Source organism: Vicugna pacos, chromosome 34, assembly GCF_048564905.1.
Source record: "Vicugna pacos chromosome 34, VicPac4, whole genome shotgun sequence".
In the NCBI taxonomy this organism is placed as follows: Eukaryota; Metazoa; Chordata; class Mammalia; order Artiodactyla; family Camelidae; genus Vicugna; species Vicugna pacos.
In genome coordinates, this window is record NC_133020.1 from 17,669,195 (window position 1) to 17,803,218 (window position 134,024).

Below are 134,024 nucleotides of genomic sequence, written 5' to 3' on the forward strand. Positions count from 1 at the left end.
GTTTCCTGGCCCAGAGGCTCTATCTCACTTTTTGCCTCTGAAATGGCTTATTTCTAGGAAAGTGGAACTTACCCCTAAAATTTTATTGGTTCCCTGAGCTCACTCCTGATTGGTTATTTCCTTCACTCCTGATTGGTCCATTTCCTAACTTCTGATTGGTCCATTTGTAGTACTTCATTTGCATGGAGCTCACTCCTGATTGGTTACTTCTCTCCCTCCTGATTGGTCCATTTCTACAAAGCTTGTTCCTAATTAGTCAACTTTTGTTATACCTTATTTGCATACAATGTTGCAAAGTGTAAACTGGCAGCCTATAAAAGCCTGTGTAAACCTACAGATGGAGTCCAGAGCTTGGAGTGTTAACTTCTGTGGGCCCTGTGGCGTAAGAAACCTGAATTCTCCAACTCTCGGGAGGCTGCTTGGTCTCTCACCCGGATGCAAGTTGCTGTCACAACTGAGCTGTAACACCGAGCTTTTACACTGAGCTATAACACGTTTTTCTACAACATTTCAATCACACAAAGCATTCCAAGGGTTGGATGGAACGCAGGACCTACTGGTTGGTAACAGGTGGACTGTGTGATGCCACCCAGCTCTTGGGTCTGTTGCCTGTGGCTGCCTGTGAAGACAGGTTCCCAGGAGTCAATGTCCCAAGAACCCGGCTCTCCCTCTGGGGTGTTTAAACAGGAAAAGAAAAGAGGAAGAGATGGCAAGTTTATATTGAACACTTAGTACTGTTGTGTGCTTTATATGGTTGTGTCTTTAATTTGCACAACAATGATCAGACATAAGAATTGTTTTTCAGACCATACAGATGAGGAAACTGAGGCTTGAAGCGTTTGACAGAGTTGCTAACAGTTGCAAAGCTAGTAACCACAACTGATGGAACTGGGATTTGGGCTTTCTTGCTTGGTCCCCAGTCCCTGGAAGATCCCTCTCATCCTACGGCCTCTCCCCTGCATTAAGAAAGGCCAGGCGGGGAGGGTAACGGCTCAGTGGTAGAGCGCACAGTTAGCAAGCACTAAGTCCTGGGTTGAATCCCCAATACCTCCACCAAAAAAAAAAAAAAAAGGAAGGAAGGAAGAAAGAAATGCCAGGTGGAGGGGGAAAGGGCAAGAAAGGGTAGGCGATTAAGAGAAACTACTATGTACAAAATAAGCAACAAGAATATGTTGTACAACCCAGGGAAATATAGCCATTGTTTCATAATAGCTTTAAATGGAGTATAATCTATAAAAATACTGAATCACTCTGCTTTACACCTGAGACTAATATAATACTGTAAATCAACCATACTTCAATTAAAAAAAAAAGTCCAGGATGAGGTGAATGGAAGTCTTTTCCCACAGCAGTGGAGAGGGTATGAGGTCAACAAGCTCATCCGGGGCCTCTGAGCCTCAGCATCGCCACGATCCCTCGCATCTATAGAGAGATTTTCCATTTTCAAAGCACTTTCACGTACATTAGCGCGTGCCAAACCTTTTCAGTAGGTACTACTATCCTCATTTTGCACAAGAGAAACTGAAGTTAAGCTATCTGCCCCATCATATGACTGTTGGCATGGAGCCTGGGGATTTCCAGAAGTCTCCTGGTTCCTGATAAATATGCTGCATGTATTCTATGTCCAAGCTGGGGTGTGGGGCGAGGAGGCCAGGAAGGGAGAAAGAGATGGAGGCTGAGGGAATCCAGCCTCAGGACAGGGCTACGGGGGAAGCAGTAAGGCCGCCTGAGGAGCAGGAAAGTTGGAGGCCCCAGGTGCGGTCCTGTGGTGACCTCCTTACCAGAACATCTGCAGCTGCACTGATACCCTCTGCAAAGGGGGTGGGGGCAGGGCTCAGAGATGGAGGCCATGGGGGAGGGGCCACACAGACTGTTCCCTGGGAAGCAGAGTCTTGCCAGGCTGACCCACCTCCACCCCGGCCACATCCCCTCTGACCCCAGGACCACTTTCTGCATTTCTCAGAGGATGGTTCCTAGACCTCCCGCCCCATGGAAGGTATGAGCAGGCAAATTTCAGAGCCCAGCCTGGGCTCAGCCAGCTGGCACCTGCAGCCCTTTGGAGAAACTGTCAGCCGCAGAGTGGAACAGATAGAACTCATCATCACCCCAGCCTCATTCCCTTCAAAGGGTGAGCTCCACCTTGGGGTGGGCCCGAGCAGGGAAACCTAAGCTCTTCGTTCATCTCCTCAGTGGGAGGTGTAGCAGCCGGGGCCCAGGTCTGAGCCCTCATACCTCTGGCAGGTGGGGCTGGGAGCTTTCTGGGGCTGCCCTGACCCGTGAAGATGAGACCAAATCAGGGATGGGGGACACACTGGCAAATGTGACCACAGGTCTGAATGAGCACAGCATGGCCTCTTGCCTGACACACTTGACTTGGCAAAGCTCTGGACTTCATTTGGCTTCCAGAGCTTCTGGATGGCAGACATGGAGGAGGCTGTCAGGTTCATGGCAGGGCTGGGGGTGAAGGTACTCAGAGAGGACTCTTCCGCTCTTGGCCTAGGTCTCTCTCAGGCACTGTTCCCCACTCTGATGGCCTGATGGTGCCAGACGGCCCTCAATGATCCCTGCCTCCTTCAGTTTATGCCCGTGTGTTATCCCTTCCTACCGAGTGGTCTCTGCGACCAACAGAACAGGACAGACAGAAGGGATAGAATGTCACTCTCCAGATGAGGTTATAAAGACCTGCTCTGTCGTGAGCAGCCCTATGAAGAGGTCCATGTTGGGAGGGACTACGTCTCAGGCCAGCAGCCACTTGAGGGAGTCTTCTTGGAACCAGATCCTCCAGCACAGCCAAGCCTCCCGATGACTACAACACTGGCCCATATCTGGGCAGCCACCCTAAAAGAGACCTGCACCAGAATTACTCAGCCAGGCTGCTCCCAGATTCCTGAACTTGTGAGATAATATGTTTATTGTTTTCAATCACGAGTTTTGTGATTTGTTATGTGTCAGTGGACAACTAGCACACCTCCTTCCTTTTTAACAAGGGCCTAAGATGATTCTGCCCACAGCCCCCACTAGCTCCCTGCAGATAAACTTGGGGTTACAGGATGAATTAACCTAGCTCCCTGGAATGCCCTAAGAAGACAGGAAAAGGGCTGGAGGTTATCTTGCTGGTTGGGGAGGGGGCTTGGGAGAAGAGGGGCAGGAGCAGGAATGTGTCACCCTGCTAGGAGAGACCCCACAGAGAAGAGGGTAAGATGAATCAAAGGAGCGCTGTATGCACAAGCCCCCTGCACCCTCTTCCTTCCGCCCTCTGCTTTCCTCTTCCTTAGTGGGTGGAGGAACAGGTGGCCCTTCGCTCTGCCTGTCCCCTCCCTGTCCCCTTTGTGCAGGAGCGAGGGGAAGTCCCTGCACAAAGCCAGTGACTCCTCAGTAACTCCTCTCACAAGCCCAAAGGGCAGCGGGTGTTACTTAGCAGAGAGGAAAAACGTCACCCACAGAACTTTCCAGGAAACCCCAGCACCATTGGAACCTGGTGGAGAGCAGGGCTGTGGGTAGAGCCCAGGAGTCTCCTCGGCAGCGCCCCAAGCCCACGGCACAGGGTGGGATGCTGCTCCGGTGGCTTCGCAAAGGGAACTCAGGCCTCACCTTACAGTGTGACTATCCCTGGCCAGCACCAGAGCTTCCTTTCTGTGCCACTGCGTCCCTGCCTGTGACAAGGCAAGGGCCACCACCCTCCTGAGGCTGGGAAACTCAGATGGCCTTAAACGGTTCATTATTCAGGCTTCAGAGGGCGCCACTCCCCACTTGGCCTCTGCACAAAGTAGATTCCCTGCTCCCTGTCCTCTGTCCCCAAATCTCTGGCCATTGTGTCTCCATGGGACGGGTCCTCAGCTCCATGGTTTGTGTGTGTCCCCATGCACACAGGCTCGGTGGGACAGCAGCAGGGCCTTTGTCACAGCACGTCTGTGCACCACATGCCTCCTGCTCCTGCAGGCCAGCTCCCCCACTTGTGACGTGTTCTCCTTTCTGTCCAGGGTGACAGCGTCCTCAGCCCAAGTCCAGAGCCCTGCACACACTGCAGGCAGAAGGCTGGGTCTCGGTGGGGTGAGGCTGTGTGTGTGTGTGCAAGCGTGCATGTGCATGCTCTGCTGAAGCCCAGATGAATAGTCCCTCCAAGGGTGGGAGGGAGAGAGAGAGGGGGAACTTCATCTTCCCTGCACGACCACGACCAGATCAGGCCTGCTCCTCTTTCGTAAACGGGTGCTCAGCACATGTCACAGTTTTCAAAGCCCTTTTATTATCCAGTATATTCTCAACAACTCGTTTGGTTGGATTATCATCATTGTCCCATATAATTGGTGAGTAAACCGAGGCTCAGAAAGACTAGCTCTGGTCACATCAGCACTACCAGAATCAGAATCCTGGTCTCCTGACTCCTCGGGCCTCAGCGGCCATCAGAGTCTTGCTGGCTGCTTTCCTCCCCGCGTGGGGCCTCTGTTCCTGGGACTCCCCTGTGTCAAACTTGGATCCTAAACTTCCCCAGCTGGGAGATGTGCTGCTCAGTCCCTGCCCTGAAGGGAGCACAGATCAGGAGACAGCTGCTAGTGCGCGCTCCTATGCACCACGGAGGGTGCAGCCACAAAGGCAGAGCCAGCACGCGGGCATCTGTGCCGCCTGGCCCCTCACTGCTATTCTCCCCGGGCTGCGCCAGCCCGCCCCATGACCTCGGGTGCTGTGTGACAAACAGAGACCACTGGGTGGCAATGTGTTCTCATGTCTGGGACCAGACAGGGCGCCCAGGGCTGAGGATCGTGGGGGTGGGGCGGAGGCTGCCACCCAGGAAGGTTGCGAGACCCCACCTCCGGGAGGACTAGAGAGAGGAGTGTGTGTGTGTGTGTGTGTGTGTGTGTGCGTGCGCGCGCGCGCGCGCGCGTGCTGCACCCGGAGGGCGAAGCGCGGTGCTGAGGTGGGGTGAGCGTGCGGTGGGTCAGAGGGACAAAATGTAAAGAAACCAGGGCAGCCACGCGACATGAGCAGAACGATAGAAGGACGGAGGAGAGGGCTGGAGGGGTGAGGGGTGAGGGTGTGTCGGACCTTCCAGAAAAAAACGACCGTCCGGGAGAGACAACAGGCAAGAGAGACCAGGAAGGAAAAATCACGAAGAACCAGGAACGGAAAGGGGGCAGATGAGAGACTGGCTGGGGAAAGTAGGTCAGGAGACCGGGCTGCGAGAAGGGAGGCCTCGGGGGCTGGGGAGAGACAGAATCTTCCCTGGGCAAGAAGCGGCCAGACTCGGGCTTGCTGCTGACGGGGAGTTTATTTGGACTGAGCTGCGGGTGCACGGGGTGCTCAGCTCCGGTCAGGGCTGCTCCGGCTCGGGCTCTGGCTCGGGCTCCGGCTGGGGCTCCGGCTCCAGGTCCCCTGTCTTGCCCTGAGCCTGAGGTGGGTGAGTCCCATGCTCTAAGGCAGAGAACCTTCTTGGTCGCCACTGTGGGAAGACAGACGCAGAGGTAGGAGGAGGAAGGGGAGAAGGGAAGGAGCAGCCCCTCCCTGCCCGCCTGGTCCCAGGCCTGCTCTCAGCCCCTCTGAGCCTCCCTCTGGTCCTTCAGGCACGAGGGGTCCCTGCAGAGCAGAGGCTCATGGAGAGGGGCTCTAAGGGCAAGTCCAGGGGTCCACCTTGCCCATCTTCCTGAGGAAAGGGTGCCAGTCAGCACTCTGAGGACTGGGGAGGGGGGGTTCCTGGCTCACCCGTCTTCTCCAAAGGTGGAAGCTAAAGGCTCCAGTCACCAAAAAGAGCAGGAAAAGGACACCAAGGACGAGGAGAGGGAAGTGGCCCGTTTTCCGGGCACCTGGGGCTCTCCCAGAGCGTTGGGCACCTATGGAGAGAGTGCAGGATTGGATTCGGCAGAGGGTCATGGCTGAAAGGACGTCTTGCCACACCCCCACATTACAGATGTGAACAATGAGACCCAGGGGGTCCAAGGGATTTGTCCAGGGTCACTCAGCTAATTAGTGGCAGAAGTGGATCAGGCCTAGACAAGAGCCAGAAGTCAGGTCCCTGGTTGGAAAGCAGAGTGGGGACGGGGCGGGAGGGGGTCTGGAAGTGGGATGGAGATGACTGCTCGGAGCTGGGGCTATGGTGCTGTGGGGTCTCGGACCTGGGCCAGACGGCTCAGTGAAGTATACCGCTGTCCCGAGCAGCCTCTCCCCCTGGTACATATGGCACTGCCAGGGCTGGGAAAGGAGTCTGGCTTCCTGCATCACCAGCCAGGGGCCTGGGAAACTCCTCCAAGACCGCTTGTCCAGTGGGCTCCACATGAACCGCTCTTGTCCGGATGCAGGAGTCACCTCACAAAGCAGTTTTCTCAGGTTGCCAGGTAACCCAGAGGATTGGGAAGTCACTGAAAAAATCAGAGGGAAGAGACCTTTGGGGGCCTTGACCCCTTTACATGAAAGCATAGGTTCAACTCCCAAGTCTCAGTCGCCTTGACTCACCTGGGCTCTGATTGGGTGAGGTTGAGGGGAGGAGATCGGGGTCATGGCCCAATTAATCTTATCAAGGCAAAGCTCTGGTCAGATCACTCTGCTGCTCCAAAACTTTCCAGGCTCCCTACTGCCTTCAGGGGACTGTTCAAATTCAAACTGGCCCGGATCACATAACAAATACTATTTCAGATTCTTTTACATGACTTTCTACTCGAATGCTCAGAACCCCCAATATTGGTCAGGTGAGTTGGTCCCCAGGATGTCTTGCATTTTCCTTCTTCCGTGCTGTGGCTCGCACCTGTGTGCCCCCTCCCACCCATGATCTCTATCCCTCTTTCTGAATGTCTAGAGAACAGACTAACTGATCTAGAGACAGCACCTCGAAGATTTGGTGGCACAGACATCTGAGTTTAGACCCAAGTCCGGCACTTCTCAGCAGGGCGACCTTGGGAAAGTTCCTTCTCTGTAAAACAGGGGCAACAGTCTCTCTCCCGTTGAGCTGTCATGCAGATAACATGGAAAACTGACTCAAGACAGCTGACCCTGGGGAAGACCTTGGACAGAAAGACGTGGTAGGCTTTGTCGACTGATGGGACGTCGGGGAAGGAGGAGGCCAGGTTTCAGGAGGAGTGGGACACAACTGGAGTTACTGCTAGAAAGCAGACTTCACAAGAGGACTGGATGTGGGGAAAAGATGGTACTGTGGGGAAAAAGTGCTCCCAACGGCTGAGGTGTGGGTACAAGATCTAGGCAAAGATGTGGGAAGCAGGTAGAAATTCAGCACTGGCCTTTGGGAGATGTATTACTTGTTAGCATAGTCATTTATTCATTCAACCAACATGCATTATTAAGCACCTACCATGTAGTGCTACCATTTAGTGCCCACAGGCGAGCACTGCAGTGGCAGCCAAGCTGTGATAGTTACTGATCAATCAGCACATACTTTCTGAGTTTTTTTCCTGTGCTTGTTTTAAGACTGTCTTGAAAAGTCCTCACTCGGTAAATATTTGCCGACTAAGGGACTGATTTATTAACTCCTCCCAAATCCAGGTCATTTCCTGCAACTTTACCCCAAGCCCTGACCCCAACATGGACAAGGACTCTTAAAATGTACTCCGTCTCTTTTGAACCATTCGAACTTTTGCCACCTCTCCTCCTAACTTCTCAGACCCTCCGCCCAATTCAGAGCAGGGGAGTCCCTTACAAAAGAGTGGGACGTTCATCCAATGACTCAGGGGAGATTTTCAGTTTCAGTTCATTATATGGGGGCGAGAAAAGAGGAGGTACAAGGGGCAGCCCCTCTAACCTGTGCCCCATGGCCTGGCATCATGAAGTGGACTGGCCCAGTCTTTGCCCAGCCAGCCTTTCCTCCCTGTCCTTTCCCGTCTGGGGCTGACCTGTGATGACTGCCAAAGTGACAGTGGCACTGAGCTGCTGCCTCTGTAGATGGACACGGCAGGTGTAGGTCCCAGCCTGGGCCTGGCCCACAGCCTCCAGTCGAAGTGTAAAGTTGCCATGGTCTCCAGCCACCAGGAGGTCAGGGCCTCCTCCAGGAAGGGCCCATGTGGCAGTGAGGGAAGACTGGGTTCCCACATCTAGAGGCAGGTGGCAGGGCAGCTCCACCTGGGAACCAGCTCCAGCGTACACTGTCAGAGGGACTGCGGGCTCCAGACCTGGAGAGAAGAGGGAACCCCGAGTTAAAGTGGAGAGGAATGTGCAGAGGCTCTGGACTGCTGGGTCTGCAGGGAAGGGAGGCAGAAGCGTGAAAGAGGTGGTCCATCTCTGAAGAGTGTTAAGGGGCAGAATAAGATGGAAACATTGAAGATGCTCAGAACCCCAGAATGCAGGTGGGCCAGCAGGACACCAAAGGCTAGCAAGTGAGGCTGGATGGCCAAGGGAAAAGCTAGAAGGGGAGAAGGCGCTGAAAGGCTGCAAAGGAAAAGAGAAAGGAAGGGGTGGGACAGTGAGGCCCACTGCAATCACAGGTGGCATCACTGCCGGAGAACTGGTTTGGGGGCTTATAAGTACGGGGGAGGTGATGGGGGGCAGGAAGGGGTTGTGGTCAAGTGTGAAGGCAGAGTGGAGGAGTTACCCAGAACAGTGAGGTTGTACGTGATGGAGACATTGAAGCCATCTCTGTAGGTGAGGATGCAGCCCCAGGCCCCAGAGTCCAAGGGGCTGACTTGGGGCAGGAAGAGGAAGTTTCCAGCTAAGTGATAATGGGGGGACTCCTGAACAGGGACTCTGCCTCGGCCCCGGAACCAGTGCACAGAGGCCGGGGAGTCAGGGCGGCTGAAGGAGCAGTTCAAAATGACCCAACTGGAGGTCCAGAGAGGCCCTGGGGGCATGGCAGTCACTGCACAAGGACAGAGAAGGTTATCAGGCCAACTTTCCCAGCACAGCAGGCCACCTAAGCTGGAAGCTCCTGGAAACAAGTACCTTGCTATAGATCTCTTTGTCTTCTCCCTTCCAACTGTCCTCCAGCGCACCCACCCAACCAGCGCGGTGCCTGGAGGTGCTTAAAATGGATACCCAGGAGTCTCCTGCCTACTTCCCTCCTGCCCCTCCCCCCCAGTTTACTTGGCATGGTCTCCCCCTCCCCTTCTCCAGGTCTTGCTTGAGGTTCCCCACTAACCCAACCCCCACTCCCACTCTACCCGAGAGACAGATGTCTGAACTGAGTCACTCCAGCCCTGCACTCTCCTCTCCAAGGGGTGCCGCCCCTCCTCCACCCTGGCACTCCCGCTGTGGGTGGGGGAAGGGGAGCTCAAGGGGTGATACAATCTCTCCACAAGGCCTTCCCCCCCCCCACGTGCTTCTCTGGGGGCACCATCCACCCGCCAGCAGGCTCACCACCCCCTTCCGCCCCTCTGCTGGGGGTTCTCCAGCAGGGCCTAGGGCGCATCCTTGAAGCACAGACTCTGCTCAGCCCTTCCTGCCTCCGGGGCGGCGGGGAATGGGGCGCCCTCCTCCCAGCCCGGCTCCCCTCGTCCCTCCCCGACCTACCCGCCGCCTGGCCCACGCGCAGACGGAGGCGGCAGGCGAGGGCGCGGTCCCCGAGGAGCACCGCGGCGCGGTACTCGCCGGCGTCGGCGCGTCGGGCCGGGCGCAGCCACAGCGAGAAGTCCCCGCGCTGGACGCGGCGCTCTTCCAGCTGCACGCGGGGCTGCAGGGGCGGCCTCCCGATGCGCAGGCCTCCGGGAGCCAGCCTCAGCACCGTGTAGACGCGGGGCCCCGGGCCCCGGGCGGAGGGCGCCGAGGGGCCACTGGGACGGAGCGAGATGGGACTGAGAAACCCGAGGGGGAGGAAGCCCCGGGGAAGAGGCAGCCCAACCACGCTCTGAGGATGAGGAAGCCCACCCAAAGGGAGGATCTCTGGGTCGCTAGTCGTCTCGTCCCCCACTCCCGTAGGGCCAGCACCATCCACTACTGGAGAGCCAGGCATGTTCTGGGACATAGGTGTGAGGGGACCTTCAGCGGAGGAAAGGCTGGCGGAGGAGTGCAGCAGGGGCGGCCGGGGAGGCTGAGCCACTGGCTTCAGAGAGCCTGACAGCTCAGGGGAGAACGCGGAGGACTGGCTTGGGCCTTGGATTGTGGGTCCAGATGCCTTTGCTGCTGGATTTGGGGGTCCTGGTGCCCCAGTTTGGGATGCATACCTGTCCGGTAGATGCTGCCAAGTGACATGTCTTGTTCGCAGAAGGCTGAGATCCTGGGGGGGGATTGTGGGGCTGCAGGGGAGTTGGGCAGGAGCCCCCTCCTGGGCCCACACCACCGGGACCTCTGCCCCAGGGTCTGGAGCCTCCACTGGGGAGGAAAAGAGAGGCCAAGAGGAAGGGCCATGAGTCAAGAGACTTCAAGGTAGAGAAAGAGACGTAGTGTTTCCCTAGGGAGAAACAGGGCTGAGGAAGACCTTGGGTTTCTGCCCCTTCCCTGCCAAGGGGGAAACTAGAGAGGCTCTGAAGGACTGCCCCAAGAAAGGCACCTAATCTAAGAATTTGGCATCTGTGTAGCGATTGAGAGATCCCTACTGACCCCTTGCTGTGGGTCTGGAGGGCAACCCCCCCCAGAGGGCCATCCCCCCCTTACCTGCAGCCACCCATAGCAGTTGCAGAAACAGCCAGACCGGGAAATGAGCCTCCCGCATCTCCCCTTGGGCCTGGGCCACACAGCCGTCCAGAGGGAAGAGGTCAGAAAGTGGAGAAGGACTGATGGACGAAAGAGAGGTTCTGCAAAGAAGGAGCTGAAGGAAGAGAATCTAGAAAAAGAAGGATGGAGGCCTGGAGAGGGGAGGAACCAATGACCAGAGGCTGGAATCTAGAGGAAAGCTAGCTGGATCAGGCAACGGGAGGGTGGGGTCTAGGGTGGGGTGGGGTGGGGTGGGGGGGTCCCAGGGAATGGGGCTGGGTGCAGGCAGAGAGCAGAGTGGAGGCAAAGTGGCTGTCTTGAGCTGGAGGCTGTTCTGCTGCTCCCAGGGCCCTGGCCCCTGTCCTTCTGCCTTCCCTCCACCTTCCCCACTTCCCCTCCCCGTTGCCCCCCCCAACACCCCAGGGCTCACGGTTTCGCTTCGCAGTGGAAAGTCTGAGGGGGCTGATTCCCAGCAGCCTTACCCTCCACCCCTGTGGTGGCACTCCCCTTGTTTATTTCCTCAGTCCTGGGTGTCCCCACCGCCCCCTCCACTCCTCCCCCACCCTCTTGACTGTTCCCTTTCTCGGGACGTCTGCTCTTCTCTCTAAACCATTTCTGCCTTGAACTACCCGTTTACTCACTTCTGAGTTGCCTCCCCAGTCGCCACCTTTCTTAGCAAGCCCTTTCCTTGGTACTCATCTCCTCTCTCATTCCCATAACTTCCCAGAACCTCACTGCCCTGGTCCACCTGCCTCCCCACCCATCCGATGACTTCCAGCTTTACTAGACCCTACAAATGGTAGGTCTGAAGAAGAGCATCCCAAGGGTAAATAGGTACACTGTGTTGAGATTTCATTATGTGCTGAGCACCGTAGTGGAACTTTTACGTGGAGTAACTCGTGAAATCTAGTATTATCCCGCATTGTACAGATGAGGAAACTGAGGCAGGGCAAGGGTGACCTGGAGAAATGCAGAAATCTTGCAACAGAGACCAAATGCAGGGGAAAGTGAGGCAGAACTAGGTAAGGAAGACTGAGACTGCCAGGGAAGCTCTGCGATCTACCCAGCCTGAGCAGGCAGAACACAGCAGGCCTGGAGCCACAGGAGGCCCTGGAGTTCTCCCTGCCTCCCCAGGAGCTCACTTCCTCAGTACCAGGCAACTCTCACAACATCCAAGGAGGCTGAGACCCAGGCCTCCAGCCTTCTCCCACTTCAGGGGCGGGACTTCCTGTTTCTGAGGCTGTTTCTTTGCCTGGTTCAGCACAATAGAGCTGGTAGCTTTCCACTGGGCTCAGCAGTGTCTAGCCTGGTGCCTGCTAGGAGGGAAGGGTGTGTGTATGGCCGGAGGGAGCAGCCCTAATAATCCAAAACCAGGAAAACCAGGACAGGATTCAGCTCTTAAAGACACTCCCTGCCCACCCCAGAGTGCAATCTTGTCTTCTCAAGTGGTGGGTGGTAGGAGGGTACTGCTGCTTTTTTATAGAAGGGCGGGGCCCTGACAGCATGTGCCCTTGGCCACCCTACTTACTCTGCACCGGGAAAGCAGGAGACAGGTTAAAAACAGAAGCGCGACCGTTTCTTTATTAAATTATACAAAAAGGGGAGGGGAGGGGGGCAGCTGTGGGGCTCGGCCCCAACCCTGGCCCCACCCCGGCCTGGCGCTGTCTGAGAGGAGGGTGTCTGAGGGAGACCCAGGGATCAGGCAGGGTAGGGATGGGCAGGATGTGAGGCTGGGATGCAGAGGACAGGAAAGAGAGGCTGCCGAGGAGGGTGAGATTGGCTGGAGGAGAGTAGGATTGGCTGACAGGAGGGAGGAAGGGAGAAGGGAGAGGGAGGGGGCAACTGGGGACCAGCTGGAGAGCTCAGATGGAGCAGGTCAGGAGGTGGAAGATGGCAGTGAGGATGGAGGGGGCAGTGTATGGAGAGGCGGCAGGAGAAGGCTGGGGAGAGGGAGGGCGGCAGCTCTGGCGCAGGGCCCAGAGCAGGGAGACAGGTGAAGAGTGGCTGCACTCGGCTGTCCCCACCCCCACCTCCAGGCCCTGAGGGGCCTCCCACCCCCAGCCCACTGGCAGGGGGCTCATGCCGACGCCCCATTTTCTGTCTTCTGCCGCTTGGGATCCGCTTCATCCTGTGGAGAGGAAAAGAGCTGGGGTAGCTGTCAAACTGGAGAGGGACCGCCCCCAGTCCCGCTCCAGCCCCCGCCCCGGCGCCAGCAGGATCCGGTCTGAATCCAAAGGGCTCCCGGCCCTGCTGCATCCCTGACAGCCCCTCAGCCCACAACCCAGCCCAAACCTCCTCTTCAGCAGCTCTCTTCAGCGCGGGCCCTTCGTCGTCATCTTCTTCTTCTTCCTCATCTGAGGAGCCAGAAATGGGTCATTGGGGAAGGGCAGGAAGCTCCGGCAGAGACCCCCTGTGGTCGCCCGAAGCCCAGCTGCAGATCTTCAAACCCACCCTGCCTGTTCCTTGGAGCCCAGCCTCCCCGGCCCCTCCCCACCTTCCTCGTCCCCTTCATCCTCCTCCTCTCCATCCTCAGCAGTTTCTTCTTCCTCCTCCTCAGCCCCGTTCTCCTCCTCCTGTGGGGACCAGGAGAGGGAGTGGTCAGGCTGGCCCTGTGCCTCCGCCCACCATCCCCACCAATGGCAAGGGGCCTGGGAGGGCCCCGAGGGCGGGGCGGCGGGGTGGGCGGGGTCAGGAAAAGGCGGGGCCCCCAGGAAGGCAGCAGGGGGCTCAGTGGGCAGGTGACCCTTCCGCACCTCCACTACTTCTTTCTTTCGTTCTTTCCGGCTTGCCTTCTCCTCCACCTTCTCTTTCTTCTCCTTCAAGTCCTACAAGAGAGAGAGAGGTCACCTTTCTCTCACCACAAATGATCTGCAGCCCTTAAGGCCCTCCAGCCCCGGTTCTCCCTCTGCAGTGAGCTTAGAGGACTGTGAAATGGAGAAGGTGGGCAGGGTGGCTGAGAGACAGAACAGAGGTCCCGGGGTCCTCATGGCCACAAAAAGGTTGAGACCAGGTACCTTCTCCAAGACTCGAGGGAGGGGGCAAAGTGAAGCCAGGGAAGAGGCAGCCAAGGTAACTGCTCACCACCCCCACCAGGTTCAGCCTAGCCTCACTGGCTGAAGGGTTCAGCTCAGCAAAGCAAATCCCCTCCATCTGCTCGCAGTCCTGACGCCCCACCCCCTCTAGAGGTCCCTCCGCCTTCTTCGCCTGCCCCCTCCCACTGCCTGCCCTGCTCTGCCTTTTGTCTACCTCTGGGGCCTTTTCCTGAGTACTCTCTCCTGGGCATTCCCCCCAGCTTCGAATGCTTTTGTTTCTCTGTGTGCCCCCCTAATCCTCAGGCTCCTACTTGGCCAAACACTACAGGAATAAGAGCCCCCTAGCCTGATTCCCAACGGCCCCCTCTCACTTCTGCCCACTCCCACCCCAAAACAGTGCAAGAAGCTTCCTCCTCCCGACCACCCGTGGTGTGCGCAAGGGCATGGCGGCGCATGCACAGCGCGGTGAGTGCATTGGTGTGGTGTGTGCACTGGTGTGGCAGAACGGTAGGATTTCCAGGGGGGATGTAGGGGAAGTAGGTTAAAGGAAACCTGGAAGGGAAAGAGTGTGGGACATGGTAGACCAAGAGAGACAGACAAGGTCTGTGTGGGTAGGACGGGAAAGTAGGGGGAAAGGTACCTGTCTAGAGTCCTCTTCCTCTACTCGGCCCCTCTCTCTTCCCAGGACCCCAGCAAGCACATCTTTGACATCTGGTTCTGATGTGGCCCAGAGAGGTTCTCACAAGAGTCCCCTCTCTTGGGACACCACAGCAGCCCTTCCAATTTCGATTCCAGTCCTCTCTCCACCCTACCCCTTGGCAGGCACTGAGGGACACTATGGTGTCTCTGTGTGATCAGATCGGATCTGGTGTTGGTGTGTATCTGATTCCATGTGGATGGAAGTTTTCTGGGTGAGTGGATCACCCTGGGAGGGTGTGTCCTTTCTGGAACAGGGTTGGGGCTAAGAGAGTGGGTTGGTGTCTGGAGGGACACCCAACTCCTTTCTCGCTTTATGGGGAGTGCAGAACCCTTGCCCTGTCACTCCAGCTCGGGTTGCTTCTTGCCACTTTGCTGTTCTCATTTCTTTGCCACATGCTCAGTAGGGCATTTCTATTACCTGGTGGGCTTTCCCTACATCCTGGGTCTGGAGAGCCAGGGGGTCGTCAGCTTCTCTCTGGGGCCCCCAGCACCAAGTCTGTGTGGCCCTGGCCTGAGTTTCCCATGCAGGCTGATGGAGGGAGGGAGACTACTGAAGACCAAAGTCCAAGGGGCCGGGCCCTCTCCTCCCCTGTCCCGTTGTGTCCTCCTGGTCACTGTCCTCCCATGATCCCTTTGCCAGGAGGGTATGTGACCTAGGTCTTGTGTTAAGCAGCTCTTTGGCCTCAATTACTCAGCACAGGCACAGACACTGACACAAGCTGACACCGATTCACACACAGTTACAGAGGGGCGCCCACGCGATCCGGAGACACATGGCCCAGTATTTGGGCATCCGGGCACACACTCTTGAGACAGCACAAGAGCACAGCGGAGCCACTCGGCCTTCACAAAGCGGCAACATGGCTCCAGAACAGCTATGTCTCCACATGCACACATGTAACTGACACGGGCAGTCCCACACACTCACTGGATTTCAGACATACAAAGACACCTACTCAGTGAAGTCACATGCCATCGCACAGCCCACCGGAGGGCCGCTCGGCACACCTTGTCAGATCTCATTCGTAGCCCCTCTCTCCCACTGACTTGAATCCCATTGGTTCCTTTTCACTTCACCGGCCTCCGGGAGACCTCTGTGACCTCCTCAGCAACCGCCCCCACCCAAGGTCGGGCTCCCAGCCCCCAAATCCTGGCCGAATTAATTTCCCCTAGCGACACTCACAAGGTTCCCTGGGGAAATTACAGGAAGGATGGAAGAGAGGCAAGGGCGAAAGGATGGGGCCAGGGAAGGGCGGCGCGATGTAATGCCATGCAATGTTAAGCCTCAGCTTTTTCGAAGGCTATACCCGGCCCCCTTCTGATTTATAGGAATTCAAGGATCTTTAAGTCGGGGGTTGGAGGGAGACTCTGGAGGAGGGATATAGAGAGAAAAGAAAGCTGAAGGCCAGAGGAGGAAGGAATGGATGTAGATGGAAGGAAAGGAGGGAAGGAGAAAACTGAGGCAGTAGCTGTCGGAGAAGAGCAGCAAGAGACGGTCAGGCCTCGAGGGGAGGAGCCCGAGAGGAACAGCCTCCCGGGAGAATCCTGTTTACACTGGAGGTTCTCAAACCGCTTAGCGGAGGAAAGGTGAGGTCAGGGTGGCCGGAGAGGGGCGCGGGGAAGGGGGCACGGTAGATGAGACGCGAAGAGCTCCGACGGGCACCGGCCGGGGTGGAGGCGCACGAGACGGGGCCGGAGAGGGGTGGGGACGGCGCGGGGCCGGAGAGGCCAGGCCGGGAGCCGGGCGCACGGCACTTGGGAAGCTAGAGGGCGCTGGCGCGAGCCGCGCGGAGCGGGTAGGCAGCGCCAGGCTGGGGCGCTGGGGGGAGGGCGGAGCGGGATCCGCCGGGACCCCGCGCCCAGGCAGCAGCATGGGGCCGTCGGGGGCGGCCTGGGGCGCACGACCGCGCGGAGCCCGGGGGGCGCGCGGGGGCCGGGCCGCCGCCGGCCCCGCCCATACCTTGGCGCTCAACTCGGCCGCTGCCTCCACGCTCTTCTCCGACATGGTGTCGGGGCCGGGGCCGGGGCCGGGACTGGCAGGGAGCCGGGGTCCCGGGGCCGGGACGGAGGGGCCCTGGACGGCGGAAGGTGGCCGCGGCCGGAACCTGGCGCGGTGACGGCGGCGGCGACGGCAGCGGCAGCGGCGGCCGCTCGGCAAGCTGGGGCTCTGGAAGAGGCGGCAGAGGCGCGCGGGGTGGGGCGGGGGTGGGTCTGGAGCAGAGACCCGCAGGGCTGCGGCCGTCCGGAGGGCGGGCGGAAGGGCGGTGCGGGCGGAGGCCGGCGCGCTCCGGCCGCGATCGCTCAGTCCTGGGCTCGCCGCCCCCGCACCCGCAGAGCTGCCGCCGACCAGCCGCTGCCGCCCCCGGGCAGGGAACCCGCTTATAAAGCGGCGCTGCCCGACGGGAGGGGCTTCCCAGGGGTGGGGCAGGCGGGAGCGGGGAGGAGAAGAGAGGGGAGGGGGATGAAAGCGGAGGTTGGAGAGGTGGGGATAGGAGGATGAAAGCGAGGGGAGGGAGCGCGCGAGAGGCGGGAGGGAGGACTAGACCAGGAGGGGGAAATGGAGAGACTGACGGTCGCGGAGAAAGGAGTGGGGCGAGGAGGTGGGAAGGGGTGGGGTTCGTGCGGGGAGGGACCTTTCCGAATCCAGACCTAGTGCCTGCGTATGAGGAGTCTGTCTTTTGGGGGCGGACTGGAGGGATGGCCAAGATCCGACTGACACCCCCCACCCCTCGTCAAAAGCCCTGAGATTTTGCCAAGTGATGGGGTGGGGGGAAGCAGATGGAAAGGCCGGGCAGGTATTTGAGAAACCAAAAGCTTAGAGAGGAGGAAGAGGTCGGGAGCTACTTCCACATCTCGCTGGATTTCCCCTCTCTTCCTGCATCTACGTTCTCTGGGTGGCCTTGGGAGGGGATGGGAGAGCCAAAAGGGCAGCCGACGTCCCGTCCTCCCCGAGGCTGACATTTGTGACCTCTGCTGGGTCTGAGGGAAGTCAGAGGCCCTCTAATCTCCTGTCTTCTCTTCCATCTTCCACCTTTCCTGTTTGCCCATCTCACCTCACTTTTCTTTGCGTGGTCCTTCAATTTCTCTTCATCCCTCCTCATCCACTTCTAATCTCACATCTCTCTTCTGTCCCTGCTTCTCCACTTCTCACTTGCCCTCCTCTACCTTCCATCTCTGATCGCCTTCCCTCTCTCTCCCGGACCACTCTGTTCTTGTCTTATCTGAGTCTGTCACTTGGCCCTGTATCATTAGTTGATTTTCCTCAACTCCTCTTAAGATCCTTATTTTCCACATTTTCCCTCTCTTGGCATTTCTCTTCTGCTGCCATCTTCTCCAGCCTTCCTGGATTATATCTGCCTCCTTTGCAGGAGGTTCCAGCCCACACTGTTCCACTCACTCTCAGCTCCTCACCCTTGGTTGGTCTCAGTGTCTTTGGGTCATTTTGAGAAGCTTGGAGTTTCAGGAGGGGACAGGAGCTGGGGTGTGTATCAAAGGTCAGGAAGGTGGAATGGGTGGAAGGCTAGAGTTTGGAAAAAGGTATCTTTGATGTGTGTGCACTCCTATATTTTGTCTATCATTTTTTAAATTTTCATTTTCTTAAAAAAGACATAGCTGATCAGTCATCACCATGTAGGCTTTGAGTGCTTAAAGACACTGTCTTTTGGTCCCTTGGTGTACACACCTCCCAATTTCTCTTTCTGACTCTTCTCTCAGTTTCTCAGTCTCCGGCTCCTCAAAAATCTTGGAACCCCACCCAGGTTTTTCCTTGCTGAACTCTGTCCATCTTTCTCTGAGATCTTTCCATCTTCCTGTCTCTGTTTCTCTGACACACTCGCTGATGCCTTTAGCGATCTCTGACCCTCTCTATCTCTGTACTCTTTTGCTACATTTCTCTCCCTCTCCCCCCTCCTTTACCCCCCCCATCCAGTCTCCCTGTCTCGTTCCCTCCCCGCCAGTCTCTTTCCTCTCCCTCCCACCCTCCTTTCCTCTTCCCCCTTCTCCACCTCCCAGCCCCGCCTGCTGTCTCGGACACCCTGCTGGGCTCTTACCCTGTTGCCCTGGTAACCGCCCCCTACTCCGGTCACCTCCACTCCCCTCCCCCCTCCAATCACCGCCACCAACAACCTCCATCCACCTTCCTCCTATTTTTCCCGAGAGCCAATAGAAACCCTGTTGCCAGGTGGAATGCTCATTTGAATCAGCCAATCCAGGAGCCTAACTGCTTGCCCTGCCTTATATGGGGATTTGAGGAGGGCCACTCCCCCCACTCCAGCCCCACAGGGGACCAGCCCCTCCACTGTCCTTTCTCCCCACCCAGGAGAGAGTCTGGGACCCTCCCTTTCACCCTTCCATAGGGTCTGGCCTCCCATTTCTCTAACTGGGACCACCGGGGTTACTGTGGGCTGTGGGCCGGACTGTGGGCTGGGCCTCAAGGCCGGGGGTGGAAATGAGGTGTGATTAGGGAAGGGGAGGCGGAGGGAGCCGGGAATTTTGCCCAGGGAGGGGTGTCTGGGAGCGGAGGCAGCTGCAGTGGAAAATTCCAGGGAGATAGAGAGGCAGAGAATGGGAATCCTGCCCCAAGGCCCAAGGGAGAGCCTTGAGAATCTAAGAGTTTGGACACTAGGGTCCACAGAGACCAAAGGAAAGAGATCTAGGAAGCAGGAGGCCTGGATCTGATTACCTTCCTGCGTGGGAGAAGCACCCCTGAACCTTCCCTGTCTGGTTAGACATCAGACCAGCCTCCTGAAGTCTTGGCTTCTTGAGAAGAAACCTAGACGTGACAATTAGCGTGAATTTGGAGCGAGTGAGATGCTGAAAGCACCCCGTCCACCCTCCGCAGTCCTTGGGGGTGGCCGCAGGGCTTCTGGGACCAAGCGTTCGAAAGGATGCCAGCCTGTGTGCTCTCCCTTCCAGACAGTGATTTCCGAGGCCTTGTGGAGGCTCGCTTCCCCCTAGAGTTCTGTTACTCCACAGTTCAACTGAGAATTTTCTGCTGGTTGAATGGGGAAACCAGTGCTTCTTACACTTTTTCTGGAGGTGAGAAAAGGGAGGCCAGGTGAGAACAAGGAAGGCCTGAGCCCCCTGGGAACTATGACTTCCGGCCTGACAACCTAGCAGTTTCTTTCCCTACTGTGCAGAAGATGTTCAATTCTTACTCTTCCCATCTCATTCTGAAGTGAAGTCTTCCCCCTTTGCAGCTCCCTGGTGTTTCTCAGTTTGCCCATTTATCTGAGAGGTGAAATGCTAAGGAAGTCCTACTTGTCTGTCATTCAAGGATGGGAGGACCGAAACCTGGCTCCCACACCTCCCTGTCCTCTTACTCCCATCCTATTCCCAATGACCTTGTTGGCTATTCCTCATTTTGACTTTGTTTTTTTTAATCTTTTCAGAACTCAGGTCCCTGGAGAGTTGAGAGGAGATGGACTCCTAGAGAAAGACCTCACCCAGCCTAACTTTGACTATGTTTGTTCTGAGTATGTTACCCCGAGGAGCGTCACTGAAGAAATCATCTTTACAAAAACACGAAGGCACATTAGTCAACAACACACCCCATCAAGCTGTGCTCATCATCTTAGTCTACTCACATCTATGTAGACTTAAACTACAACCCTCTGTTCTCTTTTGGCCTCTATAGCAAGCTTGAGCTCTTGCACTTCAACAGACTTTTATCATGCTCCCTCCAGGTGCTGGGCACTGTGCTGTGTGGTGGACACACAAAGCTGAATGAAGAAGACATGGTCCCTGCCCTCCAGGAGGAGATGGGAGAGCTCGGTCAAAGTACAACCTGGGAAGGGACAGGTATCCAGCACTCTCTTCCCCCAGACAGCACCCTGTCCCATCTCCAGGGGACTCCTTTTCTGGAGTGCCTCCCTGATCTCTCCTGATTGCAGATCCTTATCCCTTGTTCTCAACTGTAACTGCCTTCCTTGCTCCCCTCCCTGACTGCTGTCTCCATCCCCTAGACCCAATACCTAGCCCAAGGCTAGGCACCCAAGAGGAAGAGCTCAATAAATCATTGACTTCCTAGCCCTGACACCCTGTTTTGGACTCAGTCTCAGAGCCCTCTCAGCCTTTTTCCCTTGAGCAGGCTGAAGGAACACCAGATACGGCTGGCCTCTCTCTCACTTGGGCTCTTCTCAATAACTACTAACATCCTGGTGGTCACTGTCTGTCTTTTACGGTATCAACATCACAAGCCAAATTCTATGGCTTTCCTACTGCCTCATGAACTTTCACCTCAGCAAAAATAATTGGTTTTATCATCATCCCTCCCCTCCAGATTCTTGGATTGGCTTTTCTTATGCTCTGTGTTGTCCTTCATGACCTTCTCCACTTTTTTTTTTTTTTTTAATGGCGGGACTGGGGATTAAACCCTGGACCTCCTGCATGCTGAGCATGCACTCTACCACTGAGCTATACCCTCCCCCTCCTTCACTTTTACACTCGAAGTTTACTATTGCCCGACCCTCCATTGCCCTCCTTCCACTTTCTCCTCCTTGTGCACACTCTTCTCTTTTTAATTCCAGTTTTATTGAGATATAATTGACATACAGCATTGTATAAGTTTAAGGTATACACCATAATGATTTGACTTATGTACATCATGAAGTGACTGCCATGATGTTTAATGAACAGCTGTCATCTTATACAGATAAAAAATTAAATAGAAAAGTAATTTTTTTCCCTGTGATAAGAACTCTTAGGATTTACCTTCTTAACTTTCATGTATAACATACAGCAGTGTTAATTATACTTAGCATGTTGTATGTTATATCCTAGTGTTTATTTATCTTATAATTAGAGGTTTATACCTTTTGACTACCTTCACCCAACTTCCCCTCCCCCATTCTTTTCAAAAAAGTCTTTGCAGGCTTCAAAAAAGTCCAGAAGGAAAATGACATTTATAGATGCTTCCTGACTCTGTCCAATAAGATTTTCTGTGACAATGGGAATGTTCTATATCTGCAGTTTCCAATACAGTGGCCTTTAGCCACATGTGGTTACTGAACACTTGAAATGTGGCTAGTACAATGGAGGAACTGCATTTTTTGTTTTATTTGATTTTATTAAATTTATGTTTTTGGGGTTTTTTAAATTATTTTTGTTATTTTTTGGCGGGGGGAGGTAATCAGGTTTACTTATTTAATTTTAGAGGAGGCACTGGGGATTGAACCCAAGATCTCATGCATGCTAAGCATGTGCTTGTAGTGCTTAAGCCATGTCCTCCCCTCTTGTTTTTTTGGGGGGAGTAATTAGATTTCTTTATGTATTTTTTAATTACTTTTGTATTTTATTTTATTTTTTACTGGAGGTATTGGGTATTGAATCCAGCACCTTGTGCACGCTAAAGCGTGTACTCTGCTGCTGAGCTATACCCCCCCCCGATTTAAATTAAATTTAAATAGCCACCTGGGCCTAGTGGCTCTCATATTGGACCACACCACTGCAGACCTTGGCCTTAAACTGCCTCTTCTTTTTCTGCCTCGTCTCCCATCTCCATCCTCAGTGTTCTGTACATAGAAAGGCCAGAGCATCTTTGGCTGCTGTGTTGGATGATCCCCTGGGCCACCGTTATCACATACTTTACCACAGGTGCATGTTTGTTGAGGATTCCCACATTTTCACAGATTAAACAGACTATGTGGCTGACCTAGAGGAGAGGAAAGTGAAATGGAAAGGCAGAGAGGAGAGGGGACCAGCAGTGACAGCTGGAGGCTTCTTTTGCCCAGAGGGTAAAAGGCTGGGGGAGGGAGGGAGGACTTAATAACCAGAAGGAGGCAATGGCTGTTCCAGGTGGCCCAGGTCTCAGGGGTCCTTTTCTCACTCTCCAGTCTCCCTGTGTTACTCCACCATGAACCCTTAGGGTTCAGATCCCACTGCCAACACACACCTCAAACACCGATGACTCTCCAAACCCTACCTCTAGTGCTGGCCTTTCTCCTGAGCACGAGTCATGGCTCCACTTCCCTCCTACCTTCTCTCCCTGGACCCTCCACAGTACCTCAACCCCACACATTCCAACAGAAACTCTTCTCGTTTTTCTATTTCAGTTAAAGGTCCTGTCCTCCACCTATTCAGTCCTGCCAAGGGGTCATCCGAGACTCCATCTCTTCTTTCCCTCCCAGATCCTTCACATTTCACTTGCTAAAGACTCTTGAGTGCCGCCTCTTTCTCCAGGCCCAGTCCTGCCTCGGCTTCAGGGGTCAGCATCACTCACTGATTTTAAGCTTAATTACTTTGGGTTGTCAATCACGATTTAAAATTTTTGTATCTTCAGCACCTACCTCCATACCTGGCATATTGTAGAAGCTCAGAAATGTTTGCTGAAATGCATAAACTTCCTTTCTCTCTAAAATACAAATGGATTGTTGTCATTTCCCTCCATAAAACCTTCTGATAGCTTCCCCAGGCCTGTAGGATCAAGTCCAGAAGCAAACACAACCCTTGCTCCTCTGGTCCCTCTTCACTCTGTAGCCTCAGCTCTCACCACAGTTCCCTCGCAAGTTTTGCTTCAGCATTTTTTTTTACTCCTCATAGTTCCTTGCAAAGGGAGGGAGCCTCCCTCTGTGTCTCTGCCTTAATCACACCTTCCATCTAGAATACTGTCCTGGCTCCCCAGCCCCACCCCACCCCAAGCCACTCCCTCCCACTTTTGCCCTTTTAATATACATCTTTCTATGGTGGCCTTCATCACAGGATTTTCATTGATTCGATGCCTCCCTCTGGGCTGGGAATGCTCTTGGGCAGAGACCATGTCTTATTTGTCTTTTCATCCCCAGAACCTTGCACTATACCTGGCGCATAGTAGGAGCTCAGTAAATATTTATCGACATTAACTACCACAGAGGTAGCACAAACCTCCATCCTTAAGGTCCATGTTAATCACCAGACATCCTGCCTCCTTCTGGAAGTCTTGACATGATCAAGGGACAACAAAAAATTCTTTTTTTTCCTTTTTTAATATATATATATATATATATATATATATTTTCTTCTTTTTAATTTTTTTTGGGGGGTAGGCAATTAGGTTTATTTATTTATTTACTAGTGGAGGTACATGGGAATTGAACCCAGGACCTAGTGCATGCTAAACAGTCACTCTACTACTGAGCTACACCCTCCCCCCAACAGGAAGTTCTTAAGATTCAAAACCCTAATGCTAATGGCCGCCATTAACATTAGCAAGTTTACCCAAGAGGGCCTAACAGCTAATATCTTATGGTGGAACTAGGCACAGAATTCATTTATTCCTGTTGTCCTCCTGCTTTGGGTGGCTAGCTTCTAAACATAAGACTGTCCAGTTACCCCGTGCAGTAGCAGAGTCAGGGTCGTCCAGCCGGATACAATTGCCATGTAGTCTCACACTAGTCCCGCAGGTACTCAGTACAGTGCGGGAAGCAGAATGGTCATTGGTTTCTCATTCAGTTGCCCGGGTCAGAAAACCCTGGAGCCATTCTAGAGTCTTCTCCCTTGAACTGCATCCACCCATCAGCAAATTGTTAACTCCATCTTCAAAATATACGTAGAATCTGACCACTTCTCTCCCCTCCACTGTTTTAACCTACTCTAAGCCACCATCAAGTCTCATCTGGATTATGGGTACAGCATGCTAAAAGGCCTTTCTGTTTCAGCTGTCCCCCAGTGGTCTATTCTTCACACAACAGCCAGAGTGGTCCTCTTATAAGTTATACAAAATCCCACAGGATCTGGCTTCCTTCTTGCTCTGTGACCTTGTCTCTCACTACTGCTCTTCATTCACATCAGTCTAGGCATATTGGCTTCTTTGTTGTTCCTTGAATAACGTTAAGCATACTTCTGCCTCAGGGCCTTTGCACTTGCTTTTTCCTCTGCCCAAAATGCCCTCACCCCAGCTATCCCTCACCTGGTTCTGGTCTCTGCTTAAATATCACCTTATCAGTGAAGCCTCCCTAGTCACCCTAAAAAGCAACCACCACCTCCCAGCTGCTTGCCTGTTCCTCTGTGCCCCTTCCACCCTGGTTTATTTTTCTCTATATCACTGTATCTCCATAGTGGGGAACAGTACCTGACACAGTAAATAAATACTTGTTGAGTAGATGTGGATATAAAAACAAACCGGAAAGGTGGGTTTTAAAACACTGTTCCTGGTGGAAGAAGGTATAGCTCAGTGGTAGAGCGTGTGCTTAGCATGCACAGAGTCCTGGGTTCAATCCCTAGTACCGCCATTAAATAAATAGATAAATAAATAAATAAGCCTAATTACCTATCCCTCCCCAAAAAAGCTTAAAAATTAATTAACTAAAAACAAAACAATGTTTCTGAGTCACTGTTCAATCTCACTCTGATCTGTGTCCACTGTACAATTCATTCTCTTTACCTGGGGCAAAGTAGTGCTAATTGTCAGGGTTTACTTCCCTCACCCAATACACTTGCACAGATACGCACACACACTCAGTCACACCTATTCATGTTGGCTCAGGCTGGAGTCCAGTCTCCCCTAACTCCCACATCATCGCCCCATCCTCGCTCTGGTCCAGTTGCCAACTGCCCTGGGATTGTTCCCCATGTGTGACCTTACATCTAACAAGGGCTCCTTTTCTGGCCCAGCTCTGCTCTCTCAAGGACTTCCTGACTTTGGCTCCATCAGATGAAGCAGTGAATATAAGAACCATTGTTTCTCTTTCTTCCCAACAGTCCTTATCCTCCTTGAGTCCAGCCTCACCCCTGGCAGGGCCACCCACCCTCCTACATCTTACAATTTACAGGACACTTGGTGACTGAGGAATTCCTGTTCATCAGTGTTCACTGGACAGAGATGTAAGAAAGGTAGGAAGGAAGTAGGGGTGGAGGGGAGAGGGGAATTCAGGGAGAGAGGGAGACAGTGAGGGAAGGTGGGAAGGGAAAGGAAAGGAAAGTGACAGAGGAGGAAGACAGACACAAACCCTGGTTTAGGGGACAGAAAAGTTACTCGTAAAATTACATCCTTTCAGTTCCTGGAGTGGATGGCTGCCTATATGTTAAGTCACTGTGGAATCTGAAAATGAGCTCTGGCATCTCCTTCATCCCCACCTGTTCAAGGGATTTCTTTTTGACCTGAGACAAAGCCCAGGTTTGGAGTTTTTTCTCATAGTTGTAAATACTCCTAGGAGGGGTAACTGATTTAAAGTCATGCAAAGGGTGGGGAGGGTATAACTCAGTGGGAGAGTACGCGCTTAGGTGCTTAGCATGCACAAGGTCTTGGGTTCAATCCCCAGTACCTCTATTTAAAACACAAACAAACAAACCTAATACCCCCCCAAAAAAGAAAACAAATCAAATCATGCAAAGGTAAGAATGACTGATATTAGATTCTTAAGTTTTGGAAGGAAGAAAAAGAGCTCTAGGCACCTAAAGGCAGTAGGTAGCAGACACAAGGTAATGGAAAAAGACCAAAAGGAGGAGGCCAGAAGCTGATCAGCTCTGGTGAAGGCTGGACACGATAAAATGACAGGGGAGAGGCTGGAAGGTGAGGACCACACTTAGTTAAGTCTGGGCTGCCGAACTCTCACTGGGACAAGCCTTGATCACGTGTCAAACTATTTTGGTTTGGGTGCAAGAGGAAAAGGGGCACTTGCATGGCAGGATGTCCAGAGGTAGAGCATCTGGAAGACAAAAGATTTTCCTAAGTCTCTTCCCCAGAAATATCAATGGAAAACACATTTTCTTTTATTCTGCTGTTGTCTTTTTTTGGCTTTGCCAGTCTGCCAGCTTCTAATTTCTGTCTTTGTTCCCCTCTATCTCCACTATTGTTTTTTTTCTCTCTAATAATGATCAAGTCCAAAGAAACCTAAGAAGCCCCACTCCCACTACTATTTCCTGAGTCACAGGGACCTCTCCTCCTTCTCCCCCAGGGAAGTGTTGCGGATGGGAACAAGTCTTTCTCACTGTCAGGCCCCACAGAGCACTCACATGGCCAGCGGCCAGTGTAAAGAACCAGGAGAGCTGGAGTTTGGATGAGTCTGGTCTAAAGTCCACCTGAGACTGTCCAAATACTCTGACACCCCCGGGGAGGGCCCTTCTCTCCAGTTGGGCCAGATTTTATGCAAGACATTTAGCATGTCAAAGTATCAGCCTCTAGCCTTAGAGTCAGGTCTCCTCGGCCCCTTTTCAACTCCGCCCCTGGGTGATCTTGGTTAATAGAGCTCTCCACCCCTTCTCCCAAACGTTAGACTTTTGACCTACCTACCTGCCTGACTAGAGGCAGGAAAGGTCCATGCGGACTGAGAGCTCTTGAGGATACAAGAGTTGGAGAGAAGAAAGGAGAGATTGGCATTAAATAAAAAGATTTCAGATCTAGGACTTCTACCCAGTCTGACCCTTCACAGCAGTGGGGTCCGGGGGCCTCTCCAACGCCTGTTCCTAAGGGACTGCAGTTCCAGCCTGGCCGAAGAGCGCCATCTGGCGGCCTGTCCCCCAACCTAGATTTCTCCTTGCCCCAGCCTGAGTTCTCGAAGCCAGAAGACCTGGGCAGAACTGTCACCTCCTCCCCTGCGTCACTCCGAGGACCCCGCCCCTGCCTGGAACGCGCCTCCTCCGGAGGGGACTGGACCTAGCGCCTCCCCCGCAGAACTGCAGCCCTTCCTCCCTCTCGGGTTGAACGCTTCCTGGGTAGAAATCTGCTTAATGCTCCCCCAGGGACCCGCCCCACCTCGTCGCCCAAGGGGAGCCCGCCTTCCTCCATGGGAATCTGTCCCCCGTCCTCTTCCTCCCCTCCCGAAGGATGGACTCCTCTGCTCCTCCCCCACACCCGTAGAGAGCCTCCTGCGGTTTACAGGACCCAAGTCCAGGTCACTGATGAGCCCTCCCCTCCCACCGCCACCGGAGAATCCCGCGGCCCCAGGGCCCCAGGCGCAGCAGCTCGCCCGCCTGCGCCCAACGCCCGCCGGTGGGCGGAGCTCGGAGGGCCCGGCCCCGGGGTGGGCTGTCCCATCGTGACGTCACTTCCGTCCGGGCCTGGCCAGGGTTCGGGCTCCGTGGGCCGAGGAGGGGCACGGAGGTGGCAGCTGTGCTAGGAGGCGGCGCGGAAGGCCGAGGAGCTCACGCCCGGACCAATCCCGCGTCCCGGGCCGCAAGCCCCGATTCTGCCGCGCACCGAGAGGCGAGACCGGCCGGATGGGCTGCTGAGCCCGGATCGGGGACCGGTGAGGCTCGAGCGGAGCGGGCAGTCGGTCCAGGGCGGGAGCGGCCCGCGGGGCTGCAGGGTCCTGGAGCCTGGGATGCGGGGAGGGGAACGGGACAGGCCTGCCTCTCCTGCTTGCCCGGCGGGGAGGCAGGGGCCGGGGAGCCGCCGACGGGCGCGGTGGGGACGATGAGGCCTGCCCGGGGGAGGCCTGGCTGCGGCCGGGTGTAAGGATGGGCGGAGTGGTTGGGGTCATTAATGGGCGGAGGGCCGGTACTTGGGATTCGCATCCGGAACGGTGGTGTCGGGGGAGGGGGGAGTATGCTTCTGGCCAGGGATTTGGGAAGAGGATGGCTCTGAGTGGGGGAGGCAGAAAACAGGCTTGGAAAATTTTTTCCATGATCCTCCTTCAGAGAGAGGTTTGACGAGCTCTTCTCCTGAACACCTGGAGAAGGGTCTCATTGGAGTTTAGGGGGTCAGTTACAGTATTTGGAAGGGGCCTTGCTCTGAAAGTCCCGACTCCGTGCGGGTGTGCAAAAAGCCTGGCCGCCTCCAAACACTGAGCCTCCTCATCTTCACAGTGTGGAGCCCCCTGGAGCTAAAGTCAGGATGTTTCGCTTCATGAGGGACGTGGAGCCTGAGGACCCCATGTTCCTGATGTGAGTAACCCCCTCCCCCTCGTGCTCCAGAGCAGGCATCCGCTGCACTTCTGGTCTCTGAGTAGTTCAGAAAGATATTTTGGCTCCCTTTGCTGACACTGATGGCAACTGGGTGGCTGCTCAGACTTGGAGGGGACATCTGTGCCCCTGGCTCCCTATGGCTGTTTTCTTTCCGGGGAGGTGGGGGGCGGCGGGAGGTGTTGACTGCTGGCCCTCCTGCCATCCACTCTGCACACTGTCTGCACAGGGACCCCTTTGCCATTCACCGTCAGCACATGAACCAGATGTTGTCGGGTGGCTTTGGATACAGCCCCTTCCTCAGCATCACAGATGGCAACATGCCAGGGACCAGGCCTGCCAGCCGCAGGATGCAGGTAATGGTGCTGCAATACACCTGAGACCCAAAGAAAGGTTGGAGGGCGGTTAGTAAAGTGCTTGATTTTTCTTGCACAATGGCCACTTTAGCAAGTGGAATGCCTTCCAGGAGTGAGAGAAGGGGTCTGGAAAACAAGCTTTGTGATCCCCTTTTGAGAGGAGGATGGAAAAGCAGCAGAGGCCACAGGCTTGGTGTGGGATAGTAATGAGACAGGATGTGGTTTCTAATTTCTGTTCCTTACGTGTTTCTGTAGACCGGGGCTGTCTCCCCCTTTGGGATGCTGGGAATGGTGAGTTTTCATCTCCTTGTGACCTTCTATCTCAGGCATGCTCTGTACCCTTAGGTATTATTTCCAAATGTGTCTCTCTGGGGTAGCCTTATGGATAACCCTAGACTCCTCATACAGTCTTCACAGAGGTCTGGGCCTGCCGTGTGCTAGGAGTCCTGTAAGTTCGAGATGCTAATTCACACTGGCTCCTGTACTTCTAGGAGCCTTGCCCATTAGGAAAGTGTAATTGCCTGGCAGAGTATGTAACTTTGGCTTGCTTCCTAAAGGTGGGAGGAAATAGGGCAGCCAGGAGAAGGAAAATGGGATGAGAGCAGCCCTGGAGACCTGGGGAGGAGGGCGGCGGCACACAGGCACACAGGAAAAGATGCGAAGAGAGGCATGTTGTGCTTGGGTCTCGTTCAGGAGGAATGAGGAAGAGCAGCTGTTGGTGTGAAGGGAGGGGAGAGGGGATGTGAGGCCCCGTAGCCGGTGGGAACCAGAACGCAGTAACCTGTGAACATAACCCTGACTCTGTGTTCCATCTCTCTGCTCCAGTCGGGTGGCTTCATGGACATGTTTGGGATGATGAACGACATGATTGGGAACATGGTGAGACTCTGGCCCCATCCCCTTACCCAGCCTGGTTCCCGGTGATGGCCGGCTACACCTTGAATCCCAGGAGGCGGGAGTGGGAAGAGTGTGTCAGCTGGATAAAGCGACTGGGGCCGGAGGGCACGGGGGTGCTGAGTGAATGTGCAATTAAGGCTCCATCTCTTCAGGTCCTTCTGGTTTATTGCTGGACTCAGGGGAGTTTGCGGGGAATGAGGAGTCCTGGTGGTTTCTCAGTTCTCACATTTTGTGAGACAGATACAGGGAGGAACCGGCAGTTGAAGCGGGGGATGGGTTGGGGGGGGTCTCTTGTCTGGAGGGGAACTCCTCCCCGTTCAGCCTGCTGTTCCCTCCCCTCCTCAGGAGCACATGACGGCTGGAGGCAATTGCCAGACCTTTTCCTCTTCCACTGTCATCTCCTACTCCAATACGGGTGACGGTGCCCCCAAGGTCTACCAAGAGACATCAGAGATGCGCTCGGCCCCGGGCGGGGTGAGTTGGAGGCTCCTCCTGTCCCAGAGGAGGCAGGACTGAGTGGCACCCACAGAAAACCTGGCTGCTTTTTTCAGGATTGGGTCGTGGGCGGTGTGTCGGGGCTGGCATAGCCAGGCTCTGGAAGGAGCCGCTGAGTGTGTTCTGCCTCACCCCAGATCCGGGAGACCCGGAGGACCGTGCGGGACTCAGACAGTGGACTAGAGCAGATGTCCATTGGGCATCACATCCGAGACCGGGCTCACATCCTCCAGCGCTCCCGAAACCACCGCACAGGAGACCAGGAGGAGCGGCAGGACTATATCAACCTGGATGAGAGTGAGCCTTCCTTCCCACTCATCACCCTTCCCGCGTCCTTGCCCGTAGCCCTTAGTCCCAGTCCCTTGAGCTGAGAGACAGCAGCTTTCTCTACCAGCAGGTATATTTCTTGGGCAAGGTGGTGGGTGCACCCTGTGTCCTGACCTTACTTGGAGCCTTTCTGTCAGCTTCAGGCTGAGTCAGGTGCTGGCGGCATCCTCAGCGAGGGAGGGCGGACTTTGTTACCTAAGTCAAATATCGATAGTAATCTGCCCGTCCCCATCTGGACCGGTCTTTTTCTTTCTCCTCTGTGTTTATTTTTTCCAAATCAGCAAACATTTATTACTTACTGCATGCATGGGATTGTGCTCCGTAACTAACTAATTATCCCCGTTCTGAGTTCCTGCTAGTGGCTTCCAGAACCATGTTGAATCCAAAACTGCCAAATAAATCGCTGTCACTGCATCCAACACCCTCCACACACAGACTTTCAGCCCTCGCCCTGGTTTTGGGGCTTAGAGCTTGCGGCTCGCTCTTGTGTCCGCCTCCGGCAGCCAGGCGGTTCAGATGACCGGTCTGCTCTCTGTCCTCTGCAGGTGAGGCCGCAGCATTTGACGATGAGTGGCGGCGGGAGACTTCTCGGTTCCGGCAGCAGCGCCCTCTGGAATTTCGAAGGCATGAGGCTTCAGCGGGTGGAGGACGAAGGGCTGAGGGACCTCCCCGCCTGGCGATACAGGGACCTGAGGACTCCCCCTCCCGACAGTCCCGCCGCTACGACTGGTGAGGGCCCTGAGCCCTCAGCCTCTCTTGTAAGTACCGAGGGTGGGGACGAAAGTGTTTGTGGGGGTGGGGAGTGCACTCTGCACATCCCTTTGCTGAGGCAGCAGTCCAAGTGCCTAGCAAATGCTGCCTTTGATAACAGAAGGCTTTTTGGGCAGTGGGGGGAGATAATTAGGTTTATTTATTTATTTTAATAGAGGTACTGGGGATTGAACCCAGGACCTCCTGCATGCTAAGCAGGCACTCTACCACTGAGCTATACCCTCCCCGGAGAAGTTTTAATTGGTAAGGAAAGAGAGAAGAGTGCTCTCACGGCAAGGGGAATTAGACCCAACTCCTGGTTTTATATTTTGCCTCCTTTTTGACTTATGCTCATCACTTTTCCCCCTCCAGGTACAGGCTGAGAGGCTGAGAAATCATCCCTGGAATTACTTTTCCTCTTCAACTCCCACTCCCAATTTAATATTAAATTAACAGGCAAGCTGGCCCCCACCTCTCCCTGGGGGTCTCAGAGGGAGCCTTTCACTGCCCCTTTACCTAGTTTTTCCTTCTTTAATCTCCTTACCATGATGACTTCACTTCTCCTGTATCCTCTCACTTGATTTTTCACTTTGCTGCTCCATCTCCGTCTCTGCACCTCCTCTCCTTCCCTGTTTTACCCCTGCCATGCATTGAAGGGGCTTTAGGGGCGAGCCCTGGGTTAGGGGCCTCCCCCGTCCCTCAGCTACCCTGGGTCCACCCACCTCCTCCTCCGATTCCCCGCTGCAGGGACTGTAGCCCTGGCCTAGGGCTGTGTGTGGAGGGAGAGGACTGGTTCTCAACCTTTTCTCCCTTCCCACCCGCTACATATCACAAGTCTTCCCTGCACCCTCCTCTCCCTTTATTTTTTGATTTGTGCAACTTGTAACAAGGTGTTTATGGAATAAAGGAGAATGGAAAAAAGACTGAGTAGGATTCTGGCTTTACTTCTGATCTTTTCCCTGTTCAGTTTCAACCCTCCTGTCTCCTCCTAGTCACTTTCTTACCTTTCCTCTGTCTCCATGTGTGCCCTTCGTAACTCCAGTTCAAGCCCAGCACCTCAGTGGTAAGGACAGTGGGGCTGTCAGAGCTCTGGCGGGTGAGGAGCAGCAGCGGGCGGGGCTGGGCTGGGCTGGGGGGCGAGAACGGCTGTCCTGCTGGCTCTGTCCCTGGCTTTGGCTGTACCTTCATTTGTCAGGGGGATGCAGGGCATCCCACACCGGTGCCTGAGGAGTCTCCGCCCCTTGTCCCTTGAGCATAGTTTCTTCCCTGGACTGTGGGTGGGAAAACTTGGGGTACAGAGTAGGAAGGAGCCCAGATAACCACGTGCAGTCCTTCGGCGTTGGGAGAGGCTCGGGTCAGCAGCATTCTTCAAACCCTCCACCCCCAGCTGTTGAGAATTTGAGCCAAGAGAAGGAGACCAGAGAAGAAAACCAGCCTGGAACCCGAGCAGCCCTGGAAAGGGCATGAGGCACTCAAATTTCTTGATAGTCACTCCTGCCCGACCTGGCTCGGCAAACGGTGCTCTGATCCTCCTGGCAACTCACTGGTGACGGCAGGTGTCTGTGAGAGTCTGAGGGCAGTTTCTACTTTATAAACATCTTCAGTCCTTGTCAGTTGGCAAATCAAAGGCAAAAATAAACCACTCCTTCCAGGTTCTCTCAGGGTTGGGGGTTTTCCTGGTGTCACCGATGAACAATAGATTCAAGAGGGTTTGTCCAGTCACTGAACAACCAGGGAGACAAGGGTGAGCTTGACAACCAGGCACGGGCTTCTAGGCCAGGGTGGGTATTAAATCTCATGAAACTCTGTTGAAGGTGCACCACAAGGGTCAAGGGAATCAACCCAGCAGCTAAAAAAATCCAAGAATCCCAGAAGTTGAGGCAGAGATAGGTCATCTCCAGTTGGGTTGCTGAATTGTGGACGATGATGTTCAAAGCGTCCATAGCCCTCCAATTCCAGCGTGATCTGTGCTGTCAAGATGACACACAGTTCCTCTGGGAGGGGGAGGAGCAGTCTCTGGAGGAGGCGGCAGGTGAGAGCTCACTGGGGTTGTAGAAGGAGCCCCAAGGCTCCTCCGCTCAGCTCTGCCACCAAGCCAGCCACGTGTTCTTGGGCAGGCCATTTACTTCCCTGGCCCTCAGCTGTGGAGGTCCCTTCCAACTACAAAATCTTAGGCCACAATTCATGCCCAACCTCTCAACCTGGATTCCAGGCCCAGTGCCCACACTCAGGGGTAGAGTTCCAAGTGGGGGCTGGAGCAGGGCAAGGGTTGCCGTGATTTCAGTCTAGGTGAGTCATCTAGGGTTTCACAAGCTTTCCCATTTGGGTCCTGGCTTTCAGACACATGAACCAGTTAGTTTCCACCCTTGCTTCCTGCTCTTGGGGAGGACCACTCTGCAACCCAGCACTTATCTGTAGGGCCCATGATGGTTGTTTTTGGCAAGGATGTGTGGTGGGAAGTTAGGTGTTAGCCAAGGTGAGTGAGATGCACAAGAGCCAGCCCCCTGGCACTTTCCTGACCTGTCATCCATGTGGGGTGAGGGCCAGGGAGCAGAGCCAGGAAAGGACTCAGGGAGGAGGCTGACATTTCATTTCCAGCTCTCCAGTCAGCCCAGCCTTGTGCACAACAGCCACCCCCTCAGCCCTCTGACAGATGTCCAGAGGACATGGTCAGACTCACTTACATTATTTCCCCCAGCCCCAAAAATGATAGGTTGGAAGAGGCTGATAACTTGTTAGGAGACTAGGAATTAGAGGAGTGAAATTATGACTACAAACTGGTATAAGCAAGCCCCACCGGGCCCCCCTGCTCACCTCTGACCCTGGGGAAGACTAAATTTCTCAATGTCAGTCTCCTGCTTTGTAAAATGGGCCTTTTCGTAGGCGCTGGTGGCAGTGGGGACATGGATTCATACCTCAGAGTTAGGAGATCAGGTGAGTTAGTACAGAGGAAGCATTTGACACAGTGCCTGGGATAAAGGTGCCTGACTTTGCCCCAGTACCCTGTCCCTGTCCTGTGCCTTCAGTGCTCTCCGGTGGTCTTCATGCCCACTTCTACTCTCAGTACTCCTAAGATGCTTCCAGACAAGCTGGAAATCATCTTACTGGACTTGTATCAGCTTCCAGCCCTCCATTCTCCCAGCTACCAACTATTCTCTTTCAAACCTTTTTATGCCTCAGCTTCACAGACGGGAAAATAGAAACAGAAATGTCTGGGGCCACTCTGACCCAGCCCATCTTGCAGTCTGGATTACAAAGGGCCTCAAGTCCTAGTAACACCCGTTACCCAGTGCCCGCTTCCTCTGCCCAATGCCTACATCGAATAAACAGGTCACCTAGAGAACAGGCTGACCCATGAGAAGTACCCAGCAGTCTGGTCTCCCAGCTCCCTGTCTTCTAAGTCCATCCAGTGCCCCATACCTGTCCTGCCTCGATGCGCTCAATCCTGGGAAGGGGTCATTCCAGGGGCTGAGGGGGCAGCAAGGGTCAAGGATTCCTTCTCTCAGGCCACTCCGGGGGTCCCAGGGTGAGTAAAAGGTAGGCTGTACCTCTCTCCCTCTTAGACATCTGTGTGGTCTTCCACTAGGAGAGGTGGGAGCCAGGTGAGGTGGCACTAGAAGGGAGAGATGAAGACAGGGAGTTTGGCCCAGGAGGCACTGGGAGGTAAGAAATAACCAAGAAGGGACATGAGCAGAAACTGTGCGTAGCTGCTCCCTCAAAGGAGCCTCCCAACCAGCTCCATCCCGGGGAGAGCCTGCGGGGCACGCCGGGCTGGCGTGGCTTGAGGGAAGGGTACCTGAGGGGCCTGGGGTGCAGAGGCTGGCAGAGCTGTGACAGAAGGTGGGCCTGAAGCGCCCCCGTGCAGAGAGGGCTGGCGGCTCTGAGCCTTCCTAGCCTCCGTGGCTGGCCTTCAACGGTACCTCTGGGGGACAAGGAGCAGGCAGTTCTTCTGCTTCCGGGCTCAGCCCCTTCCCAGCTCTGGACTGTCCCTGAGATGAGTGGGTTTTGGTTCAGGGTTCCTTGTGCTTTTTCTGCCCTTTATGATTCTTATTCCCTGAAGATTCATCTTTAAGATACAAGCAGGGGCTGCCCTGGTTCCTCCCAGCATCCATCCCATCCTCTTCAGTTCTGTCACCTGTCACCTGGACAGCTGGTAGGTTCTGACAATTATCTCCCAGATGCCAGTGTTCTCCAGCCCAGAGGCCAAGCAAGTGTCTGAAGGTCTGAGGCTAGGACATTCAGACCCCTGAGCCGGAGGATGGGAGAGAAGCTGGCATGAGAAAGGGCCCCAGAGGTGGGACTGAGTCTCTAAAAGGACTAAGCTGTATACCAGAAACTAACAACAACCTTGTCAATCAGCTCTACTTCAATTTAAAAAATAAATAAATGAATAATAAAAAAATTAAATTAGCCTTCTGAAATGTCAAAAAAAAAGTAAAAAGATAAAAGAGGGAGCAGAAATACACCAGGAAAGGTCAAGGTGACACTGAGGTGGGAAACAGCTTGATGAAAGGAAAAAAGCTGGATTCTTAGAAAATCACTGGTGAACTTAGACAGCTGTCCTAGATTCGGGGCAGGAGGGATCCCCAGTTCACAGGGAATGTGGTTTGGAAGGACAGAAGCTGATTCCCAATTACACAGAGACCTTAATTCAAGCAAACCCAGAATATGATAACAAATAAAAATCTTCGAGCTGAAAGAGACCTTAGAGATCACCCCTCTCTGGCCGTTCCCAAAAGTGACAGCAGATCAGAATCACCACCCCAGACCCACTAAAGCAGAATCCCAAGGTTGGAGAGGATTCCGATGCAGCTTAGCAATGGTTACAAATACCATTCAAATCCCCCCTCCTATTTTACTGCTCAAGTACCGAGTGAGTTGCAGACCATCATACAACTACCCAGCAGCTGGGACTCAAAATCCAGATTGACACAAGTGATACTAACATGCTGTGCGGCAAGATTCACCATGCGGGTCCTTTAGATGGAAAGCTCCTTGATGATTGAAAATTTTTTTACATTTATATTAAAAGTTGCAAGTAATGGCATGGTGTTTAAAATGATGGATGCCAGGAGTCTGGCATGTTTTTTCAATATTGTATTTTTAACATATGATGAAGTTGCTGTGTTTGTTCTATGAGTTTTAATGTGCATACAGATTTGTGTAAACACCACCACAGTCACGATCAAAACAGTTCCATCACCCCCAAACCTCCTCTTCCTGCTCCTCTGAAGCCACCCCCCACCTCCAGTCCTAACCCTCAGCAGCCACTGATTTGTTCTCCCTTGCTATAGTTGTGCTGTTTCTAGGATGTCATGTAATTAAATCCCACACAGGCAGACCTCATTTTATTGCACTTCACAGACACTGTTTTTTTGTTGTTTTTTTTTTGACGAACGGAACACTTAGCGGAAACCCTGCATCAACCAAGTCCATTGGTGCCATTTTTACTACTGCATTTGCTCACTTCATGTCTCTGTGTCACATTTTGGTAATTCTGGCAATATTTCAAACTTTCTCTTGATTATTGTATTTGTGATGGTGATCTGTGATCAGTGACCTCTGATGTGACTGTTGCAAAAAGATTATGACTTGCTGAAGGCTCAGATGATGGTAATCATTTTTTAGCAATGAAGCATGTTAAAATTACGATATGTACTTTGTTTTAGACATAATGCTAGTGCACACAGAATAGACTACTGTATAGTAGAAGTATAACTTTCATTTGCACCGGGAAAGCAAAAATTCATGTTCACTTGCTCTGGAACCAAACTGGCAGTAAAGGTATTGACAGCCTGTGGTATGTAACCCTTTGAGACTGGCTCCTACACTCAGCACACTGCCTTCTAGATGTACTCCTGTTGTTGTGTGTATTAATAGTTCACTCCTTTCTATTGCTGAGTAATATTCTACTGTGTGTTTATACTTTATCAATTCGTCTGTCAAAGAACATTCCAGTTTCCAGTTTTGGGCAACTATGGACAGAACTGCTATATACATTCAGGTACACGTGTGAGAACATGTTTTAATTTCTTTAGGAGTGAAATGGCATGAGATTGCTAGGTCATATGGTAAATGCGTATTTAGCTTTGTGAGAAAATGCCAAACTGTTTCCCAGTGTGGCTGTACCATTTGGCATTCCTACCAGGAACGTGACAGAGAGAGAGTTCCAGCTGCTCTGTATCCTTGCCAGCACTTGGTATTGTCAGTTTTTATTTTATTTCACCCGTTCTGTTAGGTGTGTGGGTATTCCTTTATTCATTCTAACAGACACATCTCTGTGGTTTTAACTGGTGTTCCCCTAATGATTAGTGATGTTGAACATCCTTTCATGTGTTTGTCATCATTATAGCCTCTTTGATGAAACGTCTTTCAGCCATTTTTCAAAATTGGGTTGTTTATTTCCTTATTGTTGAGTTTTAAGATTTCTTTATACATTCTGCTTAGAAGTCTTGTAGACAGGGGTCTGCAATGATTTTCTCACACTGTGGCCTTTCTCCTCTTGATGTCTTTTTCAAAGGAAAAGTTCTGAACTTTGATGAAGTCTAACTTATCACTTTTTCCTTCTATGAATCATCTTTTTGGCGTCATATGTAACAACACTTCGCCTAACTCCTGGTAACTAAGATTTTCTTCTGTTATCTTCTCAGTTTTATAGTTGTACATTTATATGTGTCTCTTTCTTCTTGGTTGAGTTTTGGTAGCTTGTAGCTTTCAGAGTTGGTCCATTTCATCTAAGTTGTTTAATTTGTGTGTAGAATTGCTTGTAGTATTTTCTTACAACCTTCTAATGTCTGTGGCGTGTGCAGTGGTATCTCCTTTTAGTCCTGATACTGGGTTATTTGTGCCTTTTCTTTCTTGCTTGCTCTCTTTTTTCTTTTTGGTCAGTATAGCTAGAGGTTTATCAAATTTATTGATCATTTCAAACAACTTTTGGTTTCATTGATTTTTTTTCTGTTTTCATTACTTCCTGCTCTTGTTTTCCTCCTGCTTGCTTGCTGTTTATTTTTGTTCTTCTTTATGTACCTTCTCAAGGTAGAAGCATAGATTGTTGACTTCAGATCTTCTTTATTACTGCATGTGCTTGACGATTTTTTCTCTGATCACTGCTTTAGCTGCATCTCATATATTTTGATATTTTGTATTTTCCTTTTTGTTAAGGTCACAACATTTTCTAATTTCTCTTGGGACCACCTCTTTGACCTATGGATTTACCAACGTGTTGTTTGGTTTCCAAGTGTTTGGCAATTTCCCTGTTATCTTTGTTATTAATTTCTAGGTTTAATTCCATTATGGTCAGAAAATATACCCTGTATGATCATAACTCTTTTAAATTTGTTGAGGTTTGGTTTATGACCCAGAGTATAGTCTATCTTGGTAAATGTTCCATGTGCACTTGAAAAAAAATGTGTATTCTGCCATGTTGAGGAGTGTTCTGTAAATTTCAGTGAGATCCTATTGGCTGATGGCATCACTCAGTTCTACATCCTTCTACATATTCTCTGATTTTGTTTACTTGATCTTTGATTACTAGGAGGGCAGTTTTGACATTTTCAACTATAATGCGGCTTTGTGTGTTTTTACCTTGATATCTGTCAGTTTTTGCTTCATGTAATTTGAAGCTCTGTAGTTAGATGCAGAGATATTTAGAATGACATCTTCTTGGAAAACTGAAGTTTTTATCATTGTTCAACAGTCTTCTTTATCCCTGGTAGTCTTCCTTGCTCTGAAGTTAATCTGTCCGATATTCCTATAGCCACTTCAGCTTTCTTCTGATTGGCATTTGCATGGTCTATCTTTTCCCATCCTTTTACTTTTAACCCACCTATATTACACTTGAAAATGGATTTTCTGAAGACAGCATATAGTTGTATTGGCTTTTTTAATTCATTTTGATAATTTCTATCTTTTAATTGTTGCACTTAGGTTGTTTATGTTTAATATAATTATTATGTTTGGATTTATTTCTATCATCTTATTGTTTGCTTGGCCCTCTACTTATAATTCGACTACGTCCATGTTCCAGCCTTCTTTTGGTTTATTTGAATACTACTTAGTATTCCACTTTGTCCAGTGATTTTTTTCCAATTTTTAAGTGGTTGCTCTAGGACAGGATCGGCAAGCTTTTTCTGTAAAGGGCCAGACGGTAAATATGTTGGGTTTTGCAGGCCACACATGTCTGTTGCAAGTCAGTTCTGATGCCATACTGCACAAGTAGTCAGAGGAAATGTAAATGAAGTGTAACTATGTTCCAATAAAATTTGATTTACAAAACCAAGCAGTGGGCTGGATTTGGCCTGTGGACTAATGTGTATTAATCTTTGTTTCAGGGATTACAAAATACGTATGTTCACAGTTCACTGAGAACTTTTATCTCACCACTTCCTTTTAAATGTAGAAACTTGACCGTCACCCACATCCCTTTACTTTGACGCCTGTTTTGCAGTTGTCACACATATTACACCTACGAGACTGAAAACCCCACTGGACAGCTTCATAATTTTCCCTTGCAACTGGAATAAACATTTTAAAGAATTTAAAAGGAAAACAATCTATATTCCATTTATGTTGCTCTTCCTTCATTCTTGATGCCCCAAGTCTCCCGTTATCATTTCTCTTCTCTCAAGAATCTCCTTTAGCATTTCTTTTACAGTAGATCTGCTGGTAACAAATTCTCATACTTTTCCTCCACCTGAGAATGTCTTTACTCCACATTAGTTCCTGGCGGTACTTCCCTCGGATGCCGAACTCTGAGGTGCCAGTGATCTTGAAGAAACGCTGACTGCAGACACTGTCTCCACTCTTCTTGTGCGTAGACGCGCCTCAGCCAACTGCTGTTCTGGCTCCAGAGACTTTGGTTTAACCTTCCAAGTGTCGTCTGTGTCACGTGCATGAGATGTGAATTCTCACAAAGGCAAGTTTTCTTCCTCCACTTCTTCCCAGAGTGGTCCAGCCCTAAGATCTCTTAAGACTGCTGTACAGAAGGGACCAGTGTGTGAGAATGTGCAAGTGGCGATAAGGTTTTTGGTTGGTTGGGAGAATTTCCCTAGTGCCCTAGGCTTGGTTATACACCGAATCCCTAAATCCTGAACCGCACAGCATGGTCAAAAACAGCCCACAAATAATCTCCTCCCCCACCTCCATGCCTTGGTGGTCAAGAGCCCTTTCTTTGTAAATCAAGGACAAATTGCATTTGCATGTCCTTAGGGCTGTGAAGGGCCCCTCCTCCCTGCTTGCATGTTGGGCCAGGCAGTCCCAGCCCAGCCCGCAACAGACTTTAGAGCCACCCACTGAGAGCTGGAACTAGAGGAGCCAGGGGAGTTACGGAGTCATTATCTGGGACCAGCTTACAGGAAAATGAGACACTGAAGTTCACGAGGAAATCTGGGGGAATGGGCAGGTTTGGGGGAGGGTAGGGACAGGGTCAAAGCATCAGGAATTAGCGATTTCTACACACTAGATGGTGTGGAAGGAAGAAGGGGTTTATTTCAGAGGCAGAGACTGAGAATCAAGATGCAATAGGCTCAACAAGCTTGTCTAGGCCAAAGGTAAAATGAGAGGCCAAGAGTGTCAGCTCCTGAGACAGGGCTCACTGGACTGGTCTCATTAAGTATCCACTGCTCCTCAAGACAACAGGCCCAATTTAACCAAAAACTCAGGGTCCACTCCCACTTTCCAGTTCTATGACTGACACTTTTAAGACCAACGAAGAATGGTCAACCCTCCACCTCCACTAGAGGTCAGCACAAGCTCTGGAGAGCAGCTCAGTCAACACTGGGACCCTCAGGAGGCAATCCCTTCCCCTGCAAGTGGGGGGCCAACTGCCCCTTACACTAGACCTTCCACTTCTAGGATGCGCACAGCAGTGCACTGGGCCAAGGAGACCAACCCTCCCAGCATGCTGTTTGTAATGCTCTGCCTTGGACAGAGGACAGGAGCCCGACTGCTGCCTCTTTGAGAGTCCTATGTGGTTTTGATGCAAAAATTGCAGTTTACAATCAACTATTCCCCCTATAATTCTATAAGGTGGAAGGAAACAGGCTGAGAGCAGGGACACTGACCATCATTTGCAGCTCCAGTGCCTACCATGGGTCGGTGCTTGGTAAGTATCCATTGCTTCTGAATGAATGCCGAGATACTCAGCAGTGTGTCCAGAGTCATACAGCCCAGGGCCAAGGGCTCCTGGCTCCTAGGCCGGGAATCAGCACGCTGCATCCAGTTCTCTCCTTTTCCCAGCACTTTGCTTTAGAGTGGACTGGGAATGAGCCTTCTTCCCATCCACGAATACCAAGGACAGAAGATACCCAGTTCAGGGCATGCTTGTAGATAGACTTCTCATAGATTTATTTCTGCGTCATATCATATATAGCTATATGTATATATATTCTTTTTATACAATCTCTATCCCCTTCCCTTCCCAAACTCACAAAAGTATAAATCCTTGCAAGGTTGCCATCAGGCTTTCAAACAGCCAGAGTCAAGAAAGAACCATCTCACAACAGCTCAAGAAACAGCTGCCCTTAGGCTCTGGGGTCACTGAAGCAGCAGCGCTCCCGGACCCAAGGGGAAGAGAGAGGAGAGGAAGCAACTGCTGGGTGACGGGATTCTAGGATGAAAGTGTCCAGTGGCTCCCAGAATGGCAGGCTGGCTCCGGCACTCTCAGGATGGGAATAAAGGTGGGAGCCCTCTGGTTCTTCAGATGCTGCCCAGACAGGCTAGGGGCAGGGAGCAGGAGCTGGGGGTTAGACGTGCAGGGTGGGGCAGTGGGAGAAGGAACATGTGTAGGTGATGCTGGCAATGGAGCAGACCCACCTACTAATGCCATATAATAAACAGAGACAGATGCTGGCTCCTAAAGAAATAGGCAGGGAGGAGGAGGGGATGATGGGACACATAAGAAAGTCACATTAAAAAGTACCAACAAAAACATGACTTATACTCGCCTCCTCCCTAGGTGTGATCTATGTTTGCGGGTGGGGGAGAGAAGAAGGCAGGTGAAGGGTCATGAACCTAGATTATCAGCTGGCCAGGGGCACAGGAAGGCTCTCTGAGGACTCCTAAGGGGCAGGTGGGCAGCTGGGACCCCACATCCCCGGGGAAGAAACGACAGTCCCTTCAGTTCGACTTGGACCAAATCTTGGCGCTCCCTCGGAGCCTGGCAAGGGGTGGAGAGAGAGAGAGAGGCTCAGGGACTCCCTTAAGCCCTGCAAGCTCCCCTCTTCCGAACCCCCACATAAATGACCGAAGGGATGAGGGCAGCCAGGCCTCTGGAGTGAAAGCAAGGCACCCCAGAAGCGAGCAGTCCCTGCCGCACTTGCTCACCCCTTGCCCTTGGAGGCTTTCTTGCTGGGCTGGCGCTGGTTGGTGCCAGGAGCCGGCTCCCTCAGCTCAGTCAGGTGCTGCTCAGGGTCCTGAGATGTGGCTGCGGCAGCGGCTGCTGTTGTAACTTTGATGGTTTTTTTAAGGTTGGCGACCTACCAGGATAAAAACAGTGGGGAAAACAAGGAGGGTTCCAGAAACTGACAGGCCCTGCTCCCGGGTCTGTTGGTGACAGCCAGTGTTCAAACCCCTCTGCCCAGGGCAGCCAGCCTAGGCTGGAGGAGCTTTGGGCCGTCTTCCTCCCCCGCCTCCTCACCTCACTCTCAATCTGCTGCTTCAGGCCCAGCTGCTGCTCCTTGTGCTGGTTGGCACGGCTCACCTGCTCTTCAATGCCTGACAGCACCACCTCACAGCCCACACACCTGCGGAAATCGGCGGGGAGGCGTGTCAGCAGAGGGCTGCGATCACAGACTCAGAAAGACTCCTAGATCCTGGCATCCAGAGCCCTGAGTCAGAAGCCTCGCCAGGGCACCTGGAAACCGCCTGCAACAACCTTCCCAGGAGCCAGAAGGACACTCAAGACGGGATAAGGGAGGAGAAAGGAGGTGCCTGGAGAGGCAAAAAAGAAGGTGTATTCAGGAACTAACGTCAGACAGGAACACAGAGAGAAAACAGAAGTGGGAGAAGCCACGGCCTTTGGACAGTGCTGGTCAGACCAGTGTGTTAAATCCAGCTGAGACAGGTGAGGATCCCACCTCCCAGTGAGGATCCTCTCAGGAGCCCCCCCATCTCTCCCCCATTGCTATATGGAGAACGTGCCTCCCGCCTCCTGTTCCCCAGGCCCACCTCCACTCCTTGCTTCCCTCAGAAGCCTCTGGAGGAACGAACTCATTCCCCTGCATCCTTTTGGGTTCCATCTCTGCCGCCCAGCCCAGCACCCCCTCCAGAGAACCCCTCCTGTCTTGGGGTGAGCAGAGAAGGGACAGCGCCGGAACACAGGTCTCACCACTCCTGCAGGGTTCGGGCGATGGCACTGAGGTCCTGGCGTTGGATGTCCCGTCCGATGCTGTAGTCAACCTCCAGCCGCTGGTTGCGCTGGTCCAGGGAGCCTCGAAGCACGTCAGCGTACACGGCCTCGATGACAAGGTCTTCCAGCTGCCGCACGTTCCGCAGGGCCAGGGCCTCCAGCAGCACTGCATATGGGATACACTGGGGCCCGGAGGTCAGGCTGGGGTTTGTGAGGTTCAGCAGCAGAGGAGGGCTTCCAAGATTCTCCTTCCCTCCTTTCCCCCTGCCCACCCTCCACTCCTACTCCTAAATCATCTCTAAAAGTCTGGTTCTAGGGCAAAATAAATAAAAGCATTTCCACTTGAGAAATAACATCATGAAAAGGACAATCTTAAATCAAAGACTTATGCTCCCCTACCCTGCTTACCCTCCCCACCACAGGGGAAGAAAGTGACATCTGCCCGGGTGTCAATCCTCTGGCCACAGCTCAGGGACACACATGGACTTGGTCAAGATCAGCTTGACACAACAGAAGGATGGGTGTGGGCTTTCCCTGGAGTTACTCTGTTTACCATTTAGATTCCGTCTGCTTCCAAAGAGGCATCTCACGGTAGAGAGCCTGATTTACGTAAAATCGTGAGAAAGACAGGAGAGTCAGGTAACAGGTGGGTGATGCTGACAGGTGGAGGGGGATAGTTATTAAAAAACGGAAGCCAACGGGACATACAAAGATACTTCAGGGTTATGTATTTACACTTCACCAGAAGAGAGAGCACTGTTCCAGCTCTGCTGTCTGCACGGGACTTTACAGGGGGTGGGGGTGCGGGATGCGGAACAGCACAGTGAGCGACACCCTAGTTGCTATTCTGACCCAAAACACAAAAGAAGTTTTACTTAGAACCGAAGTTATTGAAAAACAGAAACTAAACAGAAAACTAAGAGAATACTATTCAGTCTAAAAGGCCACAGGTAACAGAGTTCAGACACAGACCTTGCAGGGACATCAGAGGAGGTAGGAAGAAGGAACACTGTGGTCAGAGGCTTTCTGAGGGCCACTCCCTTTATCTGGGCCCTTGAGAAGGGACACACAAAAGGATGCTCCTCGGCTCAGGACTAGGGGGCTGTCACTCACCTTGACTTTGGCAGCCAGGGTGACAACTGATAGGTGTCGAAGCTTATTCTTCTGAGCCTCTGTGAGTGGGGGAAGGTTCCGGGCTTCAGCTAGGAAAAAAGACAAAGTGTAGGAAATCCTGGTTTTGTATTGTGGGAAGCTCTAGCCTCCGTCTCTTGCCTTTTTTTTTTTTTTTTTCAAGTTTTCCATGCCAGTTCAGGTCTTAACCCTGACCCTGTGTACTTCAGGGATCTACATAGAATTTCTTCTAAGTCCCTCCAGAAACTGCCCTTCTCCCACCTCCAACAGTCCAGAGCTCCAGCCCCTCCGGTTACCTAAGTAGTCAGCATATGTCCCGTAAGCAAACACCGTCAGCAGCCGAAACGTGGAAGCGAAGTCACTCTCAGCCAGCTGCAAGAACATGATGAAGAGGTGACAGGAAGGGCATCTCTCTCCACCCTCCCACCCTCCTCATTTGAATTCCACTTTCTGGCCCTATCCTCCCGCTCCAACATCAGCTTTCCCAGCTCATCAAAAGCAGCTCTCTGCCTCTCTGATCACCCTCCCCATGGGAAGGCCTCATTTTCACGTCCAGGGCTTTGTTTACATGATCCCCTCAATCCACAGTCCCCTTGTCCTCTTGTCCTCCATTCACCTCCAACTCCTACCCTAAACGCAGAGCTGAAAACCTTCAGAGTGTTATCTAACTAACACACACACACACACACACACACACACACCAGACACTGAAAATTGTGTTGTGTGGCCCTTAAGAGTATTTCTGAATTTCAGTATCTTTAGGGAGTCAACTGTCCCATTGTACACCCCAATGCACCAAAGGCTCCCGCCTCAGCCTCACTCCCCTGACAGCTACACGGTCTGGAAAGGCTCTGGGATTTGTGGATTCTGCTTCAGACTGGCCTCATCTGGGAGCTTTCATCACCCAGGCCAACCCATCCAGACCTCTTCTCCTACCACTGATCACCCCTTCTGGCATTTAGTCAATCAAAGGCCACCTAAAGTTGTTGCCTAAGAATATCTTTCTTTTCAACAAGATTACAGACCCAGTCTCTGGTACCACACTTAGGTCTAGCAGAGCTGTGCATGTAGTTGGCTCTGCTGATAAATACTTGCTAAATAAATGATTTATACATGGATATCCATTCATCTTTCTCTCTGCAACCAGAATGTAAGTATCAGAGGGTAGCACTGAGTCTTGTACTTTTCTGGTATTCCCAGACGACTAGCAGAGTGCTAAACTGACACCCCAAACGTACTTCTTTTTCTTCACCTTGATTCTCTTTAGTTCCACTGCAGAGGAAAGCAGAGAAAGATGGCAGTCTCCGAAAAGCTAAATCCATTGACTCAATCACCAGCCCACCCAGCACTGTCACAGCATCTCAGAACTCGAGCTGGTGTCATACATCTTGGCAACCCACTCACTTTGAACTTTAAACTCTTAACTCTGCCATTTCTGTGTGAACAGTTCTCTCTGCTGTGTTCCTAGCATCTTGTCGCGTGTCTTTGGGGAAGTTACCTTCTACCTTATCTAACTTAGTGAATTACCATAAGGTGCAAAGAGGGAGAGAACAGGGCAAGCCAATTTCACATTCATCCTTCCATTTGTACCAGACTTTACATTTTCCCATAATCTCACCTGATATCTACAATAACAGTGACAGGTAGTATCAGGTCCATTTTTTTAAAAAGAAAATTAAGGCTTTAAAACAAAAGTGACCTAATCAAGGTGATACAATTATCAAGAGGCATTACACTGATGGAAACAGGCTGGAATCAAGTCTCCTATTCTGAATCGCAAGGTCGTTTGCTTAAAAGTGAAAAATACTGGGGTTTGTAGGTCATTCATCCCCAGAAGGAAAACAAGAGGTTTAGAGATTTACCTGCCTGCTTATCTCTGCAAGCTACCAGTTAATTATCACTGTATTCTTGTTCAACTGAATGCTTACGGGGTTGCAAAATGAGTCCTGCCCAATCACTCTCAAATTCAAACTTCAGCCCCACGCTTCCCTGCGGGCTATACAAGCCAGGAACCCACCTCTCTAACATTAGGCATATCCAGCAGTTCCCCAAACACGTAGACACCGGGGGCCTCCAGCACCTGGTGGATGAGCGTGGCCAGTGCTGCCCCCTTGGCCGACTTGGCCAGGAGCAGGAATTGCTCCTGGTTCTGCCCTGTCACCTTCACCTCGGCACTCATGGCTGCACTGAGCTGCGGGGACCTGGGCTCCGGAAGTCTGGAGCTGCAAGGAAAGAGGTTGTGAAGCTGGAAGTTCCTGAACTGGGAAGGGTGGAAAGCACAGGGCTAGAGGCTGGATTGCAGAGGCACTGGGCCACTTTCGCAACGAGGATTCAGAGATGGAGCAGTCTAACACTGGATCTAGGACTCCTAAAATTGGCCACTTCGATAGAAGCCTGGCTGAGACAGGGCTGCCACGCCCACCCTCCCCCATCCCTGGCCCTAACCCCAAGCCCCAGCACGTGCACCCCATTAAACCGCAAGGCACGGGTCGCAGTGGAGGAAGGGATGGCACATAGTGGTTCACCCCAACGACGACGATCCCTCAAAACTCCACGGTACCCCGCATGTGCCCCGAACCATGTGACCTCACCCTCAAGGTCCTTCACGTGGCTCCGCCCCCTCCCTTAAAGAAGCCGCCCTGGGACCGTGGGCTTCTGCCGGCTGCCCCGTCGTATTCTGGGTCAGACTCTGCGGGCCGCTACCTGGAAGCTTCGCCTTCCAGCACACCGGGCGGGGCCACTGCTCCGTCACCTCCGGCAGCTGTTCCCAGCCTTTCCTGCCACCTCCCTGCAGAGTCGCTCTGGCCCCTAAACTCTATGGCTGGCTTCCGGCTGTACTTCCGCTCTTCCGAGGGGGTTTCGAGCGCGACGTGCCCCGCCCCCTCCTCGGACTGCTGAAGCTCCTGTGAGCGACGTAGACATCCCGCTTTCTCATTGGCTGCTGAGGAAAGACTGACGGGCGCCTTTTTTTCTGCCTTATTTCAATAAAACTTTATTGCTGGACGAGTGCTAGTAGCAACTTGCAGAGGGAAGCCTTGGTCTCAGGCAGGCCCTCGCTGGTTCCGTGTCAGCGCTAAGCGGCCTGAGTTGTGGACTTCGGGCTGTACCGTGTGCCTGAGGGGAGAGGAGAGCTGCAGTAGAGAGAGGGAGAAGGGAAAAAGCGGGTGGTGAGGAGGAGAGAGGAAGGAGACAATAATAGAAGTTCAGCTGTAGAGGTCAGCTGGGTAGTGCAACCCCTGAGTTTTCAGAAGGAGGAAGAGGCAAGAATGGAAAAGGTAAAGGAAATAACAGCTAACATGTTTTGAGTGCTTACTATTGATCAGGCATCTTAAAAAAATTTTTTTATCCCATTGAATCCTCGTGCCTATAGAGCGTCCACATTGTGATTCCTGGACACCATCTGTCATGATTATAACATATGCTTGAACAGTGATGCTTTCCTGTACATTGCCTTTTAATTCCTGGGGAAGGAAAAAAATCTTAGGTGGAGGGAAGGCACATGTTATTATTCTCATTTTACAGATGAGGAAATTGAGGCTCATCAAAATTCAGAGTTCTGCCTGGAACCCAGGTCTTTTAAAATCCGGAGCCTTCTTTCCAATTCACCATGATACTTGAAGGAAAAAATAATAAACAACTAACATTTCTATAGTATTTTATAGTTCTCACCGGACTTGCAGAAGGTCAAGTGAGAGTAAAGTTAATGACATTTTGGAAGCCTTTGTGTTAAGCACTGAGGTAAGAGCTTTACTTACTTCATTTGATGCTTATAACAATCTATTATTGTTTCCATTTTCCAAATGGAAAAACCGAGGCCCAGGGAAGTTAAGTAATTTATAAGTAATGGAGAGAGGGGAAAAGAACATAAATTAAGAGAAAAGTCATAGAACTAACTTGTCGACTTCTGGAGCTGAAGGGACTTTAAACTCAAAGCTTATGGTCCACATGGCTTGGTTTATGATAGAAAATGAGAAGCAGAAACAGAGAAAGGAAGGAGAAGAGGAAAAAGAATGAGGAGGAAGAGGCAGAGGAGGATAAAGAAAAAGAAGAAATAAATGAAAGATGACATATGAAAGTGAGAAGAAGGGAGCAAAGGCTAATAAAATATTCCAAAGGTTGAAGGAGCCAAAGAATTTATGAGTCCAACCTTATCCATTTAAAGAGGGAAGGATAGATAAACTACAATTTTCTACTGTACAAAACAGGGAACTACATTCAATATCTTGTAGTAACCTGTAATGAAAAGGAATATATGTATGTACATGTATGACTGAAACATTATGCTGTACATAAGAAATTGATGCAACATTGTAAACTGACTATACATCATTAAAAAAAAGTCAAAGACCTAAAAAAAAATAAATAAAGAGGGAAGGAAAAAGAAAACTATGAGGAAAGAACAAGAAAAGGGTGAATATATGTTCTATTATGTGCCAGGTCTTTACTTGCTCAACTTTTTTAAGACTTTTTTTTTTTGAGAAGTTTTGGGTTTACAATAAAATTGAGAGGAAGGTTCAGAGATTTCCCATATACCCCCTGCTCCCACACTTGCATAACCTCCATCGTCAACATCACTCATCAGAATGGTACATTTTTTTTTTTTACCAAGGATGAACCTATATTGACGCATAATCACCCAAAGTCCCTAATTTACCTTCAGGGTTCACTCTTTATGACATACATTCAGTGGATTTGGAAAACTGTATAATGACAGATATCCATCACTGTAATATACAGAGTATTTTCATTGAACTAAAAATGTTTATTGCCCTAAAAATTCTCTTGCGTTATGCCTATTTATCTCTTCCCACACCCCACCCCTGGCAACTGCTGATATTTTTAGTCTCCATAGTTTTGTCTTTTCCAGAGTGAGATTGAGTAGGATTCATACAGTATGTAGACTTCTCAGACTGGTCTTCTTTCACTTTAAGTTTCCTCCATGTCTTTTCATGGCTCGATAGCTCATTTCATTTTAGTGCCAAATAGTATTCCATTGTCTGGATGTACTACAGTTTATTTATCCATTCACCTACTAAAAGACATCCTGGTAGCTTCCAAGTCAGCGCAATTATGCATAAAGCTGTTATAAACATCCTTATTCAGGGTTTTGTGTGGACATAAGTATTCTATTCCCTTGGGTAAATACCAAGGAGCACAATTGCTGGATCATATGGTAAGAGTATGTTTAGTTTTGTAAGAAACTGCCAAACTGTCTTCCAACTTGGCTGTACCATTTTGCATTCCCACCAGGAATAGACCAGAATTCCTGTTGCTCCATGTCCTCACCAGCATTTGGTGTTGTCAGTGCTTCAGATGTTGCCAATCTAATAGGTATGTAGTGGTATCCACTGTCATTTTAATTTGCATTTCCCTGATGATATATGTCTTTTTTTTTCTTTGTTTTTTTTGGGTGGTGGTGAGGTAATTAGGTTTTTGTGTTTTGGGGGGGGAGCTTTCTTCTTTCTTTTTGTTTTTAACTTTTTTATTTTTTAGTTTTTTTGACTTTTTAAAGTAAATTTTATGTTTTTTCAGCTTTCATAAGATACAATTGAGATACAGCACTGTATAAGCTGAAGGTGTACAGCATAATGACTTGACACATATATATATTGTGAGATGATTGCAATTAGTTAACACCCATCACCTTATATAATTACAAAAAAATTTTCTTTCCTTGTGATGAAAACTTTTAGGATCTACTCTCTTAGCAACTTTCAAATATGCCAACACAGTGTATTTTTTTTTGTTTTACTATAGTCATCATGCTGTACATGACTTCCCCAGGACTTCCAGTTGTTTATGTCATTTTTTAGTGGAGGTACTGGGGATTGAAGCCAGGACCTCACGCAGGCTAAGCACCCACTCTACCACTGAGCTATTCCCTCACCACTTCTGATGATATATGATGTGGAGCTTACCATCTGTGTATCTTTTTTGATGAAGTCTCTGCTAAGGTCTTTGGCCCATTTCTTGACTGGGTTGTATGTTTTCTTATTTCTTGAGTTTTAAGAGTTCTTTGTGTATTTTGGATAATAATCCTTTATCAGATGTACCTTTTGCAAATATTTTGTTCATCTGTGGCTTGTCTTATGATTCTCTTGATATGGTCTGTCTCAAAGTGGAAGCTTTAAATTTTAATTAAGTCTAGCTTATCATTATTTCATTCATATATCATGTCTTTGGTGGTGTATCTAAAAAGTCATACTCATGGTCATCTAGGTTTTCTCTTATGTTATCTTCTGGGAGTTTAATAGTTTTGAATTTTACATGTAGGTATGTGATCCATTTGAGTTAATATTTGTGAAGGGTGTAAAGTCTGTGTCTAGATCTAGATTTTTTTTTTTTGCATGTGGACGTCCAGTTGTTCCAGCATCATTTGTTGAAGAGACTATCTTTGTTCTGTTGTATTGCCTTTTCTCCTTTGTCAAAGATTAGTTGACTATATGGGGGTCTGTTTCTGGGCTCTCTGTTCTGTTCCATTGATCTATTTTTTTTGTCAATGTATATTGTCTTATTACTATAGCTTTATATAGTAATATAGTATTTATAGTAAGATTTGAAATCAGGTCATGTCAGTCCTCCAACTTTGTTCTTCTCTTTCAATATTGTATTGACTGTTCTGGGTCTTTTGCCTCACCATATAACCTTTAGACTCAGTTTGTTGATACCCATAAGAGAACTTGCTGCAGTTGTGATTGAGATGGTATTGAATCTGTAGGTCAAATTGGGAAGAACTGATCTCGACAATATTGAGTCTTCCTATCCATGAATGTGAATTATTTCTCCATTTAATTAGTTCTTCTTTGATTTGTTCATCAGAGTTTTGTAGTTTTCTTCATAGATCTTATATATTCTTTGTTAGATTCATACTTAAGTATTTCACATTTAGGGATAGCTAAATGACATTGTGTTTTTAATTTCAAATTCCTCTTGTTAATTGTTGGTATACAGGAAAGCAGTTGACTTTTGTGTAGTAACCTTTGTATCCTGCAACTTTGCTCTAATTGCTTATTAGTTGCAGGAGGTTTTATGTTCTTGTTCATTCCTTCAGATTTTCCACATAAATGACCACGTCATCTGTCAGAAAGATAGTTGTATGTCTTCTTTCTCAGTCTGTATACCTTTTATTTCCTGTTCTTGATTTATTGCACTAGCAAAGATTTCCAGTATGATGTTGAAAAGGAGTGGTGAGAGCAGATATCCTTGCCTTCTACTTGGTCTTGGAAAGCTTTGAGTTTCTCACTGTAAAGTGTGCTATTAGCTCTAGGGGTTTTGTTTTTGGTTTTTTTTGGTCTGTGTATGTTGTTGTTATTCAACTTTTTATTTAATCTTTACAACAACCCTTTGAGGTGCATATTTAAAATATATATATATATATTTTTTTTAGGGGAAAGGTAATTTGGTTTATTTACTTATTTATTATTATTATTTTTTTATTTGATGGAGGTACTGGGGATTGAACCCAGGACCTTGTGCATGCTAGGCATATGCTCTACCACTGAGCTATGCCCTCCCTGCTATGGTGCATATTAATATTTCAATTAACATATGAGGACACTGAGGATCACAGAAGTTAAATAAGTTGAAGGTCACCAGTATAAGTGGCGGAACTGAGATCCAAATACAAGTTTGTCTGACTCCAATATTATGCTAGGAAAGAGAAGACAAAGCAGAAATGAAAGAGAGAAGAGAAGGAGAAAGGTATTCTGAGATCTCCTCCTAATTCAGTGTTACACTAGCTGCGACCTTTGCAAATTGTGCCATCTTGTGGTGTCCCCTTTTCTGTATCTGCAGAGTGAGAGATAAAGGCCAGTTCTAATTCTGATGTTTTACATTCCGTTTTGTGAGACAAAGAAGTGTAAGAGGAGAAAATGAGGGAACAATTAATAAATAGAAAAGGAGAATTTGGAGAAAGAAAGGAGAGGGGGTGGACTAAAGAGTGAGATTAGAAAGGGCAGAGAGAGAAGAGGAGGAGGGTTAGATGTAAGAAAGAAGAGCACGGACTAGAAATGAGGCAAGAAGAGGGGAAAGTGGGAAGAAAAGTACAGATCTCCAAGGGAAGGATGGGAGCTAATTAAATTTAAGCAAAGCCTAGGACTTAACATTTATTCATTCATTTGTTACTAAGTGACAGTTATGTGCAAGGCCATGTGCCAGGCGCTGTTTTTAATGCTGAGGATAGAAAACAAGATGTACTGAAATAAAGCTTGAGAGACTGACTGACGTCTAAGGAGTCAGTCACATAATAAAATATTCATCATTGATTGAAAAGAATATATTTAGCACCTCTTATGCCAGGCATTGTTCTAACTGCTAGGGATACAGACAGAATACGTGCCCTCTTGGTATTTACATTCTTGTGGTGAGACTCAGGCAATAAATACATACGTCCACACATAAGTGGTCAGGAGGTAATAAACTTATAAAGCAAAACAAAACAAGGAGGGGGGATGGGGAATGCAGAAGACATTTCCTATTTTATATATGGTCGTAAGGAAAGGCCTCTCTGATAAGGTGACAATGGAGAAGAGAGTTTAAAAAAAGAAAAAGGAGCAAGGCAGGAGAGGATGGTGGTGGCTCAGACGAAGGTGGTAGCAGTGGAGGCGAGAAGTAGTTGGATTCTGAAGTTAATTTAAAGCTAGGGTGAACAGAATTTGCAAATGGATTAGTTGTGAGCTGTAAAAGGAAAAGAAGGAGTTGAAAATTACATCCTGCAGGCAAGTTGCACCAAACTTTCAAAATGCAGGTCGTTTTAATCTTATATAAACTTCTCCAGAAAATAGGAAAAGAAAGGACGCTCCCCAGCACCTTCTATGGGGCCAGGATTACTCTGATAACCAAACCGGAAAAGGGCAATACTAGAAAGGAAAATGGCAAGCCAACCTCACTTATTAACAGAGATACAAAAATCTTCAATAAAACACTAGCAAACTGAATCCAGCAATGTGCAAAAGAGATAATACACCGAGACTAACTTGAATTTATGTCAGGAATTTAAGGGTAGCTTTATATTACAAAATACACTTGTTTTACTCATCATATTAATAGATTAAAGGAAAATCACAATCATCTCAATAAATATAGAAAAAGCATGTGATAAAATCAACATTCATTTTTGGCTAAAAAATCTTTTAGAAAAGTAAAAGGGAAATTGTAAATCTGATAAAGAAATGCCTGGTGTCAAGAATTCTATTCAGTGTCATAACGGGGATCCTAGCCAGAGCACTAAGATAAGAAAGAAAAACAAAAAAGTAAAAGGATTAGATAAAAAAAGAAACAAAGCAGTTACCATTTACAGAAAATGTGAAAATGTGACTGCATATGTAGAAAATTCAAAAGAATCTACAAATAAATTATTATAATAATAATATAATAATTAATAAGGTTGCTTGATTAAGAAAATATAAAATCCACTATATATATATGAACAACAAACAATTAGATGATGAATAATTTTTAAATTACCACTTGCAGAGACAAGGGAACCTTCCTACACTGTTGGTGGGAATGTAAATTGGTGCAGCCACTATGGAAAATAATATGAAGATTCCTTTAAAAGCCAAAAGTAGACTCACCATATGATCCAGCAATCCCACTCCTGGGCATATATCCAGAAAAAACTCTAATTCAAAAAGATACATGCACCCCAATGTTCATAGCAGTACTGTTTACAATAGCCAAGACATGAAAGCAACCTAAATGTCCATTGACAGATGAATGAATAAAGATGTGGTATATATACAGTGGAATATTACTCAGACATAAAAAAGAATGAAATAATGCCATTTGTAGCAACATGGATGGACCTAGAGATTATCATACTAAATGAAGTAAGTTAAACAGAGAAAGACAAATAGCATATGATATCATTTATATGTGGAATCTAAAAAAAATGACACAAATGAATTTATTTACAAAACAGAAACAGACTTACAGACATAAACAAACTTAGGGTTACCAAAGGGGAAAGGGAGGGGGAGGGATAAATTAGGAGTCTGGAATTAGTAGATACAAACTACCACATATAAAATAGATAAAACAGCAAGGTCCTACTATATAGCACAGAGAACTATATTCAATAGCTTGTAATAATCTATAATAAAGAAGAATATGAAAAAGAATATATATACATACAACTGAATCACTATGCTGTACACCAGAAACTAACACATCATTGTAAATCTACTTCAATAAAAAAAATTACCACTTGCAATACTATGAAAAGTATCAAATATCAAGGTATAAATATAACAAAATATGTATAAGACCCATATGTTGCAAATTTTAATTTATTATGAGACACTGAAGACCTAAAATAAATGGAGAGATATTTCACATTCATAGATTAGAATTTATAATATGAAGAAGTCAGTTCTCCCTAAAGTGATTTATAGATTCAGTACAATCCTAATCAAAATCCAAACAGGCTTTTTTGGTAAGTATATGAAACTGACAAAACTGATTTCTAAAATGCATGGAAATGCAAAAGGTCAAGAATAACCTCTTGAAAACAAACAAGGTGGAAAGACTTGCTTTACCAGATACCAGGACACAATTACAAAGCCATGATAATTAAGGTAGCGTAGTATTGGCACAAGATATAGACAGATAAATTGACCACTAGAACATAATACAGAGCTCAGAAACAAATTCACATGTATGGACACTTGGTTTATGATAGTGTTTGCACATTTGAGCAGGAGGGAAAGGACACACATTTCAATGTTGCTGTGACATCTATATGGTATAGATATCTATATGAAAATATAAAATTGAACCCCTATTTTAAGCCATATATTAAAAATCATTCACTACTATGCTACAGCCTAAATGTAAGGGGCAAATTAAAAAAGGCTTTTGAGGGATGGAGGGTATAGTTCAGTGGTGGAGCATGTGCTTAGCATGCACGAGGTCCTGGGTTCAATCCCCAGTCCCTCCATTAAAATAAATAAATAAATAAACCTAATTACCTCCCCCGTTTTTTTTTTTTTTAAAAAAGGTTTTTGGAAGATAGTAGGAATTTAGTCATGAATTCAAGGTAGGGAAGTCTTTCTTAAGGATCAAATATACTGACCATAAAGGGAAGGATTGGTTCATTTGACTACATTAAAATCAAGAACATCTGTTAATCAAAAGACAAGCCACAGAATAGAAGGAAGCATTTGTAATATATATCACTGACAAAGGATGTGTCTGGGATGTATAAAGAACTACAAATGAGTAAGAAAAAAATGCTAACAATACAAATTATAAACATGAACTAAAGATTAGAACTCACACTACACAAAAGGAAATCCACAAGGTCATGAATACAAAAAAGTATTAAAGAAATGCAATAATGAAATACCACTGTATCCACCAAAATAGCTAAAACTAAAGTCTGAAAATATCAAGAGTTGACAACAATATGGAGCGAGAGATGTTCTCACACAAAATTAATGAGAGTACAATGAGGTTAAACCACTGCGGGAAAGTTTAGCATTAATAAAGATGCCCTATGCCCTGATTCCACTGCAACATACAGAACAAATACATATAGAATTATTACATATGTATCATCAAAAGCAGACAAAAGAAGCTATATTGTTAAGGCATCTACACACATACAGAGAAACTATTAATAGCATGGAAGTGATTGCCATAAAAGTCAAAATACTACTTAACCTATGGTGAGGGCGGAATTGTGTGACGGAGTAAGGACACAGAGCTCCTTTCTGAGTACCGGCAAAATTCTTTTATTTGGCCTGGACGGTGGTTGCATGAGTATTCCCTCTATAAGTATTCTTTTATGAGTAGTCAGTATACTTTGTGTTCTTATTGCATATCTTGATATGTTATATTTCACAATAAAAATTGGCTTTGAAAAACATTTAATTCAATAACCATACATGACAGATTCTTAGCAAACTAGGAATAGAGGGGGTCTTCCTTAACTTGATAAAACTTATTTAAATAAAAAAACTACAGTAAATACCATTCTTACTGGGAAGACATTGTAAGTGTTTATTTTAAGTCCAGGAACAAAAGAAAGAAGCCAACTATTACTGCTTGTGTTCAACATTGTACCAAAGGACCCGGCCAGCGCAAGCAGAGGGAATTAAAGGCATAGTATTGGAAAGGAAAAAGCAAATAGGCATCATTTGCAGATGACATGATTGTCTTCATAGAAAATTCCAAAAATCTCTCGAAAAATAAGTATACACAAGAGAGAGTTTATTAGGGTGGTTGTGGGGGGCGGGTATAGCTGAGTGGTATAGCATGTGGTTAGCATACACGAAGTCCTGGGTTCAATCTCCGGTACTTCCAATTTAAAAACAGACAAACAAACAAAACAAGCAGAAAGCCTTGGTTATTAAAAAAAGGTGGTTGGCTCTAAAATCAACATGGAAAATCAATTGCATTTCTATCTGCAAAAAAAAGAACTATTTGAAATGTAATCTTTAAAAATACCATTTACCATAAAAGAAAAGCAATAAAGTACCAGGAATAAATAAAATGGAAGACATGCATTAGCTGTATGCAGAAAATTACACAAGTTCATTGAAAGACATTAACGACCTAAATAAATTGAGAGATATCCCCAATCTTTGATAGGAAGTTTCTCTATCAAAAAATACTAGTTTGTCTCCAATTGGACTTTGTGTTCAATGCAATTCCAACCAAAGTCCTGCACAATTTGACAAGCTGATTCTCAGAGCAATAGCCAAGAAGTGACAAGGTGCTCCTGAAGAAGAGTGTATTGGCACAGTGGTGTTTGCTCTGGGAGATACCTAGATTTATTTTAAAGCTATAGGATCTAAGAAAGTGTGTTATTGGTGCAGGTTTTAAAAGCTGACCAGCAGAACAGAAAATAGAGTGTCCAGAAACAGACCCATGTATGTATGGAACTTTGATCTCTAACAGAGGTAGCAAAGCAGATCAGGCAGAAAGGAGGGACTATTTAATAAATGAGGCTGTGGTAACTGATTTTCCATATTAAAAAATGAAAAATATGTACCATAAACAAGACTTTCTTAAAAATGGAACACCTAACTATACAACCAAATCAACTGAGGTGTGAGCCAAATGTGGTCACAGGAATGGAGAAGTTGTTACATTGGTTATTTCCAAATGATGAGATTTGGAGAGTATTTTCGCCCCTTAATCTGTATTACTTGAATTTTTAAAATAAACATTATATATCACCAGAAAAAAAGAAAAGAAAAGAAAGAAAAAGAACCCCTTATAACACACAAAACACAAAAATCAACTTCAGGTAGACAGAACTTAAGTATAAAGGGCAAAAGTTTAAAAAAAAAATTTTTAATGGAGGTATTGGGAATTGAACCCAGGACCTTGTGCATGCAAAGCATGTGCTCTACACTGAGTTATAGCCACCCAGTAAAATCTTTTGAAGAATATGTAAGAAAATATTTTTCAGACCAGGAGGGTAGAGAGTGATTTTTTTTATATAAGATACAAACAACATAATCATAAAATGAAGGATTGATAAATATGCCTTTATTAAAATTACGAATCTCTGATAATCAAAGTATGTCATGAAAAAAAGTGAAAGGAGAGGTCACAAATATCTTCATGAAGAAGAAGATATTTGCAGCACATAAAACTGACAAAAGATTAGTATCCAGAATATATAACGATTTCCTACAACAATCAGAAAAATACAAACAACTCAAATAATCAGGCATTTCCCAGAAGATATAACTCAAAAGGCTAATACTTATATAAAAAGATACTCAACTACATTAGAAGTTAGAGAAATGTCAAATAAAACCACCATGAGATATTATAATACACCTACTGGATTGGCAAAAATTAAGAAGTCTAAGAATATAAGTGTTAGAGAGAACATAGATCAAGGGGAACTCCAACATTGATGATAGGACTTTAAATTGAAAAACACTTTGGCATTCTTTCTCAAAGATGATTGTTCTCATATCTCACAACTTAGCAATCTCACTGCTAGATATGTAGTCTAGAGGAATTCTTGCTCTTATACAGGAGACACAATCATGTTCATAGCAACAATGTTTATAATAGCAAAAAAAAGGAAATAATTCATAAAGAAGAATAGGTAAACTATTGTATGTTTGGTGTATCACACTGTGGTACATTACATTCTAGTGAAAATGTATGAACTCCAGCAACATGCAACCATATGGACAAATCTTGTAAACATTCATACTGAGTGAAAAAAATAAACATGTACCAAAAGACTACATATAATGTGATATCATTTTATAGAGCCTGAAAATGAGCAAGACTAAGCAACATATTGTTTAAGTTGATATCCATTTGTGAGAAAATGATATTTAAGAAGCAACGGAAGTCAGCAGAAGGAAAGAAATAATAAAGATTAAGGAGAAAATAAATAAAATCAGAAAAAAATCAATCAAACCAAGAGTTGGTTTTTTGAAAGAGTAAACAAAATTGACAAACCTCTGGCCTGGCTCACCAAGAAGAAAAGAGAGAGGACACAAATAAACAAAATAAGAAATGAAAATGGAGAAATTACAACTAACACCACAGAAAAACAAAAAAACTATAAGAATACTATGAACAACTATATGGCAATAAATTGGACAACCTAGAAGAAATGGACAAGTTTCTAGAAACATACAATCCATCAAAACTGAATCAAGAAGAAATAGATCATTTGAACAGCCAATCACTAGAAGTGAAATAGAATCAGCAATAAAAAAACCTCCCTACAAACAGAAGTCCAGGACCAGATGGCTTCATTGGGGAATTCTATCAAACATACAAAGAAGAGCTCATACCAGTCCTTCTCAAACTCTTACAAAAGATTGAAGAGGAGGGAATACTCCCAAACTAATTCTATGAAACCGCCATCACCCTGATACCAAAGCCAGACAAAGACATTACCAAAAAAGAAAACTGTAAGTCAATATCGTTGATTAACACAGATGCAAAAATCCTCAACAAAATATTAGCAAACAGAATCCAACAACATGTAAACAAGATTATACATCATGATCAAGTTGGGTTCATCCCAGGGACACAAGGATGGCTCAACATATGGAAATCAATCAGTGTGATACATACACCACACCACATCAACAAGAGAAAGGGCAAAAATCATATGATCATCTCAATAGATGCAGAAAAAGTATTTGATAAAATTCAACACCCATTTATGATAAAAACTCTATGCCAACGAAAGTGGGCATAGAGGGAACATATCTCAACATAATAAAAGCAATTTATGACAAACCTACAGCCAGCATAATACTCAATGATGAAAGTTGAAAGCCTTCCCACTAAAATCCAAAACAAGATGAGGATGCCCACTCTCACAACTTCTATTCAATATAGTATTGGAAGTCCTAGCCACAGCAATTAAACAAGAAAAATAAATAAAAGGGATCCAAACTGGAAGAGAAGTAAAACTGTCACTATATGCCGATGATGTGATATTGTATATAGAAAACCCTAAATTCTCCACAGAAAAACCACTAGAGCTGATAAAAGAATTCGGCGAGGTAGCAGGACACAAAATTAACATACAGAAGTCAGTTGCATTTCTTTACACTAACAGTGAAATACCAGAAAAGGAAAGTAAAGGAAAAAATCCCTTTTAAAACTGCATCCAAAAAAATAATATACTCAGCAATAAATCTGACCAAGGAAGTGAAAGACTTTTATGCAGAGAACTACAAAACATTGACTAGGGAAATTAAAGATGACTTAAAGAAATGGAAAGATATCCCATGTTCTTGGATTGAAAGAATCAATATTGTTAAAATGGCCATACTATCCAAAGCAATCTACAGATTTAATGCACTCCCTATCAAATTACCCAGGACATATCTCACAGAACTAGAACAAATCATAATAAAATTTATATGGAACCACAAAAGACCTAGAATTGCCAAAAAATTACTGAAGAAAAAGAAAGAGGCTGGAGGAATAACTCTCCCAGACTTCAGACAATACTATAGAGCTACAGTAATCAAAACAGCATGGTTTTGGTACAAAAACAGACATATGGACCAATGGATCAGAATAGAGAGCCTAGAAATGAACCCACAAACTTTTGGTCAACTAATCTTCAAAAAAGGAGGCAAGAATATACAATGGAATAAAGACAGTCTCTTCAGTAAATGGTGTTGGGAAAACTGGACAGCAGCAGGTAAATCAATGAAGCTAAAAACTCCCTTACACCATACACAAAAATAAACTCAAAATGGATCAAAGACTTAAACATAAGACAAGATACAATAAACCTCCTAGAAGAAAATGTAGGCAAAACATTACCTGACATACATCTTAGCAATGCTCTCCTAGGGCAGTCTACCCAGGCAATAGAAATAAAAGCAAGAATAAACAAATGGGACTTAATTAAACTTACAAGGTTCTGCACAGCGAAGGCAACCATAAGTAAAACAAAATGACAGCCTATGGAATGGGAGAAAATTTTTGCAAATGAAACCGACAAAGGCTTGATCTCCAGAATATATAAGCAGCTCATACGACTTACAAGAAAAAAAAAAAAACAACCCAATCAAATCACCCAAGACATTTTTTCATAGAACTAGATTAAATAATCCTAAAATTTATTCAGAATCACAAAAGATCCAGAATTGCCAAAGCAATACTGAAGGAAAAGAATGAAGCTGGAGAAATAACCCTCCCAGACTTCAGACAATACTACAGAGCTACAGTTATCAAAACAGCATGGTATTGGTATAAAAACAGACATATGGATCAATGGAACAGAATAGAGAGCCCAGAAATAAACCCATAGACTTTTGGTCAATTAATCTTTGACAAAGGAGACAAGAATATGCAGTGGAGTAAAGATAGCCTCTTCAACAAATGGTGTTCGGATAACTGTACAGCTGCATGTAAATCAGTGAAGTTAGAATATTCCCTCATACCATACACAAAAATAAATTCAAAATGGCTTAAAAACTTAAACATAAGACAAAACACTATAAACCTCTTAGAAGAAAACATAGGCAAAGCATTATCTGACATATATCTTAGCAATGTTCTCCTAGGGCAGTCTACCCAGGCAATAGAAATAAAAGCAAAAATAAGCAAATGGGACCTAATTAAACTCATAAGCTTTTTCACAGCAAAGGAAACCATAAGCAAAACAAAATAACCTACAGAATGGGACAAAATATTTGTAAAAGATGAGACTAACAAGGGCTTAATTTCCAGAATATATAAACAGCATATACAACTTAATAATAAAAAAACAAACAAGTCAATCCAAAAATGGGCCAAAGACCTAAACAAGCAACTCTCCAATGGAGACATACAAATGGCCAATAAGCACATGAAATAATGCTCAATATAGCTAATTATCAGAGAAATGCAAATCAAAACTGCATGAGGTACCATCTCACACCAGTCAGAATGGCCATCATGAAAAAGTTCACAAATGATAAATGCTGGAGAAGGTGTGGAGAAAAGAGAACCCTCCTACACGTTGGTGGGAATGTAGTGTGGTGTAGCCATTATGGAAAACAGTATGGAGATTCCTTAAAAAACTAAAAGTAGAGCTACCATATGATCCAGCAATCCCACTCCTGAGCATATATCCAGAGGGAACTCTAATTCGAAAAAATACATGCACCTCAATGTTCATAGCAGCACTATTTACAATAGCTGAAACATGGAAACAACCTAAATGTCCATTGACAGATGACTGGAGAAAAAAGCTGTGGTATATTTATATAATAGAATACTACTCAACCATTAAAAATAGTAAAATAATGCCATCTGCAGCAACATAAATGGACCTGGACATTGCCGTTCTAAATGAAGTAAGCCGGAAGGAGAAAGAAGAATACCATATGATGTCACTTATATGTGGAATCTAAACAAAAGACAAATGAACTTATTTACAAAACAGAAACAGACTCACAGACATAGAAAACAAACTTACGGTTATGGAGGGAGAAGGGGGTGGAAAGGAATAAATTGGGAGTCTGAGATTTGCAGGTACTAACTACTATATGCAAAATAAATGAACAAGTTCATACTGTAGAGCACAGGGAACTATATTCAATATCTTATAGTAGCCTATGGTGAAAAAGAATATGAAAACTAATAGATGTATGTGTATGTAGGACTGAACTATTATGCCGAACACCAGAAATTGACACAACATTGTAAACTAACAATACTTCAATTAAAAAAAAGGAATAATTTTTTCAAAGTGGGGAATTATTATAGGGAGGAGGCAGGGGGATAGGAGGATGAGGGATTATATAGATGCAAGTTATTGGTAACTTTATAGTCCTTGGGTTGAGTGGTGAGTTCACAGATACTCATTTTATTTTGCTCCTAACATATATACTAGTATCTTGTGTATCAAAATATACATAATTATATTTAGATATAATACAAATACGTATTACACTTGTGTATATACATCTAATAAAGTTAAATAAAAGAAAGTCCTAGACAGCTACAGAGACTTTTTTTTTTTTTAAAGGATGACGCCAAGATTTTCATCCTGATCAACAAGAAGAAAAGAGATGCCACTGTTAAGAGATGAAATGCTGAGGGAGGGGCAGGTCCGCAGCTGAATGGAAAAGTCTGGGACAAGGGAAGGGGCTGAGCTGGAGATTACATTTTAGGAGTCATCAGATATGTGATCAGACTGAATGTGATCTCCTGGGGCATGACCACCCATAGCGCAGAGAGCCAGGATACTGGCAGTCAGGGAGATGGAGAGGAATCAGTAAGGGAGCCTGTGTGGTGGGACAAGATCAGGACAGTGTGCGTGAAAGTCAGGTAAGAAAGTGCTTCTAAGACAGGGGAGGGAGGGTACAGCTCAGCGGTAGTGCAAGCTTAGCAGGTGCCACATCCTAGGTTCAATCCCCAGTACCTCCACTAAATAAATAAATAAATAAACCTAATTACCTTCCCCTCCAAAAACAAACAAAAGGATGTCGTCTAAAACGAGGGAGGGTATAGTTCAGTGGTAGAATGCATACCTAGCTGCACAAGGTCCCGGGTTCCATTCCCAGTACCTCCACTAAAAATAAAGAAAGAAAGAAATAAAAACCTAATTCTCCCCCCCCCCCAGAATTTTTTTAAATAAATGAAATGGGACATGATCACCTGTATCAAAGGCAGCTGATCACCAAGTAAAATGAGACTGACAATTGACCTCTGGGTTTAGAAATAGAGGTCACAGGTGGCCTTGACAAGAGATGTTTCAGCAGAGAAGTTTGGGCAGAAGCCCGTCAGCAGTGGGTTCAGGACAGTTTGGGAGTCCATCCCCACGTCAGGATACTGTGAAGCTCCTATTCATGGATACAGCAAGACAGCAAAGGCACACCAAGTCAAAAAGGGAAGACATCGACCCGCGCACACAGTATGCCAACTTTACATCAAATACATGAGGAAGTAAGAATTTGCATTACTATTTGCCTGTGTGGGCATAAAGAACTCTGGAAGGATACAGAGAAATTCATCTCATTGTGGCAGGGGTGGGAGCTGGAAAGACAGTGGACCAGGTGAGAATGAGGAATTTCACTACCTACCTTTTTGTATACATGTGAATGTATTACCAATTCAAAATAATAAATTACAAAAAGTAGAGTTTAATTAGGTTGATAAAAGAGAAAGAGAAGGAGAGGGAGGAGAAGTGGAAGAGATGGTGAGCAGAGCGCATCTTCTGAGATCTTTGCTGGTACAGGAAGCAGAGAAGGGCCAGCGCTGGAGGGGAATGTGGAGCTAAGGAGGGTTTGTTTTAAGCCTAAGCTGCAAGAAGTGACAACATGTTTACCTGCTGCTGGGTATAATCAAGCAGAGAGGAGGAGGTGATGCTGCAGGAGAGGGAGGGACAGTTCCTGAAATGATGGCTTTGGGTGGCTGAAAAGGCCCGGGATCTCCCTCAGCAGGAGACTTGGGGACTGAGACTTGGTGATAGAAGGGGGAAGTTCTCTTCTGCCTGCTTCTATTTTCTCAGAAAAGCAGCAGGCGAGATCATCAGCTGAGAGTGAGAAGAGTTCAGAAGAAGGACATTTGAGAACAGGTAACAGACAGAAATTTACCCTGACAAATACTGGGAAGCCCCAGTGAGCCCGGAAATAATGATAAAGATGCCAGCAGAGCCAGACACGGGGAGAGAATTTATAGACCATGGAGTGTGGGAAGGTCCTCAGATTCATCTGAAGACACATGTATCACTTTGTATTTCATTGTCTCCCTCGCTCGAGTCTAAGTTCCATGAAGACAGTGATAACTTTTTTCTTTGTCTCCACTGGGCCCCAGCCAGTAGCTCAGTATCCAGCATGTAGTAGGTGTTCAAAAAATAGTCATTGAAAGAATGAATGAATCAAGAATACTAGAAATAATTCATAATGACCCAGAGCCATCAGCGTAAAAGGCATTTACACAGGTAGTGAATACTCACTTGATAAATTTGACCCATACCCATCACAGAATGAGTCCTCTTACAGCTTATCCTCAAGATGCACAGGGCTCAGTGGGACACAGGGCACAGTGTGATTTGCACACCCTGCCTAACACGGCTCGGTTTGCATCCAATGTGCACTGTCTGTCTGCCTGTCTCTCTCTCTCTCTCTGTCTCTCTGCCACTGAGAGACACCAGGAGAAGGGCTCTCTCACTGTTGTCTGACCTCAGAATTATGCGCTGTCAGGGACAGACAAGCAGGAGGCAGCGGCTGCAGATGCTGGTCAGAACAGCAGGTTTCCTTCCGGGAGGCAAGAGTGTCAGGCTAATGATAGTAATAACGTAGGAGATGAGGGGTGAGCATCTGGAGGGGTGGGGGTGTGAGGAGAGACTTGATTTAAATGCTTTAAATTCAGCACAGGGCAGAGATCAGGGAGGGCAGGCAGACAGAGAGGAAAGGCAGATGGAGAGCAGAGGGGAGGCTGAAGAGTTCAGAGTGGGCAGGGGTCCCAGGTGAAGTTCACTAGGCGATCAGTATTGAGCATCTACGAGGAAGGACACCAGGTGAACAAGACCAATGAGGTCTTTGTTCTCCAGTGTATGTTGGGGGGGGTGGACAATAAATAGTAAACAAATATAAGATCATTTCAGAGAAAAGATACTGATGAGACAGAGTGCATGGCTGAACAAGAGGGAGCCAACCAGGTGAAGATGCGGGGGGCGGGGGCAGGCAGAGGATTCCACGAAGAAAGAATTAACGTGCAGGGGTGCCAAGAGAATGATTTCAGGTGTTTAGAATATCAAGAAGTTCGATCTGGTACATTGTTTGAACATCGAGAAGTACTATCTGGAGGGCCACTCCTAACAAGGAGTTCAGATTTATTCCAAGTGCAATGAAAAGCCACTGAAATATTTTAAACAGGCAAAAGCATGATATGATTTAGATGTTTTAAATATTACTAGATATTATGAAGACTAGTTTGTAAAGGGCAAGGGCAGAAGCAAGGGGCCAGCTAGGAAGCCACTGCACTATTCCAGGTGAGAGATGATAGCTTAGACCAGGATTAGAGCAATAAAGGAGAGAAGTAGATGGATTCAGGATATATTTTGGATGCAGAGCCCATAAGACTTGCTGGTGAATTAGATACAGGGTGGGAATCAGTGAAAAAAGGGAAAGGGAGGAAGGTTGTTTCCTAGGTGTTTAGCCTGAACAAGTGGGCGCTGTTATGTCCCAGGATGGGGAACACCAGGAGAGAAATGGACTGGCAGGGGTGGGGATGGCTGGAGGGTAGGAGGGGTAATTCAAGACATCTATTTTAGCCATTAGCTTCTCATGACTATTAGACATCCAAGTGGAGATGTCAAGTAGGCTGTTGGATAAATGAGTCTGGAGCTCTGGATATAAATTTAGGACTCGCTGACATTTACATAGTATTTAAGCCCTGGGACTGGATGACATCACTGGACACAGAATGTGGAACGAGAACAGGGCCAAGGACTAATACCCAGGAAACTCAAACATTTAGAGGTCGAGCAGAAGATGGAGAAGGAAAAGCCAGCGAGGAGGAAGGGAAACTAGAAGAGTGTGGTGTCCTAGAAGTGCAACCCAAATAAAACAGGGTAACATGAAAGAGGCGGGTGGGTTAGGATAGGGTGAGAGTGGGGGCAGGGGAAACTGCTTTTGATAGAGAGGAGGTGAAATTGGACCTAAGTGAAATTTTAATGAAATGAGTCAATTATTGTGAAAAGCCAGGGGAAAATATTCCAGGCAGTGAGAACAGCAAGTGCAAAGGCCCTGTGGCAGGTTAAGAGCCTCTAATTCTAGGAACAGAGATCAGGTCCAGTGTGGCTGGGGCATGAAAAGTGTTAGGAAGGGAAATCAAAGAGTTACCTGGCAGCCAGTTTATATAGGGCCTTGTAAGTCACAGTAAGGAGTTTGGATATTCTGAGCGCTAGAAAAGCTGAGTAATGCAACTTGGTCTACTTATTGTAAAGATCATTTGGGTGGCTTCGGGGAGAATGCACCATAGCAGGGCCAGAGTGGAATCAGAGGATCAAGTCATTGGGAAAGCCAAGGATGGTGCGAGGTCTTCACCCCCACCCTACCCCCACCTCATCCCCCAGCACTCTTCACCAGGGGCAAAACAGTCGGGGACACGAGCTTTGGGTGACTCAGAATCTCAGAAACTGACTGGGACAACCATAGGTGTCCATGGAGTTGGGGTGAAGGGTGGAGAAGCCCACCACAGGAACCAGGGAATTGGACAGTAGCTCACCCTCCGCCACCCTCTCCCACCCTGCACCTGGGATGCAGCTGGGCGCGACTCCGGAGGCGCGGCAGCTGGAGGGTTAAACCATGTAGGAGGGGGAGAGGCGGAGACCGAGCGCTTCAAGCTGCCGCGCCGAGCCCAGCCGAGCCGAGCGCAGCCCGAGCCGAGCCGAGCCGAGCCGAGCATCTCCCGCCGCCGCCGCCGCCGCCCCGCGCCCCGGGCGCCCGCCCCCCACCCTCTCCAGCACCCCGTTGCCGGCCGAACCCCCCGACCATGCTCCGTGCCCCAACCGCTCCCGAGACCCCCCAGCCTGGCGCAGCCCCGAGCGCCCTCAGCCGCCGCGCCGCCGCGCCAGGCATGCAGGTGAGCGAGAGGGACCCCCCCACGCCCCCACCCGAGGGAGCCCGGCCCTGCGCTCCCGGACTCCGCGCCTTGCGCCCCCGCCTCTCCCGGCGCGGTCCCTCGCCCGGCTCAACCCTCCAGCCTCTAAGCGCGTCTTCCCCGCCGTGCTCGCCATCCCTCCGCGGGTCCCGACTGCATCCTGCCCTCCTGGCGCAGCGGTCACCATCCCCTCGGCTGCCTCCATCCCGCCTTCGGCTCGGCCCCCGGCTCCGTGTATTCTCCTGCCTCGGGTTCCCTTTCTGCTCTCGGCGCTCGCTCCCGTGCAGTCCCTTCCTCAGCGTTTGCCTCCTGGTCCTCGTTTACCCCCTACTCTTGTCGCTTTCCATTCCTGTCCGGGGAGCGCGGGCCTGCGGGAGGGGTGGGTTGGCGGCCACGCTGGGGATGGGGCCGGGTTCCCCCAGCCCGAGGCTCCCGCCCCACCCCCAGCCCGTCTCCTGCGCACAACAGGTCGGTGAGGAGCGAGGGGAGGGTGGGGGTGGCGCGCCAGCCGGGGACTGCGGGCTTCCTGGAGGGGGTGACTAAGAGGGTGCAGGGTCCGGGGACTGGAGTTGACGTTGGTTGGGAGATGCACAGACGGAGAGGCGGATGGGTCCTGGAGTCAGCTGGCCACAGATGTCCCTGGGAGCCCTTTTCCACTTCACTGGCTCACACTCCTTCCTTCGTCCCTGCAGCTTAGCTCTCTTCCCGGCCCCCTCTCCCTTCTTCCCACAAGGCTCCCATCCCTGCCTCTCTCCGTAGCTCCGTATCCCTTTACGTTTGAAGAAACAATTTCCAACTCCTCCATCTTTGCTGTTCCCGTTTTCCGTCCCCCATCCCTTCCTCGTCTCATTTTGTCCTCAGCACCCTGTTCTCTCCTTTCCCACTTCCTTCCTCCCTATTCCTGGTCTCCTCCACTCCTTTCCTCCCTTCATCTTCCCGTCTCCACTTCCCGTCCTGCCTGGACCTTTCCTTCCTCCTCCTTCTGCCCTTCCCCCTTCTTCCCCGGCTCCTGTGACCCCTTCACCCTCTGTTTCCCTCCCTGACCTTTCGTCCGGCTGTCCCTCAGCATCCTCCAGCTGCCAGTCTTCTGTGCGCCCCCAGTCCCTTCTTTGAGGACTGACCCCCACCCACTTCCTCTTCACCTTTCTCCTGCCTTCTCATGCCTCCCCAACCTTCCCTCTCTCAGCCCATCACCCTTCACATCTCTCCACCCAGCTCGCTTCCCGAGTCCCTTCCACTCTCCCATCTTATTCCCCTGTTATTCTCTGAGAGTGCTTAATGTCCAGATTTACACCCAGAATCCAGAGAACACAGGGTGTCATCATTCATGGGGAGCCTGCCCCCCCATCCACCACCCTCAGCTCTGAGAACGTGTTCTCCTCTTTCAAAACCATCCATCCAGATTCTCCAAGGACTCTTTACCCAGGAGAGCTACATCTGAGGGGGTGGCCTCTCCCCAACTCTACCTCCCCTCACAGGGCACCTATGCGTTTGGATGATTAAACGCTGAGCAAAAATGATATTCTGTAGTTTTCCTCCCACCCACCTCTCTCTCTCCTTCCATCCCTCCATCTCTTCTTCTCCTTCTCCTGAAGATGCAGATTCCTGGGGCCAACCCTAAGAGAAATGCCTCAGACTACAAGTAGGGTGGGCAGGCTGGATGCTCCCCCCTGCGCAGCCACACGCACGTTCACACACTCACTCAAATTGACTTCCTCTTCCCTCCCCCATTCAGACTCCCTCCCTTGCGGTAGGTGCTCAAGGAATCACAAGGTTCTTGGCTCTAAATTAAGATCCAAGAAAAGCTTGGAGCTGTGGGCAGAAGAAGTGAGAAGGAAGGAAGCCGGAGAAGTGAGGGTAGACCCTGGGGTGGGGAGCTAACAGGGACCTGGGAAGTTGCAGACAGGAGCTGGGAGATAGACAGGGGACAGAGTTTTTCCCTCAAGAGGATGCTAAGCAGCCGTGGGTCCTGGGCGGCAGCAGCATAGCTGGCAGCCGCAGCTGGGAGGGGAATGGGGGTGAATGGTGGATGAATGGGCTGGGGAAGTACTCAGGGCAGGGTTGGAATGTGATGAACCCTCTCTCCCCCAGTAAAGGCTGAAAATCTGGGTCATCGCTGAGGAAGATCTCGGACATGAAGTCCAGGATGTGGTAAGTTTGGCACAGCAGAAGGACCTTGGAAGCCACTTTCCCTGAGGTCTTGGCCCTTTCCCTCCTAGACCCACCCAGGGCCTTCCATCCTGAGGGCTAGACCCTAGGAAGATGGGAAATGAGGCCATTCTTCCCAAGGCCCACCTGCTTTGGGCACAGAGACTTGGAGGGAGGCAACCCGGGAACTCTGGTAGCCCGTCCTCCTCACACTTACACCCAGGATGGGCTTGGTCTCAGCCACCTTCTTTCCCTTCCCGCAGGCCTGCGCTGCTGCTGTCCCATCTCCTTCCTCTCTGGCCACTGCTGCTGCTGCCCCTCCCACCACCTGCTCAAGGTTCCTCCTCCTCCCCTCGAAACCCACCAGCCCCAGCCCGCCCCCCCTGTGCCCGGGGAGGCCCCTCGGCCCCACGCCATGTGTGCGTGTGGGAGCGGGCACCCCCACCAAGCCGATCCCCTCGGGTCCCAAGATCTCGTCGGCAAGTTCTGCCAGGCACTGCGCCCCCTGCCACCCCATCAGGCTTTGAGGAGGGACCACCCTCGTCCCAGTACCCGTGGGCTATTGTATGGGGCCCTACAGTGTCCCGAGACGATGGAGGAGACCCCAGCTCTGCCAATCCTGGATTTCTGCCTCTGGACTATGGTTTTGCAGCCCCCCATGGGCTGGCTACCCCACACCCCAACTCAGACTCCATGCGGGGTGATGGAGATGGGCTCATCCTGGGAGAAGCACCTGCCACCCTACGGCCGTTCCTGTTCGGGGGCCGCGGGGAAGGTGAGTGGGAGTCGGGGGAGCTGGTAGGGATGTGAGGGGAGGGTGGGAGGCTGGTTGAAGACTCCAAGGGCAGCAATAGGGGCCTTGTCTGTTAGCCCTTCCACAAACGTGTCGGGTGGGCAGTATGCTGGCACAGGCAGTCGAGATGAAGATGCAGCTGAGCCTCAGAGGAGTTCAGGTCCACCAGAGAAGACAGATGTGTAAACACTTGGGGATGAGTCAACGTAATAAGTGCTCTAAGAGAGGCGTGCACAGCATGTCTTTAGGAAAAGAGAGAAAGGAGAGACTGCTTCTGCCTGGGGAGTAGGACACCTTCCAAGAATTGACATTTGAGCTGGACCTTGGAAACAGTGGGAGTACTCCAGGCAGAGGAACACCGCAGCTGAACGGCCCTTCAGGGTGACATCTTGGCTCAGGGAGGGCTGAGACAGGGCCAGTGGTTTGGGGGTGGGGCCAGGACAGAGATGGCCATGTCCACCCCCTAGCTTCTGTGCAGAGAGAGGTTCTCTCTGACCTTGGAGCCTCCTGATCACACGCATGCAGATTTGGGGAAGTGGAGAAAAAGGATTTGGGAGGAAAAGAGCTGAAAACTCTGGGGAAAGCTGATAATAAGAATAAAGCGGGGGCTTGGGGAAAAAGAAAAAAGAATAAGGCGGGGAGGCTCCAGAGAAGCAGAGAGAGAATTGGGTGATGTGGATTCAAATGGCAACACTCCTCCTAACCCCACCCCCTGCCCCTCTTGGCTCCCACCACCTCAGGCCTCCCTAAAATTTCCCCCTACCCCTCCAATCAGGTGTGGACCCTCAGCTCTATGTCACAATTACCATCTCCATCATCATTGTCCTCGTGGCCACTGGCATCATCTTCAAGTTCTGGTAAGGGGCGGTGGTGCTGGCAGATGGGGACTGAGTTTTTGGCAACGTTTGACTGGGAGAGGGGAGGGAGCAAGGGCAGCGCAGCAGTTTTGCCAAGGGTGGGACAGAGGGTGGAGGAAGGCAAGAACTTTGCGAAAAGAAAGGAAGGATTTGGGTCGGGGGAGCAGTGAGGAATGAGCAGATTCCTTCTCTCGGGGAAGTACAAGGGTAATGAGAGACATGGGGGAATCACTTGTGTGCACGGAGGTGGGGGGGCTTTGGTGGACATCCCTTGGTCCCCATTTCCTCCAAGACCCATTCTGCCATGCCCCTTCTTAAGGCTGCCTTGGGCGGAGGGAGAAAATCCGGAGCTTTCTTTGCATGCATTTAATAACGGGTCACTCAGTCCTTCACACTTTACTGCGAGAATCATTAGACTCAGGCGTCCAGGTCATTAGCTGACTTTGAACTAGAACTAAACCTGCCAGGCGCCTGCTGAGGAGAGAAATGGCTCTTCTGGGTATGCAGGGTGGAGGGGGCGCTTCTGGGGGAATCTGTGTGTTGGTGGGGAGGAGGTACTCATTCTGTGGATCTGCACCAGGTAGGAGGGTGGTTTAGATTCCCGAGCCCCCTGGGGATAGGGGGAAGTGGTTTGTGGACACGGTCTCAGAACATGCAGTGTGGGGAACTGTTAAAGGCCGGTTTCTTTGCTGTAGGATGTTGGGGGTACCTGGGGGTGGCTGGGGGTGACCAGCGCTGGAAGCCCAGGTTGGGGGCTTCTTGAGCGTGTGAGAACTTCCTTCCTTCCGGTGCACCAGCTGGGACCGCAGCCAGAAGCGGCGCAGGCCCTCAGGGCAGCAAGGTGCCCTGAGACAGGAGGAGAGCCAGCAGCCATTGACAGACCTGTCCCCAGCTGGGGTCACTGTGCTGGGGGCCTTCGGGGACTCACCTACCCCAACCCCTGACCACGAGGAGCCCCGAGGGGGACCCCGGCCTGGGATGCCCCAGCCCAAGGGGGCTCCAGCCTTCCAGCTGAACCGGTGAGGGCAGAGCAAAGGGATGGGGGTGCGGGGAGGGGAGGCAACTCAGGGCTGTGATTGGGGTGCTCCCTTCTGGGTGGGTGGGGAGGAGGCAGACCTGGCCCTCCGCAGGAGACTGCACCTCTCCTCTCTGGGGGGACCCTTCCGTCTCCTGCTCTCTGTGGATCTGTGTCTTGGTCTCACACTGCCATTTCACTCCACTCTGCCCTTTTTTATTTCCCCCTTTATTTTCCCTTAAGGCCGGGAGATTTATTTATTTGCTTATTTTTTTAAATAGAGGTACTCGGTGGAGTGCACGCCTAGCATGCACAAGGTCCCGGGTCCACTCTGCCTTCTTAACCATGATCCTTTTCTCCTCTTGGACTGCCCTTTCAATTCTGGCCTGTCCTTTGGTTCCTGACTGTGCCCTTTCCCTTTTCCTCTCAGGATTCCCCTGGTGAATCTGTGATGCCCCCCAATGCTGGGGTGCCACCAAGCAGGAAGCCAAGGGGCTGGCAGAGGCCCCATCCCGCTGGGGGCAGGGCGGCTGTGGGAGCTGGGGCTCCGGCCCTAGCACGCATCTCGGAACACTCATTAGCCCACAGGCGAGCCCACCTGCTTACTCTCCTTTAGGTGGGGGCCTCAGATATCTGTGGCTTCTGGTCCCCCATCCCCACCCTTGCACACTCACATGAAAGCCTTGCACACTCCTCTCTCCCCTCACAGGCCATTGCACACACTCCTGCTCGTGTACAGCCAGTCTCCCCTCTACAGGTCCCTCCATCCCCCCTTCTGTTTCACACTTTTCACTTTCTCTTCTGCCCCCTTCCTCGCCCAGCCCATCACTCAGGGGTCTGTGGGTGACTCCCGCGAACTCTCATGCCTTTCCTGACCCCACGTCGTGGTGTTGTGTGTCGTGCCCACACTCCACCTCATGAACCCCACTGTTGGAGTTTCTCTGGCCCCTGCATGCTGCCCTGGAGGTGGGTGGGAGGTGAGCTGGGGGCTCCTGGGGCCCCCATCTGTCACGGTCCCATCCCGGTCCATATGTTTCTCTGTCTCCCCCATCCCACCCTGAGGGCACGCTCATTACCCTGAGGGCTCCCCCCCACTGTGGGAATGGGAGTAGTGAGGCCCCCAAACTCCTCCCCTGCCCCCTGCTAAGTTCTGTTGTCTGGGAGATGGCTTTTGGGGGGAGTCACTTGCTGCACTACATGAGAAAGGGGCTCCCACTTGCCCTTCCCTGCCTCCTAAGTCCCTGCTGTCTTGTCTGTCCTGGCTGTCTGTGTATGTCACTCTGGAACTCAGAGCCCTGAGCCAGCCCTCTACTTCCCAGCATCCCTGAGAGCCTCCCTAACTCCACCTAGGCTGCCAGGGACTGGAGCCAGCTGGTTCAAGGCCATTGGGAGCTCTGCCTCCCAATCCACCTCTCCCTCTCTCCTTCCCTCACTGCCTCCTTGGTTCCTCCACATTCCCTCCCTCCACCCCCACCCCTCAGGTTTGTCCTGACTTCTCACCACTTTCCCACCTTCCTTCCTTCTTTCCTCTATTACCTGGCTCCTATGCTGTGATATATATTTTTGTATTATCTCTTTCTTCTTGTGGTGATAATCTTGAATTCTTGTGGGATGTAAGTTTCAAAATTTTCAAATAAAGCCTTTGCAAGATACCCGAGTCCCCTGGCCTTATGAGCCCCACAGAGAGGAGAGCAGGGGCGATGGGCAGCCAAGAGGGAGGAAAAGAAAGATGGGGGTGACCCCTCTGGACCTGACATGACCTGGCCTGGAGTTGGGATTCGATTTGGGGGCTTTGACTTGGGGTGGAACGGAAGGAAGAGACGCTGACAGGAGCATTCGTGACGAGGAGCAGCCGGAGCAAGAGAGACACTGGAAGAGTGGCTTGTTACTTGCCAGAGGAGGTCAAGAGAGACCATGAGAAAGGAGCAAGAAGAAAAAGGAAACTCCTGGTGAAGGACAGGCAATGGTGCAAGCAAGAAAAGGAAGAGGAGAGTGCTGATAAGACAGATGGAGGGTGAAGGGCAAAAGGAGAAGAAAAAATAGAGCAAATGGGAGAGATGAGAGGGAGCCGCAGGAAAGAGGCTGCCCTGCTTGCTTTATTTTCATCCTTGCTCCCTAACCTGCCCCCACCCACAGCTGCCCCCCAGAAGTCCTGTGGTTAGCTCTCATTAGCTTTCTCTGCTCTGCCCTGTCTAAGACAGAGGCACTGCTGGGGCGTGGGGGTGGAATTGAGGGGTGTGTTTGGAGGAGGGAACACAAGCTGCCCAGCTGGGATCAGTCACCTCTGAGCCCCCAATTCTAGGTTTGGCTCTTGTAATAGCCCTGCAAAAACCCACACACAACAGCCTCTCAGCTGTTGCTAGGCTCTGTTGCCATGGTAACTACTCAGGTCCCACTTCTCCCCCCACCCCCATCTGTGCCCCACTTGCTCCCTGGAAATGGGGGAGCTCTGGGGAGGAGAGGAGACTGTAATGTGCAAGAGGGCAGTCTGGGCTGCCCTGGCCTGTTTGCCTCCGCGTGTTTATTTTTGCAGCTAGAATCAGGAACGTCGTCTGTGTGGCGGCAGGTTCGTGTTTTAGGGGGTGGGGAGCTTTACTGTGTACTCAGGGAAGTGTGGCTGACTCCGTGCAGCACACAATGGTGAGTGGGGATGAGGGACCAAATTTCCTGGGACCAGAGCAGTATGTGGATCGGAAGCATCAGGCTTCCTAACAAAAAGCAGCAAGAAGCAGAGCCAGGCCAGAGAGTGATGAACAACCAATTAAAAGCAGAGGAGCGAGGCAAACAAACATGCTGAGGAGGGCTGGAGGGGACCTGAGGGTGAAGGCAGAGGTGCTGATGGGATGGGTTGGGGGCAATGAGGGAGGGACCTGATGAGGCTGAGGAGGACAGAAGCGGAAGCCTCCTTAACCTTTCCCTCCTTTCTCCACAGGAATCTAGTCCCGGTCAGGTGTCGGGGGGAGTTGTGGGGGGGGGGCAGGGCAGAGGGAAGAGGAGGCACAGAAAAGGATGAGATGAAGTGCCCCGACAGCACACAGCTATATCACCTTCTGCAGAGAGGGACAGGGTGACCCCCACGGCTCATCCATATGCAGAAGGCACACATGAAGGCCCCTAATGAAGAGGGAATTAATTATCACCTGATTAGGCTGCTGTTTTCTCTGAATTTAAATAAATTAAAATACACCAGCAAGACACTGGAAACCTTCACCTGTTCCTTCTCCCTAAATGCCTGCCTTCCCTCTGAAAAGGCAGATGGCAGTGAAAGAGGAGAACGGAGATGTCCTGATCTTCTGAGTTGTCCTAAAGGAATGACCCTAAACTAAATTGCATTGTCATGCTCATCAGGAAGTCTTGAGGCCCTGGGGAACAGATCCTAACTTTATCTCTCCTGGAGTTGAAACTGAAACCATGGGGTCTTGGGAGGTCCGCAGAAGGCTCCAAGTGGTAGACCAGAAAGTCACGGCTTAGGCACAGCCCCAGAACAAACAATGGTCTTTCTGCCCCTTTGGTTACTGGAGGCCATACAGCCAGTCTCATCACTGCTTTATCTCCTGAGCTGTGCATCAAATGACTAAGCCAGGCTTGTCTTAAGCATTTTTCTGGAATGCTTACCATTGTGGCTCAGACCAAACCAGGGAATGGGGAAGCCCCCAGGAGGAGGGATCTCCCAGACAGAGCTCAGGGTGTGGAAGTGATTCAAGAGGGAAACAGTGTGCCAGCTGGAAAACCCCAGGCTAAAATTAACAGCCCTCCTCCCCCTACGCCCCACATTTATCTCTCTAAAGCTTTTCTCTAAGGAGTTCAAAGCACTTAAAACTTGCTTCTTACAGCAAGGCCACAACGAGCAGGGCTGACAGGTGGAGCCACTGAGGCCCAGGGGGTGCCAGTTAATGCAAATGGGAAAAGAACAAGAAAAGAACCAGGACTCATAGTGATTATTGCCATTTTGCTCCCACTTTTCTTTCACAGCCCCCAAAATCAAGGTTTCTCAAATCATCCATCTCCAACACATGAATCAACTAGGTCTGGTCGCATCTCAGCCCTTAAGACCCTTATCCTGCCAAATGTCACTACTGGGTTAACACAGGCTGAGTGCGGAGTCTCAAAATGTGATAAAGAGGGCAGACTCCTTAAAAAAGATACACTTACAAGCCCAGAATACATATCTTCCATTTAAACATTTAATTGAAATGTTTATTTTTAGATGTCTTATGGTACTTCCTTGCTGTAACTTCGGGAAAAATCACTTAAATCTTCGGTCTTATGTTCATTACCTGTAAAACGGGCATTGTAGGTAGTTTCTATCAGGGTTATTTTGCTCTCTAAGCAAGGAACTATTACTGTTGATAAGAGACACTTCAATTGTGCTTCGCTCAAAATAGAGCTGAGCCCACAGGGATTCTGGTCAGATCTGGGTCAGGTCGGTAGCAGCATTCATTTACTCAAATAGCATATATTTATTCAGCATCTACTGTGTGCTCAGCAAAGCAGTGGGAGAGTACCGTGTATGAGACAGTTTCTCCCCTGAGGAGCTGACAATTTTGCTGAGGAATCACATATATGAAATAGTTAAAACAGCAACAAAAGGTACAGACTAAATGCTGTGGGAATTTTGAGAACGGGACCCTTATGGGTTGGAGCAATCAAGGAAGCCTTTCTGAAAGAGTTCATACTAACTGTTCATTTATGCAACAAATGTTTATCGACCGATTACTAAGTGCTAGGCTCTGAGGATACAGCAGCAAACAATTCTAAGTCCTTATCCTCGTGGATACAATAACCCTGTGGGAAGAGATGGACAGCAAACAATATAGTATTAGGTAGAGTGCTATATTTAAAAGTACAGCCGGATGAGGAGATAGAGATGTAGAAGAGGGTCACGGGAAAATAGAGACCAAAGCAAAGGGTGTACCGGGGTGTGGTTAGGGAGGGGTCGGATTCTGAAAGCTGGGAGAAGTTATTAGTTACTTTTTGGGTCCAAGTAGAGATCTCGCATATTCAAAGCATTGAGACATTCTTGAGAGTTCACAAGAAAAAGGAATGGTAACTCCCTACATCAGCCAATTGCCCCCTGAGGGAAGGGAACCAGGACTGGTCTTTTAAGAATGCATACCTCCCCTCGTACCTTGATGCATAATTCATGAACCTGTCGCGTTCCCACCCTCCCACTTCCCCAGAAGTCCCTTCCGGAAGCCCGGGACGGCGGTTCTAGAGGTTCAGCTCCTGCCCTTAGCGGAACCCGCCTTCACTTCCGCTGTGACGTCACATCCCTGGAGGGCCTACCGCGTCCCGGGGCAGAAGCCACTTCCGCCCCTCTTTGTCGTAACTTCCGCCCTGAGTATCCACGGAGCACTAGCCGCGCCGGATGTGCTCTAGCCGCTCCCGGAAGTGACTCGACCTTTGCATTTCCCCCCCCTTTCCCCATTGCCGCCCCCCCCACATTGCTATTTCCCTCCCTCCCCCTTTTCGTTTCCGGCGCTCCCGCCTTCTCTCCGCCGCGGCTCCACTCCGAGCCAGTGGGGGGAGGGAGGGAGGGAGGGGGCGTGGAGGAATCGGGGTTCTCAGGCGCACGAGCTGCAGCACCACTTCCGGGTGAGTGTTAGAGGAGGGAGGGAGGGGGCCACCCACCGCCTCGCGCCCCCGCCCTGCGGGTGTCTCGCGCGCGTTCCGTGCGTGTGAGTGTGTGGGTCTGTCTCGCGCCTAAAGTGCGTGCTCGCGCGCTCGCCTCACTCTATCTCCCCCCTCCCCTCGCCCCCTCCGGGTCCTCCCACCGCACTCGGTTCCCTCCTTCCCAGCAAACGCCGCCCCTCCCGCGCTCTGGCTCTGGCGCCGCCGCAGCCGTCGCCGCCGGGTGAGTCTCGCGCCGCTGCAGCCGGCGCGCGCCCAGCTCTCTGCTCCTCCCCCCTCCCCTTTTCCTTGGGGGGGCGGGGAAGGGGGGGGTCCACGATGGGACTGTACGTGTGTCCGTCCCGGAACCGGAAGTGGTTGTGGAGGAGCGGGCGATGGGGAGGAATGGGGGGGTTTAGGGGGCGGGTGTCTGTCTGGTGGGTGGCAGAGTTCAGCTCCCTGGAGGGGAAGGAGGGGCGTCCCAAAGAAGGGTCTTTGAGGAAGGGGTGGAGGGCGACATCAGGAGAAGGCGCCCAGGGGCTGTCTCAGGGCAGCGAAGGTGTTTTGGGAAAAGCTGGGGTCTCCAATAGCTAGACCACTGTGCAGGCTGAGGGAGGTACTTCTTGGCGCAGGGCCTTGGGTAGGCAGGGGCGAAGTCCTCGCAGAAGTGAGGGGGAGGCCAGAGGAAGTGGCTGGGCCTGAACTGGCACTGTGCCTGACACAAGGGCTTGTGCATCCCCCCTAGTCCTCCGCTTTGCCTTCTGAGCCAATCCTCGGGAGGCGGGGACCCTTCTTTTCCTCCAACTCGTCTGTTCTCTGATCCCTGGATACCTGCGGCCCTGGGGAACCCAGAAGAACCAGTGTCTGAGCCAGGGAGTGGAACCCACACACTGGTGATAGAGTTCCTCTTAGTTGCTGGAAATTGGATTTATTTCCCTTGTAGCCACATAGAGGGTGGCACTACACTCCTGTTACTGTATCCTTGCATCTTTGGATTGTTGGTTGGGGGTCCGCCTGCCTTCCAGACTGAGTGCTGACAGTCAAAGAATTCCTGAGGTTCTTCTCCACAGTTCTCTGTTGGATGCACCCTTACTGGCCCCTGTAACCCAGACAATTTGTTTACAGAAAGTTCAGGAGCCCTGGAAAGGAGAAGGAATAAGACGACAGGAGGAAGAGAGAGAGAGGGTAAGACAATTTTGGATTAATGGCTTTTCCGGTTTGGGGGGAGAAAGGGTCATAATCAAATGGACCTTTTACAGAAAATGTGACAATTCTTCAAGTAATAGCAATTGTTATATTGGTGTTTGCTGTGGGAGGAAAATCAACCTTTTCCTATTATCTCGAATCCTCAGGAAGTTTTGTGCAAAAAGTTGGCACTGTACCCCATCACCTTCCATTCCCACCAGTCTTCATCAAGAATAGATTGTGAAATTCTCAAGTGAAATCACTAAGCAGTGTTGCATTGTGTCCAAAGGAGAAATTTATTCTGCTTTGAGGACAAATGGGTCCTCGTTGCCAGTATATTCCTTGTGGCACAGTTGATGGAATTGCCTTCCTGTATTTGGAACAAGCAGAACTGAGTTTTAGGTGGGGTTTGTATCCTTAATATTGCAGCAGAGTGTTTGAAGTGGATCTGTTGAGTGATTAGAATCTGTGACGTGGAGTTATTGGAATTTGACGTGGTAGGGTGAAGTTTTTGGGAAAAAACTGGTTTGTGGGTAGTTTGAAGTAAAATTGATAAAAGTGTGTGGCATGGACTCCAGAAGTAGGTCTGGAAAAATTCAAAATATGAGACTTGGTGATAGAGTTTTAGGTTGCCTGGAAATGATGATAAATCAACCCCAAAGAGTTTGAGTTCAGAGTATAATCCTAGAGGTGTCTTCTGAGAACCAATTCCAGGCTGGTTTATAAAATTTATTACCCCTAGGTTTCTGAGCCAAAGTGGTGAGTAAATATTAAGTGCATATTCCCTCTTCTCCAGCCTTCTTTTTTTTCTCTTTCTCTGTCCTGCCTCACGTTGCCCAGATCTGACAGTTATAGTGGAATGGGCAGGGCAAGGGCAACCACTCTGTTACTCTTCCTGCAGGGTGCAGGGTACAGTGGTCCAGCAGTGCCTGGGATAGAAGATGCTTGGCCCAGACTGCCAGCTTTGCAGTGGTGGTGATCCTGTTGGTCTGTTTGGGCATGGTCTTTGCCAATAGAATATTAGGATAAACCTGTTCTGAGTTATTTTGTACTTGGAAGAGCTCACAGTAGGAAGCCCCCCCAAATCCTATTGGGATGGCCCTCTTGAATGCCCTTAGGACCTGAGAAGGGTTTGTTTCCTAACTTGAGAAAAAATGGTCCTCTGTGTTAGTTCACTTCAAGTCCTTAGCTAATATTGCAACTTTTCAGCAGTTGTGCATTTTGGAATAGTTTTTCCCAAGAGAGTTTGAGATCCATGTGTCAAGTTCTTTCTGTGGTTGGATCTAAGCTGGTTGTTTTTTGCAGCTCTATTGCTTGTTAATGCTTCCAGTTGGTGATTACTAAACTGGAGGCTATAGGTCTGGTACATTTGGGTAGTTCCTTGTAATTATATGGTCTTTATGTAATTTCTACTAATTGTCACTGATAGTCCTCATCACATAGAAAAACTTCTCTCTCTTCCTTTTAGGAGTACTTTGAGTATTTTATTCTTTTTCTTTTTTGTGTTGTCTCCATCTCATCACCATATAACTTATGGATTTGTTTTGAGAGGTTCATACTCCTCTATCCTCTACCCAAATAGAGACTTAGTAGAGTAGTAAATTATTCACAGTCATCCACTGATGCAGGACCAAGAACTGGATTCCAGAAGTCTTGATTCCTCGGTTCTTCCTCTACTAAATTTGGTTTATATGAGTATTTCATGACTTTCTAAGGGTTGGTTGGTTGAGAGAATGTTAGTTTCTTGAGAAAAGAAAATCATGCTTTATTTGAAAAAAAAATTTTAAATTTAAAAAATTGTCATTTAGTACCAGGAAAGAGGTGGTAGTCTTCACCACACCTACGAAAACCACCTGCTGGAGGCAGTGGTGTCTCTTTCCGTGGATGGTTAGTAGCACTGTGGGAGAATGGACAGACGGACAGAGCTTTGGTGCAAGAGTTCAAGGCCCTCCTGCGTGTTTCATGGATGTTACTTAATATTGTCTTTTTCCTTCACCTCTTCAGTGCTTCCAAAATTTCTTTTGAGATTGGAAAAGGAGTATGTAAACCTCTTGAAAGAAAAGTAGTGTCCAACTTAATTACAGTAAACCCCCCTTCATATTAGTAGAACAGCAGAGACCTGGGGCAGTGGTAAAGTTGAAATTAGAACCCAAATTTTCAATCTGCCAACATCTTCTTCCCACCTAGTGTGTTTTTCCTTCTTTTCTGTCCTTTGGGGCTATAGTAGAAGCCTTCTTCTTCCTTCTCAGTCTAGGGTAGACCAGTTCTTTTTTTCTTTTTTTTTTTAATATTGGCATAATCATCAAAACCGGCGCTCTGTGTACAGATGAGGTTTCCCTGTAATGTCATTACCTTCTTCAGGTTTTAAGACTTGCTCTGTGCCTGCTTGGATGTGGAGGTCGTTTGCAGGGAGTTTCTTCACACAGGGTGGACAGTTGAGAGCAGAAGTGGTAAAACGACAGTAAACAGCCATTTGAGGGACCCGGCACCCGGCCACCGCAGGACACAACTCCAGGGGGCGCCATTTACATTGTGTTCTGACAACAGCCTGCCTTCTTGGCCTCTGTTTGCTCTCAGGTCAGGAAAACAGAGATGTAGGTCAGCCTCATCAGAACAGCGTTGGGCCTTTCTCAGGTGTCATCCTGTTGGCAAATACTGCTTCTAGTTGGGCCAGCAGTGCTCCCATGTACCCCCTTTTCGGGCTGATGTGTTTATCAGAAGCCCACAGGCACCTTTATCGTCTTGTCTTAGGAGTAGCTGTGGTTCTGAACTTCACTTTGTTCTCTTAAGAACCAAAACAGAGTGAAAAACTGGGTATCAGGGAGGTGGAGGGACATTTTATTCCTTTTACCCCTCCAGACAGTGTGGCCTTTTAACTCAGACTCCATCCAGTTATCTTTGTGGCCAAGTGAGGTTTCACTAGATGTGGATGGAAAATACCATCTTTCACCGCATTTTGCTGTTACTGAGAACTTCATTTTTAAAAACATTTGCTGAGAGCTCCCTAAGAAGTATATAGTCCGTTCCCTGGAAGTATTTTAGATTTTGATTTGTGAATCAAACCACAGCATCAGAGAACACATACTTGGGTTGGTCTCTTGTAGGACCTCTTTCCTAGCTTGCTTTTTGATCCTAGGTTGAGATCCCTGCTCTGCTGTTTACTGTTTGCCTCCAGTTTCCTTATTTGAAAAACAGGATTGCAGTATCCTGCTTCATAGATTTTTTGTGGGAGTAAATGGTGCAATGGTTGTAAAGTGTTTAGAACAGTACCTTGAACACAGTTGGCACTTAATAGACATTAGTGGTGGTGGTGATATTGTCCGCCAGGTGAGAACCCAAGGCCACTTTCGCCCGGAAACAGCCTCGCTGGAGCCCCTGGTAGGACCCTGTGAACGAATGCAGTCTTTTCTGGGGGGAGGGGGCCTCATTCACAGGAATCCTATCTGAGGACATTCTTATTTTCAGGCTCTCAGTTCCTCCTTCCGAAGTTTTCACATCCATAATGTGTTTACTTCCTTGACTCTCTAGGGGGAAATTATAAGTAGACCCTCCTTTCTTTTACTCCCAGGCCTAATTCCCTACTTCATTTCCGCCATAGTCACCACTCTTTGTCTGTTTCATTCCCCTCAGCTAGAAGGTTAGATGGGTAGGGGCTGTGGGTTAAAGTCAGAGCCCCTAGCATTGTTTTCAAGATCTGAGTGTACAGTCGGCTGTCAGTCGGTTCATTAAGTGTGGACTTGCTTACTGAGCGATGAGTCCTGTGTTAGAGACTGGGGGCAAGTTCAGGGTGCGACCCCTGCCTACCAGAAAGGTTGGCAAGATTGGATCCCCTTAAACGGTGATCTGATTGCCTCTTGATGCCCATTGCCTAAGGAGGGCCCGGGGCCCTTTGTAAAGCTGGGGCTGGAAGGGAAACAGTTAGCACCTGTGTTGGGGACTGTCTGGTTTTACTGTGTTTTATAACTCAGGGAGCAGAATTTGCCTGTGGTTGATCATCAAGGCATTTAAAGTTGAGCCTCGCTTGTGTGAAGATGTTGTAGCCACAGATTTGGTGCACTCATCTCCCCTCCTTTGCTACTTTTTGGGAAAAAATAGGCTGAAATTAAGTTCTGCTTCCTTTCTTGGGGTTTTATGAAAATTGAGAGGGCTGTTCAATAGAGCAGAAAAAGGGTGTTGAGATTTCTGGAGGAGGACCGCGTGCAGGGTTACATTTAGAGTGATATCCTTTTGCTTCATGTCCTTTGTTGAAGAACCTTCCTAGTTTCCTCAGTCCCGACTTGAAACCTGGTTTCTGTGTCTAGTCCGGCCTCCCGCTCTCAGTACCTCTGGCCTCTGCCTCCAGCATGCCCTCAGCGGGGCCGTGGCCGTAAGTCAGAGCCTCCTGTGAGTCCTTCCCGCCCAGACCGTGGTTGCTCTTGGCCCAGGGTAGCAGCGTGGTGTTAATGTGTGGTTCCGCTCTTCTTCGTCTCCCCGTCCCACCAGTCTCATTCGTACTCCCTCTTCACCTGCCTGCTGCCAGCCTGCATCTCTCCTGGTCCAGGCTTTGGGGAGGATGCTCTTGACCAACATCCTGCAATGAAGTCTTGCTAGGAGAGGCGATCAGAGTGTGAAAATGAGGGGTGGGAAGCCTGGGCTCTGGACCCATCTGTGACTTGCAGTGCGATTCTGAGGGATTGCTTTTCTTCTTATCTCTTTCTCCTTCCCAAAGTTTTAAGCTCACCTGTCATCCACCTACAGGGAACTTGAACTCTCAGAAACATAGTGTTGGAGAATGACGAAACAAGAGTCTGGTCATGTGTGAGTGTCTGGCCCATCGGCGTCCCAATTCGGACTCTCTTTAGGTGGAGATCTGGGGTGTTGCTGCTTTTGCTGGTGCTAGAACCCTTTTAAAACTGATCACTCCTAGGTTCTCACTGCTCAGTCCAGTGGGTGGGGTGGCCAATGCAGTGTCATAGATGTTCTTAGACCTTGGTGGGGTCTGTTGAGTGGGGCATGGTCCCCCAAAATACCTTAATCCTGATTCCTGCCAATTTCATTCTTTACTTCTCTTGGGCATTTTGTGTTCTGGCCTAGAACCTTTGCAAGCTACATGGAACTATAAATGTGTCGATTAGAACTCTTGAAATTTTTTATTTCTAGGAAGATGGACTCGAGGGATGGAGGAAGAGGAACAATGATGCATACCCTGGCTGGTTTCAGGCCAGTCAGTGATCTGCTTGGTGGGACCTTGGGCCCATGCCTTCCCCTCTCATGACCTCAGTTTCTCTTTTTGTCGGCAAAAGAAAGTAACACCAACTCTTGTTTCTTTGGGGTCTGGGAGCCGTCGTGTGGGTAAATGAGATGTGTATAAGCTCTCTGACCAGCATCACAACTGGAAGAGTCTCTGTTGAATGGGGAAATAGTGCCGAGTGGCTCTGACCAATGGGACTGACCATGCTGGATCCTAAGGTCTTGACTCCTGATTCCCAGCCTGTGGTCAGATGCCAGAGAGGAGACCAGGAACTCCTCAACCCACCTTCTCCATTGCTCAGCTGCTTCACATTGTTCCTGGGTGTGATGTGGTCTCTCTTTCCTTCTTTAGGTAGAATGGAAGAATCTCACTTCAATTCTAACCCGTACTTCTGGCCTTCTATCCCCACAGTCTCAGGACAGGTAGGTGGTATTGGTTCTTTGCTTCTACTCCATTGCATACTTTTTTCAGCTCTGAGTGGTAAATTCTGTCACCGTGGAGACTACAGCAAGATAAGTCACGTGCTGTTTCTCTGGGTCCCCCTCCATTGAGAATTCTGTAGTGTTTCTGTTGGGCTTCTCTCCGGAAGCACAGAGATACTAACCACTTGCCTTTTGGTCTCCACGGAGGATGGAAAGTACAAGGTGCCGAGGGAGCAGACAGATCCAGACTCCCCCTCAGAGACGCTCTCCTCTTCCTTCCCTTTCAGATTGAGAACACGATGTTCATCAACAAGATGAAGGATCAGCTGCTGCCAGAGAAGGGCTGTGGGCTGGCTCCACCCCACTACCCCACCTTGCTGACAGTGCCTGCCTCGGTGTCCCTGCCCTCGGGCATCAGTATGGACACAGAGTCCAAGCCAGACCAGCTGACCCCACATAGCCAGGCATCTGTTACCCAGAATATCACGGTGGTCCCTGTGCCGTCTACAGGACTGATGACTGCTGGTGAGCACCTCTGCTCTTCTCCAATCTGAGGTCTTGATCTTCTATGATCAGTACCCCAGGCTGGAGGGCTCCAAGGACTTGGGGAGTGGGATATGTGTTTGATTGCTCAATCAAATTTTTATTAAGTGCCTACTGTGTGCCTAGCAATGCGCTAGGCATTGTGGGGGATACAAAGAAGTAGAAGATGCGGTCCCTGCCTTTGAGGAGGTGACATTCTTTCCTTCTCTGAATCAAGGAGTCTCCTGTTCTCAGAGGTGGAGAAGAGAAGGGAGTCAATCAAGGGGTAAATCTCACTGTTACCGGGGGTGGGGTGGGGACAGGGGTTAGGAGACTATTGTTTTTCTACAGGGTTTGGGGTTTCCTATATACTCTGGGCGAGGGGGTGGTGGTGAGGGGTTAAGTAGACACTGATCTGGGGGAAGTTAAATAGGACTCGGATCAGGACTGGGCAACGTGACACCATCTCCCTTTTCTCCCAATCCTAGGTCCTGGTTTGGTAATCACGTCCCCCTCAGGCTCCCTTGTGACCACAGCCTCATCAGCTCAGACCTTCCCCATTTCGGCTCCCATGATTGTCTCAGCTCTTCCCCCTGGCTCACAAGCCCTGCAGGTGGTCCCTGACCTCTCTAAGAAGGTAGCATCGACCCTAACAGAGGAAGGAGGCGGTGGTGGTGGTGGAGGTGGCCCTGTGGCCACTAAGCCCCCCCGGGGCCGAAAGAAGAAGCGGATGCTGGAGTCGGGGCTTCCTGAGATGAACGACCCTTATGTCCTCTCCCCCGAGGATGATGATGACCATCAGAAAGATGGCAAGACCTACAGGTAAGAGTCAGAGCTAAGGGCAGGCTGGGGGGCGGCTCCCAGCTTCCCTGCCGCCTCGGGCTCTGCGCTCTGCAGCTTCCACCTCAGGTCCCTGTGCATGTCAGGCGTCTGCTGAGGTGGGGAAGGTGGGGCTTCTGGCACTTCTCCAGTGCCTCCTCCCTAGGATGCAGACCCATTTCACCCCTGCCCTTTCTGGGGTTGTAAGCGTTAACTTATTTGGGGTGACATAATGGAATTTCTTGTAATGAGGCTTCAGACTGGGTCTGAGACCCTTGACACCAGCTCCTTTTTGCTTTCTCCATTTTCCATTCCTATTTTTCCAAGAAACCTTTCTGTCAAGCCCCTAACCTTGACCTGTGTGCCATCCACAGGTTCTTGGGCCGTATTTGAGCATTGAGCCTGCCTGACCCTGCATGGCTGGGACGAGGGGATGACGGGAGGGGTCTATGAGAAGGCGGGGTGAACAAGGTCCCCCCTTCCCCCTGTGGAGCACATGCTTGTGAGATGGCTGTTTGCTCACTTTCTCATTCATGGGCATTCTCTTGATCCTCCACTTCCTTTAAGTTGTCCATTGCCAAAAAGCGTTCTGTGCGTATTTGCATGTGGTACTGTACAAAAATAATTACATCTCTAAACTCCCTGCCCTTTGAAAGTTGGAAACCTTTTAATCCCCTTGAGAACCATCAAGGGCCCTAGTGGGTTTGGGGAGTGTGGTCCCAGTGTACAGAGTGGAATAACCACCATCACAGCTTTGACGCAGACAGGGGCAGTTGTGCATGGCTGGGAGATGGGGTCTGTCCTTAGCGTACCGAGATGGGCAATGTTGTTCCCATTTTAGGAGCGAAGGGAACTGCGGCACAGGAAATGGACAGAGCCTTGGGCTCATGGATTCAGTTCCCGGCTCCACCACGAACTTGCTGTGTGACCCTGGGCAAGTCCTTTTCCCCTCTCTGGGCCTCAGTTTCCTCATCTGTAAAATGGGGAGAATTCTGTGTATGCCTCCCAAGTGTCAGGAGTATATATCAGATAAGATTTGAAATGTTGGGAACATCAAAAGAGATAAACAGTCATCATTTAACTTTATCTCTATGTGTTGTACACTTCTATTGTGGAGAGTACAGTGTCTAAATTCCTCTTTGTAAGTGAAAACGAGAAGAGTGCTGCTATGCAGAAAGTATCGAGCTCTGCAGAATTCCAGCTCATAATCTGAAAGTTCATCGCAGCTTTATCATTGCAGGTGTACCTCACTGTGTAGAATAAAGGTATTCCCGGAAAATGTTTACATCGTATCAGAAAGCTGCCTGACAAGTGTAATTCATTTAAAGGCATTATTTTATGTATCGTTTCATAAAATGAAAATCCCTTTTAAGTTTATTTTGTAGAAGTCTGGATTTTTATGTATTTGCTTAAAGTGAGGTCATTGTGACATGGAGGTTCACCTGCACAGAGTCGGCTCCTATAGGAGTAGCAGGTTGCCCTCTGACCTTCTCATGGGCCGGGGCCCTGGTTCTGCCAGGTTTTCTTTGTTTGCTTTTTGGTCCCACGTTAAAGCTATTTCTAGACTTCCCAAATGGTGTATGGAAAGAAATGTGAATATATAGTCAGCGGGCAGTCCCATAGGATCTTCCCACCCTCAGTGGTTTTGGAGTTCTTGATGGCCTCACCTCTAGGTGACTCGAGAACTCTGAACTTAGGGGGGACTAATTGTGTTACAGGTAAACGGAATTTCTTCTGAAAATCTGAAGCTCCAAAGGAATCTTTTTAATCCCTTTTTCGATGCACGTCAGTCACATCCGTCCCCGTGGTCGGTGGCATCTGACTGGGTGTTGGAGGAATTAGGCTGTTTTTCTGGGTGGGTCCACTTACTCCCAGCTCTTCGTTCCCATCCAGTGAATGGGAAGCAGTCATGGCCCTTGTCTACCGTATGGAAATGTTTTGAGGGAAAATCGGAGTATTTGAAAGTATTTTTGAGCATCTTAGAAAAAAAGGGATGATAACTCAGTGGTTATTGTAACCACGGCCATGGCATTACACGCCTCCAAGGGGCACCTGTGTCGTGTCGGGTGTGAATAATGCCCCCTAGAGCTGTGCGCCCAGTGACATGGACATTTCTGTTCCTGGCCACTGCCCCCTGCCACAGCTCTCCTGTATCAGGTTTCTTTCCGACCACCCGACACCTTGCATTAGACTTGTACTGATTTGGCTTCATGGGATTTCAGAGTTGGAAATACTTTAAAGGTCGCCTGAGCCTCTCTGTAGTTTTAGTGCTCAAACGTTTCTGGCGGGAGAGTGTCTGGCCTCTCCCTGAATGCCGCTAGTGAGAGGAGCCTCGGGTCAGGCACGAGTGAAGCACTGTTCACCTTTGGCAAATTACTTTCCCTTTCTGAGCCTTTCTGTACTTGCCGGGTTGTTGTAAGGAGTGGAAACAATGTGTTTAAAGCGCTTCATTCCCAGCCAGGCAGCATCAGGCGCAACAGCGAGTGGCAACTATTACTGCATTTGTTATCACGGCATTACTGTCATCACCCTGATGATACTCACTCCTTTGGAGACTGCTCGTTTTGTGGTCGGCCCATTATTGATGAATTTAAGTTTTGCAACTTCTTCCCTAGTTGAAAACTTTGATGAAGAGGGCTGTTTTCTCTTGTATAATCAGTCGCAGATTAAGGGTGCAGTTGTGTGTTCAACATTTACATGCAAACTAAGGAAATTTTGCTTGAGTTATAATGAACGTGTTGTCCCACCTGTCAGAGAAATCTCAGGGCCAAGGGAAGTTATTTTGTAACTTTAGTTCAGTTCCCATCCAAGTGACAGTGTGGCTAGTTTCCAGCCTCAGTCTTAGTGAAATGCACAGCGGCATGAGCTCGTCCAGTGCTGGTGCGGCTCACGGGGACGCACTTCCATTGTGAGAGGACACTTGGCTTACACTGACCGTCCTGGGTGTTTGCTGGCCCTTCTGGGGGGGCAGATGTTTCTCTCTCCATTTTACAGACCAGAAAATTGAGGTCTAGATTGATAAGCAAGCCTGTAACTGAACCCTGGGTAGAATCCAGGTGTCCAGATTTCTGTGGGCTGTGTCCTGTGGACCCTGCTAACTATAAACAGAACCTCCCGCCTCCCATCCAATGGTTGGGCTTCCCAGACACAGCCTGGGGTTGGTGAACTGGTAATCAGATTTCCTTCAGAGTTATCAAGTAACTAGAGAACTAGAAATTGGCCTTAACGATTGGAATTTTAGAAGCGTAAATACAGGGACCATACCCCCCCCCCAACAGTGGGCTCTTCTTCTCTGAGGAGCTCAGAGATCATTCTAGATTGCATCTCAGCTATTCTCTAAAACTTCTTCTGAGGTTAGAAAAAAGCAGAAGCCACCCTTCCCCATCCCAAACCCCTCTCACAGAGATAGGCTGGGGAGGACCCGAGGGAGAGGGGCTTGTCCTGGGAGCTTGCTTCCCAGGCTGCGGCCCTTTCCACCAGCCTGCGTTGTGTTCTGGTGAGTTATTGAGGGATGGTGGGGTTCCAGCTCACCTGTAGATCACTCTCGCCCAGTAAAGTCTGGGTGGCGTGGCTCATCTTGCCCACAGGCCTCCTTATTTGCTGTTGTTGGGCAGTATCGGAGCAGGAAGAAGGATGGCCAACTCAGGTGATGAGTGAAAGTACATTTAGATGCTGCTGAAGTCCCCAGCAGCACTGACACTGGCTCCCGGTGCCAGGGAAGCTCAGGGTCCTGCCAGTCTTCTCCTACACCTCTGAGGGATGCAGCTCACTCCACCAGTTACCTTGGCTCATTGCAGAAGTGGTTCTCACTTGATCGCCAAGGAGCTGGGCGGTGGGGGTGGTTGCTGGAACACCAGGTACAGAGTAGAGGCCAGACGTCTGTGGTTTGGGACAGGCCCTCCATGTAATCCTGACACTTCTCCACCCCATCCCTCTAGGAATTACTGGCAAAAAGGAAGCAGGAGAAACTCTGAGAGAAGACAGTTAAATGAGGAGTCAGGAGAGAAGTCCTTTTGGGGAATCTAGTCAGTGTGTCCTCATCATCATCTTGGAAACTTGAGGACTACCTGAAGGATATACCTGATCCATGGGGAACTGGGGAAAGGAGTTCTTTAAAAGTCTGAAATCAAGTTATAGGCAGAAAGAAAACAGAAGTTGGGTGATACTTCTGGCTTAGTGGAATCCACATCAGCCCAGAGCCCGTAACAAGATTTTCCTGTTGCACCTGGTTGAATTCTTTTTTTTTGTACACATTTAGGGAGTCCAGTCGTTCAGCCAACACTTACTAAGTCCTTTATTGTGTTGGGCTGTATTAGAAGGGTAGACTGTAAAGACAGGTAAAACAGAGCTCTCGCAGGCTTCCCAGTGTCGCTGGAAAAGGAGAGCCATCAGACAGGTTGGCTTCTTTGGAAGTGGAGGGGTGGGGTCAGCAGTGCCCTCCTGGCGGCGCGGGTGCTAACCGCTGCCCTCCCTTGGCCCAGGTGCCGGATGTGCTCCCTGACATTCTACTCAAAGTCGGAGATGCAGATCCACTCCAAGTCACACACCGAGACCAAGCCCCACAAGTGCCCACATTGTTCCAAGACCTTCGCCAACAGCTCCTACCTGGCCCAGCACATCCGTATCCACTCAGGGGCCAAGCCCTACAGTTGTAACTTCTGTGAGAAATCCTTCCGCCAGCTCTCTCACCTCCAGCAGCACACCCGGTAAGGCTGCTCTTGGTTTCACCCCGCTCCCTGCCGTGAGCCCCTCACCCCAAGGCCACGTGGCCTGCACCTCCTCTTCTCTCCACGTCTTCTTTTTTCCCTTTCGCCTCTGTCCCCGGGGAGCCTCAGTGCTCTCCCGTTGCTGTCTGTGAAAACTCAACTACATATCCCTGCAGTCTGGGGGGCCTGGAAAATGGTGCTCTCCCATCCCAAAGTCTGGAATGATGTGTGTGGTTTCTCTCTGTGTCTGTGTTTGGAAATCTTCTGCAGAGCAGGCCCTGCTTTTACTCAGTTCAGAGCCAAAGTGTGCCTACAGCCTCAGGTCCATGGGGAACAGGCGGTCTTGGTCTTGTTCAGATTGCTATTTGGAAGCAGGGTGTCTGTGGTGAGTGTGTAACCTTAGCGCCGAGCAGAGGGCTGACGAGACGGAAATCTTTAAGGTTACAGGAGCCAGGGCTGCAGCTCTTCATCATCTCACTGCCATTCTAGCCACCGACTTAAGATCAGCAGCAACCTAGACGTGGGTGTCCTCTTCATTAGCCTCTTCAGGCCGGAGTGCGTGTGGGGGGAGGGAGGAGGGGCGTTCTCATCCGTCAAGCAACGTCATTTCACCCAGCAGAGAGCTGAGCCCGTGGTGTCGAACTGCTCCCTCCTCCCTCCTTCCCTCCTCTCCTCTCCGGCAGGATCCACTCCAAGATGCATACGGAGACCATCAAGCCCCACAAGTGCCCGCACTGCTCCAAGACCTTCGCCAACACCTCCTACCTGGCCCAGCACCTCCGTATCCACTCGGGGGCCAAGCCCTACAACTGTTCCTACTGCCAGAAGGCCTTCCGCCAGCTCTCCCACCTCCAGCAGCACACACGGTAAGGGAGAGTGGCGGGCTACTGCCCCCGCCCCGCTGGCATGCCCTCCCCACCCCCGCCCCGGACACACACAACAACCCGCATGCGGGGGGCGGGGGAGAGACCCGGCTGGAGGAGAGACCTGGCTGGAGGAGAGCACCGCTGGCACCTAGGAGAAAGACCAAGCAACACTGGAGGCACAGATGGATGCTCAGAGAGAGCCCTTCTGGGGCAGAAGCAGTGCTGAGGAGATGCAGCGACTGTGTGGCATTCCCTGGCCTGTGGGAGGAGGAGCCTCACCTGGAGTGGAGATGTCTTCTTCCCTCGTTTCCCTCCCTGAAATCACCCATGCACACGTCTTGCAAGACTTCTTCCTCGATGCCAAAGCAGGGCCATTTGGTTGAAGCCCGTCCCTCTAGCCCTTGGGGCACCAATCATGAATGGGAGTTAGAATGAGACTTCAGCTGGGTCCCAGCCCAGCGGCACCTGCAGCAACAAGCAAGGCTCCTCGGGATGCCCGGAGTGGAGCGTGGAACAAAGTGCACCCTGCATGTTCACAGAGAACCAGCACACAAAACGGAAAAGCTCAGACTCCGTAAGGATGTGCACTGTTTGCCCCGTGAATCTGGAGCGACTCGGAGGAGGTGAGCCTGCCGTCTAGAAGAGGTGGTGATTTCCTTCGATGGTATCTCAAGTTGAACTGGCGTTCAGACTTGCTGGCCATAGGCCGCCTCTCCCGGCTGCTTCTGGAGGTGGCGATCCCCCTTAAGGCGGTCCGACATCTTGCTTCACGAAGAGAAGGAATCGGGCTTTCCTCACAAGGAGACGTGTCCCGCGAAGTTTTCAGAATTTCATACCAGGGGTCTTGAAAAGCACCCAGTCACAGAGACGGTTCTGAAGTCCCTGCTGAGGAGCAGGGGTCTGTACACCCTCGAGTCCGTGGCTCATCCCACCGGAGGGCCCTGTAGTGTTTGGAAAGAGGTCAAATTGGTACTAACTAGGCATTTCCTGCAGTTAGGGGGCTGGACTGGGACAAGCCCCAAGGAGTGTCCACGAGTGTTAGTATCACTGCTGCCCTTCACAGTGCGCATAACTCTGCTTTTCTTTGACACCAGGACTTTCTCTGGGAGTGGTACTCAAAGCTGAGGGGAGAGTTTCTGGCTGTGTGTTGGGGGCCAAGGGAAGAGTGTTGCGTGCTTCTTTTTTCTCACTATTGTGTTTCCCTTATGTTCATGAGCGAGGGGCGGTTACTGTAGGAGCTGCCTTGTCTGTCACTGCGGTCCGCCTGCCGCCAGCCCCGCCCCTGGCAGAGAGGAGCCCAGCCCCGGCTGAGTGGTGCAGGCAGCCACGGAAACCCGGCCCCCCGGCCTGATCCTGATCCAGCCTGATCCGTGTCAGAGGCGCTGAGCTGGCGCCTCCTGGAGACCTCCGTGTGCTCCCAGAGGAGGCCTGTTGAGGTGCCGGTCCCTGAGTGGCCTTGCTGACGTCCTTCCCTTTCTTCTTTTCTCGTCCCGTGCAGAATCCACACCGGTGACAGACCGTACAAATGTGCACACCCGGGCTGTGAGAAGGCCTTCACGCAGCTCTCCAATCTGCAGGTAAATGCTCCTCTCTCCACGCGAGGCCTTGAGCCTAAGACTTGGGGTCGCAGGGCTGCTTGACTAGAACCATGGTTCTCAGACTGTCAGGCCCCTTTACACTCTTAACAGTCATGGGGGAACCCAAAAAGCTTTGGTTGGTGTGGGTAATATCTAATTACATAGACATTACAAAACTGGAAAAGTTGAAAAAATATTTAGTAATTTGTTTAAAAATAACAAAGCCTATTGCATGTTAACATAAGTAACATATCTCTGAATCCACCCCGCCCAAAATTAAGAAGAATGGCATGGCTTTACATTTTTGCATATTTATTTAATATCTGGCTGCCTAGAAGGTGGCGAGGTTCTCACATCTGCTGCGTTCGGTCTTTATATTACACAGTGTGTAATCTCTGTACAGTCACAATGGAATGAGAGTGAAAATGCAGACAGTGTCTTATTACTGTCTTGCAAATAGTTTTGACCTTGGGGGCCCCCTGAGAAGGCCTTGGTACTCCCTAGCAATCCCTGTGCCTCACTTTGAGAACCACTGGACTAGCGGGGCCAGGCATAGCCATCTTTCTTACTTTCGGGACCCTGGTATGTGCTGCATGAGGTACGCTTCTTCCCTTAGCTGGTAGCTCCTGCAGTTTCATTTGGAGTAGTTTCTGCTGCCTTCCGATAGGAGGAGAACCTGGGATACCTGACACCCCGCTCAGGGCTTTCCAGTAAGGTCAAGGAGGCAGAAGAGCGGAGTCCAGCGCACTCACCCTGATTTCTCTTAATTTTCCCAGTCCCACAGGCGGCAGCACAACAAAGATAAACCCTTCAAGTGCCACAACTGTCATCGGGCATACACAGACGCGGCCTCGCTGGAGGTGCACCTGTCCACGCACACCGTGAAGCACGCCAAGGTGTACACCTGCACCATCTGCAGCCGGGCCTACACGTCGGTGAGCGCTCGAGCCCTCCCCTCCTTCCCTCCCGCCAGCGCTACAGCCCACCTTCTTGGTGAAGAGCTGCTGCGGCAGACGCGCCCCCTCCCTTGTTCCAACCTGGCAGAATCAGTAAATAGAACAGAAATTGCAAAGACCCAGAGCTGAGGAGCTGAGAGGATGCCTGGTCCTTTAGGCCTATAGAGATTGCTAAGCAGTGATTCTTTGTTTGACTTAAACATCGGGCAGAAGAGAGCATCCGGCAATTGTGGGAGGAGAGTTTTCAGTGATATGTTTTCCGTTAGACTCCAGAGACAGGTGGTCAGGTTGTTCCAGCCAGAGATACTGAGAAGATGGCAGCTTACCCTGTGCTGGTGGAATGCCCATGGTGATGCTAAAGGTCCCCCAAGTAGTGACACCAGAAGTGGCTCCAGAAAACCCCTGTATAAGTGTCGTTCTCTGTACAGCAAAGTAAGAGCCCAGGGTGCTGGGCACAAGGAACCTCTCTCCTCCTTCCCTCAACTCCTTTTTCATCTCCCTCAGGAAACGTACCTGATGAAACACATGCGCAAACACAACCCTCCTGATCTCCAGCAGCAGGTGCAGGCGGCGGCGGCGGCGGCGGCGGTGGCGCAGGCCCAGGCCCAGGCCCAAGCTCAAGCCCAGGCCCAAGCTCAAGCCCAGGCCCAGGCCCAGGCCCAGGCCCAGGCCTCCCAGGCCTCGCAGCAGCCCCAGCAGCAGCAGCCGCAGCCACCACACTTCCAGTCCCCGGGGGCAGCCCCCCAGGGTGGGGGCGGCGGGGACAGCAACCCCAACCCCCCACCCCAGTGTTCCTTTGACCTGACCCCCTATAAGACGGCGGAGCATCATAAGGACATCTGCCTCACTGTCACCACCAGCACCATCCAGGTGGAGCACCTGGCCAGCTCATAGGGACCTGTGCTGCCGTCCACTGGGAAGAGGGGAAAGAGTTCCGCTCCCTTCTTTCTCCACCTTCCCTTGGTGGGAAAAGTCCTCTTCTCCCTTGACAGGCCTTGGCTCCATCTCCTTGGGCCTCAGGCACGGCCTTCCTTCACAGGACACCATCCTTGTTCTTGACTCCTCTTCAGAAGGAACATCAGCCCTCCTGATGGCAGAGGAGTCCTGAGCTGGTAGCGTAATCCAGCAGCCTCCCCTCCTAAGCATAGCTTTTAAAATTGGGGGTCGGTGCTCAGGGGAGGGGTTTGCTATGACCTCATAGAGACTTTTCCAGCGTGGGCACTTAAACTCTCTCCTCACCCTTGTGATCCTCCAAGCTTGGGCTGATAGAGGACTAGAGGCTGGCCTCCCAGATTCCAGAGGAGGGAGCCCTAAATGCAGCCAGCCTCCTGTTCTGTCCTTGCCTGCACAAGAACAGAGGTTTCTCTCATACCCCTGTCCCTGGGAGCCGTTTTCTTCCCCAAGCCGTTTTCTTCCCCTCACGGTCTCGCTTCACTTCCTACCTAATGCTGGAAGGAGATCTGGGGGAGTCAAACCCCCTTTATTTGTAAAGGGGCAAGGGCTGAGATGTGGTCCCCAAGGGGCCAGAGATCCCCAAAATGGTCACAGGTGGCTTAGAAGTGTGGGCTGTGGTTTCCCTTGGAACCTCTCCCCTTCTTTGCCAGCTGAGGCTCCCTGCTCAGTCTCCTGGTCCCCAAACCTAAGGAGCTGTGGAATCTGTGGGTTCTTTGTGAAACCCCATGACAAGGGAGCGGTGCAGAGAAGGGAGAGTTCAGGGCAAATGCAAGGACTGGACTTAACTCCCTAGGTGCCACGGTCAGTTGCCGGACACGGATTTATATATAAATATATATATATAAATATATATATACCCACTCATCACGGCCATCTTTGTTGTAACCATTTCTGTGTTTATAAATGCATTATCTCCGGAATTTTCATATTTGATGTTTTGTTTATTTTTGTCCTTTTTGTTTTTCTCCACCCTGTCTTCTGGCCAATGGCATTTTTATTTCCTTTTGTCTTTTTTTTTTTTTAATCATGGCAGATTTCAGAGAAAAGAGAAAATGAAAAAAAAATCAGGAAACCAGTTGTTATAAAGCAATTTAAAATGAAGAAAAAAAGAAAATCTTATGTACAAACCAAGGGGTGTTTTTAGAACCTTGTATAGAAATAAATTCGTGTAAAAGGATCGGAGGCAGTGGAGCTGCTGCTGTGAGTGAGCATGGGAGCCAGCTGTCTGGGGAGGCATGCAAGGATTTACAGCAGGGTGTGCGTATGTGAAGACTGAATGCTGCATGTCGCGGCCGTGTGTGTATCCCCAGCCATAGAAGGGTACAGCTTTGATACTTCTGAGATGAAGTCTTGGTTTACGAGGGTTTCTACATACAAATCCTGTTGCAAGGACCGCATTGCCTAAGTCAGTCACGTATTATTAACAAGACAAAATCGCAAAGCTCCCCACCAAAGAAATGGAAGCCTGGCCTCCTGGAAGGACCTGCACTTCTGCCAGAGCATCCCATGGGCTTAGTGCTAATTCCAGTTGACTTATCCTGTGGCACCTAAAACCAGAGGTTTCCAGTGGTGAAAACCAGGATTGAAGAACGACGCAGGACGGTTGTAGTGCTGAGGATAGAACGTGGTCAGGAAACCCGGACTTCAGTCCTGGCTCTCCCATCAACCAGTGTCAGCCGTGATGCTTCTTCAGCTATTAAATGAAGGGATTGGGCTAGATCACCGCCAAGAATCCTTTTTGAGAATTAAAAAAGCACTGAAAAAGTTGTGACAGTGCTCCCACATCTGACAGTGTGGCTGTTGTCTGTGGGACTGCTGGGCAGCTGCGTTCATTACTTGGTGGCCTGTGGACAGGCAATGAAATAATGCCTCTTAATTTAGGGCTCAGTCTCTTGTGTGGGTATCCAAGATAGTCTGACTCTGTGGTATGACACTGATGCACGGAGCACGGATGACCAAATATGCCAGTGTTTGTTAGCCTCTTGAATATTCACTGCTTTTCCCCCTGTTCTCACCAACTGTTGAATAGGGGCTGAGAGCCCTACCTTCATCACAGGTTTTGGAACCAGAATCTGTTCTTTTTAAGGGATACACTCACACTTAACAGCAACAACCCTATGAAGTAGGTAGTGTTACAGCCATTTTATGGAGAAGGCAATAGGCACAGAGATTAAATTATCCAAGGGCATGCTGCTGACAATTAGAGGGAAGTCTTCTAGATTCTATTCTAGATTCTGTCTTACCACCTGTTCGGTAGTAACCCCCCCCCCTTTTTTTAACCTATTTGATCTAAATTATGTGGCTTAAAATCTGTTTCATTGAAAACCTACTATGCGATATTATTATCAAGAATGTGTGAGGGGAGACGGTGTCCTCCAAAACTGTCCTAACACTACGATCCTGTTCTAGGCGTCAAGTTCTGATTCCCGAGTTGGTGGCAGCCTGTCATGCATGGGCTTTCCCTCCTGATGAAAACCGTGCCTTTTGCTGTGCAATAGCAGACCAGGGTGAGAGCTACATCCGACTGGCGAGCTGTCACAGCTCCGTGTCCCAGTACTTCCAGACCGTGGTGCTAGTTAACATCTTTTGTGAATTCGAATAAAGAGGGAGACCAAAACAGGAGAAAAAGGCCAGAAGTACTATCACTGTATAACGTACTTGAGTATGAAAAGATAGGAACCCTGACAAAAGGCGTGGACAATCGCAGTTTTATTGTGAGCAGTTCTTTGTATTTACCAGTAGAGTTTGTAAATAACGAGTTGCTTCCACGTTAGAACATAACCCTGAGTAGCTGGTGTTCTTGAGAGTGAACGAAATGCGAAGGGGTTAAATCTCCCACGGCCAGGTGCGCCTCCCTCAACTTCCGTAAGAAACTAGTGACTTGAGAAGGTGACCAGGTGTTCTAGTCACCAGATTCACATTCCGCAAAGGGGCAGAAAGATCTTCGGCTGCTGCAAAGGGCTCTTAATGGACTATAAGCCTAAAGAGACAGGTTTCTCACGACCGCACATCCCCGTCCTGGAGGGAGAGGAAGTTTGAGCGAGGATGCAAAATGGCGCCCTCCGGCGCAGCCGCCGCCGACCCGGCGCTCCGCGGCCCCGCGAGGGACGAGTGTAGGTGCCGCGCGGAGGCGTCCCGGCGGGCGCTGTACAGAAGCCGGAAGTTCCCCTCGTGAGGGCGGAAGTTCCCCTCGTGAGGGCGGAAGGGCTCCAGGCCGAGGAGGACAGCTTGGGCGCTCGTCGCGATTCAGTCACTTCCGGGGAGGACCGGAAGTTGCTTTGTTTTGCTTCAAGATGGCTGCGGGGATGTATTTGGAACATTATCTGGACAGTAAGAGCAGGCTGGAGGAGGGGGTCAGGGGTCACGGAGGGGTGGAGGTGGGTCGGGGCTGAGAAGATCTACGGCCCCGAAGTCCTGGTAGTCAGAAGGTCACGATCGTGAAGGGCTGCGTGAGAGAAAATCCTGGAGGGTGTGAAGAAAGGGGGCGGGGCGGCGGGGTCGAGGCCTCGCTCTGGGATATAGACGGGAGAAGGAGGGGCTGCGCGGCGGGGCTGAGAGACGGCTCTTGAAGGGCTGGTGGGCATACCTGGGAAAATATTTGCTGCCCCACCTTCAGGATCTCCGACCTCAGGGTATTTTTTTTTTCTCAAAGTCGTTCGGAATCCGTCGTTTTAGTGTATCATCCACTGCCATTTGGAGCAGCGACAAAGAACTGCTCGTGGCTCCTTTGCCCAGTTCTTTAGCAGAAGCGGCTTCTCATGGGGGTGGAGGGTTATGAGTGAAGACTGTCAGATGACTAACTGGAAGGCTTCTCTTCTTGGAGTAAAGATCCAATTCCCATCACATGGAAATCTGGTGTTTATGCTGTCTGTGTAACCCAGCCCTTCAGGGAGCCTGTCACTCTCTGTGCTTACATTTGTCTTGGTCTTGGAAGTCAATTCGTTCATTCGTTTCTTGAGGTCCTGCGATAGGTCAGACGTAATGGCAGGTACTAGGAATATACAAGAATGAGTAAGACACAGTCCCTGCCCTCAAGTGCTCAGAATCCAGTAGGACACAGATTCTGCTAGTAAATGATTATAAAAGTGTGACAAGTGAAATAATAGGAATACATTGAAAGGACAGTAGATAACGCTGGAAAAAGAGCAGCTAATTACCCGGGGATGTAGCTAAAGCTCTACAGAGTATGTGATGTTTGAATAGTGTTTTGTTTTTTTTAAAATGGAAGTTCTGGGGGTTGAACCTAGAACCTCGTGTGTGCTAAACAGGGCTCTATCACTGAGCTATATCCTCCCCCCTGAATAGAGTCTTGAAGGTTGTTTATTTGCCAGTGTCGACAGAGGGAGGGAATTGCAGGTTGGGGAAAGCATCAGCAAAGTTGTGTTGGGTTTGTGGCAAGGTCAGAGAAAAGTGAGACCAGAGTGTTTGATATGCAGGACTCTAAGGTCCAAGAGTGGGAAATGAGACTACAGAAGGGGGCTGGGGCTAGATTGTGCAAGGTCTTTTAAGCAAGCTACAAAGCTTGCACTTTAGTGAGGAGTAAACAGATTTTTTAAATAGAATGATTTTTTTTACAGAGGAAAATATCTGATGGATGATAAATTGGAACATGATAACATTGGTAATGTGGACATCAACTAGTGATAATAGTCCTGGTCAGAGGTGAGGACCTGATCTCAGGGAGTGACAGAAGTATTTAAAGGTTAGATAGGACTGACTGAATGACTCAGTGGTGGAGAGAGAAGGAAGACTCTAAGATGACTTCTCAATTTCCTGTTTGGGAAGTTAGATAGACAATATATCATCAATAAGATAAGAAATTCAGGAGTGACAGTAATATATTTAATTCAGTTTAAATTTAAACATAGGAATGGTAATTGTATTTGTGAGAGTAAAGGAAATGGAGATCATTCGAGGAAACCAAGTGAGAAAATTAGAGGATTAAATTAAGTGTAAGCTCAAGAAAACATTGACATTTAAGGGACAGGCTAAGGAAACGTCAGTGATGGAATTACCAGGAAATATATGATGAAATTTGGAATCCTAAAACAAAGAAAGTTACTTGAAGGAGAAAAAATGGTGCCAGCTGCTGAAAACATATTTTTTTTAGGGTAGGCCTAAAAGGGATCATTAGATTTAGTAAATCATTGGTGACTTAATCTCAGTAAACTGGTGGTGGCAGACCTGAGGTTATAGGTTAAAGCCATAGAGGCATTTGAAAAGTTGGGAGTAGAGTCATGGGAAGAGATTTTCCTTTTTAAGACTTAAGTGGTTATGCATTTATTCAAGTAATTATTGAGGACCCTCTGTATGCACGTCATAGTTCTAAACACTAGGGAAATAGAAAAGAAGACAGACATGTCCAACTCTTCTGGAGAGCTGGGGAGACAGATACCAAATACCTAATTACACAGTTACTTGTTTAATTACATTGGATAAACGCCAGAAAGGGTAGAGATAGAATAGCTTGGCAGTATAATCCAGGGCACTTGTTGGAGTCTGGGGAATTCAGGGTTGAGCTGAACTTTGAAGAATAAACAGGAATTTAATAGGCCAACAGGTATGGTGGAGGTGGGATGAAGACCAGGAGGTGCATTCCAGACAGAGTAGCATGTGGAAAGCCACATGGCAGGAAGGGCACTCAGAGAGGGCCAGTGGGATAGAGCAGAGAGAGCGCAGCAGGGCGCTGGCCTGAGTTAAGGCTGGGGTGAGGTAAGCAAGGGCCAGGAGGTGTGGAACAGGACTAGGAATATTGCGATAGGAACTTACCAGAGGGTTGTAAACAGGAGAGTGACTTGATCAGATCTGTGTATTGTAAAGAATATTCTGGCTCCATCCAGAATGCAGATTGGAAGTGTGTGTGAGATGAGTGATGGAGGAGGCCAGGAGGGTATTTGTAAATTGAGGACTAGGAGCTTGGAGGCAGAGATTGAAAATAAAGGAAAGGGAGGGGCTGACTTGTAGAATAAGGTCACTGAAGAGGGGAAGGGAGGGATGTGCAGAGATGGAGGGCTTGGTTGTGGAGAGACATGGACATGGCCTCTCCTGAGAGGAATGATGAATGTTGTCACAGACCATCCGACAGTTCAAAGACGGGAAAACAGAGTCCTGTTTTGGACCTGTTCTTCAAAAGCAGCTGTAGGACCTAGGAAGTGCAGGGAATCTCAGTTTCTTCTCTTCTTCCCAGGTATTGAAAACCTCCCCTTTGAACTGCAGAGAAACTTCCAGCTCATGAGGGACCTGGACCAAAGAACAGAGGGTATGTACGGAGTAAGGAGTCCAGTGTGTTATGAGCGTGTCTGGTCGTTTCTGTTTGGTGTTACCATATCATCTGGTCTGGTTGGGAGAGCAGTGGCTTCTCTCTTTCACTTTCTTGCAATTCTTAACAGGAGAGTAATGATAACTCACATTTCTATATCCGCTTTTCCATAACACATGGAGAACTGGGACAGTGCCTCAAGGATTCAGAGGTGCTGTGCTCTTTGTAGCTTCCTCAAGAAGGATTCACAGAACCAAAGTCACCCCTGGACTCATTTCTCCTCTCCATATTCAGTGTGTTTATAGGAAAACTAGAATGTTTGTACTCCATTGGACTGTTAACTTGACTATCACGAAATTCGATGTGGCTTTAGACTGCAACTCACGTTGTTAGAGAGGAGCTTTGCTACATGAGAAGTTCTTTAAAAAGAAAGAAGGAAGGAAAGAAGGCAAAAAGCAATTAACCTCAGGATCTCTACACTACGTCCTTCAACCTAACAGAAGCACCGGATGCCAGCTGTGGCCTTCCGTGGGCATTGAGCAGGTTTGGCTGCACTGAGGCTACACTTCAGTGGTCAAGTTTGTCCCTTCAGGGTGGAAGGTGTCTGTTGGAGCTATCCCCCATACCTGCTGGAGGACACGCAGGGTGTCCGTATGTAGCCGTGCTCCAGGATGTAACGAGCTGGTGTTAGGACACCTGAAGCTGTGATCTAAGTCACTCGGGTTAAATTTACTCATGAAAAGGTGACCATCGTCTAAAATCCTGGACGCAGGCCCCTGAGAACTGCCTGCCAAATGCTGCGCCCCAGCTCTGGTCTTAGACAGCTCCAGCTCCTGAGTTCACGCACAGAAAGATCAGTTGGAGCTAAGGGAACTACATACATGCTTTCCCAGCTTCCTCCAAGGGCCTCCAGCAAAGTGGGGCAGAAACAGTGTGCACACAGGTCCTTGTTCCTCCTGCTGCACCATGTTGCAGTCACACTTGTGTCTCCATCCACATCTTTTCTGAGCGCTACCAAATATTAGGCAGTAGGCATGTACAGTCGCAGTGTCCTGGGATGCCATCAGCCTTCCAGTATTAAAATGTTGGAGCAGTCTCTAAAATGAACAGACAGAACAAAAGTGATGGGAAATATAACCAAGCTGTAAATGATAAGCAAGTCAGGGTGGGCAGGAAGTAGAAGAAGCGTTACATGAGTGGACTAGGGCCTCACTTTAAATGAAGCATAGACGTGCAGGCCTGGAAGCCGGCAGCAGCACATGGCCCAGCCTGGTTTGCAGCACTCAGAGCGGTTGTGGGATGTTTCTGAGATGAGAAACTGGATGGCTTTTGAGACAAAATTCATGGTTCAAGAGGCAGCAAGCCCTGCAAAGAAGCATCTTCAGACATCAACAAAATTACACTTCACATTAATGCGGTGTGCAAAGAATCCTTTGTTCTGTTTCAGTAATTTCAGTTCCAGATACGATAGCAATGTTCTCAGCACCTGAAGGCACCTTTACAGCAAATACTGTGAACATGTTGCATTCCTTGAGTACATGGCCCAGTACCTAGGAACGTTCAGTGCGTTTTAGTTCGAAGGTTATGATGGTCCATGGAAAAGGTCCAAGGAGCAAGAGGAAGAAGTGTGTTTCACCTAGCCACCCGGGGGCCATTGTGACCAGGCCTCTGTCTCTGTTGTAGACCTGAAGGCTGAAATTGACAAGTTGGCCACTGAGTATATGAGTAGCGCCCGCAGCCTGAGCTCCGAGGAAAAATTGGCCCTTCTCAAACAGATCCAGGAGGCCTATGGCAAGTGCAAGGAATTTGGTGACGACAAGGTGCAGCTGGCCATGCAGACCTATGAGATGGTATGGCCCTGTTCACCGCTCCCCACCTACCTCCCATCTGTTCCTCGGGGTCCTCGACCCCTCCTTCAGCTGTGTTGGGATCTGTTCTGGGTCTGGGAGAGCCACAGACTCTGCCTTAGCCTGTTTTCTTCTGGTGGAACCAGCCTTGTAGCTCTTCCTTTTCCTTCCTTCCCACGCAGGTGGACAAACACATTCGGCGACTGGACACAGACCTGGCCCGTTTTGAGGCTGATCTGAAGGAGAAACAGATTGAGTCAAGTGACTATGACAGCTCTTCCAGCAAAGGCAAAAAGAGTGAGGAGGGGGGCGGGGATGTAAGCAGAGGGGCGAGGATTCCAAGGGAGAAGCCAGGGGCTCTTCAGCTCTGAGGGCTGAGGGCAGGCCACCAGGTGGGGGCAGGAGAAGGGGACTTAACCCGTCTTTCTGTCTCCCTGCCTTCTGGCTCCCCGCCTCTCTCCTAGAAGGCAGGACTCAGAAGGAGAAGAAAGCTGCTCGTGCTCGTTCCAAAGGGAAAAACTCGGATGAAGAAGCCCCCAAGGCCGCCCAGAAGAAGTTAAAACTTGTGCGCACGTGAGTGTGTCAGGGAGCACTTGGCCAAGTGATGGATTGCTCTTTCCCACTGCCCATCCCACTCGCACTGCCCCTTGCCACTCTGTCTGTCTTCTGCACCAACTACCCTTCTTGTTATTTTGGAATCTTCTGGGCAGAGGAGAAGCCACAGATCACTAGCCCCATAAGGGTCTCCTTTTGCCACCTCTGGGAGTCTCAGGGTGTAGCTTCCCTTCCTGCAGATGACACCTTCTCTTCCTCTTGGCACGCAGAAGTCCTGAGTATGGGATGCCCTCAGTGACCTTTGGCAGTGTCCACCCCTCTGATGTGTTGGATATGCCTGTGGATCCCAACGAACCCACCTATTGCCTTTGTCACCAGGTCTCCTACGGAGAGATGATTGGCTGTGACAACCCTGATGTAAGAACCATTTTGCCTCAAGATCGGGGTTCTGGGGACCTGAAGGGACAAGGAGGGGTGGTTAATAGTGGGACTTCGGGATAGGAGGAAGGTGGTTGGAGTCGATTGGCCTTGGGACTTCCAAGGATTCTCCCAAGGGACAGAATAAGGGAATATTCCTAAGGAGTCGGGGATGGGGGGTTCTTTCCTTTCCTCTGCCCTCCCCCCCCCCCGGGTTCCTGACTTCTGCTGCTTCCATCTTCTTCCTTTCCCAGTGTTCCATTGAGTGGTTCCACTTTGCCTGTGTGGGGCTGACCACCAAGCCTCGAGGGAAGTGGTGAGTGAGAGCTGCGGAGAGCTGGACAGCCCCCAGCTGAGTGACCAGGGGCATCCTCCCTCTCGCTCACTCTCTCCCCTTTCTCCCTCACATTCTTTCTTAGGTTTTGCCCACGCTGCTCCCAAGAACGGAAAAAGAAATAGATAAGGGCCTTGGATTCCAGCACAGTTTCTTCCACGTCCCCTGACCTGGGCTAGTGGGGAGAGGGATGCCTGCCGGGGCCGGGGGCAGGGAGAGGTGGATGGCGCAGCGTCCTCATCCCCTCTCCTCCCCTCCCACTCCTGGTGCTGAAGCTGCACCCAAACCCTGGTAGGGGGGGTGCCGCAGCCACTAACGGTATGTGCTCTCGTTCAGCCCCCCTCTCCCGAGGGAGGTGGTCCTGCCCACTGTCCTTTTGCCTCCATGCTGAGGTTGGTGCTGCATTTTTGAGGGATGGTCCTCTTCACTCCCCTTGCTTTCTATTTAAGGACTGAGGCAGTAGCGTGGGGCCCTCCCCCAGCCTCCTAATTCGCTCCCCCCATGAGGGGCCATCGTGTGATAAACTTTTTTCACTCTCTTCCTGCTTTTTTCAGCGGGGGCTCCCCCACATCACCTGGGCTGTGGCCCTGGTTGAAGGGGCATGGCACCCCTTCCTCTGTGCCAAGAGGATTCATCCTGGCCTCGTGAGTGGGAGGGGCGGGGTGGAATGCAGATGTCTCACGTGTAAAGGAGGTGGGTAGGTGAATAAAAGCTGTACGTGTTGGTCTGCTGTGTTTATTTTAGAGACACTATTTTAGCACGTGTGCGAAGCAGATTTTTGCCTTCTCTTGAGTTGGCTAAAAGGCGGGAGGCGGACATGTCAGAAGTGGGACGAGACATGGAACCAGAAGTGGTACCTCTGCTCCGGAATCATCAGCTTCTCTGCTTGAGGAGGACAGAGCTGGCTGGGGCTGTGCCTCAGACCAGGGGTTAACACAGCTTAAGATTGTGCATCTTTTCTCCATAAAATACCTTTCACTTGATTCCCAATAAATGTGTTTGTTTTACACATGAATTACTATAGTAAGTAGTAGCCTGACTTGTTTTAAATACTAAGAAAACAAGTATTTTTTCCCTACGCCAACGAGTCGTCTTGCTCACCTCCACTTGGAAACCATTTCCTTAGGCTGAGCGGTCCTCGCGGCTGATTTCCTCCGCACCTGAACCGGCTCTTGCTTCCCCTTCGGCTCCTTACCTGGAGGCTTCCTCTAGTTCTTACCCAGGCAGCCCGACTGCCTTATACGTTCCATCGCCCCGTCACCGCCTGCCTCGCTTCCAAGCCTCACCCCTTCTTGGGCAGGTGGTTTCTCGGAACTCGGTTTTCTTGTCTATAAAATAGGGATAACAGTACCCACTTTATGGGATCCCTTGGAGGTGAAGTGGTAATACGGTGAAGAGCAACGCAGGCAGGACCCAGTCCATCGAAAGCACCGAGTCAGTGGTCACCTGCCGCCCCTGTCCTCTCGAGCGAGCGGAACGCGACCCCCGCCGCGTCAGTTTCCGCGGCCCGGCCCGCCCCGCCCTTTGTGACGTGGGGCGGCCTCGCTCCCCCTGACTTGGCCCGTTAGAGGCCGCTCGGTCCCGGGAACGCGGGCGGATCCTCCGGGGCCATGAGGCAGCTAGCCGCCGGCTCCCTGCTCTCACTCCTGAAGGGTGAGAGCGTCCTCCGCCTCCGGAGCCCTCCGTCACCGTGTCTCAGCCGCTTTCCCCCGGGCGGCCGGTGCCCCCGCTCCCGACCCCTCCCCACCTTCCCTGCGGGCAGACGGCCCCCTACCCCCGGCCCCTCACCCTCACCCGCGGCCTCGGCGGCCAGACGCCCGGGTCCCCGGGTGCCCGCCCCGCTCTCCCGCAGGGTCAGGCCGGCCCCGCCGGTGTCGGAGCCGGGTCCAGCCGTGGTCCGTTCCCGCCCCATAGTGCTGCTCCTGCCTCTGGCACCGGCCTCAGCCCAGGATTCCACTCCGGGCAGCCCCCTCTCTACCACCGAGTATGAGCGCTTCTTCGCGCTGCTGACCCCAACCTGGAAGGCGGAGACCACCTGCCGGCTCCGCGCCACCCACGGCTGCCGGAACCCCACCCTCGTCCAGCTGGACCAGTATGAAAACCACGGCCTGGTGCCCGACGGTGAGGGCCCGACTGGAGGGCCAGCCCTGAGCTCACCTGACACAGGGGAAGGGGATAGCTGGCTCCTTTCCCTGAGCCAGCTCCGCCCTGCAGACCCCAGGAGCCCACTGCCCCGCTCTGGGAGGACGTCCCCTCTGTCCTGCCCAGTGTGTTCACCTCCACCCTGCCCTTCCCCAGGCGCTGTCTGCTCGGACCTCCCTTACGCCTCCTGGTTTGAATCCTTCTGCCAGTTTACTCAGTACCGTTGCTCCAACCACGTCTACTATGCCAAGGTGAGGCCAGGACAAAGGCTGGATGTCGTGGCCAGGACCTACGGAGAGGCTGGCAGTGAAGAGTTGAGGAAGGGCCCCAGGCCATCCTTAGCTCCTCCTTTCCTGCCACTTTGCCGTCATTTACCCTGATTATATGGACGTACAGTCTCACCTTGGGCGTTCAGACTGCCAGAACAATCCTGTTACTGCCAGAAAAGTAGGGAAGAGGCGAAGAGATAAGCCCTTCCCTTTCTCCCAACAGGGCGGTGATTTCAGTCAGAGTCAAATGCAAAAGACTGAAGGCAAGAGTGTGGGCCAGACGGGACTTTGATCTTGCAAGGCAACCACTTGTCAGGTCTAGCAGGTTCCACCAGGGGCCATGTCCCCTCACTCCTGCCCAGGAACTGTGAGAGCAGACATGAGGCACAGGGACAGAGGATGAGCTGGAGCAGAAGTCGGCCCCTTGGGAAAGGCATTCCCACTTTCCTTCTCTCCTTGCAGAGAGTCCGGTGCTCCCAGCCAGTCTCAATCCTCTCACCTAACACTTTCAAGGAGGCAGACACTTCCCCTGACCTGCCGCTTACCAAGATGACCTCCCCCATGTCATCCCACATCACAGGTGAGGCCCTCCCAGGGCCCCGGGGAGACTACCAGCTACTCCTCCTCTGAGCCCAGGGTTGAAGGTGTCAGTGGGAGGGAAGCCGGGAGGATGTTGAGCCTGAGGAGGTAGCCGTGGGCAGCTATTTACGTAAGGGGGAGCCTGCTTTTCATGAATACAAGTTGGGGCTTTCCTATCCCAGAATATTTTCTGATTCTTAGCTCCCCCAAACATTCCTGCATTTAGAAGTCCTCTGGGACTTTCCTAAGCTCACATCTTCATTCCAGAAAGGATTGATTGCTAGCTGTTTAGAATATATGGTGTTTCCTAAGTGATCGGGACAGAAGGTGGAATTTGAAGTGGGTTGGGGAGAAGAGCACTTGTAAGGGAGGTGGGACGGGGGCACACACCACCACCACCACCACCACAATCACCAGGGTAATATTTTTTTTATTTTGATGTTCATTTTCTTTTCTGTGTTTTTTATCCTTGACTGAGTGAGTGTGTGATTAGTGTTTCTGTGTTTACGTGTGTGTTTACGTGGGTCCCTCTGCGAACAAAGCCACTGGGGCCAGAAGCCTGACCGGCCTTTTCCCTTCTCTCCCTCGGTCCCTCTCAAACCCTGCTGCAGGCACAGAACGACAGGTCTCCCAGCCCTGGCCGGAGCGGCTTAACAACAACGTGGAAGAGCTGCTGCAGTCCTCCTTGTCCCTGGGCAGCCAGGACGAAGGGCAGGAGCACAAGCAGGAGCAAGGGCAGGAGCACGAGCAGGAGCAGGGGCAGGAGCAGGAGGAGCAGGAGGAGGAGCAGGAGCAGGAGGGGAAGCAGGAGGAAGGACAGGGCACAGAGGAGGCCCTGGAGGCAAGGTCTGGGCTGCAGGCAGACTCCGAGTCCAAGCTCCAGTCCGAATTTGTCTCTTCCACCCCTTTCTCCTTCACTGCCCGGGTGCGGGAAGTGGAGTCTACCCCCACGATGATGGAGAATCTCCAGGAGCTCATCCGATCAGTCCAGGAAATGGATGAAATGAATGATATCTATGAGGAGGATAACATTCGGAAAGCCCAAAGCACCGGCAGGTACTGGCAGTTCTGACCTGCCCCCCTCCCGTCCACACACACCAGCCCAGCCCTCCCTGTTGTCTTCTTTGGGAAGGAGAAGCCCACTTGGCCAGCTTCAGCCTCCAGACCCACCCAGATCTGTCTGGCTGCAGCAAGTCCCTGCCTCGCCTGTTCTGTGGCCCTCGCTGGCTTCAGCACTGCCCTAGACATCCTTTCTCGCCGTGATACAGTGGAACCTAGAGCTGCCAGGCTTGCGTTCTGGTCTGGTCTCTGGGCCTGATTAGCACTGCAACTTTCACTTCCCTTTCTGGGTGTCAGTTCCCCTTTTCTAAAAGGAGGCAGTTGGTCCGGAGGCCTCTAAGGCCCCATGCAGCATGTGGAACGTGTGTGACTAGGACTAGATGCTGAAGGCGGCGGGGGGGGGGGGGGGGGAGTGGATGTGGTTGTCTGGACCATCCCCGCAGCCGGTGTGTGTCCTTGCAGCCTCCTGCAGCTGCCCCACGTGGAGGCCTTGCTGACGCTGTGCTATTCGATTGTGGAGAACACCTGCATCATAACCCCCACAGCCAAGGCCTGGCAGCACCTGGAGGATGAGATCCTTGGTTTCGGGAAGTCGGTAGGCCCACTATGCTGTTTAATGGGTCCAGGCTCATGGGACATCCTCTGGGCCTGGCACTGTACTGGACCTCAGGAGTGGGGGACGGGCGGGGCCACGGAAAGCACGAGGCATCGCCGGAGAGAATCTCTCCGAGTGAGAATCCCTTCTTTGGAAGGACATCTCCAGCTCCCCTTAAAGGAGGAAGGCTCAAGACCAAGTCTGGAATTGACTCCAGTCCAGTATTCATTCTTCGGCTTCTAGTTGTTAGGCCTGAGCTAGTTCACTGTCTTCAGTGCGTAGCTTTACCTTAGATGCAGCTCTCCTCTCTAGAGGGGTCATAGAGCTCATTCCAGGGACCTGTAGAGAGATCCCAGCTCTGTGTGTCCTAAGCACCCAGCAAGTCCATTCCCTGGAAACAGGACTTTTAAATAAATTTTCAAACGGTAACGTTAGCAAGCGTTTGCTGAGAGCTAGTACGCCATCCATTCATCCACTGTTCAACAGATACTGACTGGGCTCGGTGTCTGAGACATGAGCAGCTCTGTGCTTAGGTCTCTGAGACGTTAGCAGTGAGCACAACAGGGCCAGTCCTCTGTCCTCTTGGAGTCTAGTGGGGAGACAGACGCAGGAACAGGTAGAACAGGGTGACAAGATCAACGCATGACTAAGGACAAAGGGCAGAGAGCAGCTGGGGAGCACAGATGTGTTTGGCAGGACAGCAGAATGCCTCCTAGAGGAACTGATGTTTAAACTGAGATCTGAAGATAAAAAAAGTTAACCAGGCCAAAGGAGGGGTTGGTAAGAGGTTCCTGCTAGAAGGACCAGTACGTGCAAAGACTCTGTGGTGAGAGAAAGGAGAGATTTCACGCAGGACCAAGAATAATGAGCTTACCGCTCCCGCCCTTGGCTTGCTTAAGGGAGCAGCAAGAACCCTGTTTTACCTGGAGATGGAGTCAAAGTGATAGTAAGGGTCATCATGTGAAAAATCACGAATGGTAGCCTGAAGCATTTGTATTTAATTTGGTAGGAAAAGGGAATTTAATGATGTTCGGTTAGGGACGTGGTGATGCCTCCCCCGCCCCCCGAGTGCTGTTGTGAGGAGCAAACAAGGCAGCGGAAGAGGTTTGTGCCCATGGCTTTCCCTCCTGGGAAGGTTGTAGAAACCAGATCGGGCCGGAGAGTCCGGCCGAGAGATGCACGGCTCCACGTTGAAGAGTGTCTTCCTCTAGGTTCTCAGGGAACATACAGGTTTTGGAGTTGGAAGCACCTGGAGCAATGTCCCACCTCCACTGTGTCTTAGACGTGTATCTGAGTGAGTTTCTCAGCTCACCGAGCCTCAGTTTCTTCGTGAGTCAAACGGACACATGATTAGTACCTAAGCTAGTCTAGGGTTGTAAGTGAGATGACGATCTTTCTTGCCATGGTGTGCAGCACTGTGCCTGCGAGCTGTTTGCAAATATTAGCATTATCATTAGCAGAGAGAGAGAGGGCGGCTTATGAGTCTTTTTCAGATAGGCTACGTCAGACAGCTGTTGGGCACATGGCCATGGGGATTTGGAGCTTGCAAAAGAGGTCAGAACTGATGCTAAAGGTTTGGGTGTCACCAGCAGGGAGATGAAGATTACCTGGGAGAAGATAAATCATCCAGGAAAAGGAAGAAATAGAGAGCTGATGTGAGGTCCTTGAGGACTCTGGCTGGGGTGGGAGGAGGAGAGAAAAGTCAGAGGAGCTTCTGGAAGAGCCTTAATGTGGAGACGTTCTGCGGGGCGGCTCTGGAAGGCGGAGGCCTGGGAGGGCCTCAGCCTCAGTCTCTCAACCGCACCTGTCCTCAGGTCTGTGACAACCTTGGGCGGCGACACATAGCTATGTGTACCCTCTGTGACTTCTGCTCCCTGAAACTGGAGCAGTGCCACTCAGAGGCCAACCTGCAGCGGCAGCAGTGTGACATCTCCCACAAGACGCCCTTCATCAGCCCCCTGCTCACGTCCCAGAGCATGTCCATTGGCACCCAGGTACCTCGTGCAGCAGCCTGCGGCTGGGGGAGGGAGTAGGCTCCAGGCAGGATGGGGCAGCAGGAGGGCCGGAACACGCACCTCTCCCCTATCCCCTGTGCTACAGGTGGGGACCGCAAAATCAGGCCGCTTTTACGGGCTAGAGTTATATGGTGGGCTGCGCATGGACTTCTGGTGTGCCCGGCTGGCCACCAAGGGCTGCGAAGACAGTCGAGTCGCCAGCTGGCTCCAGACTGAGTTCCTCAGCTTCCAGGACGGGGACTTCCCCACCAGGGTCAGCGCTTTCCCCAGAGCTCAGCCCCCCCCCCCGCCGCTCACCCTAGTGCCTCTGGTTACTTGCTCTTGGGAGCCCTAGGATGTGGAAGGGGGTTTGGGCCCCTGGCTTCTGAGAACCAGTCCTTGCTGAGCCTCCTGCCTCTCTCCAGTGGACCCCCCACCCCAACCCCTCAGTAGAGCAGGATTGTATTTAGCAAAAGAGTGGGAATCAGAGGGTTGGGTGGGGCCAGGACTAGGGGGCAGGAGACAGTTTCGGATCCCAGCTTTGCCCACTACCTGCGGGGGCGGGGCCTCATCTCCACAGCAAACAGTGAGTGATGCCTGAGGGGCAACTGGTCCTGTTCTCAGGCTTCCCTGCCTCCATGTGAAGGCTCCTTCCCGAATCTTCCAGGGCTTTCCCTCTAGGTGGAATCAGGGGAGTTACCTCCCCTGTGGAACTACCTGTCCTGGCTGAGAGCCAGGCTCTCCCTTCTCTGGCTCAGCAGGAAAAATCATGGCGAGGAAAAGTAGGGGCACCTTGAGAAAGTGCTTTTAGCTGAGCTGAGGGGCTTTTGCCCAGCTCTTCTCCCTGGGTCCCTAGATCTGGAAGGGGTCTTGGCCCATCTCAGCTGCTCCCCTGGAGTTACAGATGGGGAGCGACATCCTCAGAGGGAAGTGACTCCCTCAAGGTCATACTAAACCATCACCAGGAGGCTCCCTGTGATGGGACCACTATTGGGCACCTTCCCGGGCCCTGGGTCCTTGGTGCCACCGTCCCCGGTCCTCATTCCCAGCAAGCTGACCAGCAGGGCAGCCCCTTCTCATCTCCAGCTCCTGGCTTCTTCCCAGCAGCTGAACTGTGACTGAGGGTGGGATGGGAAGGGCAGAGGGGACACCCCAGGTGCCGTGGGGGGTCTGGTTATCCGAGGCCACACCCCTGTCGTGGTTCTGCCATGGTGGGCATGCTCCGGAGGGCTGGTGTCTTGTGAGGCTTCTAATATCTTCCACCTCCCATCCTTGGCTCCTGGCTTAGATTTGTGACACAGAATACGTGCAGTACCCTAACTACTGTGCCTTCAAAAGCCAGCAGTGTATGATGAGAAACCGGGACCGGAAGGTGAGCTCCTCACGCTGCCCTCCCCCACCCACCCCTCAGTTGGTTACCAGGGGTGGGCGGGACTCTTCTGAGCCCCCCGTGGTGTCTGAGCAGTAGGGGTATGAAGGGAGGGTGACCCTCTGGGTAGAGGCCTCCTTGGAGCTCTGTTCCCACTCCTCCAATTTGGGGGTGAGCATCCCTCCTAGGCTGAGGGCTCCGGGAGGGAGGGAGGGAGGGTGCCAGGTGGGAAAACCCCCTGCCTGGTTGGGTGTCGGATTTGAGGCCTCAGTCTGGCCTGCTCTTACTCACCAAGTCATCTGGGCAATATCACTTCCTCTCCAGCCTCATTTCTGAAAGGATGGGGTTTGGGTTATGCGGTGTCTCTTGGCGCTTTAAAAACCCATACCTGAATTTCCTCCTCTCTCCTCCCTTTGCCCACACGTGCCTGCCTTGGGTTCTTGGACTTCTGACACCTGCCCACCATGGCATCTCTGGCTCCTGGCTCCCTGATGTGGGCTGTGTGCACCCAATCCCCTCGTAGGTGTCCCGCATGAGATGTCTGCAGAACGAGACATACACGGTCCTGACCCAGGCCAAAAGCGAGGACCTCGTGCTTCGATGGAGCCAGGAGTTTAGCACTTTGACTCTAAGCCAAGCTGGATGAGCTGGTCTCCATCCTGTCCCCACCCCAGCCCCACCTTTCCACATTCTCCACATTTTAAATCCCAGGCTGCCCCTTATGGGTCTCTTATCTGTCTCCAATTCACGCTTCCCTTGGGTTGGAGCAGCAGTCCCAGAGAAGACCATGATGGGGACACCACCCACCTTAAAGGATGTCTTTACATAAAGTGTTTATTTTCAACCTGTGTGGCCTGTTTTGGTTAAGATCCCATCCTCAGCCCTGCCACCCTGCCACCCTGCCCCATAGTATTCAACCCTCCCACCCCTGGGTTTATGGATCAATCTGCAGGTGAGGGGGCCATGGGAAGGGTACTCAGGGAAGCAGCCCTCTGCCAGGAGGAGAAGCCGTAAAGAAATCATAGAGTTGGACTGAAGAAGATCACAGCCAGTGTCTTGGGGACCATGTGGCCATGAGGACGTATGTGTCTTCATTTCTGAATTCCTGAGTCCAGTGACCTCAGATGCGAGTGTAGGATCGTCCCTCTGGAGGATAATCCGAATGAGATCATGTCCAGGGGGACCAACCCCAGGGCTGTAGGGCAGAACTTGCACTTTTTAGGAGGGAGGAAACAACTGGGACTGGAGTTCAGGAAACCCTTGCTTTGATGTCCAGTAATGGGCCCTATGGTCCGAAGGCGGGGGGAGCTGCATTTGGACACCATGCGGGAGGTGTGACTCCAGCGTCAGCCTTTAATAGTCTGGGATCTCCCAAAACATGTTCTGGGGACACACGTGTGTGGGAAACTATACAGCATTTAAAAGAAAACGTTTATTACGGAAAAGTTCAAACATGCACAAACATAGACTAGTACGATACACCCCCAGGCACCCTTCACGCAGCTTCAATTATCAACACACAGTCAACCTTTAAATGGCACGTTGAAGGCTCTGAGAAGCCCTGTAAAAGGGAAACCGGTTCACGTGAGTGTCTCCCATTCTTAGTCAACCACCGCGTCCTTTCTCACCTACCATTCAAAGTTTGTTTTCTTGTTCTGAGCACAGACAACATGCCCGGCCCTGCTGTTACGGAGGACAAAGGGTTTAGCCCAGAGTACAGGGGCAAGGGGCTGTCGTCTGAGCCCTGCTTCCCGCCACTTGCCCACACACAACCATACACACCCACAGAGGGAGGGATAAGCCACATGTCCTAAGAGCAAAACTGCCTGCCAGAACCCAAGAGAGACAGACAGCCAAGGGGAACTGGGGAGGAGAACGAGAGGCTGGTGGGTTAGTCTTCTGGCATCGGTGGCTGGGTGTGTCAGCTGGCTTCCCGGAAGCTGCAGGGAGTTTTGAGCTATGAGTTGGGGCAGTCATTAGTCAACTAGAGTTGGGGCAAATCAAGTGCCATTATCTGCTGGGGCTTTTTCCCTGGCCAGGCTGCAGTGGCTACTCGGCACTGCTTCCTCTTCTCTCTCTCCCTGCCCCGCGTGGGGTTGGGTGAGTGCAGGGAGCTGGGATCTGCCCAGATCTGCTGAAGTGGGTGTGTTCCACTCACCCCGGAGCAGGTCCTACCAGCCCAGCCCAGCTCAGAGCAGGCAGCGGAAGCCGGCTTGAGGCAGCACAGAGCCACAGCGAGCACAGGTACCGGGCGTCCCTGGTGGGGTTGCACCTCACGGGGGGAAACAAGCGGCAGCACCCCTCCTTTAGAAATGGGGGCCGTGGGATGGGGTGGAGCCGAGAGGGGGCCTTGGGCCCTGGGAAACCTTTTTGAATAGAGTAAAACGCTCAAAGGGATGGCCTGGGGCAGGCAGAGCTGCTCAGACAGAGGGCGCGCCCTGGAGCTTGAAGCCCCCACACTGGGGCCTGTCAGGTCCTGGAGGCCCCAACCTCCCCTTCACGCATTAGGCCCCGACAGTCTCGCTGAACCCTGGTTCCTGGGCCACAGAGGGGGGCCCTGTGGGGATGGTTTCCAGCCCTTTCCCACTCTCAGATGAGATGATCCCCCACACCCGCTCACCCCGGGCCAGGCCTCTGCTGGATGACAATGAACTGATCTGATTAAACTCCAGGAGGGTTCAAGGCACGGAAGTGCTCTTACAGCCATCCTACCCAACTGTCCTCCCCTTCGCTGTGTTTGTGGGGGCCTCTCTGACAGGAAGGGGACCTCCCACTTGTGGGTCTTAAGTCCCTTCGGGGTGAGATAAAGTTGTAGCCAAAGAGGAGATGGAGGCAAGGACTTAGGGAAAGCAGAAACTTAATCCTCAAGCCTCATTCCCTGGCCACCCAGAGCCCCCAGAGCCCAGCCCCATCTACCTCTGTCTGATGCCCCCACAGCTCAGAAGCCTGCATGCCCAGCCCAGGGGGAAGAGGACAGCAGAGGCATGAGGGCTGGTGCATGGAGCACACTCAGTGTGGCCTGGGGTCAGGGCCAGGGCCACAAGGCTAAAGTCTCCAGGAGGTTTCTCTGAGGCAGCGGGACCCAGCCCAGTTCCAAAGCGAGGTCCAGCCAGCGCACAGAGCCGTGAGGGCCCACCCCAGCTGAACGTCTCTCTTGGCTGGGGTTTTGTGCCCTGGTTTTCCAGCTCCCGACAGCAGGGCGGAGGGACGTGAGCAGGTGGAGAGGTGACATCCACACATTGAGGAGACTGACTATTGAGCTGTAAGTCGCCTTTGCTTTCTGCCTTTTCCCAAAAAAATTATCTGGAGAGTTGAGGTGAGAAGACCCGAGGATGATGTTGGAAAGGCGAGGGGAGGCTGGAGCAGGAATCTGGGCTGGAGAAAGCGGGGCAGGCCTGGACCAGGGAGGAGTGGGGATGGAGAGAAGATAGGACACGTGTGCGGGGAAGAACATGACTCCTAGGGCAGGAGGCAGGCCATCCACTCACCCCAGTGACCTCGTACTTTCTCCACGCGACAGAGCCGGGACGAGGTAATGGGCGGGATTCATCTGTGTCCCCAGAGCAGCCCTGGACAGAGCTTTTCACAAAGCCTTCATTTTAGACTGCATTAAACTTCTGCTAGAGGCTCAGCACAGTTTGAATCAGTTTGGGGAGTCCGAACTCCCTCCCAGACTCTTAATTACACGTGTCTGTGGGGCCAGGTGCTTCCTCTTGTCGCTGCCGGAGCGCACGTTGTGTGGGGTGGGGGTGGGGTGGGGGCACGCTAACCAGCTCCTGGCCGCCAGAATCTAAAAGGAGGCTGGAGCTATTCTACAGCCGATCTTCTGAGGCTAGGAGTATGAGACCTGAGATTCCTGCTTTTCCAACTTCCTAAGGCTATGGATTCCTACAAAGAAGGGGTGAAGACAGCAAGGTCTTTGGTGAATGTGCGGTGGGGGTGGGGGGGGCAGCACATGGAGAGGGTGGCAGACAGGATGAAGGTGGACAGGAGGTGTCTTCCTCCCCTCCTGGCCTCCAGTACTGTCCCAAATCGCCCATCCCTTTCTGTCAGGCTCCCCTTTGCACTGTTGGTCAGGTGCCAGGAGGGTGGATACCACGGGCCGGTTGTGGGAGGAGAGAGAGGGAAAGATGATGATCCAGTCTCCTGTCCACATTTATACTCTCCTTCTCATTTCCGGCCAGTGCAGAGAAGAGCCCTGCCCCTCTGACTTATCTCAGCAAAGATGGTGCCCAGCCCAGCTCAGAAAGTATTGGGACAGGTCCCAGACACCCCAAGGACATAAGGAACCTGGGCCCCAGGTGTGCACGTGGGAAGCTGAAGGACAGAGACACCGGGTAGAGGAAAATGGCCACACAACCACTGGTGTGTGCGTGGTGTAGGGGGCCAGGATGTGGAAGGGGCAGTTTCCGGGGCCTTGGGGCCATGAGGCTGGGGTCTGTCTGTGGGCATCTGCATACATATGTGCCCCTGAAGCTGTCTGTCTGTCAGCCCAAGGATATTGCCCCTAAGATGGGGGCTGTGTCTGCCCTTCCTCTCCTGGCCGCGCAGTCTGCGCCTCTGTGCACACACATGTGTTATAGGCCATGTGGACGTGTCGGACTGCATGTGACCAGGGATCTTGCGTACGCACCCCGAGGGGGTACCGGCCCCTGGTGTGACCTTGCATGTGCACGTGTGCAGTGGCGGGCTCACGTGGCCACATCCGGGCGTGCTCAGGTTACTGGGCCTGTGTGGGCCTCTCGTCCCTCCTTCTCCCTAGTGGGATGAAGTCCCTGCTTTTCTCCGCTTTACACCCCAGACAACCTGACCTCTTGCTCGAGGCAGGATTGAGGCGAGGGCTGTGCTGCCCCTCCCTCATGCCTTGAGCCCTCCTTCCATTTCCTGTTTGCCTCCTTTTTGGCAGTTTTTCCCATTTTTGCCATCTGGCCTGGCATCTGCCTCCCACTGACGGGGAGCCCAGGGAAGCAAGCAGGTGGGGTGGGGACCAGGGCAGGGGCCTGGCAGCTCTCAACGCTCAGCTTGGGCCATTCTGTGCGAGTCTGTGGTAAAGGGGTGGTTTTTTGACAAATAAGCCCAAGGACTTCTCCCCTTTGGAATGGAGTCATGAAATGTCACCTTTTGCTCTCTGGAAGGATTCCTAGCTCTCTGCCTTCAGGTAGGCGCACCTAATACGTTTTGGCCTGTTTAACAGTGTAACTTTGTTGAGGAAAGACTTGGGATTCTTGGAAATTAAGTAGTCATTCACTCAGTCAGCCTCTACTATGTGCCCCTAGTTGTAAGACGCTATTGATTCTCCAAGTAATGGTTCAGAATGGTAAGTGTTACTGTAATCATGGAGTAAATTCTTATTGAAATTTTAATGCATGCTGTTCCCAAACAAGCCTTTTAAAAGGGACGCAGCCTTTCACTGAGTTATACATGTGGGCAAGATGGTCAGGAGTGTGAGAGGAGGTGGTTCACAGGCTTGCTCTCTTGCCTTCCGAGATGGCCCGCATTCTGCCTATAGAGTGTGTATTTGCCTTTACTTTAACGCCCACCTACCTCTCTAAATAAATACACTTTTGCTCAAAAAAAAAAAAAGTGGCTCGCTGACCGGAGTGATACAAGAAATATAACTAGATTACAGGCTGGGCAGACATGAGGGGAGGGCGGTCTCCTGCCAGTCGGCTAGTGGATCTCACAAGGGCCAGCTGAGTAGAGACTGAAGTGAATTTAGAAGTAAAGCAGTGGAAGGTGTGGCCCCCACCCCAGGACCTTACCATTTAGTTCAGGAAACAGAACAAATACACGTGACACAAACTGAGGAGTTCACAGCAGCAAAGTGAGGGCTTCGACAGGAAGGGGAAATCCTCAGGGGGGGCATATCTGTGTGTGTGTGAAAGGGAGATGAGTCTGTGTGACCAGGGAGAAAGAAGAAAGTAGGTTATTAGAAGTATATGTTTGAATTGGACAAAGGAGGAAGTAAAACAGTTCACCTCTGGGCACAGATTTCACACAGGCAGCTATAAAAGCTAGGTGCTCGGAACCACATCCAGCTCACAGCCACCCACCCACTCTTGTTGGAAGCAGCTTGGACTTTGGAGCTGGGACGTCCTGGGTTTGAGTCCTGACTTCACTCCTCACTGGCTGAGCTCAAGTGAAAATCAGGAGAAACACCTACCTGGAAGGGCTATAGGAAGGATCTGAGCTGGCGCACATGAAACACCCCGGGAGACGGTGAGTGATCAGTAAATGGCAGCTACTATTTTTCACTCAACATTTATTGAGGGAGCGGCTGGGGCTATGAAGATGAACAAATCACAGTCCACAGACCCTCCCCGCAGGGAGCTCACCGTCTAGCGGGAGGGGCAGACGGACAGCAGCCAATCACAGCACAGATGGCAACAAAGTGCCAGGAAAGCGCCGGCGAGGGCACTGCACCTGCCTGGTGGGAAGGGAGGGAGTCAGGAAAGGCATCGCAGAGTCCCAAGAAATGACTGAGTTTGCCACTTAGAGAATTCCAAGTTGAAGAAACAGCACGTGCAAAGGCAGAGTCCTGAAAACATAAGGTAGGTGCAAAATTATCACTAGTGTGGCGTGACTGGAGCAAAGGAGCATGGGAGGTGGGCATGAGTCAGGAAGAGAGGCTGGTGCTCCTTTTCAGCAAGCGTAAGCCTCATCTAGCATGATGCTCGTTGTCGAAATTGGTATTTTGAGGAGGAAATGTTTCTTCATTCCCTTTAACTGTTGTACTCTGCTTCTCCCAAGTCTTAAACTGCTGGAGTCATGGAGTTGGAGGGAAAACAAAGGCATGAATGACAACAAGGCTTGTTATAGTCAGGTTGACAACTTGGTTCCATGTAAGGGTTTAAGCAGTTCCTTTTGAAGGAGTACATTCAGTATCTTGGGATAACGGCTCAGGGTCTCCAGACAACTTCTGCCTCTAAGATGGCACGTGGACACCCATGTTCACAGCATCATTCCCAATAGCCAAAAAGTAGAAAAACCCAAGTAACCGTGGACAGATGATTGGATGAACAAAAAATGGTGTATATATAGGAATATATTATTAAGCCCTAAAAAAGACTATAATTCTGATACAAGCTACAACATGGATGAACTTGAAAACTTTATGCTAAGTGAAATAAGCCAGACAGAAAAGGACAGGTATTACATAGTTCCACTCAGATAAGCTCTCTAGAACAGGAAATCCACAGAGGCAGAAAGTAGAATGGAGCGTATGGGTGGGGAGGGGCAGTTATTTTTCTTTTGTTTTGTTTTGTTTTGTTTTGTGGGAGGAGGTAATTAGATTTTTGTTTTTTGAGTCCAACCCCCTAACCACTTGGCCATCACAGACAGCTGCTAGATTTTTTTTTTTTATGGTGGTACTGGGGACTGAACCCAGGACATCGTGCATGCTAGGCATGCACTCTACTACTGACCTACACACTCCTCCCCAGTTATTCTTTAATGGTTATAGAGTTGTTGTTTGGGATGATGCAAAACTTCTGGAACCAGTGACAATGGTTACACAACATTGCGATTGTATGTAATGCCACTGAATCGTACACTTAAAGATGGTTAGAATGGTAAATTTTAAGTTATGTATATTTTTTCACACACAAAATAGATGGCATCTGGAGGTCACGATGGATGGTGGCTTGTGTGACCTTATGGCATTACAGAAGTTGGGATCCTGAGACCAAGGGCTGTCTTCTGGCTGCTTTCCCTCTTGGCCACATCCTTTGCTGCCAGCTTTTGCCTGAGGACGGCAGTGGCTGTGGTCTGCTCTCTCCAGCAGTCTCCTTGGTGCCCATGATACTCATTACTAAACCACTACCTCCTCCCATCACAGAATCCCATCTGCAAAGCACCTGTGTCAGACTCTCCCGTTCAACGCTCAGGGCCTGGCAGGACTGTGCTGTGTGTGTGATCAGCCCATGGAAGCCCCGTTATATCTCATCTCCATTTTACAGCTGAAGAAACTGAGAGTTAGAGAGGTCAAACAATCCAGCTGAACCCAGGTCCCTCTGACCACAAACCCAGCCACACAGGAGCAATGGTGGAGGGGAGGCTGGGATTCTGTCCTGTACTCAGGAATTTGAACTTTATTCTTTAGATAATGGGGAATCAGCAGAGCAGGCTGGTGCCAGGGAAGCTGCTGTCACCGCATGACATAACACCTGTTTCCCTGTACTTTATTAGCTGGCTCCCTTCAATGGAATGGAAAGTAGGTGGGGCAAGGCCTTTATATTGTTCACCACTGTAAACATGCCTGGAACCTTCTAAAGTCTCAGGAAGCATTTGCAGAAGAAAGAAAAAGGGAGGGAGAGATATTAACAGATAATAACAGCAACCTAAGCACTTAACGTATATTATCTAATTTAATCTAAGGACCTCATGAAGTAGGGACCCCTCTTACTTTTTTTTTTCCCCCTAGGTAAGGAAAGCAAGGGGCAGAGAGATTAAGTCACTTTTCTGAGGACAAACGCTAGGCGAGTTGGCAAAACCTGGATTTAAACCTAGGCAAGTCTGACTCCAGGGCCTGGGCATTTAACACTGGGTCGTACAGCCCTTTGGCAGAAAAGCCAGAAGGAAGGCAGGGGAAAGATATGAAGCTGAGAAAAGACTCAGGAGGCCAGCCAGTTCAGCTAGATAAACATTTGTGTCTTTGGCCCTTCCTTGTACAATCCTGACTTTCGGCTTCCCTCCTATTCCAGGTCTCCATTGCCCATGAAGCTGTGACCAAAGGCATCCCACTCCTGGAGGCCGTCTGCCCTGCAGCCACAGCCCACACTCCCATGCCCTGCGTCGGCTTGCTCTGGGACTGTCTCTGCGCAGCCTCCAGGCCCCCGCCCTGGAGAATGGAGATGAACGCCTGGACAGGACGCTGGTGCGCCCCATGATGCCCCCAGCCTAGCTCCTCCTCGCACTTTGGCACGATGCTGGCCAACTCCTCGGCCAACACTTCTATCAATGACTCTGTTAACAAGTGCCCGGACCACCAGCCCATCCACCACCTGCACTTGGTGGTCTACAGCGTGGTGCTGGCCGCAGGGCTCCCCCTCAACGCGCTGGCCCTCTGGGTCTTCCTGCGCGCGCTGCGCGTGCACTCGGTGGTGAGCGTGTACATGTGCAACCTGGCGGCCAGTGACCTGCTCTTCACCCTCTCGCTGCCCTTGCGCCTCTCGTACTACGCGCGGCACTACTGGCCCTTCTCAGAACTCCTGTGCCAGTTAGCGGGGGCCGTCTTCCAGATGAACATGTACGGCAGCTGCATCTTCCTGACCCTCATCAACGTGGACCGCTACGCCGCCATCGTGCACCCACTGCGGCTGCGCCACCTGCGGCGACCCCGCGTGGCGCGGCTGCTCTGCCTGGGGGTCTGGGCGCTCATCCTGGTGTTCGCCGTGCCCACCGTCCTCGTGCACCGGCCCTCGTCCTGCACCCGCGACGACCATTCTGTGCGCCTGTGCTTCGAGAGCTTCAGCGACGAGCTGTGGAAGGGCAAGCTGCTGCCGCTCGTGCTGCTGGCCGAGGCGCTGGGCTTCCTGCTGCCCCTGGCGGCCGTCGTCTACTCGTCGGGCCGCGTCTTCTGGACGCTGGCGCGGCCCGACGCCACGCAGAGCCGGCGGCGGCGGAAGACGGTGCGCCTCCTGCTGGCCAACCTGGTCATCTTCCTGCTGTGCTTCGTGCCCTACAACGCCACGCTGGCCGTCTACGGGCTGCTGCGCGGCCACGTGGTGCTGGCCAGCCCAGAGGCCCGCAGCCGGGTGCGCCGGGTGCTCATGGTGCTGGTGCTGCTGGCCGGCGCCAACTGCGTGCTCGATCCGCTGGTGTACTACTTCAGCGCCGAGGGTTTCCGCAACACCCTGCGCGGCCTCAGCACTCCGCTCCGGGACAGGACCTTGGCCGCCAACGGGGCTCGGGGAGCGCTCGCCGAACCGTCCACTGAGACCTCGCACGCTACCACAACTGCCGCCGCCAGCCAGGGGCTGCTCGGGCCCTCCAACCCCAAGTCGTCCTTCCTCCAGTGCCAGGACCCCGAGGATTCGTCCCTCTGAACGCACGTCGTGCCAAAGCGCGGCCATCCCACTCCACTCCCGCGCCCCTCTCACTCGCAGACGTGCAGGGCGGTGGGTTGGGCACTTGGACTTCTGGGCGGCATCTCCAGCTCACAAATGCAGGAGAGAGCAAAGTGTGGGAACCAGGGACACAGGGAAGGAAGAACGCTGCTGGAAGTGTCTTTGAATCGGGGGTGAAGGTGAGCACGGAAGGACTCCTTCCCCAGTCCTTAGGAAGTGCTGCTATGAGCCTGCCAGTGCAGAGGGGGGAGACTGGATGCAGTGCCCTTGGCGGGGCATGAACACAGCGATGGCTGGTAGATGGAGCAGAAGACAGGTGTCGTGCATTTAGACGGACCGCAGCGGTCTTAGGGCCATGGGCGCCACCCACTCTATTGTCCACCCGGGCTCCCCCTGCCCAGCACTGAGGCATAATACGAAAGTGTATTGGATGCCCGCTGAAATGATTTCCTTCTTGTTTAGTGACTTTCAACATTTAGACCTGACACCCAACATGGGTTGTTGAGGGCAGGGCAAAACTGTAAGTTAGAGGGGTTTTTCCTCCAAGATTCTGGTCCCTGTTCCCCTTTCTAGGTCTTCCCTTCTTCCACCTCACCCCCCTTTCAAGATCACCTCCATTCTAGATCCTAAATTCTGTGTGTGTATGTCTCTGCTGCTTCATCTAGAATAAGTGGAACATTCTCTGTAATAGAGTAGCGGTTCTCAAACGTTTTGGTCTCAGATGCTTTTACACTCTTTAAAATGGAGAATTCCAAAGAGCTTTTGCTTGTTCTTTGTTCTTTTGACACTTAACCATGTTATAAATCAAAAAGAATACATTTTTAAAACAGAAATACATAATCACGCATCCCCCTAGCTGTGAGAGAAGCTGTGTCATCTGGCAAACTCCACTGTCTACTAGTGAGAGAATGAGAGAAGAGGACAAATGACATCTTAGTAATATTATGAAAACAACTTTGACCTCGTGGACTTCCTCAAAGAGTCCATCCCCCGTCACAGTGGGAAAGCCATACCTGTACTGTAGTATTAGAGCAGTGAGTGTGTAACTCCTTCCGAGGGCATTATACACATTGCTTTTAACTGCTGCCGGGAGAGGGATCCACAGATCAACTGCTAATTGTAGTCCTTAAGGCTTGGGGTTTTCTGAGGGGGGGGCAGCGGGGAGTGGGTAGGAGCTGCACACCCAATGGAACATTACACCTTGACTTCCTGGAACGGCAGCCGGAGATGGGAGTGGAACTAGTCACACAAACACTCAGGAGGAGGTGGGGGGCTTCTCTGGGCAGGGAAAAGGGAACTGTGCCACAGCCAGGCAAGAGTTTACCAGGACCAGACGTAACAGCGTGACGGATGGGAGGATAGGAATTGGCTGGCTGCTTGTGGCAAGCTGGAGGTCAGGGAACTGGAAGTCTGGTCTATGGGCCACCTACTGTTTCCTTCCCTCTTTAGCAGAGTCGGGGCTGAGAGGGATGGCAGGACTGGCTCTATGACATCTTGAGACCCTGACGTCAGTGAGGGAGTTGGTGCTATGCATGTGTTCTGCATGCTTTTCTGTCCTTATGCCTCTCAGTGCTATATGTTTCTGTGTGTGTGTGTGTGTGTGTGTGTGTGTGAGAGAGAGAGAGAGAGAGAGAGAGAAAGAGACAGTGTCAAAGTGTTCCCGGGTGTGTCTCTGTTTTAGTTGGGACTAAGCCTTTTGTGTGTCTTGATGTGATCGCTCCAGATGGTGATTTACAGGGGGAAAATGACCCCTGGTGGCCAAACCAGAGAACTGACCCAGATTCCTCAGTGATGGCAGTGAAGTCGGGCCCTCCTCCATCTGGCCGGAGGTTAGAGTCCTCGCCTCCTGCTGATCTAGAAGAGGCCTGGTGGTTAGCACCTGCTCCATCTTCCTCCATCCTTAGGGTTCAGGACCTACGCCCTTCCAGCCCTGGGAACGCCAAAAGTCATCATAGTCCAAAGTCTCAGCACTTTGCCCTATCTGAACAAGACAGAACACAATTTTAAAAAACTACTTAAGTATTTTTATATGCAGATATGTGAATAAATCCCAAAGTAGTTAAAAGTCACATAGCAAGTATCTTCTAACATACTATACAATTTACTATTTATTTATTACAAATTTTGTGGTTTATTGTCTGTGTCCCCCCACCCTCAGGTAGAATGTAAGCTCCCTGAGGGCAGGGATTTTTGTTTAGTTGCTTCTCTGATGTATCCCCAGCATCTAGAACAGCACCCGGCATAAAAGAAGTACTTAATAAATGTTTGTGGAGTGACGAATGGTTGAATCTTGCTGTGAAGTAGTTTACTATCTTGTGGGGACCACAGAACAAGTCAATAATAATTATCATTCAAGACGGAAGATGTGAGAATGCAGGATAAGGGGCTGGCAGTTAATTTAGTGGGCAATGGGAAGTCCCTGGAGGTTCTGGAGTGAGGTTTTGCCCACCCTGACACACTGTGTTGGATACACTGTAGGGAAATGGTGTGGGGGAGTCTAAGGGGAAAGAAAGACTGCTCAGAGAGCTGTTAAGTTAGTCCAGGAGAAGCGTGCCCACGGCCAGTGGAGGCAGATGGAAATGAGTTTTCTCCAGTGTGGAATCTCCACTCTTCAAGCTCTGGTGCCCTGCTCCCCGACATTCAGTATATCCAAAGGGTTTCCATCAAGAGCTTAAAGAGGCAAGCATGGATTAAGTAGACGTTGCAGGCAGAGGAGAAATAAACAGAATGCGACACCATTGGAGGTTTAAGAAAGCCTGTGGCCACTGCCACTTCCACAGGAACCCCCAACTAATGGGCAGCCAGTGTGACAGATGCAAGATGTGGGAAATCGAGAGCCCTCAGCCCAGGTCCTGGAGTTACGTCTTTTAAGGTTTAGGAAAATCCAAAGGAGAAAAATGAGAAAATCTTAGAGGGAGAAGGGCATTAAGTTGTAAAACACTTTCTATGCCAAGACCTCAATTTGGTGCTTAAAATGCATATCCTTCTGAGTCAGGGATGATGATTCTCCCCATTTTACAGGTGAAACATCCTGGAGAAGCTGAGGTCTTAAGGCCACACAGCCAGGAAGTAGTACAGTATCTGTTTGGCTCCCAAACTCCTTCTCTGTGCAGTACGTCTCCTCTTCCTCTACTGCCCACCTTCTCAGCCTCCCTGCCTTCCTTTCTCCTCCTTCCCTCCTCATGTAGGCCACCCCACCTCAACTGCCTCTCTCATCCCAAGTCTGCTGTGTCATCTTGGCCCCACCTTGGCAGTTTTTCCTTGGTGCTCCTAACCCACTCACCCTACAGGACACCTGCCCTATCCACCTGCTTCAGCCTCTGTGGAGGACCCAGTGCTGCTGTGTGAGCGCCGAGAACTGGGCTCACTGTGTTCCAATGGTGTTGGGCCCTAAAACACATCCCATCGAGGGCTCAGAAGGGAGTGGCTCGTGGGTGGCACCCAAGGCAGGATGGCTCAGCCTTCATGCAGTGCAGTCAGTCAGCCATGACTCCCCTCCCCGACCTGGGATGTACCCAATATCTCCAAGACAGCACTCTTGATTGTCCACCAGCTAAACCAAAGAGGACACCTCCCTCGGTTCTCCTCAAAGTCCGCCTCCTCTGTAGGATGGTCCCGCCCCGTGGTGAGAGTAGTTGGGGGAAGAGTGACAATCCCTGGCCATAAGATAAAACAAACTGAGGAGAACCAGGGTGTACCAGAGGTGAGGGGTACCGAGGTGGCAGAGGTGCTTAGCCCGGGGCCATCCTGAGGGAAATCCCTGCGGGGTTGCCATCTGGGGTCCCCAGGAAGAAATGGGGAGGGGGAGGTTAATCTCACACGGAGCCCCCCTTTTCTATTCTTTCAGGAGATCCTAGGAACAAGGGAGGCTTTATCCTTTCCTGGGCAGCACTGAAAATACTGAAAAGTGAAGTTTCTCCTAGGAGCTTGGGGAATCCCAAAGGCTCTCAGAACTTTGCAACCAAAGAAACCTGGGTACTAATTTCAGCTCTCGCTTCTTGGCAATGTGACCTTAGAAGCTATTTAACCTCTCTGAGCCTCTATTTTCTTCTCTGCGAAATGGGGATCATGATACCTACTTACTAGGTTGTAGTGAGGGTCAATGAAGTCACCTTTGAAAGGCACCTGAGAGGCAGCCCATAAGGGGGAGCTCTCTTTCCACCAGGGTGTGGGGATGAGGTGCCTTTGGGAAAGTCTGTTTGTGATGCCCAAGGGGACTGTTCTGAGACAGCAAGGGCTCCAGGTGAATCCTCACCCAGGCAGAGCTCGGCCAGCAGTCAGAACCAGGGCCAGGGATGGGTGAGCAAGGCAGGCTGGGCCAGCTTCCATGGTGTCAAGGAGACAGTTTTCAGGGGCAGTGACTGGCCTGTCGCCCTCTGGGGACACTCTCTCCCCATCGGCCCCGCTGCCCACCCCACAGACAGAGGAGTGGGTGGGAAAGTGTCTGAAGGGGAGAGGAGAAGGGGCATGGGATGAAGAACCAAGCACGGGAGAAAGGGCAAGAGAGGAGGCTGGAGGGGAAGTGAGGGCCCAGGCAGGCACAGGGTGGGGCCGGGAGAGGGGCCCAGGGCAGGAGGGCGGGACACAGCCTGGGAGGGAGAGCGCCGAAGAGGGAGGAGGGAGGGACAGGGAGCGAGACCGGCAGCGCTGACACAGCCTCGATGTGTGGAACGGGCTGGGGTTTGGCCCACAGGTCAGGCGTCTGGCAGTATTATGGGATGGAGAGGCCTTAGGAGACAGGGAGAGTATTATGGGCTGGAACAGCCTTAGGAGACTGGGGAATATTATGGGCTGGTGAGGCCCGGCTCCAACTGGAGGCGGGAGGAAGGGGTGCGGGGCGGGAAGGGGGGGTGGTGGTGGAAGGGAATATTATGGGCTGGAGGCCTCCTGCGACCAGAGGCAAGAGTATTATGGGCTGGCAAGGCCTTCGGTGGCCAGAGGGGGGAGCAGCGGGGGATGGCACCGGCTGCATGTGACTGAGGGGGGGCCAAGTTGGGGGGGGTGGCGAGTAGGGGGTGGGGAGCATATTATGGGATAGCTCTTTGTACCTACTGCGGGGACTGCTTCTCCAGAAGATATTATGGGATGTCGTGTGTGGGAGGGGGAGTGGGGCTGGGGGATTATTATGGGATGGTGGTGCAGAATGGGGAGGGCCTGAGGAGCTCTTCTCCAACCCCCCCACCCCTGACTCTCTTGCCATCCTCTCTAAGGTCTGCCCTCTCTCTCAAATGGCCCAAGGGGAACACCTGAAATCCATCCCCACACTAGCTCTTTGGGCACCTCAACCCTTCCTGGGCATCTCCCCTAACTAGCAGCCACCTCCCGGATGCTGAGAGGGAAAGGCAGCCCCTGGGGATGGGGAGAAGGTCCCAAAGCAGGCTTGTGGTGGCCATAGACCACATCTCCCACCTGCACGGCCTCCCCTGGGCTCCCTATCCCCTTGGGACGCTCTCCTTCCCTTCTACCTCGCTACCACAAAGTGGGGGCTCTTGGTCCTCCTCCCCTCCCCCTTCCCCTCCATTTCCTCTCCAGCTCCCTCCACAGCCGTAACCAGTAAAACAGGCGGCCAGCTATTATGGGATGGCTGCTCCGGCAGCTCTGCAGGGAGGGGGCGGTCACCGCGGAATGTCTCTTGTGGGTGGCTATTATGGGATGGCCGCCTCTCTTTTTTGGGGGGGTGGGGGCTAGCAAGGAGAAGGATTATTATGGGATGTGCCCAGCACAGCTGGGTGGGGCTGTCCTGGGTAGGTGAAGCTCTGGGGAGGGGGGAGGGGGAAGGAAAGGAAGGAAGAGGGAGGGAAGGAGCTGGGGAGGGTGGGGTGAGCCCTGGAGCCAGACCTGAGGCCTGGCAAGAGTGACTGGCTGGAGAGGTTCTTCAGTGACAGCTGTTTGGAGGGGCCCCGGGGGCAGGCAAGCGCTAGCCAACTCTGAACCCTGGACACCTGGGTCCCTAAAAAGCTTGTGAGCTAGAGGTTTGCCGAGTCCAGGGCCTGCAATGAGGAGGCCTGGGTTCTGTGTGCCCGTGTGGCACCCGAGGGAGCAGTGTTCCCGGGTGACCGCAGCACCAAGTACCCCTCTCTCCCTGCCTTCCTAGGTTTGAGCTTTGGGACTGTAGCTCAGTAGGGGTCTGTCCAGGGGAGCTCTGCCACCTTGCAGTCACCCCTGAGGAGCTGAGACTGGGTTGGCACCTGAGGGACACATGTGTGGGTGGTTCCCACCCCCATCCCTGCACCACCTGCATCCTGTCTGGTCATCAGAGTGCCCTGTCACTCTGGCTTTTTTGTCCTATGTCGCCTTCCCAGACCCCCTTTCTGACAGAGCAGGAGAACACTGGTCCCTTAGATGTATTATGAGCAGAGTTTCCGGGGCTCACACAGAACAGAGATGCAGAGAGAGAAACTATAAAGCATGTGCTGAAAACTCCATGGACAACTTAATCTTGAGTGTTATTCTAGGTTTTTCTGTACCATGGGACAGAAACAGAACTCTAAGGTAACAGGCTAGAGAGGCTGTCCCCCTGGGTGCATTAATCAGGAGATTATCCCACCCTTAGTCTCTGTGGGCCAATCATGCTGGTGGTTTATTTATAATTTATCTGGGAGGATAGCACGGGCGAGGGTAGGGAGAGGGGGAGTAGAAGCATAAGGACCACAAAAGCATCACACAGACACACACATCCGAGCCCTCTCTAGAACTCAAGAAGAGAGTAAGGGACTTTAACCTGCTCCTTGTGCTGGTATCAGGGAGAGGTGAGGAGTAAGAGGAACCAGGGGATGAGTGGGTTGAATCTGCAGGGATGAGGCAGAGGGGTTGTGGTGGACAAAAGGTACCATGTTTGTAATCACAGGCAAGAGGCTGTGACTACCCAGTTACAAAACTCTCTTCCTGGTTTATATTATGAATCACTGTAGTAATGTGGTGTGTATATGTATACACACACACACACACACACACACATACAAACATAGGAAAGAGAGGGTATGGGGTGGATGGAGACATTACAGAAGGGAATTTGAGGCCCAGAGGCAGGCTGGATCCCCTAGAGACATGGGGAGAGAGGAGGGCATACCAGGTATCTGGCAGGTCTGTATACAAATGAGAAACTTCTTGAAAGGAGGTGTCCCCACATTATGTTATCTTAATAAAAGAGTTGCGTCCTGTCCCCCAAGTAAGGAGCACAAGGGTTGATCCTGGTACTCAGAATAAGCATGGGACAGAGTTTGCACAAATGAATGGGGCCCAATCTGGTTGTCAAGAAAATCGAATGAGAAGACCAGGCAGCCTTGCAGAATGGGGGAGACAGCCTGTCTGCCACAGTGGATATGCCAAAGGGGTGGTCTGGAAAATTAAGTCCAGCAGGGGCTGGGGTAAAGACTTCTCAGCATCATTGGTGCTCCTCTTGGAAGCGTAGGGATGGTGATTTCCTGAAGCAGGCTCTTGCTTCTCCTGAACTCCCCTCTCCTTGCCAGTTCTCCAGTCCAGTGGTCCCAGAGGAGGGAGAGTCATCTGGCCAGGCCCTTTCTCTAGGGAATTGAGATTAGAGGGGCAAAGCAGAGATGATGTAAAGTTCATCCCACTCACTTCTGGTCGGGAAGGGCCTCTCCTAGGAGGAAGCTCCAGTTTCTCTTCAACCTGTCCTACTGCTACAGGTTTTGGACTTGTGTGGAAAAGGCACGGGAGAGTAGAGGAAGACAATATCTGACTTTGGGCTCCGGAGTGGGCGCAGCAAAGAGATGGTCCCGGGACATTGGTTTTCTGGGGGTCCTGGTTCTCTGGGCTCAGGTTCTCTAAGGGTCAAAGGATTTTAAGATTGGGCTTTCCGACTTTCTCAGGCTGGGTCCCTGGAGTGGCTGCTGGGTCCCTGCAGTGGCTTAGGGAAGGGGATGGTATATGTTGGGAGGCTACCTGTGGCATAATGAATGAAGAAGGCATTCTGGAATGTTTACTTGTACACGGGAGGGGAAGTGGGTGAATATTTTACAATGATGAGGTTATTATTGGGTGGAAAATGGGGCCTCAACAAGCTGAGGATGGGGGCAGTTGAAAGTATTACGAGATTTTAGGATATAAAATGAGAAAGGATATGAATGAGAAATACGGCACATTGAGGGTAAGCAGAATTTGGTGTTCAAACATGAGGAAAACAATTCTGGCCCGTTGATGAGTCTCTCAAGAAGGAGGCACCTGATGATATTATAGGATTTCAGTATTAGAAGCACTGGGTGGATGAACACTGCTTTTCCAGTCAAAAGTCCTTAGTATGTAGGGAACAGATAGGAGATTATCTTGACCATCCATCCATATTGTAAATCCTTTTGAAAGACCTTCCTGCCTCCAGCAGGACCGCCAAGAACCTCTACTGGGATCTGATTTCTCCTGAGATCAGTTGGGATTTATTTTATTCTCTGTAACAGGAAATTAGGAAATAGCACTCAGAATGTCTGTTGACACCACACAGTCTATCTCTTCTTGTAGTTTGGTTGTTTAGGCTTCTTGAAGGGAGGGAGGCACCCATGGTCCTTGCACCCCCCACAGTGCCCAGCTCTGTGCCTTGCTTGAATGTAAGTACAGTGAGAAGAGGGAGAGCAGGTCTTGACTCTTCATGAGTATGTAGCAGGATCCTCCGTTCACACCATGGTGGGATTATCCATCCTTAGGAGTGGCCTAAGGTTAGAATGGACCGTTTGACCTGGGCAGGGGTGTGGGAAGAGGATTGCTGGAATGCTGAGAAATACTCTTTAGATGGGAGTTTGTAATTATTATGGGATGCTCTGGGGTCAACTAAACTTTATGTGAATGGCTTGTCTCACTTACATGGTATTTGGTTGGTCTTAACTCAAAATTTAACTGTCAGTAAGTATCTGGAGAATATCTAGTTTTGGGTGGGGCACTAGGTTGACTCTCAGTTCCTGCATGTCTGGAAATGATGAATGAGGGAAGCTAGGGTCTGTCCTAGACATCAAGAGGCTTTGTGCCAGGATACTGCTTTGGCCCATTAAGGTGTGCACAGGTTGGGGTGGGGACAGGGCAGTGTGGGTAGCCTGCTTCACCCTTGCTGGTGTGGGTGTCAGAATAGACTGACAGCCTCTGGAGGTGGGGGAGGTAGGAATATGACTATTATGGGATGTCTGCCTGGAAAGGTATAGGGGTGGTGGAGTGGGGATTGAAGCATTATGGGATGTGACTCTGGGTTGTCCTGGGAGTATTATGGTATGTCTCGTTGACCACGGGTCCTTTGCAATTATTATGGGATGTCAGGGTGTGGATACTGGGGTAAAATTATGGGATATCTTTCCAGTGTTAGAGAAAAGGAGATTAGATGTCCATCTGTGAGGTGACAGTAGGGCTGTTGATCATCATGGGATATCTTTTTGACGGGGGGAGTGGTTTTTATTGGCTGTGGAGCTAGAATGAGTATGTGAAGCTAGGGGTCTTGTTGTGAGGATCTAGCCTGCAGGGGCTGAGGGCAGCTCCAGGGGGTTGGTTATTATGGGATGTCAGTATAGAAAGTGGGAGACTGATTATTACGGGATGTGTGTGGGAGGAGGCCGAAGTGTCCGTTGTTGGGGGGGGTGAGTTTCTGACTATTATGGGATATCAATCTGGGGGTGGATGAAAAGTGGTTATTATGGGATGTGTGTGGGGGATGGGGATGAGTATTATGGGATGTGAGGCTGAAGGGCTGGGAGGGGTGCTTATTATGGGATGGCCATGGGGAGGGAGAGGTGACGAATTATTATGGGATGTTAGCATTAGGGCCAAGAGTGAAGAAGTTGGCAAAGGATGTCTATTATGGGATGTCTGGGGGGGTAAAGGGTTAGTCAATAGCGCTGGCATATATGTGTATGGAGTGTATGTGCGTGGGGGGGTGGGGGGGTGGTGTCCGTGTGTATTATGGGATGGCCAGGAGGTGGGTGGTTGCCCGGGTGACACGCGCGCGCGCTCGAAGGGGGCGTGGCCAATGGTTGCCTGAGCGACGAGGGGGCGGGGGTTGCCCGGGAGACCTAGGGAGGAGGGTGGCGGTAGTGGAGGGGGGGTTGGAGTTGGTTGAGGTTATTATGGGCTGTCCGTGGGGGGGCGGGGCCTGTGCGGTGGGATTTCCCGGCCGGTGTTTCGGGCCCTTTAAGAGGCGACGCCGGAGCCGGAGCCATTTTCCCCCCTTCGGCCGCGGCGAGGAGGAGCCGGAGCGGGAGTGACACCGGGCCGGACCCAGCGCGACCTGCGGCGGCTCCGGGGTGAGGAGAGCGCGGGGTTCCCAGAGAGACGGCCCTCGCAGTTCGACCAGCCCCGAGGGTCATCCCTCCACACCCTAGCTTCTCAGGCGTCCCCGGACCCGCGGACCGCCCCCTGCCCTGGGAGCAGACCCTGCCTCTCTAGTCCCTGCAGGGCGCCCAGCCCCCGCCCTCGCCCAGCCTGAGTCTCGCTCCTCGCGACTCCCACCTCGGGCTTAGTGGCCCACAATGCCCGGCGCACCCCCTCGCCCTTTGCTCAGTTGCCCCCCAGGACACGTGGCCCGGCCCCCTGCCCGGTGGGAGCTCCGACCCCCCCAAGCCACTGCCTGCAGCCCCCCGGAGCGCTGAGCCTCCACGCCCCCTCGTCCCCGCGGCTCCTCCGGAGAACCCGAGTTGTCCCAGAGGGCAGCTTTTGGAGAGCTGCCCTGTCTGGGGACTGGCCCCTCCCCAGGCGCAGGGAGGCGCCCCCCCACCCCCAAGTGACCTTGTGTCCCCGAGCGCCTCTCCTCCGGTCGTCTCCCTTGGCACCCCCCCCCGCGCCGCGGCCACTCAGACCCCCTCCCTCGTCACGCCCGGCTCAGTCCAGTGGCTTGTCCCCTCCCCACGCCGGCACCGGCCTGCCCTCGGGGGCGCCGCTCCCTCTTGTGTGGGGGGCTCCAGTCGGGGAGCGGGCTTCCGGGCTGCCCCCGGGAGTGTGGAACTAAGTTCAGCCTGAGTGGTTCGGGTGCCCTGCTCGGGCGGCTGGGGGGGGGCCGGGGGTGGGCGGAAAGCGCGGTGGGGTGGGGGAGGGGGCCGTGCGCGTCACTGACTGTTCTCTTTCTCTCCCCCCTCCCCCGCACAGTGACTCGGGCCAGTGTCGAGGGCCCCAGGCCGCAGGCAGGAGCAGCTGGGCCAATTCCCTGGCCGGGAGCGGAAGGGGATGGCGTCGGGCCTGGGCTCCCCGTCCCCCTGCTCAGCGGGCAGTGAGGAGGAGGATATGGATGCACTTTTGAACAACAGCCTGCCCCCACCGCACCCAGGTAACATCTTCCCCGAGGGCCCCGGGCAGGAAGGAGCCATCTGGGCCCTCCCTGGTGACTCTGGTGAGACAGGATTGAGTTTCTGGGCTTTCTCTGTGCAGTTTGAGGTGGAGGGCATCCGAAGGGAGTGGTTCCCTTCTGCGGAGCTCTTGGGGGGGGTGGGGGGG

At 50.7% G+C, this 134,024-nt stretch overlaps 10 protein-coding genes and 4 long non-coding RNA genes across 64 annotated transcripts in view; 8 read left to right on the forward strand and 6 right to left on the reverse strand.

Annotated features, from left to right (window-relative positions):
- Positions 1–5,244: 5,244 nt before the first annotated feature.
- LAG3 (lymphocyte activating 3) lies at positions 5,245–11,981 on the reverse strand. Of its 3 annotated transcripts, XM_072954671.1 has the most exons (8): positions 10,519–11,981; positions 10,089–10,236; positions 9,439–9,698; positions 8,525–8,788; positions 7,830–8,105; positions 6,105–6,347; positions 5,695–5,822; positions 5,245–5,434 (listed from the first exon to the last, which is right to left on the reverse strand). In XM_072954671.1, the coding sequence occupies exons 1-8, from the start codon at positions 10,574–10,576 to the stop codon at positions 5,306–5,308; spliced, it is 1,506 nt and encodes a 501-aa protein (XP_072810772.1). In that variant the 5' UTR covers positions 10,577–11,981; the 3' UTR covers positions 5,245–5,305. The 3 variants fall into 3 exon arrangements, with proteins under 3 accessions (XP_072810772.1, XP_072810770.1, XP_072810771.1); XM_072954669.1 differs by having other exon boundaries at positions 9,439–10,236; positions 10,519–10,766; XM_072954670.1 differs by lacking the exon at positions 8,525–8,788 and having other exon boundaries at positions 9,439–10,236; positions 10,519–10,766.
- Positions 11,982–12,111: 130 nt separating this feature from the next.
- On the reverse strand, positions 12,112–16,778 carry PTMS (parathymosin). Its single transcript, XM_072954672.1, has 5 exons — positions 16,249–16,778; positions 13,311–13,382; positions 13,052–13,130; positions 12,850–12,911; positions 12,112–12,685 (listed from the first exon to the last, which is right to left on the reverse strand). The coding sequence occupies exons 1-5, from the start codon at positions 16,291–16,293 to the stop codon at positions 12,635–12,637; spliced, it is 309 nt and encodes a 102-aa protein (XP_072810773.1). The 5' UTR covers positions 16,294–16,778; the 3' UTR covers positions 12,112–12,634.
- A 103-nt stretch (positions 16,779–16,881) lies between these two features.
- On the forward strand, positions 16,882–22,588 carry LOC107034221 (uncharacterized). Of its 3 annotated transcripts, none has more exons than XR_012066936.1 (4): positions 16,882–19,092; positions 19,203–19,325; positions 19,679–20,087; positions 22,340–22,588. It is a non-coding gene; the product is annotated as an uncharacterized lncRNA (long non-coding RNA). The 3 variants fall into 3 exon arrangements; XR_012066935.1 differs by lacking the exon at positions 22,340–22,588 and having other exon boundaries at positions 16,885–19,092; positions 19,679–19,762; positions 19,973–20,322; XR_012066934.1 differs by lacking the exon at positions 22,340–22,588 and having other exon boundaries at positions 16,885–19,092; positions 19,679–20,322.
- Positions 22,589–25,590: 3,002 nt separating this feature from the next.
- LOC140691322 (uncharacterized) lies at positions 25,591–26,560 on the reverse strand. Its single transcript, XR_012066937.1, has 2 exons — positions 26,490–26,560; positions 25,591–25,909 (listed from the first exon to the last, which is right to left on the reverse strand). It is a non-coding gene; the product is annotated as an uncharacterized lncRNA (long non-coding RNA).
- A 674-nt stretch (positions 26,561–27,234) lies between these two features.
- On the forward strand, positions 27,235–31,851 carry MLF2 (myeloid leukemia factor 2). The gene is made up of 9 exons (XM_015244968.3): positions 27,235–27,448; positions 28,008–28,085; positions 28,333–28,459; positions 28,715–28,750; positions 29,285–29,338; positions 29,702–29,830; positions 29,989–30,148; positions 30,724–30,936; positions 31,301–31,851. The coding sequence occupies exons 2-8, from the start codon at positions 28,036–28,038 to the stop codon at positions 30,909–30,911; spliced, it is 744 nt and encodes a 247-aa protein (XP_015100454.1). The 5' UTR covers positions 27,235–27,448; positions 28,008–28,035; the 3' UTR covers positions 30,912–30,936; positions 31,301–31,851.
- On the reverse strand, positions 31,525–47,242 carry COPS7A (COP9 signalosome subunit 7A). 4 transcript variants are annotated; one of them, XM_031670726.2, is made up of 8 exons: positions 46,931–46,992; positions 46,423–46,627; positions 44,702–44,777; positions 44,388–44,476; positions 43,254–43,456; positions 42,564–42,669; positions 42,251–42,402; positions 31,525–34,541 (listed from the first exon to the last, which is right to left on the reverse strand). In XM_031670726.2, exons 1-8 carry the CDS (start codon positions 46,984–46,986, stop codon positions 34,511–34,513), a joined length of 918 nt encoding a protein of 305 aa, XP_031526586.1. In that variant the 5' UTR covers positions 46,987–46,992; the 3' UTR covers positions 31,525–34,510. The 4 variants fall into 4 exon arrangements, with proteins under 4 accessions (XP_031526586.1, XP_006210928.1, XP_015100446.1 ...); XM_006210866.4 differs by lacking the exons at positions 31,525–34,541; positions 46,931–46,992 and adding exons at positions 41,249–42,083; positions 47,109–47,242; XM_015244960.3 differs by lacking the exons at positions 31,525–34,541; positions 46,931–46,992 and adding exons at positions 41,249–42,083; positions 46,997–47,155.
- Positions 47,243–47,512: 270 nt separating this feature from the next.
- PIANP (PILR alpha associated neural protein) lies at positions 47,513–73,925 on the forward strand. 4 transcript variants are annotated; one of them, XM_072954319.1, is made up of 8 exons: positions 47,513–47,680; positions 48,058–48,143; positions 49,656–49,736; positions 69,552–69,611; positions 69,872–70,383; positions 71,177–71,258; positions 72,056–72,277; positions 72,704–73,925. In XM_072954319.1, the coding sequence occupies exons 4-8, from the start codon at positions 69,595–69,597 to the stop codon at positions 72,723–72,725; spliced, it is 855 nt and encodes a 284-aa protein (XP_072810420.1). In that variant the 5' UTR covers positions 47,513–47,680; positions 48,058–48,143; positions 49,656–49,736; positions 69,552–69,594; the 3' UTR covers positions 72,726–73,925. The 4 variants fall into 4 exon arrangements, with proteins under 4 accessions (XP_072810420.1, XP_072810419.1, XP_072810418.1 ...); XM_072954318.1 differs by lacking the exon at positions 48,058–48,143; XM_072954317.1 differs by lacking the exons at positions 47,513–47,680; positions 48,058–48,143; positions 49,656–49,736 and adding an exon at positions 67,321–67,442.
- Positions 73,926–77,655: 3,730 nt separating this feature from the next.
- On the forward strand, positions 77,656–96,297 carry ZNF384 (zinc finger protein 384). Of its 15 annotated transcripts, XM_072954798.1 has the most exons (13): positions 77,721–77,868; positions 78,072–78,127; positions 79,009–79,068; positions 84,650–84,720; positions 85,008–85,245; positions 85,481–85,528; positions 85,731–86,064; positions 86,903–86,995; positions 90,543–90,767; positions 91,451–91,633; positions 93,132–93,210; positions 93,987–94,145; positions 94,671–96,297. In XM_072954798.1, the coding sequence occupies exons 4-13, from the start codon at positions 84,655–84,657 to the stop codon at positions 95,058–95,060; spliced, it is 1,815 nt and encodes a 604-aa protein (XP_072810899.1). In that variant the 5' UTR covers positions 77,721–77,868; positions 78,072–78,127; positions 79,009–79,068; positions 84,650–84,654; the 3' UTR covers positions 95,061–96,297. The 15 variants fall into 15 exon arrangements, with proteins under 15 accessions (XP_072810907.1, XP_072810903.1, XP_072810910.1 ...); XM_072954812.1 differs by lacking the exon at positions 78,072–78,127 and having other exon boundaries at positions 77,719–77,868; XM_072954799.1 differs by lacking the exons at positions 77,721–77,868; positions 78,072–78,127 and adding an exon at positions 78,208–78,230.
- Positions 96,298–97,814: 1,517 nt separating this feature from the next.
- Positions 97,815–105,998, reverse strand: LOC140691338 (uncharacterized). Of its 3 annotated transcripts, none has more exons than XR_012066955.1 (6): positions 105,634–105,998; positions 104,141–104,237; positions 102,593–103,462; positions 102,261–102,476; positions 101,529–101,798; positions 97,815–99,111 (listed from the first exon to the last, which is right to left on the reverse strand). It is a non-coding gene; the product is annotated as an uncharacterized lncRNA (long non-coding RNA). The 3 variants fall into 3 exon arrangements; XR_012066956.1 differs by lacking the exon at positions 97,815–99,111 and having other exon boundaries at positions 100,527–101,798; positions 102,593–102,705; positions 103,260–103,462; positions 105,634–105,997; XR_012066954.1 differs by lacking the exon at positions 97,815–99,111 and having other exon boundaries at positions 100,527–101,798.
- ING4 (inhibitor of growth family member 4) lies at positions 98,331–105,255 on the forward strand. Of its 8 annotated transcripts, none has more exons than XR_004186428.2 (8): positions 98,331–98,450; positions 101,308–101,379; positions 103,063–103,229; positions 103,409–103,523; positions 103,691–103,799; positions 104,160–104,198; positions 104,453–104,514; positions 104,618–105,255. XR_004186428.2 is itself a non-coding variant. In XM_006210858.3 (8 exons), exons 1-8 carry the CDS (start codon positions 98,414–98,416, stop codon positions 104,655–104,657), a joined length of 750 nt encoding a protein of 249 aa, XP_006210920.1. In that variant the 5' UTR covers positions 98,331–98,413; the 3' UTR covers positions 104,658–105,255. The 8 variants fall into 8 exon arrangements, 7 of the variants coding, with proteins under 7 accessions (XP_006210920.1, XP_031526588.1, XP_006210921.1 ...); XM_006210858.3 differs by having other exon boundaries at positions 104,051–104,198; XM_031670728.2 differs by having other exon boundaries at positions 104,054–104,198.
- Positions 105,999–106,076: 78 nt separating the features above from the next.
- Positions 106,077–113,383, forward strand: ACRBP (acrosin binding protein). Its single transcript, XM_006210857.4, has 10 exons — positions 106,077–106,185; positions 106,447–106,653; positions 106,831–106,925; positions 107,406–107,523; positions 108,134–108,578; positions 109,044–109,176; positions 110,991–111,170; positions 111,277–111,444; positions 112,459–112,542; positions 113,063–113,383. Exons 1-10 carry the CDS (start codon positions 106,143–106,145, stop codon positions 113,183–113,185), a joined length of 1,596 nt encoding a protein of 531 aa, XP_006210919.1. The 5' UTR covers positions 106,077–106,142; the 3' UTR covers positions 113,186–113,383.
- A 1,014-nt stretch (positions 113,384–114,397) lies between these two features.
- Positions 114,398–122,890, forward strand: LPAR5 (lysophosphatidic acid receptor 5). 7 transcript variants are annotated; one of them, XR_012066957.1, is made up of 4 exons: positions 114,398–114,783; positions 115,725–115,801; positions 118,612–118,758; positions 118,866–118,953. XR_012066957.1 is itself a non-coding variant. In XM_072954707.1 (4 exons), exon 4 carries the CDS (start codon positions 121,464–121,466, stop codon positions 122,583–122,585), a length of 1,122 nt encoding a protein of 373 aa, XP_072810808.1. In that variant the 5' UTR covers positions 114,398–114,783; positions 115,725–115,801; positions 118,530–118,758; positions 121,242–121,463; the 3' UTR covers positions 122,586–122,890. The 7 variants fall into 7 exon arrangements, 6 of the variants coding, with proteins under 6 accessions (XP_072810808.1, XP_072810807.1, XP_072810810.1 ...); XM_072954707.1 differs by lacking the exon at positions 118,866–118,953 and adding an exon at positions 121,242–122,890 and having other exon boundaries at positions 118,530–118,758; XM_072954706.1 differs by lacking the exon at positions 118,866–118,953 and adding an exon at positions 121,242–122,890.
- Positions 122,891–130,971: 8,081 nt separating this feature from the next.
- LOC140691312 (uncharacterized) lies at positions 130,972–133,363 on the reverse strand. Its single transcript, XR_012066916.1, has 2 exons — positions 133,323–133,363; positions 130,972–131,270 (listed from the first exon to the last, which is right to left on the reverse strand). It is a non-coding gene; the product is annotated as an uncharacterized lncRNA (long non-coding RNA).
- The window catches only part of CHD4 (chromodomain helicase DNA binding protein 4), a 27,263-nt gene continuing 25,909 nt past the window's right edge, over positions 132,671–134,024 (forward strand). For 4 of the 12 annotated variants that reach the window (XM_072954636.1, XM_072954637.1, XM_072954639.1 and 1 more), the window contains exons 1-2: positions 132,679–132,841; positions 133,680–133,920. In XM_072954636.1, coding sequence (XP_072810737.1) covers positions 133,758–133,920 — 163 coding nt within the window. In that variant the 5' untranslated portion in view covers positions 132,679–132,841; positions 133,680–133,757. Of the gene's footprint in view, positions 132,842–133,679; positions 133,921–134,024 lie in introns of all 12 variants that reach the window. The other 8 variants (XM_072954641.1, XM_072954642.1, XM_072954634.1 and 5 more) reach the window with 5 other exon arrangements.

Excerpts from the sequence above, each read along its gene's own strand:
- LAG3 (XM_072954669.1), bottom strand. The coding sequence starts at position 10,576 with ATGCGGGAGGCTCATTTCCCGGTCTGGCTGTTTCTGCAACTGCTATGG. Across the intron at positions 8,106-8,524 it reads GTACAACCTCACTGTTCTGG|GTCTGGAGCCCGCAGTCCCT; the intron begins GTAACTCCTCCA and ends TCTTCTCTCCAG. Across the intron at positions 5,823-6,104 it reads CACTGAGCCGTCTGGCCCAG|GTGCCCAACGCTCTGGGAGA; the intron begins GTCCGAGACCCC and ends CTCTCTCCATAG.
- PTMS (XM_072954672.1), bottom strand. The coding sequence starts at position 16,293 with ATGTCGGAGAAGAGCGTGGAGGCAGCGGCCGAGTTGAGCGCCAAG. Across the intron at positions 13,131-13,310 it reads GAAAGAAAGAAGTAGTGGAG|GAGGAGGAGAACGGGGCTGA; the intron begins GTGCGGAAGGGT and ends TGGTCCCCACAG. Across the intron at positions 12,912-13,051 it reads GGATGAAGGGGACGAGGAAG|ATGAGGAAGAAGAAGAAGAT; the intron begins GTGGGGAGGGGC and ends CTGGCTCCTCAG.
- MLF2 (XM_015244968.3), top strand. The coding sequence starts at position 28,036 with ATGTTTCGCTTCATGAGGGACGTGGAGCCTGAGGACCCCATGTTCCTG. Across the intron at positions 29,339-29,701 it reads ACGACATGATTGGGAACATG|GAGCACATGACGGCTGGAGG; the intron begins GTGAGACTCTGG and ends TCCCCTCCTCAG. Across the intron at positions 30,149-30,723 it reads CTATATCAACCTGGATGAGA|GTGAGGCCGCAGCATTTGAC; the intron begins GTGAGCCTTCCT and ends TGTCCTCTGCAG.
- COPS7A (XM_015244959.3), bottom strand. The coding sequence starts at position 46,986 with ATGGTTCGGGGCACATGCGGGGTACCGTGGAGTTTTGAGGGATCGTCG. Across the intron at positions 43,457-44,387 it reads CCCTGGCTGCCAAAGTCAAG|TGTATCCCATATGCAGTGCT; the intron begins GTGAGTGACAGC and ends TCCGGGCCCCAG. Across the intron at positions 42,670-43,253 it reads GCCCGAACCCTGCAGGAGTG|GTGTGTGGGCTGTGAGGTGG; the intron begins GTGAGACCTGTG and ends CGATTTCCGCAG.
- PIANP (XM_072954319.1), top strand. Across the intron at positions 71,259-72,055 it reads GGCATCATCTTCAAGTTCTG|CTGGGACCGCAGCCAGAAGC; the intron begins GTAAGGGGCGGT and ends CCGGTGCACCAG. Across the intron at positions 72,278-72,703 it reads CCAGCCTTCCAGCTGAACCG|GATTCCCCTGGTGAATCTGT; the intron begins GTGAGGGCAGAG and ends TTTTCCTCTCAG.
- ZNF384 (XM_072954812.1), top strand. The coding sequence starts at position 84,655 with ATGGAAGAATCTCACTTCAATTCTAACCCGTACTTCTGGCCTTCTATC. Across the intron at positions 93,211-93,986 it reads CGCAGCTCTCCAATCTGCAG|TCCCACAGGCGGCAGCACAA; the intron begins GTAAATGCTCCT and ends TAATTTTCCCAG. Across the intron at positions 94,146-94,670 it reads GCAGCCGGGCCTACACGTCG|GAAACGTACCTGATGAAACA; the intron begins GTGAGCGCTCGA and ends CATCTCCCTCAG.
- ING4 (XM_006210858.3), top strand. The coding sequence starts at position 98,414 with ATGGCTGCGGGGATGTATTTGGAACATTATCTGGACA. Across the intron at positions 103,230-103,408 it reads CCATGCAGACCTATGAGATG|GTGGACAAACACATTCGGCG; the intron begins GTATGGCCCTGT and ends CTTCCCACGCAG. Across the intron at positions 104,199-104,452 it reads TTGGCTGTGACAACCCTGAT|TGTTCCATTGAGTGGTTCCA; the intron begins GTAAGAACCATT and ends TTCCTTTCCCAG.
- ACRBP (XM_006210857.4), top strand. The coding sequence starts at position 106,143 with ATGAGGCAGCTAGCCGCCGGCTCCCTGCTCTCACTCCTGAAGG. Across the intron at positions 107,524-108,133 it reads CATGTCATCCCACATCACAG|GCACAGAACGACAGGTCTCC; the intron begins GTGAGGCCCTCC and ends ACCCTGCTGCAG. Across the intron at positions 112,543-113,062 it reads TGAGAAACCGGGACCGGAAG|GTGTCCCGCATGAGATGTCT; the intron begins GTGAGCTCCTCA and ends ATCCCCTCGTAG.
- LPAR5 (XM_072954707.1), top strand. The coding sequence starts at position 121,464 with ATGCTGGCCAACTCCTCGGCCAACACTTCTATCAATGACTCTGTTAAC.